This window comes from Saccoglossus kowalevskii, chromosome 21, assembly GCF_978046115.1.
Source record: "Saccoglossus kowalevskii chromosome 21, keSacKowa6.1, whole genome shotgun sequence".
In the NCBI taxonomy this organism is placed as follows: Eukaryota; Metazoa; Hemichordata; class Enteropneusta; family Harrimaniidae; genus Saccoglossus; species Saccoglossus kowalevskii.
Window position 1 is genome coordinate 14,212,464 of NC_140661.1, and position 144,179 is coordinate 14,356,642.

General features: G+C 35.8%; 4 protein-coding genes across 6 annotated transcripts in view; 3 read left to right on the top strand and 1 right to left on the bottom strand.

The window, feature by feature from the left end:
- The first annotated feature begins 2,652 nt into the window (after positions 1–2,652).
- Smad2/3 (Smad2/3 transcription factor) lies at positions 2,653–96,664 on the top strand. 3 transcript variants are annotated; one of them, XM_085494753.1, is made up of 9 exons: positions 2,653–2,757; positions 2,987–3,212; positions 65,795–65,988; positions 66,115–66,249; positions 84,784–84,858; positions 91,056–91,097; positions 91,555–91,767; positions 92,180–92,317; positions 93,007–96,664. In XM_085494753.1, the coding sequence occupies exons 2-9, from the start codon at positions 3,016–3,018 to the stop codon at positions 93,273–93,275; spliced, it is 1,263 nt and encodes a 420-aa protein (XP_085350879.1). In that variant the 5' UTR covers positions 2,653–2,757; positions 2,987–3,015; the 3' UTR covers positions 93,276–96,664.
- A 4,770-nt stretch (positions 96,665–101,434) lies between these two features.
- On the top strand, positions 101,435–118,530 carry LOC100373303 (uncharacterized). Its single transcript, XM_002731122.3, has 4 exons — positions 101,435–101,648; positions 117,167–117,283; positions 117,708–117,797; positions 118,237–118,530. Exons 2-4 carry the CDS (start codon positions 117,176–117,178, stop codon positions 118,393–118,395), a joined length of 357 nt encoding a protein of 118 aa, XP_002731168.1. The 5' UTR covers positions 101,435–101,648; positions 117,167–117,175; the 3' UTR covers positions 118,396–118,530.
- LOC100374511 (BTB/POZ domain-containing protein KCTD6-like) lies at positions 103,472–104,396 on the top strand. Its single transcript, XM_002731130.3, has one exon. The coding sequence runs from the start codon at positions 103,592–103,594 to the stop codon at positions 104,285–104,287; it is 696 nt and encodes a 231-aa protein (XP_002731176.1). The 5' UTR covers positions 103,472–103,591; the 3' UTR covers positions 104,288–104,396.
- A 23,334-nt stretch (positions 118,531–141,864) lies between the features above and the next one.
- Positions 141,865–144,179, bottom strand: part of LOC100373458 (transcription initiation factor IIA subunit 2) — an 8,469-nt gene continuing 6,154 nt past the window's right edge. Inside the window, exon 3 of the mRNA XM_002731123.4 lies at positions 141,865–142,380. Within this exon, the coding sequence (XP_002731169.1) occupies positions 142,231–142,380 (150 nt within the window). The 3' untranslated portion in view covers positions 141,865–142,230. The remainder of the gene's footprint in view (positions 142,381–144,179) is intronic.

Consider the following 144,179-nt stretch of genomic DNA (forward strand, 5'->3'; position numbering starts at 1 on the left):
TTGTATAGTTAAAAGGCCTTTCAATTTTGAGTAACTTGGCCAGAAATCAAAATTGAACGGCGTTCCCGAGTCGCAGTAAATTCCATCATGCATTCCTGCTTCAACTTCTGCTTCGGTCGCGCGCTATTAATTAAAAGGAAACATCAAAACATGTTGGATAAAAAACAACTTAATAACCCTCAGATTGAGTTTTCCCTCAGATTGTCCTAGTTACTAAAATTCCTCCTTTTAAATTTATTGGTCCAAATAATATGATGATACGGATGCAATTTGAACTTGTCTCATACCTATATTAAATACTAGTATATCAAAAGTTATGGTTCAGAAACTACGCCCCAAATTGATATATATATATATATATATATATATGGCGAACTAGGCAGATTTGTAGTCGATGTTTTTATTAAAAAAACAACAACAATTAGCTAAATATTACAACTGGGCCATACTTGCGTCACATTTTAAAAGAAGTTACACTCGTCTTGTTAATAAACAACTCAATACAAAATCATATAGCACAATAAGATCTCATTTGAAGAACATAAACCTACTACAAATTATAGATCAAAAAAGTAAACTTTCAAAATTAATAGCTAACGAATTGAAAAAGTATTCAATTTGAAATGGAAAGAAGAAATTTTCAACGACAATAATAGAATTATTAACCAGAAAGGTAAAACTAAACAAGGACATACAGGGAATTTAAAAATCAATCTGGTATGAAAAACTACCTTACGTTATCAAATATAGAATTTAGATTGTCTCACTAGATTTCACCTCAGTAACCACCAACCACCAATTACAAATTGAAAAGGAAAGACACACCAGACCTAAAACCCTCCGAAGAAAAAGGATATCATGTGAGGTATGTTAATTCGAAGAATGATGTGGGGACGAAGAACTCTTCATAATTTCACGTTAATTTTATACCTTACAACGGAAGATCTTACGAGAAGAGACTAACAAACATATAAATAAGCAATTTACTAGTAGTTATAAATTTCAAATTAAACAATCGTAGGAAGTTCTTATATTTAATGAAAAGCAAAAACACTATGATCCACATATCATTAACAAAAATTAATTCTGTATATATATATACAGTATATATATATATATATATTCATACATGTTTTACATGAACTAAAATAAAATCATCTTTGTAGAGCAAAAACTTATTTTGGGGTCAAGCTAAGGTATTTTTCTCATCATACATGGAACTTTTGGCGGTGCTTTCTAGAGTCTCGCGAGAATCTCAGACTAATGTAAAAGAGAAATGTATCACATCGATGTTGTGATATGTTCCATCGTCCGTTCGTCTAACACAGAAGCCTGCTTCGGTTCGATTCGGCCCAACCAAAACTATCATAACTGTTGCATGATATTACGCATATAGCTATTATTCGTACACATGCCAAAGACTTTGCATTCCTAGATTGTATGATGCCAGAAAACCCTTTCACTGATTTCTACAAGCACCACAACTCGATTTGCATTTGGCTAGTGTGCAGTTCGTGAGTAATCCAGTGGCTGGGGGTTAAAAATATACATAACTTTTATTTATAGAAACAAGCATGAGTTTGTTGATTCCAGTGTAAATGGGGAACCACTGTAACATGCAAGTAGAAATAAAAATGTTAACTGTTAAAATATTAAAAGTACAATAAAACGTACCATAGGGTGTCCCACAATTCATTTTCACCGTCCCTGGGACTGACAACCTTTTGTTTAAATGTTAAGTGCATTGGTATACCATGTATTATTATATAATTGTATTTGTTGTTTGCCCACCGTAGATTATAGTGTAAATATAAAACCTATGTGGGCTTGATGAATTAGGTCTGAATGACTTAATTAGACATTCCATGTAAACCCCGTTTCATGAAGGGTGTTTAGAGAAATTTATCATATTTACTGCACAACATCTCAGAAATTCATTCTAATCCAAAGAATTTGTTATAAATAGCAATATTGTTATTTTCAACATAAACAATTACTGGTAGAAAATATATATAATACTGAGATATGGACCTATTAAAAACTCATTGTGTATGGGGACAAAAAGTCATAATCCTACTAGCCATTTTTGACAAATTCAACAATATTGAAATCATCCTTTCAGTGAAAACATCCGGTTAAACGCGAAAAAACTCTAGCCCCATTGTTATTAACGGCTCGGCCCTGATTTCGATTAATCGCACGCATCATGTACACACGGAAAGATGAACTACAATATTGACCTTACGCCAGTAATGGTGTCACTGTGACTTTAGCCACCGTTCAAATAACCCTCCTGTGAAAATGCTACTTTCGTTTTGTAATCTCGAATAATGCAGCGGACCGGAGCGTATCGATGCCCCGGGAGCATATAGATGTGGGTGAGAATCTGTGGCCAAATACGGCAAAAAGTACTGCCCATATCATCGCCAGCCAATTATCAACGTCACTTCCTGAACTCTTTGCCGCAGCCTTTGGATGACATCATTTTTTTTCAAGGGTGTGAAAAATTGGTGTAAGCTACTTGCTGGTTGGTTGAAACAGAAATATGAAACGACACAGCTGATTGGAGGTGCCAATCAAATTATGTAAATTGCAGCCATACAGGGCAGTTTACTTTGTATCCGAGCAATATACACACGCGTGGTGTTCTCCGAAAGGTCGAGTGAAGTTTTCCGGTTTCGGCCATTTGTATTAGCAACCATTACTCACACGGAAAAGTGTTGTATTAACCGAGGCGCTTTGTAAATTGTGTTATTGGTGAGTGTTGAATTTTATGAGAATTTATAGAATGTTAAGGACTTCATTTTGCCTTAACCTCGCGTAAGTACACACATTTTATTTTAAGCGGTGGGTAAGTAGGTCAATGTCTGGTTCCCTAACAGGAATCCCTGTTTGATTACTGTACGTGAAATTATCCCCTATTTACTGTTTTATTTGAAAATCTCTACCACGAACTGACGCAGGGCCATTCTCCCCTCGGCTACAGGATAACGTCAGTAGCCGATCTGTGGAAATATGAGTTCTATGCTGCCGTTCACACCTCCCATCGTCAAACGTCTTCTCGGGTGGAAGAAGGGCGATTCTGAAGACAAGTGGTCTGAGAAAGCTGTCAAAAGTTTGGTTAAACGACTAAAGAAAACAGGATCCTTAGACGAACTAGAAAAATCGATTTCAAACCAAGACGCCAGCACCAAGTGTGTCACCATTCCAAGGTAAGCAACGAGCTAAGGCGATCACCCTTAAATGCGACGCGATTCTGAACGCGTTCGAGTTTACAAGTACGTCCCACTGCGTCGGTTGTCAATTTCAGCTGATTCGGCCAGTGACTGATGGTAGTTTTCGTGGATGTGTGTAACATTATATTTTGGAACAGCCAAACTGTTTGATACTATTTAATACATACTGTGCGAAACACAACTATAAGGCTTCTCGCATTAAAATGAAAACGAGAGCGTTTTATTACTGAGGTCAGCACTCGTGTGTGTGCTACAAATGTAAACAAACAATGACAGACGCGAGTGTCGATAGAATGACAGTATTATTGTGCTCTATTTTTTTTTAAATGTCGGTATATTAAAATGAGTCGGCGGATATATCCATTACAATCACCCCACTCTGTTAATATAATTTGTCTATTGATGCTGAGAATTTTGTTCGTAAACAGGCCTTTGCTTGAACTGTTGCCTTGGTTGTTCAAATCCGGATTATTTTCGTGTAAGTGTAATTCACCGAAACAACATATGCCGCAAAAATTTGTAGTTGATTTAAAGTTCACATGCGCAGTTCAAGTACAGGTCAATTAAGATGTGTGTGCCGCATCAATAGTGTTGTGTGTCTGAATAAAGAGGAGGAGTCAATAGTGACATGTACTGTTATGTGGCATTGTTAGTATAACTGTGAACAGCATGCTTGATGGGAATTGAACTTGTGACTTCCTTCCTTGTGGTGAATTGAATGATTAAGGAACTTGGTGAATAAGAAGCCTCTTACAGAAACATCCCTCTTTTTGTTTGTGTTCAGACAGTCCTTGCCAATCTGCCATTGAGTAACCCCCCACCAAATTATAACATCAATCAATATTATTTGCTCAGATGATGCCAGCGACGTGGAAATAATAAAACAGGTAGATGGTATGAGCAGACAGCCATTTTTTTTGTAGCAATAAATGTATACAAATGTTGACATTTGATTCAGTTTTTCGTGGGAGCAGCTACATTTTCTTTTTTTTTTCTTCCTACTTGAAAAACACACACCTTCACCCTCCATTCTTAATGTCACAAAGTAAGTTCAGTTAAAATAAGGCTCATTGCCTTCCCAACCCTGATATCTACTGGGTAACTAAATTATTGGATACTTTGTATCACATACTGTAGCATAATGAAAGCCACATGTGTTGTTGAGATGTTAATTCCCACTGGTTGTTATTGCATTAACAGTGCATTGATGCTCCCCTTAGAATGCTGGCAAAATAGAAAATAACTGTATTAAAATAATTTGAATGTAGCACACCTGTACTGTTTGTATATTTTGAGTAATAAAACATGTTGAAATACAAAATATCAGATATGTTACAGTCGAGCTTAAAATCTAGGAATCTACTTATTAAAACAACTTTTCCTGAATTATAAAATAGTTTGAAATTTTAACGAAAATTACTTGAAAGTGTTTACAAATTTAAGATAGTTTATAAAATCACCTATTACACTGGAATCAACGACTCCATATATGTTATAAATTATTTATAAAATTAAATATTTATAAACTATATGAACTATATTGTACAAACTATATTGTACAAGCTTGTGTAGTGATGTCTCAGTTTTGGTTCATATTATTACAGTAGATCATGATGAGATAGAATAGTGTCAACCAATCTTAGGCGAGCTGGACTGTCGTCTCATTTGGATTTAAATGAAACTGACTTCAAAAGAAAACTGTTTTTCATATTTAAAAAAAAAAAAAAAATTAAATAAAGTATAAAAAATTTTTTTTATTTGTATAGTATCCCACCATAATTTATAAAATCATAAATTATTTATAAATTATAGTAATAAAATGTTTCAGTTTCAAACTATTTTTATTGTTGAATTTGAAATTTATTGTGCAGCTTGTAAACACAAACTACTCATTTTTCTCCTGATGTGTTACTAGATTCATATAAAAAACATTTTTTTTTGTCGATTACATTAAATTTAGAGGTACCATATTTGCTCTATTAGTAGCACATGTAAAAATGCGAGTCTATAGTCAAAATTACACAAATGTTTATGATCAAGTAATAATACAATAAATGCAATTTTTATGTGCTCTTATATTAGAGAGGCGCTTCTAAACAGCAAACCATGGCAAATGTGCTTCTAATAATGTGAATATGTCATTTGAGATGTTGATTCTAATAAAGCAAATACTGTAAAATGACTAATTTTCACTGGGTTTAAATTTCACTGATTTACCATTTCAGGCATATTCAGTGGGTTTTAAATTCACGGTTTATTAGCGATATGTTTCTCATAGAGCAAATATGTTATTGGCGATATGTTTCTAATAGAGCAAATATGTTATTAGCGATATGTTTCTAATAGAGCAAATATGTTATTAGAGAATCACTTCTTATAGAGCAAATATGTTATTAGAGATATGTTTCTAATATAGCAAATATGTTATTAGCGATATGTTTCTAATAGAGCAAATATGTTATTAGAGAATCACTTCTTATAGAGCAAATATCGAATGTGTGATCGTCTTATAAAGCAGTGTTCGATTGACTTATTTGATATTAGTGATATTATTGATATCACTCCTATGAAATAAAATAGATTTAGTCATGGTGGTTAATACTTCATTGTATTTGGCCAAGTAAAACAAATTTGTTGTTTCTGGTAACAGCCTAAAAAAATACTGGTTAGGGAGTCGAAGAATTTATCATAATTCACTCGTAGAGACTGTTAATTTGATGCAAATGAAACAAGATTATATAATTCTGAGAACAAGGCCAAAAAAAACCCCTGTTTTGTTATGGTGCACGTTTGTTTGAAATCTATGTCTTTCTTTTTTAAATCTTGTGTAACAAATGCATGTATTTGAAAGCATTATTTTATAAATATTAAACCTTGAACTTGTATCTTGTTGTGGTATTAAATAATCCTAATACAAAGGAAATAAACTTAAAAATGAAATTAAAACCCTGTTACTGTATAAGGTTTTCTTGGACAAAAAGAAAAACTAAGATAACTATCTTTAGTTTCAGTTGGGAGAGGTAGATTTGAGAGAAAAAAAGAAAGAAATACTTTATATTGATCACAAATAAAGAAAACCAAATATAACGTCTAGCTCAAAACTTAATCAATTATTGATTAATTTTTTAACAGTTTTTTTACCATCTTCTATCCCAGAGTTCATTATCAACCATTAACAATGGTCGATGTCAAATGAGGTCTTCGTAATATTGACTACAATAAAATACTTTATTTTAGCTGGAATTTATTTTCACAAATTTTTTTCACCAATTCAATGTAAAATATGGAAAAAAAGGTATATTTGCTGGGTCTTGCCGGGTATTTTCACTGAATCAGCGAAAAATAGCGAAAATTAATTCCAAGTGAAAATAAAGTATTTTACAGTACTCTTCTGTTGAGGACATTTTTTATTTAGTAATTTGTCTAGGATATTCGTAAATATTCAGTTTTATATATTCACCGTTTATCTTTGAACTTAAAATGAGATTAATTCTCTATGATTAGAAGCATAGATTTTATGTCTTAAAAGATTACTACATTTAAAAATAACTTATGAACTTCATTTGACCCCTAACCTAATATGTGTTTCATTGAGAACCTTAGTAAATGTTCACAGGTGGTAGTTAGTTCAGTCAAATAGTAGTTCGAAACAGGAATTAATTTTTTTTCAGGTTTGTCATTTCATGCCTGGACTGATTTTGTTAAAAGTTGGTATAAAGACCCATCATTTAATAATGATCACTTTTGATGTATGTAAAATCTGTATTAGAAACCGCAGCTTCTATTAAAATGGTACAATGCAACAGAGAGGATGCGGCTTCTATTAGAACACCTACACATATGAGAGATAGTAAAATTTAATTGTTCAGATAAAGAATTGATGCAGCTTCTATTAGGGATGCAATTTCTAATACAGATTTTACGGTAGTAAGGGTCTCTCAACACTATATTTCCTTCTAAAAGATCGCGATTTCAACATCAAACTATCAAAATTCAAGTTCACAATCAAATTGCTGCAGATATTCGGTCTGCACATTTCATATATCACAAGATCTCATAGAAGTACTGAAATTTGTCTATTTACCATTCTGATATAGCCCTGCCAAATACTCAATGCAAATTACAATATATATATATATTTATATGTATAGATATCACTGGCACTTGCATTACAGAAATAAAAAGTCCAAGGGAGATGTTAAGTGTCAGCAACTGTCAGTAGCAAAAATATTTAAAAAAAATAACAATTTGAATTAGCTTAAAAACATGCAGTAATACAGTAATATTATTTCATATAATTATTAAATGGATATTAATATTCAAAGTTTGTCTTCCGCTATGGTAGAATCAGTGATTGTGTTCTCGGTGTTCATCATAATAAGAATTGTTGGTAATTTATGTTACTGGGGTTGTTTAGCTGAGGAGATTTGGATTCTGTTTTATTTTACGGGTTTGGTTCTATTTACTTTTTTTAGATTTACCATACTAAATATAGAACTGACATGATCACAGAACATGGAGTGAAATGGATCTCTGTTGCTATTTTAGTTTTGGTTCTCGAGATGACCCTGATCATCATAATGCATTGGGCCCGAAATCACTGCCTCTATCACTTTCTTGACACCTTAGAAGTGGATAGCGTTTGAACGAATTGTGTGTTTGTCTGCGGCAATGGCCATAAATCGTTTCCTGCATTTGTGCTTGTCTTCTCCAAGTGAACCTATTTTCCAAGGAATGTAGGTCCTGTCTTGACAGTAAATCCTAGAATTAGGTCAACAGGTGACATCAATATCTAGCAGGTGTTGCCGTCTATATTCAAAATAGATTCCCAAATATTGTGAATATATTGATTCTCAGGTGACTGAGAGAGCTGTTCCGTTTTGCTCTGAACTAGGCTTTGACCCCCCCCCCCCACAAACCGTATAAATGCACAAAAGATAATCTCCCGTTTTTGGTGGGAGAAGCAAAAATTCAACTCCGATAAAATGTTGCCATGGTAACCAAGCAAATACGCTTTGAGGACTATTAACACTCATGTCAAATAAATGCAGGTATGATATTTGATGCAGTCTCTAATCTGGAACAGACTCAAACTGTCCACTGTAGCCAGATAATCCGGTATATTTAGATGGCCTATGAATATTATCACACGCTGAACGCTAAAGCACGTGAACATATACAGTAAATAAAAAAAATGACTAATAGTAGGAGTGATTATTTTATTCAAATTATCAGAAAGTATTTAAGGTACACCGTTGGCATACTGTGAAAGGGTTAATTATTCACTGGGTTTTAATTTTGCTTATTTCGCTGACGGGAAAATGCGCTAAATTAAACCCAGTGAATATGTAAAATTGAGCATAGAACACATTATCTAAATGATAAAAACGTAAATTTAAAACCCATTGAATATGCCTGAAATGGTAAATCAGTGAAATTTAAACCCAGTGAAAATTAGTCATTTTAAATATTATTGCACTGCAGTAATAGTATCATTTGTTGTGCGTTATTGTCATTGTCACGTGCAACAGCAAATAGGCTGTTGTAAACTTGTTTCAAAATACTACCGGGGTATACATGTACACTGTGAAATATAATATTAAGGTGAATATCCAAGTCTACTCGGTGAATAATCAAATCCTTTAAAATTGGAGAAGCTGATTTTGTTCAGAAATGTTCCTATATAATTGAATTTCTGTCTTGTAGTTGTTATAGCTATTACTTTGTCCTCAAAGCTTTCCGGTTGGGCCTGCTTTTCATGATTAGTGTTGTAATCTGGTTTCCAATGTAAGCTAGGATGATGTATACAATGATCCTCAGAACCATGTGCTTTCTGCCCTAGATTTTCAAGAACAATTCAAATTTACGTACGATCAGTTGATTTTATATTGGGCTTTCACATCTATCTGATTCTTGGTAAAACCTTACAGAAGGTGATCCACAGTGTCCCTTACAACATACAGTAGTTTGTAATTTTGGTGACTCAAAAAAGGAAAAAAAAAATAGAAATTTGAGTGAATCAATTTGGACTTTGCACAGCAGTATATAACACATTGCTTGGCAACAATCTGCGTCCGATTTAAATGTGTAGGATAGTATTGTAGTGTTTATAGTTTGTCTGTTACCAATTGTTAGAGGATTCTAGTTGTTATCCGTTGCCATTTATGTACAATTAAGTCAATAAATTCCTATTTTCACATTCATGCTTTTTTTTTTTGAGAATTTTTTTTTCTCTCTATGAAACGTGTTTTTCGATTGTGTCATAAAAAAAAAACACTTTCGAGTAGTGTCATTTGGAATCCGCTTGTATCAGTGATTCATCAGTATGGCTTAGGCGGGGGAGCGCACTGATGATCAGTCACATCGTCACAACTATGCATGAGAAAATGTAATAGGCAAGTCATTATAGTGAAAACAAATCATGCATAAATAGATACATAAATACTAAATTCATATCGATCGTTTCAACTCAATAATGGTAGTCAGTAAATCGTAGAGTCAAACAAAAATGGCAATTACTATACGCTGCCGATCATTTTTACAGTTGAACGTTAAAAGCATCAGTGTGTTCTTTCTGTCTCGCATAAACTACTTATTTGCATTATTAATAAATCAATTATTTGTTAAAATTTTTATTTGGAACGAATGACCGAACCAGAAAATGATTTTTGTTGGGAATTACTTATTTTACAACAACAAACAAACATGGCTGCCAATACTGATTATTTTCTTTGCAGTCATGAAATAAATAATACTGTATTTTTTTTTTAATTTGGATAATAATATTCAACTTATTCAAAAAAAAAACGTCAATTTATTTGTTGTTTATTGAATATTACGACTTTGCTCTCCATGTCCAACCAAACCAAGTGCTGGTTACAGTTGTACACATGGGTCACATTTACTTTGAATTAAGTACATAAAACTTCAGATTACAACCATTGTTAATCTGCGTTAATATTAGTGATGAAACCTTTTCCATGGCATCATCATTTCACACCATGACTCACTAGCTGTACTTATATAGGTATGATTTAAAAATAACTGATGGATGTCTTTCCGTTCGAGAGAGAGACAGATTCACAAATAACTATTGTTTTCTTAATCTTTCTGTCTGTCTGTTGAAAACCCTCGTGGTCGGTATTCGAAAGGGGGGGTAAATGTGAAAGCGTTTACATTTGGGGCATCTGAAGTAGAGTGTAGGCCACTACCCTTTTGACGAAAAACAAACAAAACACTGTCTTTTTCATTTCATTATATCTGTTATGATTCCTATGATCACAAGTTGATGTTGCATAGCAAATTGACCAGCTTTAAAAGTAATCTGTCGACATAATATCACAACATAGGGGGGTTTTGTTTGGACCCTGATTGCTGATTGCATTAAACAGTAATATCAATTGTGTAGAGACTGCATAAATCCTGGTTGTTCTTTTAGAAGTACATCTCCAATATCAATGCATATGCACAATTAATAATTTTTCATATTTTTTCAAAATTATGATCAATACATGTGGTCAATAGGCAGTTGTGTCCATTTGGTCCAAAATTAACAAAGAAATACATAAACATACAACACATTCAATCATAAAAATGATGGTGACCATTAGTATGTCAGTAATTGATTTTGAATTAACATTATGTATTCTACATTGGTATAAAGTAGGTCAGTTGTTTATTAGTTTATTTCAGATTGTCGCATTAATATTATAGTATGTGTGTCATAGGTGTGTCTATTTCTGTAGTTATCAATATATTAAAATCTACATATTTATTTTTGTTCTGTCATTCAAGTCATTTGAACATGTGGACAAATTACTATAAAATACTTTATTTTGGCTATTTTCGCTGAAGGAAAGATTCAGTGAAACTAAAATCTAGCGAATACACCATTTTTCCTATATCTTACATTCAACTGGTCAAAAATCAGTTAAAAAATAAATTCTATACAAAACTCCCAAAAAAACAAACAATAAAGTGTTTTACAGTATTGCAATGGAGAGAACCCTTTAACGAAAGTCATCTAATTTGCATATTAATGTGTAATTAACAAAGAAATTATTGAAAAATACATAAACATACAACACATTCAATCATAAAAATGATGGTGACCATTAGTATGTCAGTAATTGATTTTGAATTAACATTATGTATTCTACATTGGTATAAAGTAGGTCAGTTGTTTATTAGTTTATTTCAGATTGTCACATTAATATTATAGTATTGTGTTATCTATATATTAAAATCCACATATTTATTTTTGTTGCCATGCAACAAGTTTTGTCTGAGGTCATTCAAGTCATTTGAACATGTGGAAAAATTACTGTAAAATACTTTATTTTCACTATTTTTGCTGAAGGAAAGATTCAGTGAAAATACAATCAGCGAATATACCATTTTTCCTATATTTTACATTCAAATCGTCAAAAATCAGTGAAAATAAATTCTATACAAAACTCCCCAAAAAGATACAATAAAATGTTTAACAGTATTGCAATGGAGAGAACCCTTTAACGAAAGTCATCTAATTTGCATATTAATGCGTAATTTCATAGAATAACACCTGAGCATATTGCCGTAGTTCGCATGTTTGCCTTGCATCAGGGAGATTGCGGCTGTGGTCTTCTAGCCGACTGATCATTTGAGTTTCAGAACTACAATATTATTGTGAGTCGGACTGTGAACTATGCAGTTCATAATATGGTGTTCTACACTATCCGGAAACTACATGAATCAACAAGTATGTTAAACGGGAAAGAGGGGGTGTTAAATGGAACATTTGAAGTTAAGGAAGTCGTTTATTATTGTATAGCTGACCTTTCATACAGTCTGATGCATCTATTTAGTCAAAATCGTCTTGTCTAGCGATGATCTTTATTCACAGCAAGGAATGAATGGCGTCCATATTTTTTTGTATGATCAACAATTTGTCTTTTTATATGTCTGTGAATTTGTAGCTTTCTTAAGTATATATGTTTTTTTTTTAAATTGTATTATTTCTTTCCCTTGTATATATTATTTTTCAGTTTTTTTAATGATAAATGATTTCTTGGGGAGATAATTTTTTATTGTATGATGGTACCCTGTATTGATCAATAAATTTTACTAATGAAAACAAGATGGTGCAAGCATCATCAGTTTTCCATGCTTTTATGTTTAATTTTTACCAATTAGTCATTTTTACGTTCGGTATTAAACAGATTATAATTAGTCCTTGCAGATGGATTTTGGAAATCTTTGACAGTTGAACAGCTTTTTGGGGCTGTGCCTTGACCCATATTCCGAAACGGTTTTCTTTGATTGAATTCAATCAAAAGCTAACCGCAACAATCGTCTAATTGTCCCATATATACTACTTCATGAATGAGTCTACGACCACGTCTAGAACCACGTCTAGAACATGCTTATCTGTCTAGATTGAATGTGGAAAGAATTCTTAACAACCAACCAAAATTTGTTTTCCAAATCAAATTGGTAGCCATTTTGTTGAACATGTGTATTTTTATATTATGTCTGCTTAGACATGTAAAAGCGATTACAAAATTAATAGTTATTCAATTTGAGAATTTGTTGTCTCAAATTTGTCGTTATTTTCCACTACACAGGCAATCCTTCCTGTTTGACTTGCTATATTCAGCTGACTCAGTGCCCTTAGGTGCTAAGTCGAGCACTCCTCCAAAAAATTATCAAAAAATACATTTTTGGTTTACCGTTTTCCGGGTTTGGAGGAATATCCCTTGTAATTTATTTAATGTTCTACATCTAGAAAGGCTTTTATCATAGTCAGATCCTTACTAATTAATACAGTTTATATTTTATTTACAGTATTTTACATTGTAATGAATACAGATCAAGTACCGAGATATCTCTGGAAAGGGATAAAAAGATTTTGACTCTAGAGGGCGTATTTTAATCAGCAGCGTTGTTGCTGCAGTGAAACTGAACACCAATAGAAAAAAGAAGGGAGGAATTTTTTAAAACATTCCCTGCAGACACCTTTTTTTCTCCAATTTATTTTGGCTGTCTGTAGGAATTTTCAGCAGGCAGGTGTTAAAGCTAGTATTTGGAGAAAAGTTGACGTTGGTGTTCACAGGGTTAAAACTATCGGTAGTCCTATTGTATAGATGAACGCTACATAATCAAATTTCTCAATTGTTAATTCAAGTCGGACAATATTTTTGTATTCAACCCTTGAAAATATTTCCTTGAATCGTGCACAAAATATTTCTCCATGTCTAGAGCATTGGATTCAGACTCCTTAGCAACAGTAGTACAACTTTGGATTAAACAGTACAATCTTTTGACATTGTTATTAGGCAGTCACACATGTAGGAAGTCCAAAGGGCCTAGACTGTTGGCAAACAAAAAAACCTGATCTGATGTTGATTCTTTTCATACACTTATTCTCTGTATGTGCCACTACTATAGATTGGGTAAGAGTCAATCGATCTGCAAGAATGATTCTGATTGGCTAATAAACTTAAACACTCAATCCTGAAGCCAATTAGAAAGCTCCTTGCTTGTGTATTTGAAAGCATGGGGCATTGCAAGGTGACAACGTCGCTACGTGGGATGACTACATTATAATGATCAGGTACAAGTAAACTAAAGCATGTTTATACTTTTTAAGATACTTTTTTTTTTATGAAAACGTTTTTTATTTAAAATCAGTCTCATTCAAATCTAAATGAGACGATTTGATTGGCTCAGTCTGTACACACCTTTATACCATGAAATATGCACTAATTAGAATGCATAAAAAAATCACTGCACAATGTGCAACTACAGCTTGTGTTTATAAACATGTATGTTCATAAACAATTTTAACGTACATACTTTAGTTGACTTCATTGTACTGTGTTGGAGGCTAAAAATATATACAGTGTTACATTAGAAATATTCCTTAATTTGGAATCATTTTGTTGTCCTATATTTTATATTATCATTGCATCAAGATATGTGATACAATGAACAGTGTATCATTGTCTGCTGCAGAGGTGATCAGGTTATCCAAGTCATTTAAGTTTAAAAGTCAACCAGCACAAACATTTTGTGTATATACCAACCAAAATGTGTAGCAATGTTTATTAGTCCACGTTTGAGCAATGTTTGAAACAGGGACTTATAATTCGGTATCCAACTGTCCATCCAGAGCCGCATTTCAGAACTTTGTGCCCAAAATCCGTGCCTAGTACTTCATCTGGGATGTATGCACATGCAGTTGTTTACCGATTCAATCCAAGATGGCTGACTGGCAGCCATTTTGTTTTTTGAAAATGTGATATCTTATGCATGCTTTGTCATTTTTTGTTCAAATTTGGTACATACATTATACATGTTATGAAATAAATTGTCATAGACACGTTTCCTAATCAGATCAAAGGTGGTCGACTGGCAGCCATCTTGTTTTTTTTTCATTTTCATTTAAATTTGTTATATACATTGTACATTTCAGATTACATGTCCATGACAATTCGTTTTACATTCAGATCAAAGATGGCTGACTGGTGGCAATCTTGCTTTTTGACCATACTATTATTTTTTCTTCAAGGCTTTTGAACCATTTTCATGAATATTTGGCACATGCATCACACATTAATAAGTACATGTTCATGTCACTTTGTTATAATCTGATCAAAGATGGCCGACTAGCAGCCATCTTGCTTTTTGGAAATTGGACAGGATTTGTTGGTTTTCATTCAAATTTGAAACAAACATTATATATGTTGAGATACATGTTCATAAATGTTTTTTCAAAATGTATCAAATGAAAAAAAATCCATGAATAGCATATCCTGTTTAATTTCTTAATATATATTACAATTTTGGAAGAGTCGTATATTACATTTAATTTCTGTTGATACTATACCAGCTAATTATTCATTCTCAAGTACTAACTATTCTTTTGGTTCGTATTACTTTATTTTTGGCATGAATAACATTCCTCCTTATTCCAACGGGGGGACTATGTCATTAACAATGACTTGTTTGCCAATACTTCAAAAGCAACTACTAGTATTTTTAATAACTAGTACGAAAAAATTTCCAATTTTTATCTTATCTTAGTTTTTACATTCTACAAGCAACATAGCACCTTACAAACGATGTGACAGCTAATTTGATAAATTACCTTTACAAAAAGTTCATAAAAATAATGTACATGTGAAAAAGCATTCATATATCATGTTTGTTGAATTGCGCCACCAATGGCAAACCAGAGAAATTCAGTTCACATTCAGTAAATTAAAATAAATAATATCAATTATTTGTGATTGGAACGCATTAATAAACTTCATGCATATGACTTCAATAGGTCACACATCCTGGTACTTATTGATTTAGCCATTTTAGTACTGAAAATTCCTCAAAATAAAGCATTTCTGCGTTTCTACAACCAGATCTTGGTCATGCATGAATGGATTTTGTTCAAACTTGGTAAAACACATTGAACATCATTGAACCAAGATGGATGTTGACTTGTAATATCGACCTTTGACCTGATAGGTCAAGTCTGTTATCAACCAGTCAGAATGTGGTGTTGTACTGACGCAATTCTCCGAGAATTCAACAAAGAAATGATGAATCTCTTGATTTCACCCGTTTTCTCACAGACCCTAATGTATTTACACCATAAATTCTGATGATATGTGAATAATTTTATAATGAAATGCGCATATTTCTTGTGATCATTTCGCTTCATCAATATGAAAGTGTTGTGGAAATCAATGACAATCATTTCACAATTTCAATTCCACCAAAAAAGACGTACTGTTCTGCTCTGATCTACCACATGGTGGCCAACTATTCTTTTGAGTGGGGTGCTCGACTAAATCCCTACCCCCCCTAAAAAAAACAACATGATTTTGTGAGCTGAGTAACCTGGGCACTAAGTCAAACGTATCAATTTGGTTGTTTAGGATTGCCTCAATTGATTGAGTTTGTTGATTTGAGACTTTAGCTGTTTTCACTGGCTGTTCGATCGGCGTTCCACAGCAGCTTGCACGCAGTCAGTGGTACAGTGGTGTGCATCTTAACGTCTCTGCCCCCAAGAATTATGTGTGAAATTATGCTAGGAGGCTTTTTAGTAATCTGTTTTATCATTTTATAATCATGTTGAATCTTATGTTTTTGATACTTTGATGGCTTAGCATGCGGCTAGTTGGAGGTGGTGATATTTGGTGTTGATCATTGTTGATTCGCTTCCTGTTGGCAGGGATTAGGCAGATATACCAATTACAGTTTTCTACCAAGCATATCGAATCTGGATTATAAACATCCATGCTAGCTTTGGCAGTTGAACAAATGTTTGTAGCTTACCAGTATGTGCTCAGTAATGAACTCATCCCTTAAAGTTAAACGAAATAAAAAATGTATGTAATAAACAAGTTTCGAGTTATAGAGCATTCAGTCTGTTTACATGCGAGAATGGGGGGAAGGGTGATTTTAGGCAATTTGTTCGCTTATTTCTCTGGTTAGTATTAAACACTGGTTACAGATATTTTTACCTTTAATAGTCGTAGTCCTGTATATAAACATAAAAAAACAATCACAATAGCTTTGTGTACAGATGAGCAACTTGCATTATTTTAACACAAGGTCATGAAATTTCACTGATTTATAATAACTTTATACTTGGATTTGCCAAATATTTTTGTTTCATACATTTCATTTGCAACATCTTGTGGAAGAACAATTCATTTCAGGACAATGCTCACAGCTGTGATATGGCAATGGCAATGGCATCCATACAGCTCATCTGAGGTTATATTGAATTTTGGGGTCAAGCAAAGGGCAATCTAATGATCTACATAATTACCATATAGATTTAGCAAATTGTATTTGATAATTAGTAATCAATGAATCATACGCATTCCTGAATAAATTTATGGACATTGTTTGCTACCACTGGTTATGGTATTCTGTAATGGTAATTGTAAGTTGTTTACTATTTATTTGTTGTGTATGATGGATGTATATACGCACAAGTATGATGAATCCAGTGTGTCAGTGTGGTAGATGTACGCACCAGTATGAATCCAGTGTGTCAGTATGGTAGATGTACACACCAGTTATGAATCCAGTGTGTCAGTATGGTAGATGTACACACCAGTATGAATCCAGTGTGTCAGTATGGTGGGTGTACACACCAGTATGAATCCAGTGTGTCAGTATGGGGAATGTACACACCAGTATGAATCCAGTGTGTCAGTATGGTAGATGTACACACCAGTATGAATCCAGTGTGTCAGTATGGTAGATGTACGCACCAGTATGAATCCAGTGTGTCAGTATGGTAGATGTACACACCAGTATGAATCCAGTGTGTCAGTATGGTGAATGTACACACCAGTGTGAATCCAGTGTGTCAGTATGGTAGATGTACACACCAGTATGAATCCAGTGTGTCAGTATGGTAGATGTACACACCAGTATGAATCCAGTGTGTCAGTGTGGTAGATGTACGCACCAGTATGAATCCAGTGTGTCAGAATGGTGAATGTGCACACCAGTGTGAATCCAGTGTGTCAGTGTGGTAGATGTACGCACCAGTATGAATCCAGTGTGTCAGTATGGTGAATGTACACACCAGTATGAATTCAGTGTGTCAGTATGGTGAATGTTCACACCAGTATGAATCCAGTGTGTCAGTATGGTGAATGTACACACCAGTATGAATCCAGTGTGTCAGTGTGGTAGATGTACGCACCAGTATGAATCCAGTGTGTCAGTATGGTGAATGTACACACCAGTATGAATCCAGTGTGTCAGTATGGTGAATGTACACACCAGTATGAATCCAGTGTGTCAGTATGGTGAATTTACACACCAGTGTGAATCCAGTGTGAATCCAGTGTGTCAGTATGGTTGATGTACACACCAGTATGAATCCAGTGTGTCAGTATGAATCCAGTGTGTCAGTATGGTGGATGTACACACCAGTATGAATCCAGTGTGTCAGTATGGGGAATGTACACACCAGTATGAATCCAGTGTGTCAGTATGGTGAATGTACACACCAGTATGAATCCAGTGTGTCAGTATGGTGAATGTACACACCAGTATGAATCCAGTGTGTCAGTATGGTGAATGTACACACCAGTATGAATCCAGTGGGTCAGTATGGTGAATGTACACACCAGTATGAATCCAGTGTCAGTGTGGGGAATATACACACCAGTATGAATCCAGTGTGTCAGTATGGTGAATGTACACACTAGTATGAATTCAGTGTGTCAGTATGGTTGATGTACACACCAGTATGAATCCAGTGTCAGTATTGGGAATGTACTCACCAGTATGAATCCAGTGTGTAAGTATGGTAGATGTACACACCAGTATGGATCCAATGTGTCAGTATGGTAGATGTACACACCAGTATGGATCCAGTATGTCAGTATGGTAGATGTTACATACCAGTATGAATCCAGTATGTCAGTATGGGGAATGTACACACCGGTATGAATCCAGTGTGTCGGTATGGTTGATATACACACCAGTATGAATCCAGTGTCAGTGTGGGGAATATACACACCAGTATGAATCCAGTATGTCAGTATGGGGAATATACACACCAGTATGAATCCAGTATGTCAGTATGATGAATGTACACACCAGTATGAATCCAGTGTGTCAGTATGGTGAATGTACACACCGGTATGAATCCAGTGTGTCAGTATGGTGATTGTACACACCATTATGAATCCAGTGTGTCAGTATGGTAGATGTACACACCAGTATGAATCCAGTGTGTCAGTATGGTGAATGTACACACCAGTATGAATCCAGTGTGTCAGTATGGTAGATGTACACACCAGTATGAATCCAGTGTGTCAGTATGGTAGATGTACACACCAGTATGAATCCAGTGTGTCAGTATGGTAGATGTACACACCAGTATGAATCCAGTGTGTCAGTATGGTAGATGTACACACCAGTATGAATCCAGTGTGTCAGTATGGTAGATGTACACACCAGTATGAATCCAGTGTCAGTATGGTAGATGTACACACCAGTATGAATCCAGTGTGTCAGTATGGTGAATGTACACACCAGTATGAATCCAGTGTGTCAGTATGGTAGATGTACACACCAGTATGAATCCAGTGTGTCAGTATGGTAGATGTACGCACCAGTATGAATCCAGTGTGTCAGTATGGTAGATGTACACACCAGTATGAATCCAGTGTGTCAGTATGGTGAATGTACACACCAGTATGAATCCAGTGTGTCAGTATGGTAGATGTACACACCAGTATGAATCCAGTGTGTCAGTATGGTAGATGTACACACCAGTATGAATCCAGTGTGTCAGTATGGTGAATGTACACACCGGTATGAATCCAGTGTGTCAGTATGGTGAATGTACACACCAGCATGAATCCAGTGTGTCAGTATGGTGAATGTACACACCAGTATGAATCCAGTGTGTCAGTATGGTGAATGTACGCACCAGTATGAATCCAGTGTGTCAGTATGGTGAATGTACATGCCAGTATGAATCCAGTGTGTCAGTATGGTGAATGTGCACACTAGTGTGAATCCAGTGTGTCAGTGTGGTAGATGTACACACCAGTATGAATCCAGTGTGTCAGTATGGTGAATGTACACACCAGTATGAATCCAGTGTGTCAGTATGGTGAATGTTCACACCAGTATGAATCCAGTATGGTGAATGTACATACCAGTATGAATCCAGTGTGTCAGTATGGTAGATGTGCACACCAGTTTGAATCCAGTGTGTCAGTATGGTAGATGTGCACACCAGTTTGAATCCAGTGTGTCAGTATGGTGAATGTACACGCCAGTATGAATCCAGTGTGTCAGTGTGGTAGATGTACGCACCAGTATGAATCCAGTGTCAGTATGGTGAATGTACACACTAGTATGAATCCAGTGTGTCAGTATGGTGAATGTACACGCCAGTATGAATCCAGTGTGTCAGTGTGGTAGATGTACGCACCAGTATGAATCCAGTGTGTCAGTATGGTGAATGTACACACCAGTATGAATCCAGTGTGTCAGTGTGGTAGATGTACGCACCAGTATGAATCCAGTGTGTCAGTATGGTAGATGTGCACACCAGTTTGAATCCAGTGTGTCAGTATGGTGGATGTACACACCGGTATGAATCCAGTGTGTCAGTATGGTGGGTGTACACACCAGTATGAATCCAGTGTCAGTGTGGGGAATATACACACCAGTATGAATCCAGTATGTCAGTATGATGAATGTACACACCAGTATGAATCCAGTGTGTCAGTATGGTAGATGTACACACCAGTATGAATCCGGTGTGTCAGTATGGTGAATGTACACACCGATATGAATCCAGTGTGTCAATATGGTAGATGTACACACCAGTATGAATCCAGTGTGTCAGTATGGTGAATGTACACACCAGTATGAATCCAGTGTGTCAGTATGGTAGATGTACACACCAGTATGAATCCAGTGTGTCAGTATGGTAGATGTACGCACCAGTATGAATCCAGTGTGTCAGTATGGTAGATGTACACACCAGTATGAATCCAGTGTGTCAGTATGGTGAATGTACACACCAGTATGAATCCAGTGTGTCAGTATGGTAGATGTACACACCAGTATGAATCCAGTGTGTCAGTATGGTAGATGTACACACCAGTATGAATCCAGTGTGTCAGTATGGTGAATGTACACACCGGTATGAATCCAGTGTGTCAGTATGGTGAATGTACACACCAGTATGAATCCAGTGTGTCAGTATGGTGAATGTACACACCAGTATGAATCCAGTGTGTCAGTATGGTGAATGTACGCACCAGTATGAATCCAGTGTGTCAGTATGGTGAATGTACATGCCAGTATGAATCCAGTGTGTCAGTATGGTGAATGTGCACACTAGTGTGAATCCAGTGTGTCAGTGTGGTAGATGTACACACCAGTATGAATCCAGTGTGTCAGTATGGTGAATGTACACACCAGTATGAATCCAGTGTGTCAGTATGGTGAATGTTCACACCAGTATGAATCCAGTATGGTGAATGTACATACCAGTATGAATCCAGTGTGTCAGTATGGTAGATGTGCACACCAGTTTGAATCCAGTGTGTCAGTATGGTAGATGTGCACACCAGTTTGAATCCAGTGTGTCAGTATGGTGAATGTACACGCCAGTATGAATCCAGTGTGTCAGTGTGGTAGATGTACGCACCAGTATGAATCCAGTGTGTCAGTATGGTGAATGTACACACTAGTATGAATCCAGTGTGTCAGTATGGTGAATGTACACGCCAGTATGAATCCAGTGTGTCAGTGTGGTAGATGTACGCACCAGTATGAATCCAGTGTGTCAGTATGGTGAATGTACACACCAGTATGAATCCAGTGTGTCAGTGTGGTAGATGTACGCACCAGTATGAATCCAGTGTGTCAGTATGGTAGATGTGCACACCAGTTTGAATCCAGTGTGTCAGTATGGTGAATGTACACACCAGTATGAATCCAGTGTGTCAGTGTGGTAGATGTACGCACTAGTATGAATCCAGTGTGTCAGTATGGTAAATGTGCACACCAGTTTGAATCCAGTGTGTCAGTATGGTGAATGTACACACCAGTATGAATCCAGTGTGTCAGTATGGTGAATGTACACACCAGTATGAATTCAGTGTGTCAGTATGGTGGATGTACACACCAGTATGAATCCAGTGTGTCAGTATGGTGGGTGTACACACCAGTATGAATCCAGTGTGTCAGTATGGGGAATGTACACACCAGTATGAATCCAGTGTGTCAGTATGGTGAATGTACATACCAGTATGAATCCAGTGTGTCAGTATGGTGAATGTACACACCAGTATGAATCCAGTGTGTCAGTATGGTGAATGTACACACCAGTATGAATCCAGTGTGTCAGTATGGTGAATGTACACACCGGTCAGTGTGGGGAATATACACACCAGTATGAATCCAGTGTGTCAGTATGGTGAATGTACACACCATTATGAATCCAGTGTGTTAGTATGGTAAATGTACACACCAGTATGAATCCAGTGTGTCAGTACGGTGAATGTACACACCAGTATGAATCCAGTGTGTCAGTACGATGAATGTACACGCCAGTATGAATCCAGTGTGTCAGTATGGTGAATGTACACACCAGTATGAATCCAGTGTGTCAGTATGGGGAATGTACACACCAGTATGAATCCAGTGTGTCGGTATGGGGAATATACACGCCAGTATGAATCCAGTGTGTCAGTATGGGGAATATACACGCCAGCAGGGTTCTCCCCAGAAAAAATGCATAGCGCCGGGGCTAATTTGCATAATGATTTGCATATCATTTACATATCTTTCCTTCATTGATTAACAGAACTTATTTACAATTATGAATATTAGTGAGCTCAGTCACAGGGCAAATATTTTTTTTAATGGAATCAACACAAATACATTATTGTTGCAATATAATTGTTTTGTAAAACGTTGAAGGAAACGCATTCAAAACGTTAAGCCAGATTTATGTTCACGAATCTCTTAATTTTATTCACTCCAAAAACATTCTCCTTCAAAAAATCGATCACGTAATTAATTGACGTATTGTTGTAATTTATTATTCGTACCATCAACTTCTAAAACGTTTACAATTACAGTAATGAGCGAACAAATAAAGCTTCAAAACGATCATCAAAGTTACGACGTGACATAACTTACTTGGCCATGTTATACACCAGTTATAGCAATAATTCCTCAACAAATTTTACTTCTTTTTTTTTTTGATATGAAATGTAAGTAAAATCCGACTTATTTTTATCGGGAGCGATTATTTTTGATCACTTGATCGCTTCGGTCAAAAAAAACAGACCCGCCATGTTTGTGAAACATTAGCATGTGTCCTTTGACCCGATGGGTCAAAAATTCCATTAACCAATCAAAATGACGCATGGTAATGCCGGTAGAACCCGAAGTTTTCCGAATGGTAGTGATCATAAAAATTACATTGCGGAAGTAAAGCGATGTCGTAGCACGATGTGTTGGCATCGATTTCAATTGAAAACTGCATGACAGCTTTCGAAAGAGGTGATTTGCAATTTTTAAAAGGTAAAATAGGTCTTGAAAGAAGAGTTTTTACATGATTCGCAATGATAACAGTTCAAATGTATTTTACCAAATCACGCAATAAACACGTTGTTTTTTTCTTGAGTAGCGTGAACTGATCGTGAACTCCGATTTGACCATGTTATATCGAGGTGGAATTGATTTTGAAATAATTTTAGCTTTAAATCTAAAGACTGTGTCTATCGCAGAAAGTATTTACTTACAAAGAAAGAGGTGCTAATTCCACAAATTTGACTAGCCGCTACGTATCGTAGCGACTAGGTCTATTGTTTATAAATTATAATCCACGACTGGCAGGATGCGTGTCGGTCGGTACGTAATTAATAGTCCTCGTCGGAAGCATTTCCGTGGTGGTCACTAATTTTGAGTGACGGTCGGGGCCGACCGGCATGGCGAACAAAGCTTTTTCACATCTGATATTGGCATGTCAAATATGAAATCAAGCGCCGAGGTGGGAACACATAGCGCCGAGGTCCCAAGTGAAGCGCCGAGATTCACAGGTATAGCGCCGCGGACCTCGGCGCTAAAAAGCCCTGGGGAGAACCCTGGCCAGTATGAATCCAGTGTGTCAGTATGGGGAATGTACACGCCAGTATGAATCCAGTGTGTCAGTATGGTGATTGTACACACCAGTATGAATCCAGTGTGTCAGTATGGTGATTGTACACACCAGTATGAATCCAGTGTGTCAGTATAGTGAATGTACACACCAGTATGAATCCAGTGTGTCAGTATGATATATGTACACACCAGTGTGAATCCAGTGTGTCAGTATGATATATGTACACACCAGTATGAATCCAGTGTGTCTGTATGGTTGATGTACACACCAGTATGAATCCAGTGTGTCAGTATGGTGAATGTACATACCAGTATGAATCCAGTGTGTCAGTATGGGGAATGTACACACCAGTATGAATCCAGTGTGTCAGTATGGGGAATGTACACACCGGTATGAATCCAGTGTGTCAGTATGAATCCAGTGTGTCAGTATGATATATGTACACACCAGTATGGATCCAATGTGTCAGTATGGTAGATGTACATACCAGTATGAATCCAGTGTGTCGGTATGGGGAATGTTCACACTAGTATGAATTCAGTGTGTCAGTATTGGGAATGTACTCACCAGTATGAATCCAGTGTGTAAGTATGGTAGATGTACACACCAGTATGGATCCAATGTGTCAGTATGGTAGATGTACACACCAGTATGGATCCAATGTGTCAGTATGGTAGATGTTACATACCAGTATGAATCCAGTATGTCAGTATGGGGAATGTACACACCGGTATGAATCCAGTGTGTCGGTATGGTTGATGTACACACCAGTATGAATCCAGTGTCAGTGTGGGGAATATACACACCAGTATGAATCCAGTATGTCAGTATGATGAATGTACTCACCAGTATGAATCCAGTGTGTCAGTATGGTGAATGTACACACCGGTATGAATCCAGTATGTCAGTATGGTGATTGTACACACCAGTATGAATCCAGTGTGTCAGTATGGTGAATGTACACACCGGTATGAATCCAGTGTGTCAGTATGGTGAATGTACATACCAGTATGAATCCAGTGTGTCAGTATGGTGGGTGTACACACCAGTATGAATCCAGTGTGTCAGTATGGTGGATGTACACACCAGTATGAATCCAGTGTGTCAGTATGGGGAATGTACACACCAGTATGAATCCAGTGTGTCAGTATGGGGAATGTACACACCAGTATGAATCCAGTGTGTCAGTATGGGGAATGTACACACCAGTATGAATCCAGTGTGTCAGTATGGGGAATGTACACACCGGTATGAATCCAGTGTGTCAGTATGAATCCAGTGTGTCAGTATGATATATGTACACACCAGTGTGAATCCAGTGTGTCAGTATGATATATGTACACACCAGTATGAATCCAGTGTCAGTATTGGGAATGTACTCACCAGTATGAATCCAGTGTGTAAGTATGGTAGATGTACACACCAGTATGGATCCAATGTGTCAGTATGGTAGATGTACACATCAGTATGGATCCAATGTGTCAGTATGGTAGATGTTACATACCAGTATGAATCCAGTATGTCAGTATGGGGAATGTACACACCGGTATGAATCCAGTGTGTCGGTATGGTTGATGTACACACCAGTATGAATCCAGTGTCAGTGTGGGGAATATACACACCAGTATGAATCCAGTATGTCAGTATGATGAATGTACACACCAGTATGAATCCAGTGTGTCAGTATGGTAGATGTACACACCAGTATGAATCCGGTGTGTCAGTATGGTGAATGTACACACCGATATGAATCCAGTGTGTCAATATGGTGAATGTACACACCAGTATGAATCCAGTGTGTCAGTATGGTGAATGTACACACCAGTATGAATCCAGTGTGTCAGTATGGTGAATGTACACACCAGTATGAATCCGGTGTGTCAGTATGGTGAATGTACACACCGGTATGAATCCAGTGTGTCAGTATGGTGAATGTACACACCAGTATGAATCCAGTGTGTCAGTATGGTGAATGTACACACCAGTATGAATCCGGTGTGTCAGTATGGTGAATGTACACACCGGTATGAATCCAGTGTGTCAGTATGGGGAGTGTACACACCAGTATGAATCCAGTGTGTCAGTATGGGGATTGTACACACCAGTATGAATCCAGTGTGTCAGTATGGGGAGTGTACACACCAGTATGAATCCAGTGTGTCAGTATGGTTGATGTACACACCAGTATGAATCCAGTGTGTCAGTATGGTAGATGTGCACACCAGTATGAATCCGGTGTGTCAGTATGGTGAATGTACACACCAGTATGAATCCAGTGGGTCAATATGGTTGATGTACCGGTATATATGGGAAGTTTTCTGAAAGTAATTAATTTTGTTCGTTTGGATCATTTATTAAATTAATATCTTATTCACTTGTCTTTGCAACAATTCCTTTGTCTCCTGTTTTGAAAAAGCCTGAATCTGATAAGAAGTATTACTTGTCATGGTTTCAGAATATAGAATATACATTGACATGTTCAAATAAATTGTTAATTATTCATGTTGTTGAGCCGTAATGCCTTTGGGACTGCAACTATACCTCACATGTAGTCTCATTATAAAATTATGACATAGTTGAAGTCGAACGAGTGCAGTGTCTAGACAATTTTTTCATTAAGACTCAAAATCTTGCTGAGTATTCAACAGGTTAGTCACTTTGTTTTTTCCTCTTTGAGTTGCCATCTCTGTATAGTATGATTTTTGGGGGAGATTCAATTAATTGACGTTAGTTATTACCTTGTCTAGTCGTGTGTGATTACCTTGAGCTAGATTTTTGTAATTCACACATGGATTGGAGGGTAAGAGAAGATTGCCATGTTTTATGCATTTTAATTTGTTTTTACAAATTTTTATTATTCCATTTTAACCTTTTCACCACCAATACCCTCTGTTCAACACAAATTCACAAAATAGTCCTGTATATAGTCTGTAGTTTCCTTCAGAAGATTGGGACAAAAATAGCCAAATTTTTTGAGTAAAATCTTAAAATTTACCCAAATGTCGTCGGTTGGCTCTAAAATAAGGGTTCATTTCCCGAAATATTGAAGAATATAAGAAAAAAGTGCAGACAAATTTGGGCAAGAAAGGCTGGTTGTATATTGACAGATATCATGAGAATCAACAATTTTGGTAGATTTCGATATATTGTTAGCTGATGTCTGAGTCTGTGGAAATATTGTCGTAGTCAAGATTTCAATTGGTTCTTTAAGAAGGTTTGAAATTATGCCATTTTTGTTTTTATTATTTTGGAGAGATGCGTTCAGAAATTTGAAGTTGTCTCCCACAATGCATTGCATACATGTGCAGTAACATGCTCAGTAGTGCAAAATTTGAAGTTGTCACCCACAATGCATTGCATATATGTGCAGTAACATGCTCAGTCGTGCAAAATTTGAAGTTGTCACCCACAATGCATTGCATATATAGCCGGTAACAGGCTCAGGAGTGCAAAATTTGAAGTTGTCTCCCACAATGCATTGCATATATGTTCAGTAACATGCTCAGTAGTGCAAAATTTGAAGTTGTCACCCATAATGCATTGCATATATAGCCGGTAACATGCTCAGGAGTGCAACATTTGAAGTTGTCTCCCACAATGCATTGCATATATGTGCAGTAACATGCTCAGGAGTGCAAAATTTGAATCAGCATAAACATGAAAAATCTATTTCTTGTGAAGAATGTATAATTGTATAAAGAAAAGAAAGTTTCTGTTCTGTTTTTGCTATCCTATCATCGCTATTTTTATGTTTCAGTTTTGATTTTTTGTGAACAATAAGATGTTTGAAATTTTGGAAGAAAAGCAAAGATGTAAGGTCTACACATCGGTGTTCATTCCCTTTTTCAGAAACAGGTAGCCATTATGTTTTAAAAAGATTTTGTTCTAGAGAGACACCCTTATCCCATGTGTTGACCGATTGCATTCAAAGTTTTACACATATGCATTACATGTAGGGCAGCATTGGTACATGCTTGTTTTGTGAGCTGATTATCGAATGGTGGCCATACGAACGTACTCTGCCAAAAATGAGAAATTAAAATTTCAGATCTATATGTAAGCGTGCCTGCATCTGAGTGTATATGCATGCTTTTGTCATGCAAATGTGTTTTTGACTCCCATGTGCGAAGCACAAAATGGGAGTCTTTGCAGTTAGTGTGTCTGTATGTGTGTATGTGTGTGTGTGTGTGTGTGTGTGTGTGTGTCCGACTGTTCCACTGCTATCTCAAGAACCATACATCGGTTTTTGATGAAACTTGGTGCATAGATGCTCTGGGCCAATGCACAGATTTGATTAGGTTTTGGTAAAAATCCATGCTCGTTAATTACCTAATTTGCATGATAATTAGCTAATTTTTAGCTGTTCTATGACTGTTCCACTGATATCTAAAGAACCACTCATTGGATTTTGATGAAACTTGGTACATAGATGCTCTGAACATATGCGCAGATTTGATTAATTTTTGGTAAAAATCCGTGCATATTAATTACCTAATTTGCATGATAATTAGCTATTTTTTAGTGGTTCCATGACTGTTCCACTGATATCTAAACAACCACTCATTGGATTTTGATGAAACTTGGTACATAGATGCTCTGAACTAATGCTAGGTTTTGATTAGTTTTTGGTAATAATCCGTGGATACTAATTACCTAATTTGCATAATGATTAGTCAATTTTCGGTTTTTCCACTGATATCTCAAGTACTAATCATCACATTTCAATGAAACTTGGTACATAGATGTCATACGACACTGCACAGACCTGATAGTTTTTATGGTAATATCAGTACATATTAATTACCTAATTTGCATAATTAATTAATTTTCAGCATTTGATACAAGTAGTTAGCATTACATTTCAATGAAACTTGGTACTTACATACTCAAGGACTATGCAGAGATTGATTGTTTTCGATAAATATTTGTGCATATTAATCACCTAATTTGCATAATTAGTTAATTTTCAGCTTTTCCACGGGTATCTCAAGTACTAATCATCGCATTTCAATGAAACTTGGTACATGGATCCTTTAGGACTATGCAGAGACCTGATTAGTTTTAGGGTAAATAATTGTGCATATTAATTACCTAATTTGCATAATTAATTTTCAGCTTTTCTACTGATATCTAAAGTACTAATCATCACATTTCAATGAATCTAGAATTATGCAGACCAAATTAGTTTCCGGTAAATATTTGTGCATATTAATCACCTAATTTGCATAATTAACCAACTTTCACACTGATATCTCAGGTACTATACATCACATATCAATGAATGTACATGGATGCTGTAGGACAATAGACAGACCTGAATAATTGTGGGTTAAAATCTGTACATATTAATTACCTAATTTGCATAATTAACCAATTTTAAGCTTTCACACTGATATCTAAAGTACCGTAAAAACTCCAAAATTTCGACCGGTTTTAAATAATTGGTGTTAGAAATGTGACGTGTTTTTAGAGTCAAAATTAAGGTGCATTTTCGGACGGTCGAATTTTTCAGAATAGAAATCAGCAAAAAAAAATGGGGATGATAGACAGTGTGCTTCATTAGTTTTTAAAAAATGCAATGTCCGTCAATTGACGTAAACTTCCTCATGTTTCACGGTAAAAGCAAAGGTCGTGGCCGAGTTGTAACTCAAAATCTAAACAAAGTCATCAATCAGTGAGTATTATGACAAGCAAAACAAAACATCAAGACGCGGAGAAGAGGTCAGCACAAAACTAATAAGTCAAAAGACAAAGCTGTCTCGCACTACCTAGGAAAACTTGCGAATGTTCGAAGTACAGGTACCCATTGGACAAAAGATACATGGAAGTTTAGCAAACGATCTCCCCGACCCAGTGCAATGTATCCGGTTAGAATCAAAGCTCACGTGTCCCTTATTTGAGGGACCAAATTCTGCCGTAAATTCGCCCTTGGATTAAAAAATAAAATGGGATTTAAGAAAATAAAATGGGACTTTTAAGGTGTATTTTGGCGTCATTTTTCGGACATTTCAATCAATCCTGCCGGCTAAAATAGAGTCTAAGTTTTTCCGTAGTCATTGACGTCTGTCTATTCAAGAGTACACGTGTATGATTTTTATCGTGACTAGCGTGAGCGGGTAAGCTTCCTTTCGAGAATGAGCTGTTATCACTGCGAACAATGTTAAAATATTCTCCAGATGACCAGTTTATTTTTTAAAAACAACTAATTTTTTTATTTAAAAAAAATCATGCCGTTTTCGCATCAAAATCCAAGCCAAAATATCGTACTACAACATCAATCTCTTCCGCATTGCGTTCAATAACATTAACATATTTAAATAAGCTATGGTAATTTGAACACGTTGGCATCATCCAGCTTTTTGATTGGTTAATTAGCGATTTGACCTATTTGACCTAAGAGAACATGGCGGATATCCTACAGCATCAAACGTTTATACGAGACCGGAATCATTCGCTTACGATGAAACTAAGTTGACTTTTATTTGTATTTCATAACCATTCAACAAATTTATTTTGTGTACATTATTATAATCACTACTGAGTACAGTAATAATCAACAATTCAGAAACGCAGCATGCCGAGATTTTTGTGTTCGTTTTTATTTGAAACTTCGTTTATTTAGAATATATTTTCGTTACCAATAAAATAAAAATCTCTCAGTCAATCAGAAACCCGGATTCATGCCTTTGAGGAAGGTCCCGTTTGAACGCTCACATCGTTTTTTTTTTCGTTTGGAGGAAAACTAAAACTGGTCGCAATTTTCGAATAAGAATGAGTCGGCAATTTTTAGTGGAGTCGAAAATTTGGAGGTAAATAAAACACCGAAACCCGGCAAATAAATAGGCGGCCGAATTTTTAGAGGGGTCGAAATTTTGGAGTTTTCACGGTACTAATTATTCCATTTCAATGAAACTTAGTACAAAGATGCTCTAGGACAATGTACAAACCAAATTAGTTTGGGGTAAAAATCTGTTCATATTAATTCCCTAATAAGCATAATAATTCATAATTTTTTGGTTCTAATCACATTTCAATTAAACTTGGAGACATAGATTTTCTGTTACATTGCGCAGACCTCATTAGTTTTACACTCAAATCTGGTCATATTAATTTTCTGATTTGCATAATTAGTTTTCAGCTAAGTAATTTCGAATTATATTTAATGTGTCTCCAATACTCTCAGCACATGGGAGTTCTTTCTAAGCTTTCTTTGATTTGCAGATTAATTTTAAAATGGTCAACTGTTCCAGAGACCTACCTGTTATGCTATGATGAATCACGTTCTAATTCCTCTAGTATACATCCTGTCAGACTAGCGTATACATTTGATTCATAATCCAATTGAAGATGGCTGAATGGCGTCCATTTTAAAACATAAAAATGCATCAAAATCAAGTATTCCATCGTTTTGTAACCAAATGAATTCAAACTTTACACACAAGTTGTACCTTATGTCTACTCCGGATTCAAAATGTCTGACTGGTTTTCATTTTGTTTACTAATTAGGGACTGTGTCATGTCAATGTCTTATTTGTAGTGGCCCATATCTATGCGCTGGTAGCATAATGGTTGTTGCATCAGACGCATGATCGGTAGACTAGAGTTCAAATCACACCATAAGCTGAACACCAAAAAGGGTTGATCCCCCTTACCCTGGCTGAGTGTGTCACAGACTCAATGGAAAGACCAATCCCATTGTCCGAGATTCATTCAACATTTAGGCGACTTACAAGTATATACTTCAAATAGTTTTTGAATATATAATGAGCAACTTTTAAATGACATTTCTTGCTGTTGTCGATTTTGCAGAAGGTTTCCAACATTTTTTCGGGAAGAATGATCATACCACTGTGTGTGTTAACAGATTGGTTTTTGTGTTCAAGGTTACTGATACATGGGATAGCTGGCGTCATATACATGATATCTCTAAGCGTATCACCGTAATCTGGTTAGTGGTAAAAACTGGTATTTTTGTCATGTCCGACTTCATAGAACGCGATATACGCGCTGTTCGTAACTATTGTCCTCAGATTCGCTAAATTCTTCTGTTAATGCCATTTTTGAAGTTCGGTGTGGTCATGGAGGTAATAAGAACAGAGGTAGCGGCACAAATTTTTGCATGGGGGAACAAGAGCTGCTCATCAACCCTAGCCTTGGATGGGCAACCTTACTAGCGGGGCCCGGGGGCATGTTCCCCCTTAAAAATTAGACCCTCTGAAATGCTATTTCCTGCATGTTGTGGGGCAAATTTTGCAGCTTGATTTTTCGAAAGGATGACTACCTTGCGTTATTTTGCGAGATCTAATGATAATCTTGTCGCCCCGCAACGTTTACAAGATATGATAAGAACTGATAACCTAAACAAACGTGGCATGCATTACTTCAATAGAAAACGCTGCGTTGCCAGTCTGTTTATTAGTTGTCTGAGTTGTGTTTGACTGGTCCTGGTTCATGCCAGGATAAGGCATTAAATTGCCATTTGATAGAGAGATGGCTGCACATACATGAATATAGCTTCTGTGGCAAAAAAGTCAGGAAAGACAAAAGTGACATTCAATATCCGGAACTGTCACCTAGCACAAAAAGGTCGAATATTTCTGGCATTCAGAATTAGATCTTGGGCATTGGTGGATAGATGAAACTTGGTTTACGTTGAAAGATTGTGCGTATCACTTTGTGTTATGAATCTAGTTCAAAATTGCTGAATAATGGTGGCCCTTTTGTTTTCAAAAATGCTGTTGCGGGGGGGGGGGGGGGGGGGGGGCTATTACATCATACATAATTGTAACTTGACCTGGTCGTGTACACACATGATGCATTATGGGATATGTCCACACATGTATTCATTTCACAATCTGATTCATCACATTACAGTAATAAGATCACTCAATTTATTGAAAGGGCGTTTTGTTCAGATATGGCATGACTCCAGTCATGTCCATATCTCGTGTTAATCAGTTTCAATCGTGGCATAAAACAGTTGACCATTTAGGTCAAATCCTCCATGCGCAGTACTAATTTTCTGTTTCAGATTTTAAACCTAAGAGTGCCAAAGTCAACTTTTGTTACCTTTATACAATTTTTTTAGCTCCGCTGTCGACTTTGTCGAGCGGAGCTTATTATATGAGTGATTGTCCGTCGTCGTCGTCCGGTGTCCGTCGTCCGTGTCAATGTTTTACATTTTCGACTTCTTCTTGAAAACTACAAGCCTGAATGCTTTGATACTTGGTGTATATGTACCTTGGGTAGACCACTCTCAAATTTGTTCATTTCATAATGATATCTTTAATTTTCTAATTTTGGTGAATATTTTTGTCATTTTTGGTAAAAAGTGATATTTTCGACTTCTTGTTAAAAACGACAAGTCCAATTGCTTTGATATTACATATATAGGTACTACATATGGACCACTCTCAAATTTGTTCATTTCATGATGATATCTTCAATTCTCTAATTTTGGTGAATATTTTTGTCATTTTTGGTAAAAAGTGATATTTTCGACTTTTTGTTAAAAACCACAAGTCCAATTGCTTTGATATTACATATATAGGTACTACATGTGGACCACTCTCAAATTTGATATCATGATGATATCTTCAATTCTCTAATTTTGATGAATATTTTTGTCATTTTGGGTAAAAAGTGATATTTTCGACTTCTTGTTAAAAACTTTTTAGTCCCTGTTCGAACGCAGTCCGAAAACGGGGACTTATGTTTTGACAACAATCATTTATGGTCAAAAATGATATTTTTGAATTCTTGTTGAAAACAGCAAGTCCCATTGATTTGATACTATACATATTGTTCATTTTCTAATGATATCTTCTGTTCTTTAATTGAAATGTGCATTGCTAACAGCGGAGCTATCTCAGCTGAGAGGCTGCTTGTTTTATAGTTTCTCTGGAATTTTGGTTTGGTTCATATTATAAAAAAATACACAAAACAGGCAAAATTTTGATCAAGGCCTGTAGTCAATAGGAAATTATGTCTGTTTGGTTCAAAATATTGGGTTGAGGTTTAACCATAATTTCAATGGAGACAGTCGCTGTCTTTGACTTGTTTACTATATGTAAATTCTAAATTGTTCTGCCCTACAAGATAAGTTATTTTAGCTAGAATAAATTTTTGCTTAAAAGACATTTTGTTCACTGATTGAAAATAATTTGAAGTAAAATATAGTAGAAAAATTAATATATTCGCTGGATTTTAAATTTCACTGAGTCATCCCTTCAACAGAAATAGCAAAAATAAATTCCGAGTGAAAATAAAGTTTTTAGTTTAGCGTATAACGTAAGCTATTTTCTATTTTGAACTTTAAAAAGAATGTAGGTTAAACTGACCTACAATTGTGTTGATAAAGCCTCGAAAATAAAAAACGTTATTTAATACCCAACACTTTAACTGAATATGAATGTTATTAAGTGGCTAGTATCGTATTTCGTATTTGTTTATTTGATGTTTGGACATTTCATGAAATAAAATGTTCAGCTCTATGGTGAGTACATTTGTCTTGAGTGACCCAGACATTATCGAAATACAATACCCACCGTGCAGTCTTGCGCTATAAGTGGTATGATGCTCATGTATAACTAGCTTTCACTTTTGTCTCTGATATTCAATTTAATCTTAGTTTTACCCTTCTTCTCAGAAACCAAACTGTTGGACCACATTATTAACTTTCACTTCAATTTTGACGGAACTTTGTATTTTATATAATTTCTTTGTTAAGTTTGGACCAAATCTCCCTTTGCCAAATGAAAGTTTTTGAAAATATTTATTTTGTAACTTCTTTTTCACTTTACCTTACCTTAATTTAAGTGCTCCATTATTTGAAAAGTTTTGATCATTTGAAATATTTGATTAGTTTTTCAACTATATCGAAAGATGATTGTCAATTTTGTCACAAATTACTCTAAACCACTCAATTTTCGCTGCAATTTTAGGGCATTCATGCAGACTGAATTTCACTAAAGTCGCTGATGCATCATCACATTGAACCCCCAAAAATTTACAAAATTATACAATTTTCCACTAACTCTAGAAATTTGCATTAATATTGTCTTTAACAACATTAAAGTAATTAGCAGTAAAATTTAGAAAAGAAAAAAGTCAGCTGGATTTAAGATGTACGCTTTTCATTTTCCGCACGCAGGTTTTGCTTAAAAATAAAAACAGTACTTCTTGCTTACTGATCAAAATCACTCTAGAATATCAGTAATATTTCTTGTATTCCAAAATTTACTTGAAAACCAACATAAATTAAAAGTGTTTTGGGAAGTGTTACTGATAAAATGTTTGATTCATGAAATGTATATGCAGGTAATACCGGATGTAAATAGGAAATATCAATGTCTTTCATGAAGGAAGTGAGGTCGGTACTCGACCCCGGGCTGTTGATATAATTAGTCAATACTAAATGCCGGTTATTGGTGTCGCCATTTTGTGTGGTCTAAAATATGAACAGGCATTTCCCCGACCCATTTTGATTTTATGCAAGGACACGGCTTTAGTTCGGATTTATAGTCAATTTGTTCAACCTCACCTCTTTCATTTAGAGTTTCTAGACTTGAAAATCAAAATGGTAATTTCAGATCAAATTATGCAAATTAAATATTTTGTTTACATTAACAAGTAGTTATGTCTCGGCAAAGTGTGATTCAGCGGAACACAGCATTGTTGATGGTTTATAAAGAAGACAAAAGTGTTGCGCAATACATGACAAAGTTGGGGTCGCTTATACATTTGTAATTACATTATGATGTCACGATTACCTATGATGTCACTTCCTTAGTTTTACCTTGAAAATGTATCGCAGGGCATTATGGGTATGGATGCCTTGCACTCCATTGTCAATATCCGTGCGTACGGCAAAATTTGAAATGTCCATGATGGGTGAGTAGAACATTACCCCGTGTTTTTTCCATCGCAGACTGTGCCAAGTTGTCTGGTGACCTATATTCAAGTAACAAAAGCATAGGGGAAAGGCCAGACACAAAGGTTATGTGGGGTCATGGCAGTTTCTACGCTGCTTACATAGTTCTACATTGAACTAAAAAGAAAGCGAAAAGCCCGTTCCTTGACTCTAGATATGTAGTAGCATAGCTGGGTGACCCAAATTTCACTGAAGCATGGCTGACAACTTGCAGGGTAAGCTTATACATGTTTCACTACGACGTGAATTAGGTCGTTTATTCTGCATTAGTTGTATGTGGGTCAGCATACTCGGGGTAAGTTGTGTACTCCATCTTTGAACGTGGTATTTGCTCAGTATCCTGTTTTCGATAATTATCGCGCTGTTTCTATAGATGGTAAACGTGGCAGAATGCCAAGAAGCGTCGACGAGGTGTGATTTTCTAGATAGGGTTGAAAAATCACTGGTTTGTTACTTAGTATTGAAACTATCAACATCTTGTTTAAACATGGACGTGTGAAAAGGCGGTTAAATGATGCAACCGTGATTAACTGGACAAAGGTCTGTAACAGATGCTTGGTAATACTAGATACTTTCACTATTTGAGATTACAGCAACAGATTCAGTTTCAGTTCCATGTATGTGATGTATTCAATCAAAATCCAGTGTAATGGTACAAATGACAAATGGCAAGGTCAGAAGTTTGTCTGAAGGGAATATATACTCGTTTAATTTCAACAGATTTCATGTTGCAGGGATATTTACCAAGTTTAAAATTTTCTAGTTTTTGAAGTAAACAATGTACTCTATTGTTGTATGTGAATATTCATTAGTTTTTAATTTACCGGGTAGTACAAAAATAAAATAAAACCCAGTGAATTATCAAGCATGAATATTTTTTAGCTCCGCTGTCGACTTTGTCGAGCGGAGCTTATCATATGAGTGATTGTCCGTCGTTCGTGTCAATGTTTTACTTTTTTGACTTCTTCTTGAAAACTATAAGCCTGAGGGCTTTGATACTTGGTGTATATGTACCTTGGGTAGACCTCTCTTAGATTTGTTCATTTTGTAATGATATCTTCAATTCTCTAATTTTGGTGAATATTTTTGTCATTTTTGGTAAAAAGTGATATTTTCGACTTCTTGTTAAAAACCGCAAGTCCAATTGCTTTGATACTACATATATAGGTACTACATGTGGCCCTCTTTCAGATTTGTTAATTTCGTGGTGATATCTTCAATTATGTAATTTTGATGATAGTTTTTGTCATTTTGGTGAAAAGTGATATTTTTAAATTCTTGTTGAAAACAGCAAGTCTGATTGCTTTGATACTATACATATTGTTCATTTTCTAATGATGTCTTCAGTTCTTTAATTGAAATGTGCATTGCTAACAGCGGAGCTATCTCAGCCGACAGGCTGCTTGTTTGGTATATAAAATACGATGAATGTTTTATAAATTTCACAATCATCAGTCACAGTGTATTCCATGAGTGAATACAGCATAAAACTTGATAAGGCCACACCGACTTAATTGTATGGATGACATCCACGCGTGCATTAGTTTTCGCCTTTTCTCAAACAAAAAAAAAAAATCTACAACGACGAGTCTCTACAGATTGGTTTTCTGTCCGGAACTTGCCGACTCATATTGTCGCAAAGCGCCGGCTTGTCGTAAAACTATCTAAAAACGTGCCAATTTTGTCGTAAATGATCTTCTGCACATGCGTATTGCGTTGCCAGGAATACGTGAGCATAACAGTTCAGAGGAAAAACTGAGGGATTGTTGTAGACTGGTACGCAATTGACGTCGGCCAGGGAGATATGACGTTTACACAGCTATACGAGAGATTGGTTAAAGCATGGAATTATAAACCCCAGGAAGAACAACCACTTCGTTTCCTTTGAACTATGATAGTTGCCGTGATGTCGAATGTTTATTTTGACTGTTTATTTCGCCACATTAAAAAATAAGTCGATTTACGCAAATGAACGTTTATCTCCGACTATCGGTCATTTTCGGAGTCAATCGGGCGACTTCGGGAGATCATGTGATCGAGTTGTTTCGGTTATAGCATAAAAAAACAATGGTGCCAAGACAAAAACACTGATAAATGAGCGACATTCAACGGGAAAAAAAACACATTGCCACTTCTGGCGATCGAAGGGATACACGGAATAAGTCGGGATATCTCGACAACAAACAGCATACCAAACCTCATGTTTCGCAAACTTTCGGAACCTTATTTTTTCGAGGGTTGAAAAAAACAAGAAGTAATCTAAAAACGACATTGGAAAGTATGAAAACTCGCTAAAACTTCAACCCGTTGCATGATTTCCGGTACACTGAAGGTCACCCTGCAGACCGACTTGTTTGCGCATGTGTAGTGTACGAAATATTTTACTGCGCAGATATGAAATTTTTTTTCAAGTTTTCCGTTTCTAGCAAAGCGGTTGATACGAGCGTATCGGCGGCAACTAACATGGAGTATGACTAATGTTGTGGAAACAAAGGCAAAAGCACTGTAAGATAAACTAAGACAAAGGTTTTTTTAATCCTCTTAGTTTCGTTGTTCTTCCTGGGGTTTATAGTTCCATGGTTAAAGCTAACCCCTACTGTGTAAGATAAACTAAGACAAAGGTTTTTTTAATCCTCTTAGTTTCGTTGTTCTTCCTGGGGTTTATAGTTCCATGGTTAAAGCTAACCCCTACTGTGTAGAGAGGAGCAAGCAAGGACATTTCTGTATCATTGCAATGTTTTGTTAGTTATTGTCATAAAGTAGTGATATGTACATTCCGCTTTGACTTGTACTGAAAATGATGTCCATGTTGTACCTTGCATGCAGTGTTTTTGACTGAAGGTACAAATGTACTTCATCATGACTACATGTACTAGAGCTTGTCTGAAATGGTTATACCTGTGACAGTAATACAGTACGAGATGTGTATATCAACATGTGCCTCCTACAAATAAAGACTTCTTGTTGTTTTTTGATACATTGTGTTCTGTGGTCCAATTCGTAATAGCAGCTCCGTAGTCCTGTGCTTTTAGCAGGATTTTTTTTTTTTGGCAGGATTTTTTTTTTTTCGCCCTCTCGCATTAGTTTTGGGGTCTCCAGAGGATGTCATCCATAAAATTAAATCAGTGTGGCCTAACTTGCCCTAAAAACATCCATGCCGTCACAAAATTCACTGTATAGCATGGTATCAATTCTTGGTGTGTTCTTGTTACTGTAAAGGGGTTAATTATTCACTGGGTTTTAATTTTGCTTATTTCGCTGGCTGGAAAATGCGCTAAATTAAAACCCAGTGAATATGTAAAATTTAGCATAGAACACATTATCTAAATGATAAAACCATGGATTTTAAAACCCATGCATTGAACATGCCTGAAATGGTAAATCAGCGAAATTTAAACCCAGCGAAAATTAGTCATTTTACAGTAGTTCTTATCCCATGGTCTATTCATTATACAGTAGAAATACCACTCTACCAGTTCTTGTGAGAGCTTAACCTTTTTGCCACCAATTCCCTCTTTTCATCACAAAATAGTCCTGCTTATAGTCTGCACTTTCCTTCAGAAAATTAGAACAAAAACTGTTTTTTGAATAAAAACTGAAAATAGACAACAGTTTTGTTTGTTGGCTCCAAAATTAGGGTCTATTTCCAGAAAACTTTTGAAGAATATAAAAAAAAAAGTGCGGGAAAAATTTTGGGCTAGAAAGTCCACTGGTGAAAAGGTTAAACCCATTTTAATGTTTTGTACAATCAGAATATGGACACTATACATTATCTCTTAGCGTAATAATACTTTTTATCAAATTATTAAACTATGTTTATTATTTTGCAAAACATTTTGAATATTTTGCAGTTATTATTAACAGCTTATTCTAGAAATGGTTTTCAAATTATGATCGATAGTATGGATCATGCATTTGTGGATTAAATGATTCTTATCTTCAAATTCTACCAGATCCACTAACATACAAAATATTTGAACATTTTGATACTGCGACTATATTCCCCGTTTAGGAGTACGTGACATGACCATGGTCCTATTATAATAGCTCCATTATAACATCCTAATGCTAAGCAGGCCTGGACCTTCACGATGGTTCTTTGCTAAATTGCATCCAGCATTTTGGCCTCCTTATTGAGTTTGTGTAATACTCTCCCAGGGCAGGGATTGACCCCGCTATTTTGGTGTTCAACCCTGTTATTAATTAATAGAATACTTTTAATAGAGTAATAACTGTTTATTTGACAATTAAGAAATGGGAATCTTAGTAGAGATTGTTCAGACCTTGCTTTGTAGAAACCCTTGTGTGAAAGCAAGTGTGCTGATGGGGTGAAAGCAAGTGTGCTGATGGGGTGAAAGCAAGTGTGCTGATGGGGTGAAAGCACTGCTGATGGGGTGAATGCACCATACTGATGGGGTGAATGCACCATACTGATGGGGTGAATGCACCATACTGATGGGGTGAATGCACCATACTGATGGGGTGAATGCACCATACTGATGAGGTGAATGCACCATACTGATGGGGTGAATGCACCATACTGATGGGGTGAATGCACCATACTGATAGGGTGAATGCACCGTTCTGATGGGGTGAAAGCACCGTTCTGATGGGGGGGAAAGCACCATACTGATGTGGGGGAAAGCACCGTACTGATGGGGGGGAAAGCACCGTACTGATGTGGGGAAAGCACCGTACTGATGTGGGGAAAGCACCGTACTGATGGGGTAAAAGCACCGTACTGATGGGGTGAAAGCACCGTATTGATGGGGTGAAAGCATCGTATTGATGGGGTGAAAGCATCGTACTGATGGGGTGAAAGCACCGTACTGATGGGGGGGGGGGAGAAGCACCGTACTGATGGGGGGAAAGCACCGTACTGATGGGGGGGAAAGCACCGTACTGATGGGGGGGAAAGCACCGTACTGATGGGGGGGAAAGCACCGTACTGATGGGGGGGAAAGCACCGTACTGATGTGGGGGAAAGCACCGTACTGATTGGGTGAAAGCATCGTACTGATTGGGGGGAAAGCACCGTACTGATGGGGGGGTGCACCGCACTGATGGGGGGTGCACCGCACTGATGGGGGGAAGCACCGTACTGATGGGGGGAAAGCACCGTTCTGATGGGGGGAAAGCACCGTTCTGATGGGGGGAAAGCACCGTTCTGATGGGGGGAAAGCACCGTTCTGATGGGGGGAAAGCACCGTACTGATGGGGGGAAAGCACCGTTCTGATGGGGGGAAAGCATCGTACTGATTGGGTGAAAGCATCGTACTGATTGGGGGGATAGCATCGTTCTGATGGGGTGAATGCACTGTACTGATGGGGTGAAAATTTTGTTCAATCTTTTCAGATAAAGGGCAATCTTTTCTGTTAAATTTATGGCAAATAAATAGAAATGTCTCTTGTTGCTAGTTGCCATTTTGGACCAAATATCCTAGCCTAATAATTTTGAGTCAATTCCCACCTCTGTGAACTAGTCTGGTGGAAATCAGTGTACTTGTGGGATGAGATGGGGAACCTGTACTGGTGGGATGAGATGGGGAACCTGTACTGGTGGGATGAGATGGGGAACCTGTACTGGTGGGATGAGATGGGGAACCTGTACTGGTGGGATGAGATGGGGAACCTGTACTGGTGGGATGAGATGGGGAACCTGTACTGGTGGGATGAGATGGGGAACCTGTACTGGTGGGATGAGATGGGGAACCTGTACTGGTGGGATGAGATGGGGAACCTGTACTGGTGGGATGAGATGGGGAACCTGTACTGGTGGGATGAGATGGGGAACCTGTACTGGTGGGATGAGATGGGGAACCTGTACTGGTGGGATGAGATGGGGAACCTGTACTGGTGGGATGAGATGGGGAACCTGTACTGGTGGGATGAGATGGGGAACCTGTACTGGTGGGATGAGATGGGGAACCTGTATTGGTGGGATGAGATGGGGAACCAGTACTGGTGGGATGTGATGGGGAACCAGTACTGGTGGGATGAGATGGGGAACCAGTACTGGTGGGATGAGATGGGGAACCTGTACTGGTGGGATGAGATGGGGAACCTGTACTGGTGGGATGAGATGGGGAACCTGTACTGGTGGGATGAGATGGGGAACCTGTACTGGTGGGATGAGATGGGGAACCTGTACTGGTGGGATGAGATGGGGAACCTGTACTGGTGGGATGAGATGGGGAACCTGTACTGGTGGGATGAGATGGGGAACCTGTACTGGTGGGATGAGATGGGGAACCTGTACTGGTGGGATGAGATGGGGAACCTGTACTGGTGGGATGAGATGGGGAACCTGTACTGGTGGGATGAGATGGGGAACCAGTACTGGTGGGATGAGATGGGGAACCAGTACTGGTGGGATGAGATGGGGAACCAGTACTGGTGGGATGAGATGGGGAACCAGTACTGGTGGGATGAGATGGGGAACCAGTACTGGTGGGATGAGATGGGGAACCAGTACTGGTGGGATGAGATGGGGAACCAGTACTGGTGGGATGAGATGGGGAACCTGTACTGGTGGGATGAGATGGGGAACCTGTACTGGTGGGATGAGATGGGGAACCTGTACTGGTGGGGCTAATCTGCACTGGCTCGGAAGGTTGTAAATGATTAGCTAGTTTGAATTTGCATAACAATACTGACAATGAACGTGCATTCAACGGCACAAGTTTTTTTGTTTTTTTAGCCAATCAGAATTCATCTTCCGAGCCAGTGCAGATCAGCCGTACTGGTGGGATGAGATGGGGAACCAGTACTGGTGGGATGAGATGGGGAACCAGTACTGGTGGGATGAGATGGGGAACCAGTACTGGTGGGATGAGATGGGGAACCAGTACTGGTGGGATGAGATGGGGAACCTGTACTGGTGGGATGAGATGGGGAACCAGTACTGGTGGGATGAGATGGGGAACCAGTACTGGTGGGATGAGATGGGGAACCTGTACTGGTGGGATGAGATGGGGAACCAGTACTGGTGGGATGAGATGGGGAACCTGTACTGGTGGGATGAGAGTTATGAATTCATACCAAACTGTTTTTTTTTTTTTAAATATCAAAGACCCAATTGTGATTAACATTGTGAGAAGAGGACAGTATTTGATAGATAATCCCCAATTGTGATTACCATTTTACATGTAGATTCTATTTGAGAACAGGACAGTATTTGATAGATACATGTAGCAAAAACAAGTCTCCTGGCTCTCTTCAGTAGCTATTTGCATTAGAGGTTTATTCAGTAAATTATTATGACTATGTTTGTACACACACCTGGTATCGGTGAGATAGTTTTATGTAAAACCACTTGTTATTGGTACCAAGGTGCTGCCTGCTGCAAGCAACCACTGATAGCGAAAATGAATTGGAATAAATGGCATCATAGACGATGTTTTCACAGCCATGTTTATATTATTAATATGAAATGAACTTAAATATATATTTCAAAAGGCATGCCTATTTCATGTACGAAACTCTACATGTGACCTATAACGACACCATTTCGAAATGGTGCAACATTACGACATTGTTGGAATTGCGTAATTCTATCAGTTTTATTATATTGACTGTAGAGCTATTGTTCAGTATGTGACACCAGTGTATTCGTATTTACGTTGGCGGAATCATCAGTGTATCATTTGTTTGTACATGGACTTTTTAGAACTACTGTAGAATACTTTATTTTCACTTGGAATTTATTTTTGCTAAATGGATGATTCCGTGAAAATAAAATCCAGCGAATATACTTTTGTTCCTATATTTCACATTACTCATCAAAAATCAGTGAAAATAAATTCCAAGCAAATCGCTCAAAAAGCCTTTTCAGTGAAAATTAATTCCAGCGAAAATAAAGTATTCCACAGTATCTAGTTTGTAGCACCAGTTGAGGCATTTGGCTACCACTAAACAAATGATCACATTTCCTTGTCGTTTACAGTATGGTTTTTTGGTTCTGTAAATTACTTTTTACACAAAACTCTCAAAATTTGCTTTGGTTTATGATGAAAACAGGATATGTAGTTCTATTATGAATAATGTTGGTTAAAAATTTCATGAGATAAGGGCTTCCAATGGAAATTGTTGAAAAGATTCATTTTTTTGGATCCTTTCAAGCCAACAAATAATTCATACTGTGAAAAAAAAATCAAAATTGTGATAAATTTTTCACCCCTATGTGTTAGATTGAACAGCTTTACATTTGCAATTATGTTGTCAATATTGTGAGAAAAATAAAGTGCACTCATTTTCCAATTTGTCAATCACGTTCCAAACTGTAAACTGTTTATCTTTGTCACAATTTCATTTAATTTTTACCAAAGTTTTTGATGTTGGTTTGGGATAACCAACCGTCGTGTATGCTGATTTGTTATGGAATTTGTATTGCTTGCACTCAGCAAGCAAATACCGAAAAAAAAAATTGAGAAAAAATGTTATTGTAATGTTATGTTGACTATAGGCAACTCTACTTTTGCCATAAAAAAAAACAGTCACAGTAAGACCTTTCGTAGAATTCTAGCATGACAGTAACTCGAGTCGTGGGTATGCGGGCTTGGCATACTTCAACATCCGCTTACAGAACCATGAGACCTAGGTAGAATTCCAGACAGCATTATGTTGGTCTAATCCCTATGAATGTTTTGAACATTTTCCCAGAACTCATAGGGGCCTTCTTCCGTTATAACCTTTTGACCACCAGTTCCCTCTTTTCATCACAAATTCACAAAATAGTCATGTTTATCGTCTGCACTTCCTTCAGATGACTGGGATAAAAATAATCAAATATTTTTTGAGTAAAAACTAAATATTTCCTAAAATTTTGTCTGTTGGCTCCAAAATTAGGGTTTCTTTCCAGAAATAGTGAACAATTATAAAAAAAAAAAGTGCTGAAAAATTCGGGTGAGAAAGTTTGGTGGTTAAAACGTTAACTGTCAAACGAGTTTTCACTTTTACTTTCTACATGCATAGAACAGGTAAAACTATGAAATGTACTGAATGCAAAAAATGAAAAATGAAATTTCATCACATAGTTGTACCTATGAGACTGATTAACATCCTAATCAGTCAATATTTATTTGATGTCAGTCAATTGCATATTTTTGCTTTGAGACTACATTTTGTGTAGCTTTGTCCTTTATGTGGTCTGTATCCATAATTAGTAGTGAAAGCATCGTAGTTGTCACACAGCATATATTTAAATTTCATGAAAATGAGTAATGTCAGAGGGGTTTGCAACGCGCATAGTACTGTATGGTGACATCATGCCAAGATCCCATTCAAGTCTCATCTCGTAGATAGCGAGACTGATGCTACGACCTTCTGACATGACCTCAGGCAGTTTGTAATAAAACAATTAACATGTATTGCCACATTCATAGTGAAAAAATGTAATACATCGAAAATGTACAGAAAATATAGTTCTCGTAATCCGTCATATCGTGAGAAGCTATTTTGATCCACCTGGACATCCCAGTATCAGTTACCTCGGGCATGCGCATTCGCATTTTTCTGAGTTGGAACGCTTATATGAGAGCGAGATTGAAACGGGATCTTGGTATCGTGTCACCGTAGTTGCAAACTCCAAGTAATGTACCTCTGGTAATGTATTATACCATAGACTTTAAAAGACATTTTTTTTAAGGTCTATGATTATACATGTGTTTATATATTGCATAGGACTCGTATTTTAACTATAACCTATCTTGCATATTTAGCTTCTGGCCTGGATAAGTGCACCACAAATCAAAATATCTATGTCAATGTCACTGACATAAATTCATTCTATACTGCAGGGATGTGGACAATTAATAAAACATGTCCACATCAAACATAGTCTCTTCATTTTAACATTATCCCTAAAGTACAAATAAAAAAAAATGGCATGACAACTAGAAAAAGTGCATTTTTCCATGCAGTAGTTAAACTTGCCTTGAACCCTCTCTTTCCTAAGCGAAAAGATTATGTTTCTTGTGCGCATGTAGTCATCCACAATGTTAAATTTATGAAAACCTACGTGTACATGTAGGTGCCTGCATATGACCGGGCATTCACCCAACGCAACCCAACGTATTAACATTGCCATATTATTACTAAGCGTGGAAGCCTTGTCTATGACATCTTAATGTTTAATATTGTGACTGAATATTATGGTCTATTGGCTATCTGCATCATATTTCCTGAAATGAGACTATGACAAGTCTATTGGCTATCTGCATCATATTTCCTGAAATGAGACTGTATGTCAAGTCTATTGTTCATTTGCATCATATTTCCTGAAATGAGACTGTATGTCAAGTCTATTGCTCATTTGCATCATATTTCCTGAAATGAGACTGTATGTCAACTCTATTGTTCATTTGCATCATATTTCCTGAAATGAGACTGTATGTCAAGTCGATTGCTCATTTGCATCATATTTCCTGAAATGAGACTGTATGTCAAGTATATTGCTCATTTGCATCATATTTCCTGAAATGAGACTGTATGTCAAGTCGATTGCTCATTTGCATCATATTTCCTGAAATGAGACTGTATGTCAAGTCTATTGGCTCATTTGCATCATATTTCCTGAAATGAGACTGTATGTCAAGTATATTGCTCATTTGCATCATATTTCCTGAAATGAGACTGTATGACAAGTATATTGCTCATTTGCATCATATTTCCTGAAATGAGACTGTATGACAAGTCTATTGCTCATTTGCATCATATTTCCTGAAATGAGACTGTATGACAAGTCTATTGCTCATTTGCATCATATTTCCTGAAATGAGACTGTATGTCAAGTCGATTGCTCATTTGCATCATATTTCCTGAAATGAGACTGTATGTCAAGTCTATTGGCTCATTTGCATCATATTTCCTGAAATGAGACTGTATGTCAAGTATATTGCTCATTTGCATCATATTTCCTGAAATGAGACTGTATGACAAGTATATTGCTCATTTGCATCATATTTCCTGAAATGAGACTGTATGACAAGTCTATTGCTCATTTGCATCATATTTCCTGAAATGAGACTGTATGACAAGTATATTGCTCATTTGCATCATATTTCCTGAAATGAGACTGTATGTCAAGTCTATTGCTCATTTGCATCATATTTCCTGAAATGAGACTGTATGACAAGTATATTGCTCATTTGCATCATATTTCCTGAAATGAGACTGTATGACAAGTCTATTGGCTCATTTGCATCATATTTCCTGAAATGAGACTGTATGTCAAGTATATTGCTCATTTGCATCATATTTCCTGAAATGAGACTGTATGACAAGTATATTGCTCATTTGCATCATATTTCCTGAAATGAGACTGTATGACAAGTCTATTGCTCATTTGCATCATATTTCCTGAAATGAGACTGTATGACAAGTCTATTGCTCATTTGCATCATATTTCCTGAAATGAGACTGTATGTCAAGTCGATTGCTCATTTGCATCATATTTCCTGAAATGAGACTGTATGTCAAGTCTATTGGCTCATTTGCATCATATTTCCTGAAATGAGACTGTATGTCAAGTCTATTGTTCATTTGCATCATATTTCCTGAAATGAGACTGTATGTCAAGTCTATTGCTCATTTGCATCATATTTCCTGAAATGAGACTGTATGACAAGTCTATTGCTCATTTGCATCATATTTCCTGAAATGAGACTGTATGACAAGTCTATTGCTCATTTGCATCATATTTCCTGAAATGAGACTGTATGACAAGTCTATTGCTCATTTGCATCATATTTCCTGAAATGAGACTGTATGTCAAGTCGATTGCTCATTTGCATCATATTTCCTGAAATGAGACTGTATGTCAAGTCGATTGCTCATTTGCATCATATTTCCTGAAATGAGACTGTATGTCAAGTCGATTGCTCATTTGCATCATATTTCCTGAAATGAGACTGTATGTCAAGTCTATTGTTCATTTGCATCATATTTCCTGAAATGAGACTGTATGTCAAGTCGATTGCTCATTTGCATCATATTTCCTGAAATGAGACTGTATGTCAAGTCGATTGCTCATTTGCATCATATTTCCTGAAATGAGACTGTATGACAAGTCTATTGCTCATTTGCATCATATTTCCTGAAATGAGACTGTATGACAAGTCTATTGCTCATTTGCATCATATTTCCTGAAATGAGACTGTATGACAAGTATATTGCTCATTTGCATCATATTTCCTGAAATGAGACTGTATGTCAAGTCGATTGCTCATTTGCATCATATTTCCTGAAATGAGACTGTATGTCAAGTCTATTGCTCATTTGCATCATATTTCCTGAAATGAGACTGTATGACAAGTCTATTGCTCATTTGCATCATATTTCCTGAAATGAGACTGTATGACAAGTCTATTGGCTCATTTGCATCATATTTCCTGAAATGAGACTGTATGTCAAGTATATTGCTCATTTGCATCATATTTCCTGAAATGAGACTGTATGTCAAGTATATTGCTCATTTGCATCATATTTCCTGAAATGAGACTGTATGTCAAGTCGATTGCTCATTTGCATCATATTTCCTGAAATGAGACTGTATGTCAAGTCGATTGCTCATTTGCATCATATTTCCTGAAATGAGACTGTATGACAAGTCTATTGCTCATTTGCATCATATTTCCTGAAATGAGACTGTATGTCAAGTCGATTGCTCATTTGCATCATATTTCCTGAAATGAGACTATGACAAGTCTATTGCTCATTTGCATCATATTTCCTGAAATGAGACTGTATGACAAGTCTATTGCTCATTTGCATCATATTTCCTGAAATGAGACTGTATGTCAAGTATATTGCTCATTTGCATCATATTTCCTGAAATGAGACTGTATGTCAAGTCTATTGCTCATTTGCATCATATTTCCTGAAATGAGACTGTATGTCAAGTATATTGCTCATTTGCATCATATTTCCTGAAATGAGACTGTATGTCAAGTCTATTGCTCATTTGCATCATATTTCCTGAAATGAGACTGTATGACAAGTCTATTGCTCATTTGCATCATATTTCCTGAAATGAGACTGTATGACAAGTCTATTGCTCATTTGCATCATATTTCCTGAAATGAGACTGTATGTCAAGTATATTGCTCATTTGCATCATATTTCCTGAAATGAGACTGTATGACAAGTCTATTGCTCATTTGCATCATATTTCCTGAAATGAGACTGTATGTCAACTCTATTGTTCATTTGCATCATATTTCCTGAAATGAGACTGTATGTCAAGTCTATTGCTCATTTGCATCATATTTCCTGAAATGAGACTGTATGTCAAGTATATTGCTCATTTGCATCATATTTCCTGAAATGAGACTGTATGACAAGTCTATTGCTCATTTGCATCATATTTCCTGAAATGAGACTGTATGTCAACTCTATTGTTCATTTGCATCATATTTCCTGAAATGAGACTGTATGACAAGTCTATTGCTCATTTGCATCATATTTCCTGAAATGAGACTGTATGACAAGTCTATTGCTCATTTGCATCATATTTCCTGAAATGAGACTGTATGTCAAGTCGATTGCTCATTTGCATCATATTTCCTGAAATGAGACTGTATGACAAGTATATTGCTCATTTGCATCATATTTCCTGAAATGAGACTGTATGTCAAGTCGATTGCTCATTTGCATCATATTTCCTGAAATGAGACTGTATGTCAAGTATATTGCTCATTTGCATCATATTTCCTGAAATGAGACTGTATGTCAAGTATATTGCTCATTTGCATCATATTTCCTGAAATGAGACTGTATGACAAGTCTATTGCTCATTTGCATCATATTTCCTGAAATGAGACTGTATGACAAGTCTATTGCTCATTTGCATCATATTTCCTGAAATGAGACTGTATGACAAGTCTATTGGCTCATTTGCATCATATTTCCTGAAATGAGACTGTATGACAAGTCTATTGCTCATTTGCATCATATTTCCTGAAATGAGACTGTATGACAAGTATATTGCTCATTTGCATCATATTTCCTGAAATGAGACTGTATGACAAGTCTATTGCTCATTTGCATCATATTTCCTGAAATGAGACTGTATGACAAGTCTATTGCTCATTTGCATCATATTTCCTGAAATGAGACTGTATGACAAGTATATTGCTCATTTGCATCATATTTCCTGAAATGAGACTGTATGACAAGTATATTGCTCATTTGCATCATATTTCCTGAAATGAGACTGTATGACAAGTCTATTGCTCATTTGCATCATATTTCCTGAAATGAGACTGTATGACAAGTCTATTGCTCATTTGCATCATATTTCCTGAAATGAGACTGTATGTCAAGTATATTGCTCATTTGCATCATATTTCCTGAAATGAGACTGTATGTCAAGTATATTGCTCATTTGCATCATATTTCCTGAAATGAGACTGTATGACAAGTCTATTGCTCATTTGCATCATATTTCCTGAAATGAGACTGTATGACAAGTATATTGCTCATTTGCATCATATTTCCTGAAATGAGACTGTATGTCAAGTATATTGCTCATTTGCATCATATTTCCTGAAATGAGACTGTATGTCAAGTATATTGCTCATTTGCATCATATTTCCTGAAATGAGACTGTATGACAAGTCTATTGCTCATTTGCATCATATTTCCTGAAATGAGACTGTATGACAAGTATATTGCTCATTTGCATCATATTTCCTGAAATGAGACTGTATGACAAGTATATTGGCTCATTTGCATCATATTTCCTGAAATGAGACTATATGTCAAGTCTATTGCTCATTTGCATCATATTTCCTGAAATGAGACTGTATGACAAGTATATTGCTCATTTGCATCATATTTCCTGAAATGAGACTGTATGACAAGTCTATTGCTCATTTGCATCATATTTCCTGAAATGAGACTGTATGACAAGTCTATTGCTCATTTGCATCATATTTCCTGAAATGAGACTGTATGACAAGTCTATTGCTCATTTGCATCATATTTCCTGAAATGAGACTGTATGACAAGTATATTGCTCATTTGCATCATATTTCCTGAAATGAGACTGTATGACAAGTATATTGCTCATTTGCATCATATTTCCTGAAATGAGACTGTATGTCAAGTCTATTGCTCATTTGCATCATATTTCCTGAAATGAGACTGTATGACAAGTCTATTGCTCATTTGCATCATATTTCCTGAAATGAGACTGTATGACAAGTCGATTGCTCATTTGCATCATATTTCCTGAAATGAGACTGTATGACAAGTATATTGCTCATTTGCATCATATTTCCTGAAATGAGACTGTATGACAAGTCTATTGCTCATTTGCATCATATTTCCTGAAATGAGACTGTATGACAAGTATATTGCTCATTTGCATCATATTTCCTGAAATGAGACTGTATGTCAAGTCTATTGCTCATTTGCATCATATTTCCTGAAATGAGACTGTATGACAAGTATATTGCTCATTTGCATCATATTTCCTGAAATGAGACTGTATGTCAAGTCGATTGCTCATTTGCATCATATTTCCTGAAATGAGACTGTATGACAAGTCTATTGCTCATTTGCATCATATTTCCTGAAATGAGACTGTATGACAAGTATATTGCTCATTTGCATCATATTTCCTGAAATGAGACTGTATGACAAGTCTATTGCTCATTTGCATCATATTTCCTGAAATGAGACTGTATGACAAGTCTATTGCTCATTTGCATCATATTTCCTGAAATGAGACTGTATGTCAAGTCTATTGCTCATTTGCATCATATTTCCTGAAATGAGACTGTATGTCAAGTCGATTGCTCATTTGCATCATATTTCCTGAAATGAGACTGTATGTCAAGTCTATTGGCTCATTTGCATCATATTTCCTGAAATGAGACTGTATGTCAAGTATATTGCTCATTTGCATCATATTTCCTGAAATGAGACTGTATGTCAAGTCTATTGCTCATTTGCATCATATTTCCTGAAATGAGACTGTATGACAAGTCTATTGCTCATTTGCATCATATTTCCTGAAATGAGACTGTATGACAAGTATATTGCTCATTTGCATCATATTTCCTGAAATGAGACTGTATGACAAGTCTATTGCTCATTTGCATCATATTTCCTGAAATGAGACTGTATGACAAGTCTATTGCTCATTTGCATCATATTTCCTGAAATGAGACTGTATGACAAGTATATTGCTCATTTGCATCATATTTCCTGAAATGAGACTGTATGACAAGTCTATTGCTCATTTGCATCATATTTCCTGAAATGAGACTGTATGACAAGTCTATTGCTCATTTGCATCATATTTCCTGAAATGAGACTGTATGTCAAGTCGATTGCTCATTTGCATCATATTTCCTGAAATGAGACTGTATGACAAGTCTATTGCTCATTTGCATCATATTTCCTGAAATGAGACTGTATGTCAAGTCGATTGCTCATTTGCATCATATTTCCTGAAATGAGACTGTATGTCAAGTCTATTGGCTCATTTGCATCATATTTCCTGAAATGAGACTGTATGTCAAGTCTATTGCTCATTTGCATCATATTTCCTGAAATGAGACTGTATGACAAGTATATTGCTCATTTGCATCATATTTCCTGAAATGAGACTGTATGACAAGTCTATTGGCTCATTTGCATCATATTTCCTGAAATGAGACTGTATGTCAAGTATATTGCTCATTTGCATCATATTTCCTGAAATGAGACTGTATGACAAGTATATTGCTCATTTGCATCATATTTCCTGAAATGAGACTGTATGACAAGTCTATTGCTCATTTGCATCATATTTCCTGAAATGAGACTGTATGACAAGTCTATTGCTCATTTGCATCATATTTCCTGAAATGAGACTGTATGACAAGTCTATTGCTCATTTGCATCATATTTCCTGAAATGAGACTGTATGTCAAGTCGATTGCTCATTTGCATCATATTTCCTGAAATGAGACTGTATGTCAAGTCTATTGGCTCATTTGCATCATATTTCCTGAAATGAGACTGTATGTCAAGTCTATTGTTCATTTGCATCATATTTCCTGAAATGAGACTGTATGACAAGTATATTGCTCATTTGCATCATATTTCCTGAAATGAGACTGTATGTCAAGTCTATTGCTCATTTGCATCATATTTCCTGAAATGAGACTGTATGTCAAGTCGATTGCTCATTTGCATCATATTTCCTGAAATGAGACTGTATGTCAAGTCGATTGCTCATTTGCATCATATTTCCTGAAATGAGACTGTATGACAAGTCTATTGCTCATTTGCATCATATTTCCTGAAATGAGACTGTATGACAAGTCTATTGCTCATTTGCATCATATTTCCTGAAATGAGACTGTATGACAAGTATATTGCTCATTTGCATCATATTTCCTGAAATGAGACTGTATGACAAGTCTATTGCTCATTTGCATCATATTTCCTGAAATGAGACTGTATGACAAGTCTATTGGCTCATTTGCATCATATTTCCTGAAATGAGACTGTATGTCAAGTATATTGCTCATTTGCATCATATTTCCTGAAATGAGACTGTATGTCAAGTATATTGCTCATTTGCATCATATTTCCTGAAATGAGACTGTATGTCAAGTCGATTGCTCATTTGCATCATATTTCCTGAAATGAGACTGTATGTCAAGTCGATTGCTCATTTGCATCATATTTCCTGAAATGAGACTGTATGACAAGTCTATTGCTCATTTGCATCATATTTCCTGAAATGAGACTGTATGTCAAGTATATTGCTCATTTGCATCATATTTCCTGAAATGAGACTGTATGACAAGTCGATTGCTCATTTGCATCATATTTCCTGAAATGAGACTATGACAAGTCTATTGCTCATTTGCATCATATTTCCTGAAATGAGACTGTATGTCAAGTCGATTGCTCATTTGCATCATATTTCCTGAAATGAGACTGTATGACAAGTCTATTGCTCATTTGCATCATATTTCCTGAAATGAGACTGTATGTCAAGTCTATTGCTCATTTGCATCATATTTCCTGAAATGAGACTGTATGTCAAGTCGATTGCTCATTTGCATCATATTTCCTGAAATGAGACTGTATGTCAAGTATATTGCTCATTTGCATCATATTTCCTGAAATGAGACTGTATGACAAGTCTATTGCTCATTTGCATCATATTTCCTGAAATGAGACTGTATGTCAAGTCTATTGCTCATTTGCATCATATTTCCTGAAATGAGACTGTATGTCAAGTCGATTGCTCATTTGCATCATATTTCCTGAAATGAGACTGTATGTCAAGTATATTGCTCATTTGCATCATATTTCCTGAAATGAGACTGTATGACAAGTATATTGCTCATTTGCATCATATTTCCTGAAATGAGACTGTATGACAAGTCTATTGCTCATTTGCATCATATTTCCTGAAATGAGACTGTATGACAAGTCTATTGCTCATTTGCATCATATTTCCTGAAATGAGACTGTATGACAACTCTATTGTTCATTTGCATCATATTTCCTGAAATGAGACTGTATGACAAGTCTATTGCTCATTTGCATCATATTTCCTGAAATGAGACTGTATGTCAAGTCTATTGGCTCATTTGCATCATATTTCCTGAAATGAGACTGTATGTCAAGTCGATTGCTCATTTGCATCATATTTCCTGAAATGAGACTGTATGTCAAGTCTATTGGCTCATTTGCATCATATTTCCTGAAATGAGACTGTATGTCAAGTATATGGCTCATTTGCATCATATTTCCTGAAATGAGACTGTATGTCAAGTCGATTGCTCATTTGCATCATATTTCCTGAAATGAGACTGTATGTCAAGTCTATTGGCTCATTTGCATCATATTTCCTGAAATGAGACTGTATGACAAGTCTATTGCTCATTTGCATCATATTTCCTGAAATGAGACTGTATGACAAGTCTATTGCTCATTTGCATCATATTTCCTGAAATGAGACTGTATGTCAAGTCGATTGCTCATTTGCATCATATTTCCTGAAATGAGACTGTATGTCAAGTCGATTGCTCATTTGCATCATATTTCCTGAAATGAGACTGTATGACAAGTCTATTGCTCATTTGCATCATATTTCCTGAAATGAGACTGTATGTCAAGTATATGGCTCATTTGCATCATATTTCCTGAAATGAGACTGTATGTCAAGTCGATTGCTCATTTGCATCATATTTCCTGAAATGAGACTGTATGTCAAGTCTATTGGCTCATTTGCATCATATTTCCTGAAATGAGACTGTATGACAAGTCTATTGTTCATTTGCATCATATTTCCTGAAATGAGACTGTATGACAAGTCGATTGCTCATTTGCATCATATTTCCTGAAATGAGACTGTATGTCAAGTCGATTGCTCATTTGCATCATATTTCCTGAAATGAGACTGTATGACAAGTCTATTGCTCATTTGCATCATATTTCCTGAAATGAGACTGTATGACAAGTCTATTGCTCATTTGCATCATATTTCCTGAAATGAGACTGTATGTCAACTCTATTGTTCATTTGCATCATATTTCCTGAAATGAGACTGTATGTCAAGTCGATTGCTCATTTGCATCATATTTCCTGAAATGAGACTGTATGTCAAGTATATTGCTCATTTGCATCATATTTCCTGAAATGAGACTGTATGTCAAGTCGATTGCTCATTTGCATCATATTTCCTGAAATGAGACTGTATGTCAAGTATATTGCTCATTTGCATCATATTTCCTGAAATGAGACTGTATGTCAAGTCGATTGCTCATTTGCATCATATTTCCTGAAATGAGACTGTATGTCAAGTCTATTGGCTCATTTGCATCATATTTCCTGAAATGAGACTGTATGTCAAGTATATTGCTCATTTGCATCATATTTCCTGAAATGAGACTGTATGACAAGTATATTGCTCATTTGCATCATATTTCCTGAAATGAGACTGTATGACAAGTCTATTGGCTCATTTGCATCATATTTCCTGAAATGAGACTGTATGTCAAGTCGATTGCTCATTTGCATCATATTTCCTGAAATGAGACTGTATGACAAGTCTATTGGCTCATTTGCATCATATTTCCTGAAATGAGACTGTATGTCAAGTCGATTGCTCATTTGCATCATATTTCCTGAAATGAGACTGTATGACAAGTCTATTGCTCATTTGCATCATATTTCCTGAAATGAGACTGTATGTCAAGTCGATTGCTCATTTGCATCATATTTCCTGAAATGAGACTGTATGTCAAGTCTATTGCTCATTTGCATCATATTTCCTGAAATGAGACTGTATGTCAAGTCGATTGCTCATTTGCATCATATTTCCTGAAATGAGACTGTATGACAAGTCTATTGCTCATTTGCATCATATTTCCTGAAATGAGACTGTATGACAAGTCTATTGTTCATTTGCATCATATTTCCTGAAATGAGACTGTATGTCAAGTCGATTGCTCATTTGCATCATATTTCCTGAAATGAGACTGTATGTCAAGTCGATTGCTCATTTGCATCATATTTCCTGAAATGAGACTGTATGACAAGTCTATTGCTCATTTGCATCATATTTCCTGAAATGAGACTGTATGTCAAGTCGATTGCTCATTTGCATCATATTTCCTGAAATGAGACTGTATGACAAGTCTATTGCTCATTTGCATCATATTTCCTGAAATGAGACTGTATGTCAAGTATATTGCTCATTTGCATCATATTTCCTGAAATGAGACTGTATGACAAGTATATTGCTTATTTGCGCTGAATGACAATTTTGATGGATGTATTGTCATTAATTTTTTATTAAAAAAAACACTTTAACAAAGAATAACAAAATAATGTAATCATGATTTTTTTTTATTCAACACCATAATTAATTCAATTAATCAAGTAAATGTGATTATTAGTCGCTGTTGGGACTCAATGAATCTTATGGATTTACCTGTGCATATATATCATATATATATTCATTCTTTGCATGTGCCTAGTACCTTATGTGGGACTTATGCACATGCAGTGGTTTAGCGATTTGATTCAAAATGGACGACTGGCAGCCATCTTGTTTTCTGAAAATGTTGTATTTTGGACATGCTTTGTCAGTTTTCATTCAAAATTCGTACATAGATTATACATGTTAGGATACATGTCCATGACGATTTCTTTCGCAATTGGATCAAAGATGGCCGACTGGCAGGCATCTTTTTTTTTTTATATGCGGTATCTTGAACGTGCTTTGTCAGTTTTCATTCAAATTTGGCACATACTTTATACATGGTAGGATACATGTCCATGACCATATGTTTCAAAATTGGATCAAGGATGGCCAATTGACAGTCATCTGACTTTATTATGACGAGCACAAAGAGACGGGGACTGTGTCATTTTCAATGACTTATATTGGTTATATTTTCCCACTATCCACTGTTTTCACGTACAAGTTCATATTTTTTACGCCTTTTACACAAGTATACTCATAATTGTGCTCAAATAATTTTTGCAAACTTTATGTTTTCTGTCTAATTTTTCTGCTCACTACATATTGTTGCAATAATATATTTAATTCGTAACAGAAATCAATACAAGGGGTCACAGCTCAAGTTGCGTTCTCCAACGATGTGCAGTAAATCATGTTGATCTAGTTTCTCAGAAATTTGATCACAAAACTTTCAGCGTATAAATGCTGCATGTGATGCTGTAGCAATGATGACACGACACTATAGCAAAGCGAACAAAAATGAAGCTGCTACAACATTGTAGCGAAGCAGGATTTTTGTTTCTGCAAACCTGATGTGAAACTGCAGTCAAATAAGCGATGCGATGGCCGTATCATATTTTTAAGCTAAAACAGTGAAGGATTATAATTTGTTTGTTCAGCTTGTTTAGATGTTATGATTTACAGACTTACAAAGTGGAGATGAAACTTTAAAAGACAGAACATGACATACATAATTCTATTTTGGAAATCCAATTAATTGTCTGTTTGTTTACGAAGACATTGACACTATTCTCCACCCACTTGTGTGTAGATAATACAGTGTATCACACTTAAAATCATTTCTGATGAACTGAGTAGAGCTCCTGATTGTTTTTCTAATTTTTTTTATCTCACACTTTCATTAATATTTCTTTAATATTGTTTTTTTTATTAATTAATTAATTTAACATTTTTTTTTCACTAGATATAAATGCTAAATAAATAATTTCCAGTTAAATGCGCCTGTAACAGCAAACAAAAATGACACAGTGCAAATAATATCAATTCTCCTGTCACTTGACCTCAATTCATTTTAAGCCAATGTCATTAATTCATGGAATGTTAATAGTTTCTAACTCCCCTGATCACATAAAAAGTAATTTGGATATCATGTGTGATTGGATTAAAATTATCACATGGTACATACTCATTTGCATAATGCAGTGTGCTAATAGTAGTCCCGATGTCTCATTTATCCGATCTGTATTTCTGTCCCAGACTACTGTAAAATATGTTATTTTAGCTGGAATTAATTCTCTGCTGAAAAAACATTTTTGGTGCTTTGTGTGGAATTTATTTTCATTGATTTTTAACAAGTTGAATGTAAAATATAGGAAAAAAGGTATATTTGCTGGATTTTATTTTCACTGAATCATTCCTTCAGCGAAAATAGCAAAAATTAATTCCAAGTGAAAATAAAGTATTTTACAGTATATCATTGTTTGATATCCTTGGGACTTGATGCCATTATTAGTTGATTTTGGTTTATTTGTTTTTTTGATTGAAATATTGATGTAATATTTGTATTCAGGTAGTGCAAAATGAGTGACTTTTCGAACTGTAATTATCTTAACGATTTTGAATCGGCTGCCATTGTCATGCTATCACGCTCTTTCACTTGTGATAGTTCACAGCAATACCAACTACAGAAAATGTAAACTGAAAAAAATTTAAATAATGATGAGTCTTTTCCTCTTTTTAACACATCTGCTGACATTGGTTTTTTCTATAAATCTGTTGAGGGTTTTAGCAGGCAATATGTCAGAGTTTAAATGTCAAAGTCAAATGTTGTAACCTTTTACTGTCAACCTTTCACAAAATAATTCTGCATAATATTTTCAATATTTCTGGATAATTTTAATTAAAAATATATTCAATATGAAAGTGTGTCCATCCAGTCTAAAATCAACAAATAAAAAAATATTTCTCACTAAAGTTTGTCAGAGAAAAAGGATGGTGTTTAGATGTTTTAAAATTTCATGTAGGCAATGTTTTTTACATTTCAGAGTCACATGAGACCCATGACAAACACAACATGGCTGACAACTGGGACAGAAATGACAGATTATGTGCTTTAAAGAAAACAATATGCAATTTATGAAAAATATGAATTATTCATTGTTATTTTACCTGATGTACGTGTGGTGGTAAAGTGTGTTACATTAACAGCGCCCTCAGTGTTGACAAATTTATTATTAAAGTACTATGCTGCATAGACGCTGCATGTCGGCGTTCTTTCAATACCGATCTGATGCATATCGTGCAAGGGGTGCTGGGAGTTTTTTCGAAAATTCAAACTTTTCAAAGTCATTGGACGATCGGCACATATTCTACCGATAATCATACTGTAATTTCTTTACTTAAATAATGATAAGTAAAACTTGAAGACAATGTAGAAATGAGCAGTATAAACAATTTAGCACTGAGCGGTCAGTTTACACTGATAGTTCCTTGAGTAAGGTGCGTTCTACGCATGATTTGTTTCCGTTCAAAGACGTTCTATTTCAAGCTAGTTTAAACCTGAATTTACAAATTTTATTATCTTTATTATGAATCAGTTTCTGCTGCTCCAAAAGATTGAGTATGTATGACATTAATATTTCACTCGCTAAACAATATTTCACTAAAATATGTGATTAAAAAGCAACTTAAATTGTAAGTTCTGTGTCTAAACACTAGTGTAAAAAGGCGGCGGAGCACTATTTTAGCCCAAATCGGCTCGTAAGGTGTCGTATGACACAGATCTGTGCTGACACAGCGCTTCCCGTGACGACACAACTAGGCTGACCTACCTTCTCTGGTGGCAGCCATTTTGAATTGAAAATTGGTCAGAATGCATATGACTGAGGTTCATGATTTAAATACATGTAATAGACTAATTGTTTAGAAAAATGTTGATCAAGACTGGTAACAAAATGTAAATTATGTCCATTTGAACAAAAAATAAACAAAATATTTTGGTAAGTTATAAGTTTGCAAAAAATTACATCTAAATTTTGGGACAAAAATTATAGCATACAAAACATGGGAATAAAATACTGCAGTGTTAAATGCAACCCCACTGTGAGGGCAGTGTTTATGTATAAAACATACTCATTAGTAATCATTGCCTGGTAAATTTACTTCGGCTTTAATATCTATCAAATGTGACATTTTATGATGTCTTCTTTCTGAATGTAAAGATTTGTCCCACTCAAAAATTAAACATGTCATTATTTTCTCATTAAAAAAAATGTACCTGGACTTGGGTTCTCTAAATTTGGACTTTCAATTATCTATCAGTCACAGGCTATAACTTAAAAAAATACCTTATTCCAGAGGTGTTTTAGATGCGACCACACTTACTGTTACTCACAAATTAAATTCTCATAATTGTTTTCCAAATAGTTTTTCAAAATTGTTGATCAAGGTCTGTAGCCAACAGAAAATTTCATCCAAATAATTCAAAATTAACAAATAAATAATAAAAAAAAAAATTGACTTATTTTCACACATTGCATCATGGGAGTTCAACAGAGAAGACATTTGAATAAATGCTTAAACAACTAACTTTAAAAATACAATTAATGTGAGTGTTAGATGTAACTTCACTTCTCTTATGGTTATTTGTTTTACGTTTTCACAACCTCTTTTCGCAAGCAATCAGGATTTCACGTTGTTGACTTCGAAAGTTTGAAAAGCGCAGGATAACTACCGAATTGTACACATGAGCGTTATTGAGATATTAAAACTACATGTATCAATGTTTTTTGAGGTGTACCTAAAATTGAGTTATTATGCGGTTGTTGTTGGCAAGGGCAACAGTATTTCCATATTAAGACAACTACTCTCTATATAAGGCAACAATCCTTCGATAACGGTGCATGAATCAGTCATCAGGTCAGGCAGATATTTTATAAGTAACATTACTTCTTCAAAATTCAATCGTATCCTTGATTCTGTCCTCAAGTTTTTAGTTCGTTTGCTGTTTATTGGTACTTTTCAATTCAGAAGGCAATTTGAATCTCCGGAATTCATAGAAATTGATCAATGTCAATTGTCAAAATTATTATATATAATGCTCTGCTTGAACAATATCTAGAATAGTTTTAATTGAATATAATATTTTTTGAGTTTTGTCTGAAACATTATTCAGATAAAAATGAAATTTGAGATAATCAATAAAAAAATTGTGAGGAATAATAAGTGAAATTAACAAGGCACCTCCCCTTAATTATTATCAGAAACTGTAGTGTTTTTTGTTACCCACAATGCATTGCAAACCCATCTGTGTGTGGTTTATTGTTTCTGCATGGTTGGCTATTCTTAATCATGGACTAGATTTCTGGTTGAATTATCTCCCAATTTGCAATTTAATTGTTTGAATAAGGGATATGTTTACTGCTGGTTTGCAGGGATAATCTTTCCTCCATTAAGTGGCCAATGCTTCCTGTAGTTGAACCTTGACCTTTCGGTTTGGGTTTCAAATCCAATATTGTTAAAAAGTTACTGTAAATGCCAAATTCAAATTAACTGTAGCAAGGTCAGTATTTTTGAAAATTAGCGTACAAGTATATTACCAGTAAAGCTTATTATGTCATGTTATTTTACGCTGAAGTCAACTCGTTTCACATTTCTCAAAAAATTCTATTTTTTTCTTTCTCAAAGCAAATGTGAAATTATGTAAATTTGATTTATAAAAATGATAGAACTGCAGGATTTTCTTCAAAGAAATGATGCTTTAACATACGGCTGGCCGGACAAAGACAAATTTAACTAACTGGTCTACAAAGTCATGTAAAAAAAAAAATTCTCTAAAAATGTGGTAGAATTTATTTTTGTTTATAAAACATTTCCTGGACAAATAATGGATTATTTAATTTTAGTATCCAATTATATTAAGCGTTGTACAGTTTGTGCTATAAAGTACGATGAACGACCTGACCTTTTGATGACCTTTAGCAATGATATTCATCACAGATCTAGAGAGCTTTTGCCCACCCACATTCTTGTTACTAATTACTAAAAAGCATTTTCCAAATTTTCCTGTAGTTCAAGTTCATTGATACTATTGAGGAACACACACATTGGGGAATGCCATGCTACGAAGGCAAATACAAAATTCTTCGCTCCTTGGTTCAACTCTAAATCATGGTTGCTGGAATTAGTAACTGTCTAAATATATAAGTAATTCATCTTTAACCCACCACATGTCAATGTCAAAATTATGTTTCAACATTTTGTATAATCTTGTGTGTACTTTCTATAATTTCTTTGTTAATTTCAGATAACCAAATAGACACAATATCCTGTTGGCTACAAGTTTTGATCAAACTTTTGGATAAAAAAAATTGTGTGAATGGTGACAAATTTTGGCATTCAAAAATCGTTTTTTCTTTTAAGGCAAAAATTTATAATTGAAGAAACTGTTTGGTGATTTAAATCATCAGAATTTCCTTCATGACAGATATGGCTAACAAAATAAGATTCTAATTCTCATACACAAATGTCAGTGAATTTTGCATGCCAGTGATGTGCGCCACCTGTGGTTGAATGTAGAGATTGTTTTCTGTTTCTGAGGATGTTTTTTTTTTTTTCCAATCCAAATAAACCTTTAAAGCTTGAATTTAATAAATGTTGAACATTAATCTTAAAAAAAAAAAATTAAAACCTCATTATTTTTTAAATTTTCCCCAGGATAAAATTTTTTTTTTTTCGTCCACGGTAATGATCATTCATCTGTGAGCCATCTATCTTTCCTATTTCCTTCGCCTTCTTAGTTCAATGGTCATTTTTGTAATGCAACCTTTCAATTTCCTGCCTATGCTAATAAAATCAGAAATAAATGTTTTTTTTCCCTCTTGGAAAGAATGTTATTTTTTCAAGTGTTGTTAAACATTTATTCGACTTATCAACATTTTACATGGGTGAAATCACTACTGTTTTCTATGACAGATGATGTGTATATTCTTTCCTGTAACACAATTATCATAAATTGTTTCACAACCAATGTCAATAATTCTATTCCTGGATTCTCAATTAAGAAAATTGAAAAAAAAAAATGCCCGAATTTGAAAATCACGGGGTAAAAAAAAATGTCTCGCTTTTGAATAATGCAAACAAAATCATTGATAGCAAATTATGAGATATCTGAAACAAATTCAACTCAAAATCAGAAAAATGTGAATTACAATATTTATTTTTGCTATTTTCACTGAAAATACCTTTTCTCCTATATTTTACATTCCAATCATTGAAAATAAACTCAATACAAAACACAAAAAATGTCAGCAAAAATTATTTCCAGTTATTTCCAGTATTTTACAGTAGTCTGTCTTTACTATCAGGATACTTCCTCACACACTCACAAAAGTTCTGATTAGCTGATGCATGTGTCTAATTTGCATATTCCTTATGTCATGTTCCACAGATCTGTGAATCGTTGAAGCAGTTCAGTATTTTACATACATTATATACGTTAGTTAGGACCCGCTATCAAACGCGGCATGGTGTGGCATTTAGTTGATTGTTGCTTCATTAGCACAAGCAATAAATTTTACTTGCAACGCGTACGTCACGTGTGCCCCATATTAAAGTCAACAAACTATACGACACTAAACTGAATGGCGGTGGTTGTTGTTGCAGCATGGACTCAAATTTTGTTCATATAAACATTGTATTTTACACGCAATGTATACATTGCATGAAATTCGCATTGAACCTGACCCTGCAATGATCGTGATGTAGTATTTATGACATAGACACGAGATGATACTTGACTGATAAGTGTGAGTAGCGGAAAGTATCCACGAAATAAAATTCTAAAAAGATAAAAGACTTAAAAAGTAAGTTCCTAGACTTAGTGTGAATGTGTGCTGTAACAGTTTATCATGTATTCACTTCAAGTATTCAAACAATGAATTTAAACAAGATTTCACAGTAATTTAATATATAACACTGTTACCATGGTAACAAAGGTCTACCACTGCTAAAAATGTTTGTAATAGTAAGTTTTATCAGTTTTAATGTCAACAGCATTAAGTAATACTGTATTAAAATGTAAATTTTGGTATTTTTGCTGATGAGTAAAATAAAATCTATGTGAACATTTAAAATAACAATAAAAATCATTTTTTCCTTGACAAATTTGTGGAATTAAAACACAGTGAATATGCTAAAAAAATTAAAATAGTGAAATTAAATGTCAGTGAAAATAACTGGTTTGAAAGTATGTTATTTGCTCACTTATAAATTTGTTTTACAAAATGTAAACATGTATTTTCTTAAATTTCTTGAAGACTACCTGTAGTCAGATGGAAATTTATGAACTAAGAACTAATAGAAAAATACATGTACATAAAAATGTATAAAATGTGGTACAAAAATTTAGCTGGAAAAAATGTACTCTACACACGAATGGAGTGACATTGAAATTATGAAATTTAAATTACAAGTGAAGCGAAATAAGAGAATATTAAAATCAGCAAAGAGGAAGCCAAGGAAAATCATAACTTGCTACACGGGCAGTACAATAGAGATATCAGGTCAAATATATAAAAGTACATCATACAAGACATGCTTGCTTGTCGGTCTTTGATTGAACGGCGATGAGATCTTTAGATACCAAACTGATTGGCAGAATGAGAAATGAAATGAATAGATGAGGAGCTGAGATACAAAATAATTGTCCAGAGCAATCTTGTGATGTTATTTTTTCACAAAATACCTTTCATGCATTTTATCGAAATTTCTCTAAACAAAATACTAAAGTGAGAGAATTTTTTTTACAGTTTACTGATGTGTATAGTTAGATAGATGATTTATAGATTTTTTAATATAAACCTACAATGTGTTTATAAAAATGATTAGATTGGATGAGGAATTTACATTGCAGATTTCTGGTTTAAATCGCTTTAGACAGGTTTCCGATTTACTGTGTTCGCTTTAGACAGGTTTCTGATTTACTGTGTTCGCTGTAGACAGGTTTCTGATTTACTGTGTTCACTTTAGACAGGTTTCTGATTTGCTGAATTCACTTTAGACAGGTTTCTGATTTTAATACTGTGTTCACTTTAGACAGGTTTCTGATTTACTGTGTTTGCTTTAGACAGGTTTCTAGAGTATTCTATTATTCTTGCTTAATATGGATCCAGTTTCTTCACTGTGACAAGGTCTTGATAGACAGTCATGGCAATTTCCATCGGTATTCTTGCACTACAACATAAATCATTCATATCACAACTTTTATAACTTTGATTGACTGCTTGCAGGTTTTTTAAAAAAAAAAAAATTCACTTTGATAATAAATTTGATCGCATCCCCACAGAATGTACAAGGATGTGAAATTTCAGGCTCATACTGTGGAATACTTTCGCTGGAATTTATTTTCGCTGAAAAGGCTTTTTGAGCGTTTTGCTTCAAATTTATTTTCACTGATTTTTGATGAGATTAATGTAAAATATAGGAAAAAATGTATATTCGCTGGATTTTATTTTCACGGAATCATCCCTTCAGTGAAAATAAATTCCAAGCGAAAATAAAGTATTCTACAGTATATAAATAAGGCCTTTTGAAATGCTTTTTTTACAAAGATTTGATGTGATCATTATCTGACAGTAGACGTTTGATTGATCATACTTAAATCGATTGGAGAATGATTAGAAATGTGAATCAGATAAAAGATAAACATTATTCTTCTGTAACTTTCACTCTGATCTCTTGGCTTGCAGATCCTTGGATGGGCGTTTACAGGTGTCGCACCGTAAGGGGCTGCCGCATGTGATCTACTGTCGTTTGTGGAGGTGGCCAGACCTACAAAGCCATCACGAACTTAGAGCTATTGATTCTTGTGAATTTGCATTCAACTTAAAGCGAGACGAAGTGTGTGTAAATCCATATCATTACGAGAGGGTGGAAACCCCCGGTAAGTACGTGGTGTGTGAATAAAATAGATTAATATTCAAATTATGTTATTAATATAAGTGATTAATATTTTAATGATAGTCTTTCCTCTAACTCACTAATTCTAAACAATTTTGTTTATTTCCAGTTCTTCCCCCTGTGTTAGTACCCAGACAAACCGGAGATATTCCGACTGACTTTCCGCCATTGGACGACTATTCTACTTCCATCCCAGAAAACACCAACTTTCCTGTTGGCGTTGAAGCCCAGAGTATTCTTCCAGGTCTGTATTTAATATTCATTTTTCCAATTTTTCTTTATTTCATGACATTATTATAAGTGTTTGAAGGAGAGAGGACACAGGATTTTGTTAAAATTCTGTGTACCTGTGGCTTTTTATGAACTTTTATGAACAAGCATAAATTGTTCATAAATAATAGCATGGTTCAAATTCTTGCATATTAATTAGGTATTTTGCATAACAGCTGATTCCTACATATTTAATTTGTTAATGTGTGCAACAGTTTGGAAAAGTCACCTTCACATTATTCAACAAATTCGTCACAATTAAATAAGTAATGCTTCACTATTAATTAATTTTCTGAATCAATGTCTTAAATTAATTAAATTATCATAATGGACTTTAGTTTCACAATATTCTCAGCACTTCTTTGAAATAAAATAAAACTTGGTACACATTCTATTGAAGTTTAGACAGGAGAAATTTTAAAGTGATTTTAATTTGCTTTTCTTCATGTTGTAATTATTTGGCGGAGTAACTGCTTTAATATTCTTTGAAAAAATAATTCCAAGAAATAACACACTTCATGGAAGTTTTAATTCAGCTTGCATTTATATATATATATATATATATATATATATATATATATATATATATATATATATATAGTGTAGATACAATAGTCGATTATTCTAAAACAAAAGTGCTCAATACAAAGTATATGTAGAGCGGGTGAATACGGTGATAGAGAAATTAATACACAACTACATGAATATTGAAACTATATATATATATATATATGTGTAAGGATTGAGGTGTTATAGAATGGGCTTATGCATAAATGTAAGTGTATACAGAACCTTTGACCTATGTTGGATTTCTTCATTACATTGTTCATATGTTGATGGGGAGCCTTGACATTCCATTTAGTCACTCAGTCATTACTATGGCAACCATGGTGTAATTGGTGTTTTCAGTTAACCACATCTGTGAAGGATTAAGTCGGCCATTGTTGAATGACTGTGTTGAAATCTAATAACTGGTCATTATGCAGTATAACTTTGGGCTTCTTTCAAGTTAAATGAACTCAGTTAATTTTGAGTTGTCATAATAACAAACCCCCCAGAATGTTTGTTTGACCCCTAAACTATCATTTTTTTTCACTCAAAAATACTTTCTCTTGTTTGGGTTTTCATTTTGAACCAATTTCTTACTGGACACATTTTTTCTTGCTTAGTAAAATTTTGGTTCAAATTTTTGGAATTTTTTGATAATTTTTTCAAAATTCAATAGTTATTTTGATAGAAACAGAACACATTGATACTTCTAGATTTTGATCAATCTTTTAAACTTTTTATTTCGAAGAGAATTGCTTTTTAGAGGGTATCTGAAGTTGTTCCCTGTAGTTTTGCTGAATCGCTTTGTAAAATTCATTGTATTACAAAATAGACTACCCAGCATGCAGTGAGATATTATTGAAGTGGTTCCTCAGACAAAGCATAAATTTCTTGTTTACACACATTTTTTCATTGGCAGGGGAGAAAGGTTGGAAAAACGTGGTATGTTTTTTTTTTGTGCAGAAATTCAATTGACTTGCACATTGTCAATATGGAAGATGTGAAATATAGTTTGCAGAAAATCTTGCATTTATGTACATTGTTCGAGCAACATCACGGATATCAAATAGTGAATTGTTTTCAAAAAAACCTGTAGAACAAGACGCTTTTTTTCGGCCTGGCTTGGTTTAAAGCGGGGGAGTTGTCACCTGTGCATGCGTCAGATGGCCATAGCGAGTCATTGTTTACAAACAAGCGTCTACCCATGAGCCTTTGCGTTTTTAGTGTGTGTTGTTATCGTCGCTTGGAAATCAATTCCTGTGCATGCGCATGTGACGACCCTCCCACTTTAAGATGTGTTTGTTGTTGGCCTATCCCTTATTTTCTCTTCTGTAGTTTTAGGGGTTTGTTGTTGGTCTATCCCTTATCGTACCTCCAATTGTGCATTGATTAAGGGGGTACAGTGAGCTCAGTTGCCTGTACTTTGTGATATTTTTAGTCCACGTTGTTATTTCAACAAAAATACTATCAGTTTGAAGTAATTGTCACTGTTTTCTGGAGTGTGATTTTCTTCTTTTTGGTTGCTGTTTTAGTGAGACTGGTCATGCATATATGAAAATTGTTTTAATGAACACCACCCTCAAATGTCATCTCTGTTTGAGTTGAGACACAGCTCTTGAAATCATTGTTGTCAGCTCTTAACAAAATTTTTTCCTCAAATTCATTAATGCTTTGATGCTTTAATTTTTTCCTACCAAAATTTGTTTTGCAACATGTATTCGGTACATATACGTTTTCTATCATTGACTCCTGTGTGCAAAGCACACAATGGAGTCTTTGCAGTTAGGTAGTGTATATGTGTGTATGTGTGTGTGTGTGTGTGTGTGTGTCCGTCTGTTCCACTGAGATTTGATTAGGTTTTGAAAATTTTTTGGCTTTTCTACTAATATCTCAAGTACTGTAAAGATACTATATTTTTGCTTGGAATTAATTTTCTCTGAAGGAATGATTCAGTGAAAATAAAATTCAGCTAATATACCTTTTTTCCTATATTTTACATTCAACTTGTCAAAAATCAGTGAAAATAAATTCCATATAAAAAACACCCCAAAACTCTTTTCAGCAAAAATTAATTCCAGCTAAAATAAAGTATTTTACAGTACTACAACGGTAATCATTACATTTCAATGAAACTTGGTACAATGATGCTCTAGGACAATGCACAGACATCTTTAGTTTTGGTTTAAATCTGTGCATATTAATTATCTAATTTGCATAATAATTCATATTTTTTCAATATTTTTTCAGTATTTTTTTCAATGAATTTTGCTACATAAATACACTAGGACAATGCAACTTATTAGTTTTGGGTTTTACATGTATATACATCCATAATAATTACCTAATTTGCATAATAATTTACTTTTTGATTTTTCAGAATTAATTAAATTAAATTAAAAACTGGGTAAATATGTGCCCTGGAACAATACACAGAGCTAATTAGTTGGAAGGTGAAATCTATGCATAATAATTGATTAATTTACATAATAATTACCCAATTTTTTCAAAAAGCATTTTAATAATACCGAGACCAACACATTAGTTTTGGATTGAAATTCAAGCATGCTATTAAATGCCGAATTTACAAAATGTTTATAATCATTATTTTTCATTGAAATTTGTGATAATCTACAGATGTGATTATTTTAATAATGAAAAATATGCAAATTGATTATCTAGTTATTATTAGCCATTTTCTGGTACCTCAAAAAATCAGATTCAAATTGAACTTGAGGTATTAATTAGACTGAAAACCACAGATGTAAAATCAAATGTATTTTCTGTAAATAATATTATAAACTTCAATAATGTGGATCACGGAGTTTTCATGTTGTACATCTCAAATGTTCACAAATATTAGTTGCCAAGCTTTTCGTTTTGAATGCTAATACATTTTTAATGTCCAATATTCTCAGCACTCAGGAGTTCTTTCTAAGCTTTCTTTGTTTTTAATATTAATTTTAAATCCAATAAGAAGATTTTAATGTTAATTTTAACTCAAATCATTGCCTATATATTTTATCAATTTGATATCGAAGATTTTGCAGTCTTATTTTTTTTAAAACTGGCAAATTTACACTGTCATTCTAAGTTAAAAATGTAAAATAAGAAAATTATGCTAATGAGTAAATGCAAGTCCTAGCATACTTTCTGATGTACTGTAAAAAGCATCAAATTCATATAAATGTATTAATCAACGTCAATTGAAATTTTCTTTCTTTGATTTTACTGAAAGATAGATTTGCCATATTATCATCTAGACATCTCATAATCATGAAATTATGTTGATCTATGATTGGGTGTCCAAATAGTTGGCTGCTTGTTGAATGCGTTCTACGTGCAGCCTGTCACGTACCTGTCGCACTCTGTGAAAGCCGCCTTGTCCGAGGAATTCAACTTAGTGCACAATAAAAGCACATCTATTATTGTACCACACAAAAAGGGAAACATACTAAAACAGTTTGAATAGAAAATTGTAGCCTTGCTACTCTATCTATAGTTTTGGTACAATGTATCATCGCTAATGAAATCTCTGTATTTTACGAGTTTAATTTAAGTTGGGCTAATGTTAAGTTGATAAATGAATGATCTTTTTTTCTTGAGGAAATGACCTTGACACCGAGATCCTTTTAGTGTGTAAATTAATTGTATCATGCGTATAATAATATTTGTTGATTTCCAGATGTTGATTGGTCAAAGCACAGATAAGGAAGTATTTTGAGAGCAGGATAACCGAGAGTGCGCTTGGATGATTATTCAAATTTCGTACCCAAAGGCGTTTGAGTGACTTCTAAGCAAATTTCAAATATAATTATTACTAGGTGATTGTGTGTTAGCTTTTTTGTCTTTCACCTGTGGGTGTTTACTATAAAGTATTTAATTTTCACTGCTGGACATTTTCATGGTTTCAGAATTTCATGGAATTAGTGGAAAAAAATCATACGTAGAACAAATTTTTACTGCAACAAAATTTTGCGTTTTTTTGTGAAATTTGCTGCAAATTGATTCTCGCAAAAATTAATTAAAAGTGGTTTGAATTTTAAAGGAAAAAAAATATATTTTTGTTTCTATCATGTTGTTTTAATTATTTTCTCCAAAAATATCATCTCTGAAATACATAAATATATAACTTGTAATGAAAATTGTAAAGATTCCATTTTTCTCATTTGGTACAAAATTAACACAACGAACAGTGAATGTTTTTTTATTTTACCCGAGTCACCGAAGAATAAATAATTACATGGATGTCATACAGCATGGTTTTCTTATAAATTAAGTGTTTATTTAGTCTTTACAGCTCAGCAAAAGAATAATTTCTCAAAAAAAAAAAAAAAAACTTTTTTTTTATGATAGAAAAAAATTATTGAAAATTGTACAAACACTCTCTGATATCAACCTCCGTAAAAATGTATCATAACAAGCCGACTTTGTCCATTTTTGTGTCACATTTCTCAAAATCGATATATATATATTTGATATGTTCAACCATCTTATTTAGATAAATATATAGAACACTTTCCCCCTTGTTAATCAATATCATGACCCAGTAAAAACACTTGTATCAACAATAATTTAATTTCCAATACATATATTACATTGAAACGTGTGGACCATGTTAATTGCGTTTTTCCAAATATTGCTATCTAATGGTGTAAACAGTAAATGGTATACCACTGTAAAGTGAGTACCTCAGAAAAATAAAAAAAAAAAAAATAGCAAGAAATTAGAGAATGCTTCAATATGGTGCAAGTTGTATCTCAGTATCGAACAAGGTCATATACTGCTTAATGAGTGAAAATTAAATTATACTGGATAATCATTTAAACCATCTTAAATTGGAGTCACACATGGGGATCAGAGATTAAAATTGTGATAACAAGTCAAGTTGATTGGAAATAGTGTTTACCGTGATCTAGCGGTTCTCCTCGTTAGATTCCTCCCACAATGCACCTAATTGACCTACAACGATAAACAAAATTTGAAATTCTAACCCTATCGTCATCACAATTCGAGAGCACTGATTAATAAACACCATGTCTCAAGTTCTCTGTTTATCACCAATTTGGCCGAAAAAAATCACCAAAAATCTGAAATTTGATTTTCAATTCTGTGTGTTCTGGGTGCCTGCCTTCTTTATTGCGTGACTGGTAAAAAATCACTTTTTTTTTTTTGGGACTTGGGTTATCACAATGATTTCCAAACCCGGTTTCATCGCTTGTCTCTTTCTATATACACTGCTTTATCATCTGCTATGTTATATAGCCACATCTCTAATAGAAATGAACATAAACGAAAATTGCATTCATTAATCGTTTGCTGGATCTATTAGAACCAAATGTTTATTTGCAGTGTACATAAATTAAATAAATACATTCATTGCATGCTAATCATTAAAATGTGGCTTATTTTGATCATTCACGTAGTCTGTTCATCTTTGTCACATACATGTAGCTGTGTGCATGCACTATTAATACATCAAATACTGATATGTCAAACTGAGTTGAGTATGCTGTATATCTGAATGCGGGGTTATTTTCTTAGTACCATAAAATCTGTATTAGAAGCCACATCCCTAATAGAAGTCGCACACATTCTTTTTGAACAATTGAGAACCAAAAATTCACCATTTTTCATCAGTGTTGATGCTCTAATAGAAGCCGCATCCCTTCTGTTGTATTGTATCATTTTATTGGAAGCCGCAGCTTCTAATACAGATTTTCGTCACCAGACTTTCTCATTCAAATTTTTCTGCATTTTTTTCTTATATTCTTCAATATTTTTGGAAATGAACCCTAATTTTGGAGCCAACAGACAAAGTTTTGGTCTATTTTCAGTTTTTACTTAAAAAATTTAACTATTTTTTGTCCAAATCTTCGTAAGGAAAGTGCAGACTATTTTGTGAATTTGTGATGAAAAAAGGGAAATGGTGGTGAAAACTGGTTGTGAAAAAACAAGTGATAGTACATCCATCTATCGTTAGTAATACTTGATTCTGATTTTGTGCCAAAACAGGGCGTAATAGGTGATTTGAGGAGAATATTGCATCAAGCAACCCCCACTCCATCAAAATTGATCATCATCAAATTGTACAGCACATTATTAAGCATGGGAATACCTCAAAATATGGTCTAATTTAGCACATTAGAATATCTAATGTAAATTTCACCTTATTTTCCAAATGTTTAATTTACTTTTCTGTGTGCAATGAATGGCATGTTTTTAAAAGAATAGTTCTTCAGAATAATCCATAACTCCAGTTTAATCACTGACATTGGTGGTGAATGTGACGTAAACATAATACTGTAGCGAAATTAGCATAATTGGCGTTAACGGATTGTCGTCGGTTATGTGAATGGTTCTCGTTATTTTACCATGTTTTCAACTTTTCATTCAATATTTCCATGGTGATGGATATGATTTATGATTAGAATTTCTGTTTTTTGTCTTGTGTTTTATTCAAATTATTTGGAAATTATTCATGATGGATGAGAAGTGTAATAGATCAAGTGCCTTATCAGTAAAATATCTTTCAAATTGCTATGATCCAATGTGTACATACAGTTCTTTGCAACAAAATTTTTCATGCCAAAATTTTGGCACAATGTTTTTTTAAATTTTTCGAATTTTTCTCTAATTTCTTTGTTAATTATGAGCATAATTTTCTATTGTTTACAATTACACAGTCAAATATTTGTAAAAAAAAATTTGGAGGGAAAAGATGATTTAGTGGGTAAAACTGTCACAAAAAGACAAAATTTTCAACAAAAAAAGCACTCAATTTTTACACATTTGAGTTAATATGGGAGAAGGTTAAATGAATGGAGCTTAAATATTAACTGGGTTTTATTTTGACTGACAATTAAATGCACAAAATTAAATATTAACTGGGTTTTATTTTGGCTGACAATTAAATGCACAAAATTAAGAATAGCTTCTGTTGTTTCTTTCAAAAATCGATAAAATTAAACTTAGTGAATATTTCCTTTTTAAAATTTAAAAAAAAAAAACATTAGCAACTTTTATTACCTCCACAATGGTACCTCATAAAATGTGTGATCTCCGCTACAATAGATATTGTCGTTATGAATAATTCAATGAAGTCAAGTTTTCAAAGTGATAAAAGCAGTAAAACAAGGCTGTGTGGAAAGTCCTACATAATTTAATACTTTTATACATTATTTGAAAAATTATCTTTTTCAGGTTTATCACAGACTGACTCTGTTGATACCCTCGTACTATGGCTTGTTGATCTAAGCCGATGTTAATCTTTGATTCTCTTGAGATTTCACTTCCAGTTGTGCTCTAGGATAATCTGTGTGGTTTTGCGACTATCACCTGACGGGAATATGTATGAATATGTGAAATGTTTATTTGCCCTTGTTCGAAATTATTGATGGTTGCGATAGATTGGAACAAAGGTGGATCTTTATGAATCCTAGTGCTTTAGAATATGATATAATAATGGGAATGTGAATCAATAATTAATATTATTATACATCTGTCACCGTAACATCATAGATTAGTGTGCTGTAATTTTGCGGTAATGCACTGGGTATTTTCATTCTACCATATTAGGAAATGTGAATTCCATGTATGGAACGATTACCCTCGTAAGCGTCCTCTAATAATAAAAACAAACATTGCAGCCCCCAAGGGTTTAACCAGACCTCGTACAAAGAAGTTTGCTCAATCTGGTCTAAACTTTTTATATTTCGGCATTACCATGCTGTATCCTTGGGAGTAACGAGGATACCAAAAATTATGCACTCAGACAGTACACGGTCGCATCGATGTTCGTGCATACTTTTTGGTATCCTCGTAATAACCTCAGATTCTGACACACAGAAAATTATTAAAATTTAACAGTTGAGAAATACACTGTAAACTGATATAATACAAGAGACAAATTTTCTTGATTTTTGTGAATCAATGATAATCGCAAATTTTTGTAGCAGTGAAAATTTATCATGGGTCCTAAGACACAAAATGTCAATGAATTTACAAAATTTTGTCATTACAAATGCATTCGAAAAATTTCTATCAGCGAAAATTAAATGGTATACACTATTTTTTTATTCTTATTCATTCACGTAATTTTTTACTACTATTATGATCAAGATTTGACTGTCGCGAAAAATAATAAAATACCGGAAAATATATAAAAATGTGCATAATGTTACACCACAGTTTTGGGAAAAAACATGGCCGTTCAGAGGCCATGAAATAAATAAACCCATCATTTATTGCTTAAAAATAATTAGTTAAAAATGGATTATTAGCAAAAACAATTTTTCCAAGTCACCAAATTAATTTTACACTCAAGAGTAGAGAATATGGAGTAGAAACTAGCTTTATTGATTACAAAGCTTGGCAGCTGTGAAAAAACTAGGTCAATATCAATTGGTTATTGTGATATGGATAAAAGTCAGATATGAGCTACACATTGAATTGAATGGATTTTGCTTTAAACCAAATATGTCAATATATGTGGCATACAAAAAATATGCTTGATGTTTTACAAACAGTATTATAGTATAGTAGTGTTATTACTGATGGTCGCTCTGCTGTAAACATGACTAGAATCAATAGCAAAACTAATAATTGGGATGTAATTATGTTGTGACAGATTGAATATTGAACATCATTGTGTTCTGTTATGCAAATTGAAAATGAAACGATGCATTTGTGACAGAAACCTTTACTCTGTATTTCAAGCACCACTATGTCGTGTCATTTTTTTATTATAATGACATTGTAATTTTTTATTCTATTCTTGCATCAACTATAATTATTATGCGAACGTTAATGGCGATCCAGGCATTTGCAGCGTCACGACAAACAAGCGAGGAAATAGTGTTTCAATTTAGTTATGCATCCTGTGGGTAAAATGCAACGCAAAAAGTGGCATTTTTCGGGAGTCAGCAATCATCTTGTTATCGTCGTCTTTAGTCAGTATAGAAAATGAGGGATACTAGTACTTCAAAATGAAAAAAATATGTTGAAATCAATTGAAAATTTAAATAATTTTTTTTAGCAACTTTAAAGTAGTGAATGTAAAAATAAAGATTGATCGATTATTTCAAATTAATATATTCTTTTTTTTTTTTTGTAAATATAAATCAGGATTACTTTTTGAATATATATGCAAACAATTTGACATAGAATTTATTTGTTGCTGTTGATTTAATTGAAAATCTAAATCTTGTACAAACTGTAATTTATTTTGTTTAGATTTATACCTCCTCTGTAACAATATTAAAAATGTCTGTTAACAGGTCATCAGGTTCCTATTTACAATATGGCTTCATTTAATTTTTAGCTGTTTGCTAAAAGTCAAATAAAAAAAAAAATGTATGGTCGCCGAATTACTTTTGCTCAAAACCATGAAAATGGTAATTTTTAAGTCATTTAACGTTACTCTCTAGGTTTAATTCTATCTCAAAATTTGTTGCCTGTTTCCCTTATGAAACGATTACCTCTGAGCGACCATAAATAGACTGTCAGCTTTAGGTAAGCCTAATCACATAGCAAATTTACTTACTGGATTAAATGAACAATGTAAAATAGTAAACGGATAAATAGTGTAAACAATGGTGTCCCGGGATTCTTTGGTATATTCCCATGGATTGCCGGCTTCCCCTAGAAATGAGCATATCTATATCCTGACTGCACCCATGGAATCATCAGTACTCGTACTGTTTACTGAGGTAATCTGTCTTTTGTTCTCCCACTGCGTAATATAAATCCAGTATTTAATTTACAGTAGGATTATATCAACCAAGGTTTTCCTAATATCACATTTGTTGATGGGTATAGCCATTGTCCTTACTCACAACTCAAAACAGTTTTCTGAGATGCCTGACTGGGCTACGTGATTAGAAACCTGTTTACATCTCATGTTAATATTGGTATGTACTTTCGTTGTTGTTGATACTTACAGTGCTGCCATGAAAGTATGAACACTACCGGTAATACACGTACTGTATTTGTTCTATTAGAAGCGCATCTTCATTAGGAGCAAATAAAAAAAAAATGCACACTGGTATTAAAATTGAAAACTTCAATTTATTCTCAATCACAATAATAATAATAATAACAACCACTGGACCATCAAAGTAGGGTATTTTTGAAGAAATATGTTTCACCCCTCAATGGGGATTTATTTTAAATAATCATTGTTTTGACACTTGCTCAGTTTCTATGATTTTCTTTTGAACCCACTATATCCATTCAACTGGTTAGTCACTCGCTGGTTTATCTCGTTTAATTTTCAATTCTGATAAAATACTGAAAATACAGCTTTTTTGGGATACCATGCCCAGGGTAAAAATGAACACAAATTAAAATACATATAGAAATAATAAAAGAATCCTCAGAAGTCAGCACCAGTCATTTCCCAGGTGAAATACTTTCATTATCATGCTTTCTACTAATTCTGCCTGTCCTCGCAAATTCAAATTTACTGTAAATAATTGTATTTTTCACTGCCATCAATTTTCACAATATTTGTCAGGATGAGATTTTGTGCTACAAACTCCCAATTTTTGGGTGCCATGTTTTTTCCCGCCAAAATAGATTTTGTGATCCCAGAAATGTTTTCTGCTACAAACTCCTGTGGTATCCCCCAATTTTTGGGTGCCATGGTTTTTTCCACCAAAATGTTGGTGCTACATTTTCCACTTTTTTGTGTTTTTTTCTATCATTTTTTGGATAATTTTGGACCAAATAAGCATAAATTCCTGTTGGCTATAATTCTTGATAAAAATTTTGAACAAAATGTTATGCAAGTTTGTATTTTTTGAAAAGTGTCAAAAGTTGAGTTTAGTGCTTAAAGGGTTAACAATATAAATGACTTTATTTGCATTCTGAAAAAATTAATTTTAGTTATTAAATATATCTTTGTTTACTTTATATAAGGATTAATTTTTGTCAAATATACATGTAAACTATAAATATTATTTGCAGTGTTATTTTGTCTTCCGTGAGAATCTAAATCGGAAAGTGTCCCTGCCATTGAGATTATGTACTGTAAAATACTTTATTTCAGCTGGAATTAATTTTCACTGAAAAGAATTTTTGGATGTTTTTTATGGAATTTATTTTCACTGATTTTTTTTGACTGAGTTGAATGTAAAATATAGGAAAAAAAGGTATATTTGCTGGATTTTAATTTTCACTAAATCATGCCTTCAGCGAAAATAAATTATTTTACAGTACTTCAAAAATCAACCAAATAGGATAAATATATATTTATAGGAAAAAAATTAAAATAAAACAAATAAATAATTGCTATCACAATGTTAAACAAAAAAAAAAAACTTTTTTTACTGTAAAACTCGTCTTATTAGCTAGCATGTTATTTTATCTATCTGTAATCTGTATTCCTGCTAGCTAATTCAAGATGTCGCTAATTTAGTATATTTTCACAATGAGATTGATGACATTATAGTTAAAATAATATTCAGAAAAATTTGCTAAAATGGCGTGTATTTCAACATGCTATACAATGCTTTTTCAAAATTACTCCCTAATTCATTCTAAAGACATTTTTGCAACATTTTCCCTTAATTTTCTGTAATTTTTTGGTTAATTCTTAATAATTAATAATTTCTGATTGCTATGTTTTTTTTCTTCAAAAAAATGCACATTTTCAAACACTTTCAATGAAAATTTATCGCATATTTTGAGCTGTTCATTTCAACATGTTTATAGAAACGAAGTATAACAAATCTATGTTACACGGCTATAATTTTGCGAGAGACTAATTTTCTTAAATTTCGGGAGTCAGTGAAAATAAGTAAATTTTGTTCAGGCAAAAATTTTACTGATATCTTATGATGTGACTTGCACAAATTTTTTTCTTCAAAAATGCTGCAAATCGTACAAATTTCTCGCAAATAAGTAAATTTTGTTGCAGCACAAATTTCGCTGATATCCTATGATACGACTTATACAAATTTTTTTCTTCACAAATGCCACAAATTGTAAAAATTTCTCGCAACGACAACTTTCAATTTGAAATTCCTACTTCATCAGCCATGAAAACAGATTTCCAATTACAAAATTTGTGACTTTCTTTAAAAAAAACAAAAAAAAACAGTAAATTCACGATGAAGAGCAGTGCGTCGAAATAAATCAAGATTTAAATCACCCATTTACTTATCAATATTTTATCATTTTCACTTAAATCGTAAAAACAAAACAATAGCTCAGTATGTTCATTTCCAAGGTTAATGCTGTACAGGATTTATAAACCTGTTTGTTTACATTTGGTGACTGAACCATGTTGCTGTTGTAATTGACCCCTGTCAGGTCAAGCATATTTGATGGGATTATGTAGGTCATTGCTGCTTGAGGTCACCTCTTTGTGTTAATACTGCAGTGTTGACGCTGGATGTTTCCAGTATAGGGTGTTACTTACTCAGCGAGACACCGTTCTCCCTTTGCTGTGACGCATCACAACTGTAAGAGTCCTCAACGACAGTTGACGGTGATTTCATTTAGCGTGAAGATGCCTTCTAACACTCTTTTTTTGAATACTGGTAAGGTTTTTTTTATCTCTGTGATTTGACAACTGTGAGACTCGTGTTTCATCTGCGAGAACTTCTTGTTTATTTACTATATATAGCTCATTCTAATGTTGGTATCCTTGCGCTGAAGGCAATACACTGGAACAGTTTATTTAACAGTGTAAGATTTGGTCGGTGTCGGCAACTGTCAGATGATGGAGGGATGGTATTTGGGTTTTCTTTGAGGGGGTGATGTGTGGGTGTCTAGAGTGTCTGTCTTTGGAGGAAGTTAGGGGGTCCAGTACTACACATTATTTCACACTCACAGCACACTTATACTCAATGTCACATTACCAAATAGATGACAGGTCAGAGAGAATGTTTATTTCACCGCAGCATAGACAGCGCTGTATAAAGGAAAGCAGGTCAGTTGTATTATCATACTTTTCTATGAGTCGCGCGGTATTCACGTTTATACACAGAGATTATGCATTGTAATCATAGCTTTAAACAAACAAAAAATCTACAAAGATGGTTTAATTCAAATGATTCTGTCCCTTAAGTATCTTAATTGCATTTATATCTAACCTGGTTTGATTTTCCTCTCTTAACCCTCAACTCTACCTTTACTTTCACATGACCTTGACATACCTATTTAAATGAAGTGGTCATTTCTGTTTAACAAGCGAAAAGATCAGTATCACCGTTACACCAACTTTATAATCTAAAGCCTTTTTACAAATATTTTTTCTTTCTAATTTAAATTTTTCAGTATTTGATTATCGTTACACTAACTTTATAATCTAAAGCCTTTTTACAAATATTTTTTCTTTCTAATTTTAATTTTTTAGTATTTAATTCATGATTAAGTGATGTATTATCAAATTCTAATCTGATGTTATCTGCTGTATTTGAAATGAGAATATCTAGGTTTTGTGGGTAGTTTTTATTTTTCTCCGACAACAAAATTAAAATGATGCAGAAGCATGAACATGGTTTTAATATTGCTAATTAATGGCAAAATGTGCTAAATTAAACCTAATGTATCTTTTGAACCCAAAAGTCAACTTTCTCACTTTCAACAAGATAAACCTGCATATTTTTTTTTCATTATTTTTTCATAATTTTCAACCAAAACCTAAATGCAATTGAAAATTTCCAAAAAAAAGTATGGAGGAAACAGTTGTCATGTAGTGTGCGCAAGTGAGTTTGTGTCAAAAAACAATGTATTGTACACGTGTATCTTGAATGAGACCCACGTCATACAGAACGTGCCAGTGACCGTCTAACACCACATTTTAATTAAGTTCATTGCTGGAACTATAAATAAAAATAAATACCATATTTGGTCAATTAGAAGCTCTGATATAAACACATTTAATTTGACAACATTGCATTTGTTTACTAAATCATTAAAATATCACCTTATTTGACCATAGAAACCTCTCTGTAATTTGCATATTAAGAGATTACACTCCTAATATTGTGGTGATAAATGTCAAACATTTTGAGAACACCTGATACAATGTGAGTCAGTGAACTACTGATTGGACACTACCTGAATCATGACGGATTTGTTTTGAAATTTGTCCAGCATACAATTTTGTTTTACTCACAGTAGTACACTTTTAATACTCAAAATGATACCTTTTTAAAATACCTTATTCAAAATAATATCTTTTGTGAACACCTTACTCAAAATGTTACCCTTTTAAACACCTTAATCAAAATAATACCTCTCTTTTAAACACCTTATTCAAAATGATATCTTTCTTTTAAACACCTTATTCAATATGTTACCTCTTTTAAACACCTTATTCAATATGTTACCTCTTTTAAACACCTTATTCAAAGTAGTACCTCTCTTTTAAACACCTTATTCAAAATAATACCCCTCTTTTAAACACCTTATTCAAAATAATACCCCTCTTTTAAACACCTTATTCAAAATAATGCCCCTCTTTTAAACACCTTATTCAAAATGATATCTTTCTTTTAAATACCTTATTCAATATGATACCTCTTTTAAACACCTTATTAAAAATAATACCTCTCTTTTAAACACCTTGAGGTACATGTATCACAAGATTACCCGGTATGCTGTTTTATTCAGATTTCAACCATGTACAAATCCGCAAAATTTCGGTTGGTATTTCTATCGCACGTTTCAAGTTAAACATATAAATAGTTTCATCACCAGTTTCCAATAATTGAAATTGGTTGCATATGCTATCTTTTTGCATATACTATCTTGCTTCTCTAGTGTGTAAAAAGGGTGCTTGCAGATTGAAATTACGATTAAATGACCCAAAATAATTTTGTTTTCACGAAAATGAGTGGTTTGGGCTTCTGCATTCCTAACACACAATAGCACTGTAAAGCCAAATCTCAAACATTGATTATTATAATTCTAGATTATATTTCTCGTAATTTATAACGTGATCAATTTTCAGTGTATGAATAATCATCCATCATTAGCAATTAAAAATGTAATTCTATGTTCTTTAATTTTTTTATGGAAATTGATACTGAATTATGCACCTATCAAATTGTCCAAATTTGATGACCTCTGACCTATGTGTGCAGATTAATTAAATAATGATGATGTAAATTATTTTTGAGTTGTTTATGCTAGACTATACTTAAAATTGTAACAGCAGGTTTCTTCAACCCTGGGAGTGCCAAATTTTGTTCCTGCTCAAATTTGAATAATAAATTTGTGCATATTTTCTGTAATTTTCACTAAATTCAATCTTTATTTTGGACCAAACAAAATTGCTTCTAGTTTTTGATAACAAAATTTGAAATTTTCATGTGGAAAAGAGCAGACTATAAATGAAACTTGATTTTGGCGCTAAAATGGTTAATGCCCGCTATTTCATTCATGGCAAGGACGTTTTCTGCATAAAAATCCCATTAAATCAAGAATATTTATTATTTAAAATCATTATGATATTGATAACATGACATTAATAACGATTACACATCAATGATAGTGATTAAATGATACCACAATAATAGTAATGACATGACATCAATAATTGTGATTACATGATGCCATCAATAATTGTGATTACATGATGTCATCAATAATTGTGATTACATGATGTCATCTATAATTGTGATTACATGATGTCATCAATAATTGTGATTACATGATGTCATCAATAATTGTGATTACATGATGTCATCTATAATTGTGATTACATGTCATCTATAATTGTGATTACATGTCATCAATAATTGTGATTACATGTCATCAATAATTGTGATTACATGATGTCATCAATAATTGTGATTACATGTCATCTATAATTGTGATTACATGATGTCATCTATAATTGTGATTACATGATGTCATCAATAATTGTGATTACATGATGTCATCTATAATTGTGATTACATGATATCATCTATAATTGTGATTACATGATATATATAATAGTGATTACATATCTATAATAGTGATTACATGATATCATCTATAATAGTGATTACATGATATCATCTATAATTGTGATTACATGATATCTATAATAGTGATTACATGATATCATCTATAATTTTGATTATATGATATCTATAATTGTGATTACATGATATCATCTATAATTGTGATTACATGATGTCATCTATAATTGTGATTACATGATGTCATCTATAATTGTGATTACATGATATCATCTATAATAGTGATTACATGATGTCATCTATAATAGTGATTACATGATATCATCTATAATTGTGATTACATGATATCTATAATAGTGATTACATATCATCTATAATTGTGATTACATATCATCTATAATTGTGATTACATATCATCTATAATTGTGATTACATGATATCATCTATAATAGTGATTACATGATATCATCTATATTAGTGATTACATGATATTATTGATAATATTGATTACATGATATCATCTATAATAGTGATTACATGACATCATAAGTGATTACTTAAAAATCCCTAATATTAAATAGTCATTGCATGAACTGGATAAAATTGATTACATGAAATCATTTAATAAAATTCAGTTGATGAAATCAAAATAGTGATCCATTGAGATAAGAATAATAGCAGTATGCAATGAAATCTCAATAGCATCAAATGCATTAACCTTTTCATCATCAGACTTTCTCGCCCAAATTTTTCTGTAATTTTTTCTTAAATTCTTCAAAATTTCTGGAAATGAACCCTAATTTTGGAGTTAACAGACAAAATTTGAGTCAATTTTCAGTTTTTACTCTTTACTTTTAAAATTCGGCTATATTTTTAGCTTCGCTGTCGACTTTGTCGTGCGGAGCTTATCATATGAGTGATTGTCCGTCGTCGTCCGTGTCCGTGTCAATGTTTTACTTTTTCGACTTCTTCTTGAAAACTATAAGCCTGAATGCTTTGATACTTGGTGTATATGTACCTTGGGTAGACCTCTCTCAGATTTGTTCATTTCATGATCATATCTTCAATTCTCTAATTTTGGTGAATATTTTTGTCATTTTTGGTAAAAAGTGATATTTTCGACTTCTTGTTAAAAACCGCAAGTCCAATTGCTTTGATATTACATATATAGGTACTACAAGTGGATCTCTCTCAGATTTGTTCATTTTGTAATGATATCTTTAGTTCTCTAATTTTAATGAATATTTTTGTCATTTTTGGTAAAAAGTGATATTTTCAACTTCTTGTTAAAAACCGCAAGTCCAATTGCTTTGATATTACATATATAGGTACTACATGTGGATCTCTCTCAGATTTATTCATTTTGTAATGATATCTTTAATTCTCTAATTTTGGTGAATATTTTTGTCATTTTTGGTAAAAAGTGATATTTTCTTCTTATTAAAAACCACAATCATTTATGGTGAAAAATGATATTTTTGAATTCTTGTTAAAAACAGCAAGTCCTATTGCATTGATACTATGCATATTGTTCATTTTCTAATGATATCTTCTGTTCTATAATTGAAATGTGCATTGCAAACAGCGGAGCTATCTCAGCCGAGAGGCTGCTTGTTTCCAATCTTTTGAAAGACTATTTGTGATGGAAAGAGGGAACTGGTGGTGAAAAGGTTTAAATCAGGATATTATCAATTACAGCATAGCTACAGAATATTAGAGATTACGTTGTATCTTTGTTTTCCTTGTACATGTAACATGTAATCAGGCATAGGATTAGGATAGATTCATAAGATTTTTTGACCAGTGCAATTTTGATTGTTAATGATGATTGATACAACAAGCAATTTGTAATTGTGAGTCCCACGCAGTGAGTAACTCGTTTATGACTTTTGTGTCTGCAAATAACAGCCGTGATTCAGCCTGTCCTGGCTGACTAATCTCTCAAGTTCAATTTATTACCTTGTCCAGAATATGAGTGGTCAAGCCGTGTCAGATGTCAGTTGTCATTATCCTAGTTAAAATTTGTTCTTATTTAACAGAGACCCCACCACCTGGCTACATGAGTGAAGACGGGGATAACCAGGACCAGAGCATGGACACCTCCACCCCTGGGGGTAAGTAAGAATTTCTGAGGGGTTTTCAGATTTACAATTTGCTTAAATTTAACTTTGTTCTGCTAGACTAAGGTTGGTAATTTTAATTTGATGAGACATTTTAGGGTTATTTGGGCAGTAAGTCAAAGTGAATTTTGTTTTTGTAGTTTAGGACCTCAAAATAAGAAAATTACAAGCTGTAATTGGTTAATTCAGTGGAAACAAACGTGTAGCTACTCAAAACAGCCGCATATTTAAAAAAAAAAATATGTTTTAACATTAAAAATTGAGTAGATTTCCAGTTTTGTTGGCACCGCTTATTCCTCTTTACTTGAAAGTAAATCTTCTTTACTTAATATCGTACATGTCAGCGGAAATATGTCATGAAACTGACGAGGACAGATGAGAACAAAAATCAGCTGGGTATGTGTCAAGGCTGCCGCTTATGATGATTATATGCACCATTGAACGTTGTTCGTAAAGCTTTTGGCGTCAGCAGGCTGAAAACTGAAATAAAGGTTTTCACATTTTCATTATCACAATAACAGCTAATGTAAATCATCTGTTACATTTTCACATGCATCTGTTTTTTTTATATTCACACTAAACAAGCCTTGTTTCATGGGAGAAGGAGGGAGGGGGTCCAATTAAAGGGAGGGGGTCCAATTAAAGGGAGGGGGTCCAATTAAACAAATTCAAACACACAAATATGTATTTCCTTTGTTTTAAGAGAGAGGTGGTTTCAGATTATGTACGTCAAGCATGGATTCGAGTTCACAGTGGCGAGTGTTTGTAAAACATTGTTCATGTAGTCAGTGTAGTATCTCGTATAGTGGTGCGTAGCCCACATGTTGCTCTTTGTTTGCTTTTCAAAACTAACAAAAATTAACATAATGAATATTAGAATGCCCCAGAGCATGAATAATGTATGAAATAATGCATTGTACTACCGATAATAATAAAAAAATAATATATGTCCAAATAAGATATTATTTTGGGAAACAAAGTTTTTTCGAATATAAAAAAATCATAATATTCTTCTAGCTAAATGCCATATCTACTTTTCTAAAATGAGAAATGAAAAACCTTTTTTCCATGGATGTCTATATCTCATTAGGCAAGTTTATAATTTTGAAAAAGAGATAGCTATAGGGGGAGGCAAATTAGCGAAGCACACTGAAAAATGGGAATCATTTAATATGCTGTGACGTTGACATACCCCCTTTTTCTTTTTACTTTATATTCGTATTCTTATAATTATCTCGTTGCTATATTTTTTTGTAGAAATTTTACTCTTTTGATGGGATGAATTTATGTATTTATATATGTAGTTAACGTAAAAAAAAACAAAAAAACATTGTTCATGTAGTCTGTGTAGTATCTCGTATAGTGGTGCGTAGCCCACATGTGTTGCTCTTTGTTTGCTTTTCAAAACTAACAAAAATTAACATAATGAATATTAGAATGCCCCAGAGCATGAATAATGTATGAAATAATGCACTGTATTACCGATAGTAATAAAAATAATAGTAATAATCTTTCATGAAAATATATTGTTTTATTTTGATTGGCACGTAGATAAATAAATTTGACAAATGAACAAATCATTGAAAATTTCAAACGTTGGTAATTCCTAAAATGCATTTACTATTAGAAAAACAGCGTCATAAACAGCAAATGAACGTTATAAATTTGTGTTTTTGATAGCACAATGTTCAAAAAAATTGTGAAAAAAACAAACAATTGCATAATAAATGACTATGCACGAAAGATGTATATTTGTGAGACATTGATAGGAAGGGACACTTAGCTAAATGAATCCTGGGAATCTAAAAGTACAAAGAACAAGACAACAAAAAAATTATGGAAATAAGACTACAAAAGAATCCTGGAAACTATGCAACAAACAACTCCTGCGAACAAAGGAATGCTGGAAAGTGAGACGACAAAAGGATCTTAGAAACTACATTGTATGCAACAATGGAATCTTGGAAATTGCATGAGACAACAAAAGAATCTTCAAAACTATGCAAAAAGACAACAAGACATCAAAGGAATCCTGGGGAATGAGACAACAAAAGAATCTTAGAAACTATGCAACTAAGTAATCCTGGAAAACAAGACAACAAACGACTCCTGGAAAACAAGACAACAAACGACTCCTGGAAAACAAGACAACAAACGACTCCTGGAAAACAAGACAACAAACAACTCCTGGAAAACAAGACAACAAACGACTCCTGAAAAACAAGACAACAAACAACTCCTGAAAAACAAGATAACAAACGACTCCTGGAAAACAAGACAACAAACGACTCTTGGAAAACAAGACAACAAACGACTCCTGGAAAACAAGACAACAAACGACTCCTGGAAAACAAGACAACAAACGACTCCTGGAAAACAAGACAACAAACAACTCCTGAAAAACAAGACAACAAACGACTCTTGGAAAACAAGATAACAAACGACTCTTGGAAAACAAGATAACAAACGACTCCTGGAAAACAAGACAACTAACAACTCCTGAAAAACAAGACAACAAACGACTCCTGGAAAACAAGACAACAAACGACTCCTGGAAAACAAGACAACAAACGACTCCTGGAAAACAAAAAAGAATCTTAGAAACTATGAAACTAAAGAATCCTGGAAAATGAGACAACAAAAGAATCTTGAAAACAATACTACAAGAATTCATTCAACAACAAAATGATCTTCAAAACAATGCAATGAAAACATCCAGGTAGAAGATGACAAAAGAATTTTGGAAACTTCACAACAAATAAAATCCTTGAAAACAAGTCAACAAAAGAATCCAGGAAAGAAGAAGACAACAAAGGAATGGGTGAATAGATATAAAAAAAAGAAGTTGTTGAAATAAGAAGAAGGCCAATTTACTGCTAGGAAAGGAGATGATACTGAACTGGAATTAACAGAAATTGAAAACGATTGCGTGGGATAATGACTTTAACAGTTTAGTTGAATTATGTATGCTTTTAACAGAGATTGTCAAAAATACCACAGGTATTCATTTTAAAATTATTTGAGAAAAACGTTTAAACTAGGTCATCACACTTTTGTTAATCTTGCTTTCGTAAATGTGTGTGGCTTTAAATAGAATGTAATTCATCCTAGTCAAAGTCTGTCAGTGATAAATGTCAAATGGTCATGAAAAAAAAAAAAAGAGTTTTCTCATGAAAGTATGAAAACTCACATAGCCAACAAAAATATTCTAAAATTTGTATTTTTCCTGTTAAATTTGTTTCTCTGTGGGGCTTTCAGCAGGTGATATTTTAGGGAGGTATGACTGATATAAAAATCATACAATAAAACCATTTATTTTCACAGATATTAAAAGTACATTGTTAACGCACCACAAATATGCAGCATGGATAGATTCATATGATATGACAAGCTAGTATATATTACATCTTACGAATCTCACTGTTTTTTTTTTTTTAAATTTGTTTGTTTACATGTATTGGTAATTTGCATCTGAAACATTTGATTTTATTGTCTTTGTGCATTACAGCCAGTGAACGAAAAATATCTCTTGTTTATACTGAATCGTACAATAGACTAAGTTCATTATGATGAGGGTATTTCTTGTCTAAATAAACACGTTTTTATAATAGTTGTATAGACTTGGTCATATTGAATTTTTTTTTTTTTCAACGTAATATATTACTCACTTTATATGATATGTACAGTGTTTTCCATTTCCTTGTGAAAGTTGTTAACAATGAATTGATAAGACTTTATATTCCGATTTCCATCCAGTGAGTACCACCAGAGTTAACTCTGTCATCATTTAACAAAATAAAATGTGCAATTTTTGTTTTCAAGTTTATTTTCTCCAAAATTATAAAAAAAAAAAAAAAAATAGCCTACTAATGAAAGGCTGACATTCGTGATATTAGATTCCCCTGGATACCTGTTTTATCTTGTACCGTGTGATCAATCACCACTGGTACTGGAGACCTCTTTCTTGTCTCGACTACATCTTCATATTGATCATGGTAAAAAAAAAAAAAAACATTATACATACATATAGCGTATACTATTTTTCAAATTCCAATTTGCTTCAATTGGCCCCCCTTTGCCATCACAGAACAATGAAAAGCTATAGCACTCGCTCAGAAACTGCACCTTAAGTTCCCAAATGTAAAAACTAATATGAGAGTGATTTGTTTAGAATCGAATAATATATCCCCAAAATGAAACTGATTCAAACAACACTGATGCGAGGAAATATTAGAAAAGTTGACATAGTAAATTATTTTCTCTATATGAAACTCTTGTATCATATTCACTGAAACCACCCTTGCAAAAAGTGATTTTTCAAAAGAGGCCTACATTTGCCTATTGATCCTTGACCCTGATCAAATTCTAATTGCATGTGTATAAGCTGCAGTTGTGCGTGTGATGCACGTTTCTCGGTTTCTTTTTATTTTGAAAGACTTTTGTTAAACTAAAACCTAGTGTGACCTGCTTCTTGTACATGCATGAGTTCACTTCATCAGATTCTACACATATTCATTACGCATCACTGCAGATGGTTTTGAAAATCAGAAAAGCTTACATAATCTAACGTTGTTAGCATGAACAGTGACATCTTGCGTCTATTGTCTGTGAATACAACCTAAAGCCTGCAACAAAACCGGTTCATTTCGCCATCCTTTCTTTATGTAAATCCAAATTCAGATTTATGTCGCTTTTTTACGCTATGTTTACACTTTGACTTGATGCTTTTCGTACTCTGAAGTTTATTGGAACATAACCAAAAAATTCTTTCTTTTTTTTCCCCAAAGATTGACAAATTTAGATTATTTTTAATAAAATTGACAATCTTTCTGTAAAACTTTGCACTCGTTATCATCTTCCGTCATTTTGACACAGGTCTGTTTGACCGAACTTGTGTCAAAGCGTGAGAGGGGGGGGGGTGTTCTTTTCTTTAAACAGTTCATCTTCAGTATAACCTCTAGCTAGGCTAATTTTGAAGAAAATTGGAATCGCCCAAAGTCAATTTGAGTCAGCTTTTTGATTGCTGGGGAGGGAGGTCTTCATGAAAAAATAAATAAAATAAATTGCACATGAATGTACAAGTGGCTTGAGGCACAAACAACAATTTTGGGGAATTTTATTTATGTTTATAGAATGAGAATTTCATTATACTGTAAAGGGGGTAATTATTCACTGGGTTTTAATTTAGCTTATTTCGCTGACTGGAAAAATGCGCTAAATTAAAACACAGTGAATATGTAAAATTTAGCATAAAACACATTATCTAAATGACGAAACCGTGAATTTTAAACCCACTGAATATGCCTGAAATGGTAAATCAGTGAAATTTAAACCCAGTGAAAATTAGTCATTTTACAGTACCAATTAAATTTATAACTATAGATGTATTTCAAAATCATGCCCAATCGTCCCAACTCGTTGCATCACATCAAATCAGATCAGATCAGATCGAATCTGTGTATGTCAGCAGAGTACCATTATGGCACACTGGTCACCTTGTGTTTAAATTGTAAAAGGACTGCCAATCGGTGGTCGCTGTGAGCAGATCAGGTCACCAACACAGGTTTTGACTGTTGTAATAACTGTGTTATAAAAACGGAACTCTAAAACCCCTCTCGGTATAAAACATATTAAATTACATGTAATTTACAATCAAATACGCTAGCAGGATATAATAGGGTTTGATGGTAAGTGTTGTGGTATTTAATATACAAATCTCAAATACACCCATAGGGTTGCCGAATAATAGTATTACAATGGTTTCTCACTCAATGTCCTTGTTCAAGATTATATGGTGCCAAAACCTAGATTATTTAATTAATTTTGAATTCTCAGTTTGTGTTACCATGGCACCATGGGATTAATATGACTAATCTTAATGACTTTAACATCCATGAAGTATCATCTAGAGATTGGTTTTCATCAGGGACTCCTAATGTCAAGGCAAACAAAAGTACCTTAATTAACTGTTTATTTAAGGATATCAAGGTTCCAGATAGGGCATATAACCCAAGCAATTCTTGCCTTGTTTGATATGTGACCACATCATTCAATCATATTCATGTCTGTAATCACATGACTGTCATCCAATCAGATTCATTTTTTGCAATCACATGACACCTAAACCCTGTATTTGTTAACCCAAGATAAGTATCTCGCAATGTCATGGTTTTTTTCTTTCTAACCTGTAGGGAATGGAGCAGATGCTGCTGCAAGTCCAAATCCATCTTTGGGTAAGTCTTTTGGGACAAATGCAATTAAAAGGAAATTTGAGTGTTGGCATAAGTTGTGCTAGAATTAATAAACTTTTTACACAAGGGATCGAGATGTAGCAAATTGCAATATGAATGTAAGTTTCAGTTAAACTTGTCGCAATATTGCCAACTAATAATTTGCGCAAAGTCCCAACTGTCTACTTCGTATCTCAGATAATGCTGTAAAAGGTCAAAGGTCGTTGTCAGAAGTATATACCGTATATTTTTAAAAGTTTTGGTGTTAAACCATCTAGTGGCGGGTACCTTAAGCATTCCTGATTTTCAACAGACATGAACTTTATAACTTTAATGCCAATCACTTCTGCCAAGGTTATTTTACAGTAGGAATTTAACCATATTCTGTGTTTGGAACTACAATCATAGTGGCATTATGTTTAAGAAATGCGCTAAGAACCTGTTTATTGTTTTGTTCCAGATGTGCAGCCAGTTCCATACTGTGAGCCGCCATTTTGGTGTTCCATTGCGTATTACGAAATGAACACGAGAGTTGGTGAGACATTCCACGCCTCGCAGCCATCTCTGACTGTGGATGGTTTTACGGATCCGTCCAACTCGGAACGATTCTGTCTCGGACTCCTATCAAATATTAACAGAAACCAAACCATTGAACTTACCAGAAGACACATTGGTAGGTATTCTAGAAATACAACATTACCTCGAAAGCTGACAAACTTTTCATAAAATATAGAAATTGTGTTTTCAAAACAAATATAAACAAAATATCACTTATGTCGCTATGTTATCCATACATGCTTCGTAAAATATTTCTGTGAACAAAATATGAAATGTATGAATATTCATCTCATGAAAACTCTACAGCAGCATACAATATTTTATATTTTCTTAATTTTTTACCACTCTTCAAATTAACCTGTTATAGGACAAAATAAACACAACTTGATTGGACGACGGTGGTGTCTTGTAAAGACCTAGGAGCTGAATGTGTTTTTGTAGCTTACCCTGTACCTCTTTATGGCTAACCCACAATGCCCCACAAATTGTTAATAAAGGTAAAACGTTTGTTTTAATTTATTTTTCAGGTAAAGGTGTTCGATTATATTACATAGGAGGTGAAGTATTTGCGGAATGTTTAAGTGAAAGTAGTATATTTGTACAAAGTCCACAGTGTAATCTACGATATGGATGGCACCCGGCCACTGTTTGCAAAATTCCACCTGGTAGGTTAAAGGTTATTAATTCTTTTATGAGACTTGAGAGGGCGCTGTCTATATAGTTACATCTTTGAAATCTGTATTTTCAGATCATTATGCAAACACTATATCTTGCATGTTTGTTTGTTTTAAAAACAGTGCCCCCATTATACATTTTTAAAAAACAGAAGTACAATGCAAAGTATTTGAATAATTTTCGTTTCACCATTGCTTTGCTTTTGTGAGGATAGAATCAGTTAATAATATGATTTAAACTTACTTTTCTTTGCTTTAGGCTTGCGTAAATTTGGGTCAATTTGTTTACACTTTCTGTAATTTTCACTGAATTCAATCTTAATTTAAGACCAAGCACACTAAATGCGACATTTTTCTAGTTTTTGATCAGAAATTTAAAAATTTTCGTAACGTTTTATGCCGAAATAAGCAGACTATAAATGGAACTATTTTGCGGAGAGTGTCTGAAGTTGACTTTGGTGCCCAAAGAGTTAATTAAGCAGATAGCTTCCATGTGCGTACAATTCTATGCAAGAATTTGGCCGAGAGTTGAATATCTGTAATGTTCGATAATTTTCGCCATGAGTGATTGACTGCTTACCGTGTGTTGTGAATGAAAGCTATCTGCTGAGGAATTTTGCCTGAGCTTCTAATAGGGTTAATATGATATTTTATCTTTTTTTTTTTATTTTCTCATCTAGGTTGTAATCTGAAAATTTTTAATAATCAGGAGTTTGCAGCGTTACTTTCACAGTCTGTGAACCAAGGATTTGAAGCGGTTTATCAGCTGACTAGGATGTGCACTATACGTATGAGTTTTGTCAAAGGTTGGGGTGCTGAATACAGACGTCAAACGGTGACCAGCACGCCATGTTGGATCGAATTACATCTTAACGGACCATTGCAGTGGCTGGACCGTGTTCTGACGCAGATGGGATCGCCGCGAGTGCCGTGTTCGAGTATGTCATGAGAATCGAGTAATTATTGGTGTAAGCAGCTGACACAATAAATGTTGCACCATGTACAGAACTATGAGAGACCAGAGATTCCAGAGCATCATCTTTCTGTTTCCAGGCAACCAATCTCATCCATGATGATCGTGTTCATCCAAAAACAATTGAAAGGCCAGCTTCCAAATTATCCTCACAAAAAAAAAACGGGACATCAAAATAAAAGAAGCTGCTGAAGAGCCCCCCCCCTATAACTTTGATTATACTACAACGAATAGCGCCACCAACTTTAATTATACTATAATGAAGGGCGCCACCAACGTTGAAGCCAATTTGATAAATAGCGCCACCAACTTTGGAGGCGCTATTAATGTATAATGACACCTCACTGAATGGTGTCACCACAATTGTATTTCACATATTCTGGTGAAAATTGTGCAGAATCATTACTGACAATGTGTAAATATATATTGAATTTCTTATTGCAAACAAAAAAGGAAGTAAAAAAAAATATTTTTAAGAAAAACAAAACAATAAAAAACTGGCCAACATTTTACAAAGTTAGTTAGGTATATGCATCATTTGTCTCCATGGTAATCTATAGTTTAATACCTGTATAGAAAGGTTATTTTTAGAGTATCTTTTGGAGCTACTGCATTTGTGCAGTTGAAAGGTGCTACATGAACGAGGATAACTAGTGATTACTCGTATAACCTAGAAAAGGTATACATAGAAGATAATCATTTTCTATCAAGTTTATCAGTACCTGTTACAACCAGTCATAACTGCTTGTACCTTGTCAAATGCAGATATTAAACATGTTTACATTATTTTTTTCAAAACTATTGATATAGCCAGATGTATCTTGAAATTATTTTCTTTTAAACACTATTTTTTTTAAATCAAAATTTTGATGCCAGTCAGTGTTATCTTTTTTTTTTCCGCAACTGCCTACACCTCGCACTAATATCATACCCTTCATTTGGATTTGATTGGATAGGATTGGGAAAAATTTAGCAGTCAGATTTATATATAAATATATATTTAAAAAAAAAAAAAGTACAGATTTTTTTTCTTTCTTTATGTTGCTATCGCTTGTGTGGTAATTACTCTAACTTTATTATCTTGTATAACTATAGCACAGTGAGCTTCCCGTCGCAGTAAACAAGACAAAAGTCACATTATGTGAAGTTACTATGTACCGCATTTATTTCACGAGTGGCAATTTTCGTATGGTTCACTGGATTTGGGAAAAATGTTATAGCTGTTTTCACTTTAAAAAAGGAGTGAATGTGACCTTCAAGTTTCAGCCTTGTAAACATTCTCGAATTATTGAATCAAGAAAATTTTATCTATTTACAGTATATATTGTGAATGATGTATGGGTTTGAATTTGTCGCCCTCTATAGTTGACCTCATAATTTGTCACCCTCTGTAGTTGACCTTTCTATTACTGATATCCCGAAAACATAACCATATTTTCGCTTTAAATATAAATAAAAAAATTATTTTATCCCCTAATTTTGAACTACTGTGAAGTTCATAGAAAATTCGTTGAATGTGTTTTGAATGCCATTTCAAAAGGAAATACAATGTAGCAAGAATAGATCAGTCTTAATTGAATTAAATAATACCGGAGGATTAATTTACTGCTTTGGCCAATCATGTCATAAAATCTGGAGGAAATACATTAACTCTTAAACTGCCATAATTTTTCCTGCTAAAATGCTGGTGTAAATTTTGCACACTTTCATGTATTTTTCTAAAATTCCTTTGTTAATATTGGCCAAAATGAAAATATTTCTAATCATCTTTGGGTTTTGATCACAATTATTGACAAAATGTGGGTTTATTTCGTAAAATATAGTCAAAGATTTGAAAGTGGTTGCCGCCATCCTCTACAGCAGTTATTAAAAGTTACACCGTTTCCATGACAATATCAGTAATTTACTCATCTTTTGCATATTCAGGCCGATTAAAAATTTCGGCTCTAAATCTACTGATCAAAAAATGAACTTGTTTTATGAGCTGTGATGATTCCTGTACGAGATTTCACTCAAAGGGCGGTGGTCGACGTGCTATGTATGCAGGATATGGGTCTTGTGTAAACAAAGATGATAACTTCGTTGCGCAGACCAGCGAATACAAACTGAGACGTTGCCCTGGCACACTTTAGTTGGGTATTTTTTAGGTGATTGGAAGATATGAAAGTAGTCACTGGCGGTAATTCGTGCAAGTCGCGCCCAGGTTAAAACTCGAACACATTAGATGGTCGGAAAATTAATAATCACAAATGCGTGGCGCAAAAACCACCGCTCTTTAATTAAGTTTGGACACTTGTATTATTGGAGATTATATACAAAAGTCACCAGTGTTTTGCATGACTTTTTTTATTTCAGCCAATCTGTAAAGAAATATTATGGGATGGCCCTCTTCGCATTCAGGTACTTGCATGTTCATATTTTGTGTTGATAAGTGGCAAGGGCTTGCAATTACATGCACTGAAGATCTTGCTAATCACAAATAATCGTGTTTACATTTCTTGCGAGGTCGGGATATAATCACATTTTTAAAAACCTCGCTCACATCCGTTTTCACAATTGAACAAATGTTTGTTGCATTCTGTGATGCTACGTAGAACGCGTGCACAATTCCTTTCAACTTGCTGCACAAACAAGTTGTATGATTTCAGTGAGATCTTCATCCCATTCTCTATGCATACTACCTGCCCTTGTCTTTATCTGCCTTTGAGCATGTGCAGTTTTATACACTTTCAATAAGCATAATTTCCCATGGTACATTTGAATAGGGACGGGGATGTATTAAACGGGAGATATTTTACGTACCTTGTATCTTTCAAAATATAAAAAAAATTGAGGTTATGAAAACAAAACCTGGTGTCATGGCAACAAACATCATGAATTCTTTTCCTTTTCATTTGCTGATGAACTTTCACCTACATATTGTCTTTATTACCACCAGGAGGGTGCTGTGCGTTACATTCCTAGAAATAAACTAGGTCAAAATTGCATGTTACAAAAGCATATTTTCTATCAACAATTATTTTTTTATTTTTGGTCAACCAAGAGTGTGAATACCAGTATGTAATAGTTGTTCAAAAAGCCAGAGCCAAACGATTTAAGTAGCTGATTGATTTAGTTATTATACACGTCATTGACGGGTCTAGGTGTCTACAGATATAGTGTAGAAAGAAGTGCCAGCATGACTTTAAACGCAACACAATATACACTGATAACATAAATATGCGTTTTTTTTTCTATTTTGAATGTTTGAAAAAATCTGCAAAAAATAAATTGACTGGACACACTGAAATGGTTGCCAAGGTAACCTATATATTTGTAGTCAAGAATCTTCCTGGATTATACTAATAAAGATTGGTTGTTTATAATTTTGTGTTTCTGTGACTTTGTTTTGAAACTATGGTAACAAATCTGTAACTATGGTAACGTCAATCCATCAAATAAGGTTAATTTATTTTATTTTTTCCATTGCCCATACATCTTGATAAAAAAAAATTACAGGATCATGTGATGAAAATGGTTACTATTTAGTCCCTGTTCAGATGCAGTCCGAAAACTGGGACTTGTGTTTTGACCTGCGTGCGTGCGTGCGTGCGTGCGTGCGTCCGGAACTTTATCTTTAAAAACTGCCTGGACGAATCAAACTTCACACATGCATCATACATGATTTTATACATATGCAGGTCAATTTGTTTCACGATCTGATTCAAGATGGCCTAATGGCGGCCATTTTTGTGCTAAAAACCATCAAAATCAAGCATTTCCCAGCTGTTTACAGATGAAATTTTTTTCAAACCTTATATATATGTTGGACATTATAGGACCTTGATGCACATCATTTTGTTTTACAATCTGATTCATGATGGCCGAATGGCGGCCATTTTTGTGCTAAAAAATCCTAAAAATCAAGCATTTCTCGGCTGTTTACAGATAGATTTTGTTCAAACTTGGTATATACATTAGACATTATGGGACCTTGATGCAAATAATTTTGTTTTTCAGATAAGATTCAACTGGCGGCCATTTTGTTTAATGAATGTGGTTCTCGTGCCATATCTCTGACTTGCTTTCATTGATTATGTTCAAATTTTAAATATTCATTATACATCATGTCATAGATAGACAGATATATTGGTTTGATGATCCTATTCAAAATGGCCAAATGGTGGCCATTTTTGTGCTAAAAAATCATCAAATATCAAGCATTTATGGGTGGATTTCGTTCAAACTTGGTACATACATTTGACATTACGGGTTTCTGATGCATGTCATCATATTTTTCAAATTGGATTCAAAATGGCTGACTACGGCCATTTTGTTTTAATGATTGGGCTTCTAGAGCCATGTCTCTTAAATGCTTTGACTGATTATGTTCAAATTTTATATATTCGTTATACATCATGTTATATATATACATGTATTCAAAATGGTTGATTTTGAATTCTGTTCCAGAACAATATCTCTCAATATGGACAAGTACTTGTTTGACGATCAGATACAAATGTCAATCATTTTAATGTTAAAAAAAATCATATTTCTGGCATGGTTATATTCCAGCTATATTACTATAAAACAAAACTATATATCTTAAATTTAATAACTAACGGGGACTGTGCCATGCATGGCTTGTTGAATTTAGAGGGAGGCCAAATGATTTTTTTTTTTTTTTGCTATTAGTTTATTCACAATTAACATTTTACCAATTATTTTACACTGTGATCATGAAAATATTTGTATTTTTTGAACAAAACCCAGCCTACTCTCAGTTTTCAAATTATTTCTATTTGAAAGCTGTATACATTATTTGTAACCACTAAGTGGGTAGTTTTAATTTAGCAAAAGTGTCTCGCATTTATTACTGAAATTATTAATGTAAAGCTCTAAAATTACTTAAAAGCATCATTTCGAGCCATAAAAATTGTTAATTCTAGCAGAAAAAGGGCTCATGTAATTTGTCAATCGTGTATAAAAGGAATATAAGAAAGGTATATAAGAAAAGTATAGAATTATTGCCAATTTTTTATTCTCATTTTGGCTTTTTTTTTAAAGTGGTAAGAGTCTGGGGGTACTGGCAGCACATTCCTATAATTTGTAAGGGAAGAACCATCGCCACCCACATTATGCTGAAAAAGTATATCCCTTAGACAGACTTGGTGTAGGACTCGAAAACGAACACAGTTTGGTGATAGCGCCACCAATGGTGAGAGTTGTGTAACATTCTGTTTTTACCGCAAGATGTCTATTGAATAAACACTACGTGTTCGGGACATTATCGAATCTTCTCTGAATCTGAGGAAGCGTAATTCTCCCTGTAATACCTTTCGACATTGAGGCAAAAACTGTTTCTACATAATTACTGTTGTATATTGTGTTTACGTGGACGTATCAAGCGAAACGAGCACAACATTACGAAGTTTTCTGTGAAGTGAAGCGTATGCTGCATAATTATCACCCCAGCAAGTTAAAGCGGAGGAGTCGTGATCTGCGCATGCGTCAGATGGCCATAGCGTGTCATTGTTTATAAACAAGCATCTACCCATGAGCCTTTGCGTTTTTAGCGTGTGTTGTTATCATCGCTTGCACAGGTGACAATCTTCCCGCTGAATGACCCAAGTAAGAGATCCTAAGAGTATAACGTAGACTGGCTGTCAGTAAAAATTATCGTATTGGCGTACTGTTTTTTTTCAGTATTTACTAGAAAAGTACTCTTTCTCTGTTCTTAACAATGCCCATTTACAAGGAAAGTACTGTTTTTTTCAGAACGATCTTGTTTTCGCATTATCTAAGTGGAGAGTGCCTCGTTACTATTTAAAAATTAGACATTTTATTTTGACCAGCAACACCCTCGATTCCAATAAACAATTTCTCAATAGACGAGATGCGTTGATGCGTGGTAACCTTGACCATGGAGGTGAACAGAGTTTTACCTCCGTGCCTCGACTGGCAAAGTCGGACATCTTTGTTTGTTTTGCAAAAAGAAATAAATTGTTTTAAGTCCTTTTAGCGCGATCGCGAAAACTAACGTTTACCGATCACGCGAAAAAGACAATATTGACAATGATATTTCCTTTGTAAAACAAAAAAGAAGTCCCGACTTTGCCAGTCTAGTGGTAACCCGTACTGGACGAGCTAAGTCGATCGCAAAAATGTGGTACACTGTGACACGTACGGCCCATTGTCCTATACAAAAGGAGTAACGTAACACTCGTACATTGTAAAAACACACAACCCGCGATGGGGCTGCAGAAAACCACCTAAAACTTGCCAAATTTGCAGTATTACTTTGTTAAAATACTGCAACGCGGACGCTAATAAAGTTAAAGGGCGGTGGTTGTCACGCCGCGTTCTGTTCGATATGGGACTCATAGCGACGTATACAACGCATGTAAAATACATTGTTTTTTTACTTGAAATTCGAACACGCGCTGCGCGACGACTACCGCGCTTTGCTGCATGTTCGTGGTCTCGGTTCGAGTAAACATTTACGCGTATTCATTACAAGCGTGCCATTCAGTAGCATTGGGTGAACAAAGCGGGTAAAATTACTAAAATGAAGAATAATGTTGAGATTTAACGTTTTTTTTTGTGTGAAAATGTAGAAATTGGTGGCCCGTTTTAGCCAAAATGTAGAATTAATACCCACTCTAATTTTAGCATATTCATACAATTCAATGATAACTACAATTTAAAACAGTTTTAAAAAGTTTGCACCACATTGAATTATTATAGCCCACAAAACGCATACTAGTATTCAACAAAATCAATAGTTCTGTGTTAAAATTGGCTGGTAATCCATTACACTATATAAGAAAATTTACTTGTATAATTTAACTTTCAGACAGCACATTCACAGTCATCCCTCGGCGCAAACCACGCCCTCTTTCGGCAACTCCAAGAAATATTTTTTTGAGTGGGGCGGAAAAAATACTCTGGCGGGCGAGAATGGACGCTGATTGGTTATGTCTTTTCATGACGTCTACTCATGAATATTACTATGTCGGCTTCCAAATACAAGCTTTGTCGCCGTATTTTGCCAGAGTAATTTTTGAGTGGGACGGAATGTAGTAATCGGACAACCATGCAAACCATGTTCCCAATTGTCCTAGAAATTGCTACAAGTTCACAAGTTTTCAACAAAAAAAAGTTCATGATTTAAATTGTCCTAGAAATTGCCAAACGTTCATGATTTCGTCTGTTAGAAAAAAAAACTTCTCAAAAGGCGCGTGGTCCATTCAACTTGCTACAATATCTCAATAGAGTCGTTGTATCTATTACACGATCGTTATACTTTTCCCGTAGCTCGAATAAGCTGGCATTAAGGCTTCTGTGGATTTGTCTCTGGTAACGTCTGAGTTTACCATCCCTCAATAGCTTCATATTTATGCTGATTAGCAGAGCTCCTTCATACAGGAGTGTATGTATGAAGGAGCTCTACTAATCAGCATAAACATGAAGGGCTTCTGGTCAACTCGACCCCAAGTCAACTCGACCCCCGTATCAATAGTGTAGGTATTGGCGAACGCTTTCCTGCAACGTTTACATGTTGCCCGTAAGTCGCACTCTAATCACCACTTAGCACATGGCCAAAGGGAACGAATTCCATTTCATGATGACCTTACCCGAATATTGACGAGAAAAAAATGTATATATTTTGTTACCATAGTTCTGAAAGCTGTGGACTTCGTTGTCATGACAACCCACGACAAATTAGTTTATCTGTTCTCGGCAGTTGCTATACTATATATATCAAAAAGTGCATAATAAGAAAAAGACAACGACGCTTATGCAAGTGGACATTTGGCGGATGACTAGAATTATTAGCTTGTAGTAATATTTGAATTGTTTTAACATTTTATAACAATTCTTATATTAGTTTTTTTTTTCGGGTACTATCATCGTCCTTAAAAACTACACCCGGGGAAAATGACCAAATATTGCAAATGGCTGTTGACAATGTCTCGATTTGATCCAGTTTGTGTTTGCTGATACTTCATCTCTTTAGGTCATATTATGGAATGTTCATGGGGGGGGGGGGTCAGTGTCGTCAATACAAAATAATTTTATTTCTGCAATAATAACAAAATAACTGTACTAATTGCAATTCATATCTCTGAGGGCGCTTTATCAAGCAAAGCTACTTCCGGGTTCGGCGCCATGTTGAAATAAAATAAACCGTTGAACCAAGTTTCTTGTCACGTGTACTCTGAAATGAGGTTATTTAACACTTTTACCGAATAAGTGGAATATAGGTAGCACGCGGTGACTGATAATTAAGGCAACCATTGATGTATTCACAACGCTTAGTAAACAGGGAGTCCTCGAACGTGTTTAACTTGACGAAGACAAATCCAGGTAAATTCACGTTTATTGACTTTCTCGGTGACTGTGGTACTAGAGTTTGTTTCTCATGAACGAATATCGTGTGCACACAGGTGCTACGTGACTTTCTCAGCCGTGGTTTCGCGTCGTTAGGGTACGGCTAGGTCCTGCTTCGCCTGTCTGTAAACACGACATGCAGCGCCGGTGTACAGGCAGTGTTTATCATTTCGCAGGGTTGGGTCATTCCAGTTTTTGCCCCCTCCCCTCCCCCCCCCCACGGATGGATATTAAGGTTAAGACATCCTATGGATTCAAATCCACCATTCAGGTGTCGGATTTTTGTTAACTAACACCCCCCAGAAACTTTACTGATTTGACATATACGTATGGGTAAAAATATGACACCTCTCGGAATAGGTGATTTTCCGTACAATTACGAGATCTCGCAAGATGCATGAAAGACGCGCGTCGAACGTCTGCCGCAAAAATCGAACGATTTGATTTTGAACTAGAATTTCTTTATTTCGTAGCTTACATTGACCGGCCGATCTTCGACAGAGGAATACTGCTTCCGAATACCCTTACTTAAATCGAAATTGCCTCTCATCAAATGTGGACAGCACATTATCAAGCTTGGAAATGTCCCCAAAATACTTTCGCGTTTGTCGAATCCCACGCGATGTTTGACGCGACTACGACGCTATGACCTTTGTTTGTCCTGTTTTTACGTTCGATTTCATGCATAACGCGTGATTCTCGCAGTGAACGATTGAACCATCCATACTTTTTGTAGAAGTATGACCTCTCAGATTTAAACCATCCGTAGGGGGGGGGGGGGCTGGAATGACCCGACTGCCACCGCGGGGCTAGGGTCTGGCCTGTACACAGACCCAACGTGTAACCTGATAGATGAAGACCAAGATCTACCTGGACTCAAAACGACCCATAATATATAGGTATTGTCTGTTGGTATACGAAGCATCATTAGTGTACAGACTCCGACAGACAAAGATAAGACCTACCAGTATCTGGACAGAACCATAATAAGGTCACATGTCGTGTAGTGTTGCAATTTCTTGATATTACGATCAGAGTATGTTACGATTCTCAAAGTTGACTCTATATACTAATTCGGTTTCATACTAATTTTCATGATTGAGTGACTTTTTTTCCGTAAAAAATTCTGGTTTTATAATAAACACAACAGCAGACTTTTATATACACTATTGTCTTTCATACTTAAAGCGGGAGGGTCGTCACATGCGCACGCGTGGGAAATGAGTTCCAAGCGACAATAACAACACGCGCTAAAAACGCAAAGGCTCATGGGTAGACGCTTGTTTGTAAACAATGACACGCTATGGTCATCTGTCGCATACGCAGTTGACGACTCCCCCGCTTTAAATGTTAGTGCTAAATATTAGGCATGGTTTTTATTAAAAGCATTACATTTTCCCAAAGAAAACACCAAAAAGTTGATTATATTTGTATATGCAGAAATGTCTTGGAAATCAGCATTTACTGTCATTTACTAAAACCTGAAAATTATTAATTATATTTTAAATCTAAATCAGAGGCTAATTTTAGCGTCATTTCATTCAGTGAGGTCTTTATCACAAGTCATAACTGTCGCATATCTATAGATAACAAATCTATCTTTTTTTTGATAGTTTTATTTGGTTGTCAAACTATCAATAATGTTCAAATAATAACCAAATTAAACAGATAATTAAGATTCTGAGAATTCTGAAATATCATCCTGTCTTGTGCAGTCATTTTGCTTCAGATCTGAAACGCATTAAAATCAAATACTTTGTGTCTCAGTGTTGCATGTGACATCATGGGTTGTTGGATATTTAACCGCTGTGTGAAGTTCCATTTCTTGGAACCCAAATATCAGTACCAACTGATTCCAACGCATTGTCTGATTTCCGTTCCTTGTATCTATCACTTTAGACTGTACTGTCTGATTTGACATGTCTGAGATTTTGTATCTGAACGTTGGTGGCGTCATCTACACGACAACGAGAGCTACTCTTCTTAATTATCCGCACTCAATGCTAGGATCTATGTTCAGTGAACGTGTACCGACTCAACTTGATCAAAATGGACATTATTTTATCGACAGAGATGGCGAGATTTTCAGGTACGTCTTGAATTTCCTGCGATCTACGCGACTAAGTTTGCCGGAGAATTTCAAGGATTGGGAACTCCTCGCAACTGAAGCTGATTTCTTCCAGATTCCGGAATTGATTGAGGCAATTCACCACGCACGTGATGAACGTCAAAAAGCCGCAATACCTGTGCATAAACCACAAACGATAATCGAATTAGAATGCAAGAAAGAATCGATGCGTGTGATGTACTTTCGTATTTATGGAGAACTTTTTATGCTAGAGGATATTCCAACTATTAAGTTAATTACTGCGAAACAAGTCGGCTGGTATCGTGAAGGTCATTGTTTACATATACACGGTGATGTCGAAGACAGACACAGCCTCATACAAGACTTATGTGATGCTGGATTTGATTTGAAATTTAGCAACGTTTCATTGGCCAGTATTAGCGGTGTCGGTGTTACAGGAACCACCACAGCCACTGTAGAGAAATGGTTATTTACTAAAACCAGAGAACCGGGTCATATTGAAAAACGTGCAATAAATTCTCATTAACTCCTTCACTGCTGTTAATAACTATTGTAACCTTTCACTAATAAAAAAAAAGTCCCTGATAATCTGGTCGTGCTTGTCATATAATAAATGTTGAAATTAAAAAAAAAAATATTGAATCATGAACAATAATTCTTGAAAATGTGTGCCGCGAAAATATTTAAAACACCAATGTTTTGTTAGAAAAATAATGTGTTAATTGCATATGCTCCATGCCAGTTAACGTGAATAGTTATTTTAGCTGAAATATTTTTTGACTGAAAAGAAATTCTTCTGTGTTGTATCTGGAGTAAGGAATAACTTTCTTTGGTCAGTGATAGGCTGGAATCCAGTCATTCCAAGTACCCCAAGTATGGCCTGATGAATTGCTATTCATCTGCTGTAGTTGTCCGAGTATATCCCCTTCTCAAATTTATGGCATCTTACAAAAATTTCATTTATCTGATTATAAACCAACATGGACAAATAAAAATGAATGAGACCTACTGTAAAATGACTAATTTTCACTGGGTTTAAATTTCACTGATTTACCATTTCAGGCATAATCAGTGGGTTTTAAATTCACGGTTTCGTCATTTAGATAATGTGTTCTATGTTAAATTTTACATATTCACTGTGTTTTAATTTAGTGCATTTTTCCAGTCAGCGAAATAAGCTAAATTAAAACCCAGTGAATAATTACCCCCTTTACAGTAATGTTTTTCTGTCGTCAAGCTAAACATATTTTCGTATCAATCATTCATTCTCCAGGGTGACCCCTTAAAGTCTTTAGGGGGAGGGGGGATCAGTATGGTGTTACATACATACTAATCACAATGCTTAATACTGCATGAAAGGGCGTTATGCACGGCGAACAAGTAAATAATGACCTCAAGCTAGTATATAATTTATTCAAGGTTTTTAATAAGTTGTAATGTATACTTGGTAATGGACCGTGGCTAATAATGACCAAGTGAATTTCTAATATTTTCTGGAATCTAACATTTTGGATTTTGGCGTAATTTCAACTCATAAATTGGTGGCAAGAAATCACAATTTAGTGTTTAGCTGTAGTTTTTAAAGTTATGCTTGTGGTGGCAATATCAGTATTCAAAAATAGGATTTTAAAATGAACAACATCAAAATCTTATTTTCAATTTGATGTTTTTTATTTCATTGACATGCTAGGGGATACTGTCATGGGCCTAGTGATAATAGATCAAAGGCAAGCGAAATCAACAATGTATTCAGTCAGTTATTATCCCGGCGCTTCGTTTACGTGATGATCTTGTGGGTGACCTCCAATGTACAATATATAACAGTAACGTTTTTCGTTGTCTGTCTGGGAAAATAATGGACAGAATAAGGTTGGGGACATCGGAGTTAATTTTCTGGTACAGACCAGTAATACATTCCTTGTTCGGAATATGAATATTTATATAGGAACAGGGATAATCATGGCTCTAACACTAATTTGAATAATGTAGAATACTTTATTTTCACAGTATTTATTGATCAGCAGACTTTTCATGATTTTCTCAACCCGAATACTCCAAATTTAATGAATAAATTAGCATAAAGTTTTGATTTTTTTTTTCGTTTATGAGCCTTCCTTTATTTTTTCATTGATTTGCTGTTTTTGTTTTTTTTACTTGGACAGCTATTGTATGTACGTTCATTCTACACAGAATTCTAAATTCACTACGTTCAATTACCCACCATAGACTCCGGTCAGTCAAAATGACTATTTTGAACTGTAGGCATTAATCAGCGATTCTGCCGGTGACGGAGAGATAGAATCCAGGTCAGGGGAAGCCCCATGACCTCAAGATTCTTTTACCCCTTACGTCACGAACCCACGTGACCGAGGCCACCTGGCAGCGCCACAGGTAGCCGTCCTTCACTCTTAATTTCTCTCCGCCTCGAGTGGAGATGAAATCTAGCGAGCTCTGCTGGATCGCCTGCTTTTTTTTCCTGTCCGGATTTATAGCTTGGGTTGTTGCCGCTGCTCGGCATCCGACATGGTAGCTGGTAGGATAAGTTTTCCTTGTCTTTTTTTACCCTCGTGTCGTTTTCCCCTTTGCGTGTAGTATTTTCACAGCAAAGAAATCAAAATCCGGCGCCACTACGTAATCACATGTTGATTTCATGGCGGCACCTTTTACAACTGTAATTCGTCTCCCTCATGCATGTCGTCTTTTATTTTTAATGTATTTAGCAATATATCGATGTAATGACAGCTCCAAGGCTCGCTGCCTTTTTCTGCCGGTCTCCTCGTCTTTCGAGCCGACCGTACAGTGGTTTATTCAGAATCTACCAGCATAGAACCAGCATCCAAGATGTTTTGTCGTGGCTACGTGTGGGTTCCGGTTTTTTTTGTTTTTTTTGCGTGAAAGCGTGTTTTTTTCACTGGAGTTCTGAGGCCTGAGATTTTCTTTCAGAGCCATCAAAATCGCTGACACTGACCGCGTCACAGCAAGGTCGCGCGTCCAGTAAACAAATCCGTTAAAGTGAGTTGCGTGTTTTGCATGAGTGGAAAGTTCTCACGCTCGGCTACCGGTACTTCATGTACCGGGACGTCGAGTAAGAGGCCCGACGGCGGAGGTACCGATATTTTCTCGGTCTCCCCCTGCTGATCGGAGGGCATCCTCACAGTCTGTTTTTTCAGGCGGTGTTTTTTACCCGATTTTACCGGCTGCAGCGAGGCTGTGCCCCTGGAGGCTTTCCTCCTATGGGGCCCGTTGCGGGTCTCTTTGTGGTCCCTTCCTCGCACGGCGCCGAGTTTGCCTCCGAGTTGAGGGCTTTGGTCGAAGGACTGTCGGGGCAATTGCGTCCCTGGCAGGCCGGGTAGATCAGACGCAGTCGGAGCGAGCTGTCTCCACTGTGTCCCCTCGGTGGGCAAGCAGGAAGAGACACGAAAGCATGTTTGCATTCAAACACGTCTCTTCCGGGGAACCCCCGTTCCCAGTCACGGCTCTCCCACTATTTTGGGGGGTGGCCGAGGCTCAGGCTAATTGCACCGGTCCTTCTCTGGATCCGCGGGCACTGAATGCCAACGGGGTGCTGGAAGCCAAGTCTCCGATCTCGGGGCAGGGCTTTCAGGGCAGGGCACGCGTTGACCCCCCCCCCACTTTCAGCCAGCTAGGGTTCGTCACGCGGTAACGGTACAGCGGTAACGAATTTATCCTTGTGTCCGGTCCCCGCTGTGGGTTTTGACTACTTTCTTACCGACCCACGGGCGTCCCCAGAGGGAACCGACCCTGTCATGAGACGTACAGTCGAACACGCTCCCTCTCACATATTTTAAGTTAAAGGAGACGCAGTTCGCTCGCGTCGGATACAGCCGGTACTCCGGGTGGTCCCTCAGAGTCTTCCATCTGTAAGACTCGGTGAGCCACGCTTTTGGGGTGAGGCGGAGTATCATCGATCCCAGTGATACGATGTATATACCCCAACCCTTGATCCTAAAGTGACCACCTAAGGTGGCTTCAACACTTATGGGATCACAGGCGTCGGAATCCAAAGCAACCCCATCGGCGCATCTCTCCCCTGTCCGTCTGAGTGCGGTGTGGGGCGCAGAGCACAAAAACGGTGTTGATGGGCGGCGTTGGTCAGCCGCGGAGGATGTAATGCTTAAGGCCCCTGGGTGGGGATAACGTTAGGCAACACTTCCCACTGGACCAAATGCTACCCGGTCGGTGTGTCTCGGGATCAGACCCCATAGCGTGGGATGAGACCAAAATGCCCCCAACCGGATTCCAAGGCTCCTTCCCCAGACCCCGGTACCACGAATTTGGCAAACCGGGCAAAGGGGGATAGCCGCATTCCATGGGTGTCTTTGCCAATTGAGGACGACCCATCTAGCCCTGAGGGCAGAGTTGCTTGAGCACATTATTATGCGTGCCCAGCACTCTGGTGACCTAGGAGGCAGAACGCACCAGCCTCCTAGACCAGGCGACATTTTTACTGGTGGGCCACCGCACATCTACGTGCGACACCCCCTAGTGTTGCCTGGCTCGCTTGGCCAGGGCCACTACTGTGCTACGAGACGCGGCCTTAGACGTACGTGTTTTCGCCGACAAGCTGAGCTGGGGTACGTCCCCCACCTCAGTGACGCAGACTGGACACCCTCCACCCTCTTTGTTCAGGGAATGGTGGGTACAGTCTTGAAGCTTCGGAGTGCAATGAATCAGAGGGTTCAGATCGAATCTGCTAGCCAGTTGGTCCTGCCATGGGCAAGCGGAGGGCACCCCAAGCACAGAAAACAAAACGCTCTAGGGCGTTGTCCGCTAGCCAGAGTCAGCCAGGAGGCAAGCGCTTATACCCTTCCATGGGAGGGAAGGGTAGTGGCGCGCCCCCAGGGAGGTAAGAGCCAGGTGGTGGCTCCTCATCCTCTCTGGGCGGACGTCTACCCGGCAGCAGGGGAAGCATGTTTGACGCTCACCTCTGCAACCGGGGGGGACAGGCACGTGTTCGGTGAGTGGCCAGATCACAACTTAGTGACTACTTCAGGCCTTGGGGAACTCGCCTCATGGGGGAAGGGAGCACCCCCCCCCTTGCAACTGCCGAACACATGGCCACACATCCCTGTCGTACACAGATTGCGCCGGTGTAGTCCGGTTTGGAGACGGCGGGTGACCGATACCTGAACCTTTCCAGGTGGTGACATCCGTTTACGGCATACCGCTGAAATCTCCATTTCCCCCCGTCAGTGTCTCCCCTGTTGGGCACTGCCAGGGGACTCCCGCAAGGCAGAAGCAATCAGACAGGAAGTAGCAGTTTGCTGGGGAAAGACGCCATACACAGGGTACATCAGCCGGAACTAAGTCCAGGCTTCTACCCAAATGTGTTCGTAGTACCAAATCTACAAGTGGCAGGCGTCCAGTTTTGGACCTAGACAGACTGAATCAGTACGTACCCCTTGATCGGTTCCACATGGAGACACCATTCAGGGTTCTTCTCTCCATCCACCGTTTTGACTGGCTAGCCCCGCTAGACTTAAGCGGGGCCTACCTGCACGTACCGATGCACCTAGCGAGTTGCCATCTCCTTCGAATCGCCCAACTGGGCCAAGTATTCGAACTTCGGTGCCCCCCCTGTTCGGGTTAGGCACAGCGCCCTACGTGTTCACCAGAGGGATGAAACAGGTAGTGCTGCTGCTTCACCAGATGTCGGTACACCTCAACCCGTACCCAGACTACTGGTTACCAACAACCCGGGCAAGGGGTAATAGCCAAACGCATCAGGCTAACACAGGATTTACTTCACCAGTTGAGCTCATTAGTAAATCGACAAGTCCCACCTCGAGCCAACGCGCAGTTGGTGTCCCTGGGCATGGAGTTTTGACACAGAGGTAAGCTTGGCTTAGCTATTTCAAGCGTATTGCTTAGCGCTAAGCAGCCTAGCCGAATGCCTAGTCAGCGTTCCCTCGGTGTCCCTCCGTGAACTAATGCGGATCATCGGAATGATGACCTCGGTTCGAAGGGTCGTTCCCCAGGCCGCACTACGCAGCCGCCCGGTATAACGCTTGTTATAACGCCGAGCTCTCCTATGGGAACTAGATAGGCGAGTTTTCGATCTCGGACCAAGTGAAGGAAGCCCTGCCCTGGTGGTCGTCACTGACCAACCTCGGGCAGAGGAGCCCCCTTGGACCCGCTCGCCGCAGGTATGACTCTGGTAACAGATGCCTCCTCCCAGGGTTGGGGATCGCATCTATTGGACGAACAAGCCCCAGGATATGGCTCCCGCATAGTTTCGGGACCACCATATCAACCGGCTCGAACTGTGAGCAGTGTACTTAGCACTACCACGCTTTCTACCCGTAGTTCGAGACCACAGAGTCCTGCTCCGCACAGACAACGCAGCGGTGGTCTCCTTCAAGAAGGAGGGGGGACGCATTCCCCATCGTTGTCAGTCCTAGCGGAGCAAAATCCTCCTTTGGTGCCTGGAATACAATGTGGAGCTAACCGCACACCACCTTCCAGGGGTGAGGAATAGTCTGGCTACGCCCTTTCAGGGCGACTCCGTCTCCAGAACACGGAGTGGCTGATACCCCAGTGGGTAGCCTCCAGGCTGTTTCGGCTGTGGACGGTCCAAGGTTAGACCGTTTGCCGCACCCCGGAACACCAAGCTCCCGACGTACGTAACACTCCTGCTGACTCCAGGAGCCTGGGCCAGGGTCGCTTTGCTACCCCGCGGACCCACTTAGTTGTGTACGCTTTTCCTCCCTTCCCGCTAGTCCACCGGGCACCGGAGAAGACTTCGACAGGTGCACACCTGCATATTATCATTGGTCGCACCCAATTGGCCAAACAGGGCCTAGTTTCCACTTCTGTCGGAAACGATAGTCGAAACACCAGCAGTGCTTCCGGACTTACCGGACATGCCGTCCCAACCAGACGGCGCACTACCACGAGCCCAGCGGGTATCACTTACCTGCATAGAGGCTCTCATTAGACCCGCACATATGAAAGCTTTATCTGAGCGGGCTGCCAACGTCCTGGCCAGGGCGAACAGGGATTCCACCAATGCAGCCTACATTTCTAGGCTGCGAGCATACACTGGTTAGTGTAGCGGAAGGGAGATTGATCGATACCATCCCTCTATTGGCCAGGTAGCAGGCTCCTTCGTCCACCTGTTTGACGAAGTGGGTTTGTCCTACGCAGCGATCGTTGGCTACAGGTCGGCCTTGTGCCCCACCATTCAAACGTACGGGAACAAGACTAACCGATTGTCCTACTATTAGGAGACTATTTACTGCTTTCCAGACGCTGAGACCCCATGCAAGGGAACTGCCCAACTGGGACTTGTCGGCTGTGTTGTCCGCTCTAAGCAGACGGCCTTTTGAGCCTCTCTGATCAAGCACCACTCAAATTTTTGACGTGGAAAATAGTCTTCCTACTGGTCCTCGCCTCAGGTAGGCGTCGGCCAGAGCTGGGGGGCATTGTCCTTCTCGGATGATGTACCGCCGTTATGGACAATCAAGTTGTGCTAAAGACACGAATCGGGTTTCTCACCTAGAACCAAATCCCAGGACATGATCCTCAACTGATCGTCATCCCCCGGCTGGCAAATATTGTCAGTCCGGAAGACCAGGAGGAATTGCTTCTCTGCCCGGTCCGAGCGCTGAGTTGCTACGAGAACCATACCAGGTTTTCTAGACGGGGAACTAAACACATGTTTTTGTGTTACGGCCCTGACAAGCGGGATAAGCCGGTTTCCCCGACTTCCATCCCCAGGTGGATTACTGCGACTGTACTGGAGGTCTATAATACACTATCCTCCTCAACACAGACCTTGCAGAGACACCAAGTACAAGAACATGAGGTCCGTGCGATTGCTAACTCACTAGCGCTAGCGTCAGGTGCCCCCTCAAACACATTCTGAGGGCAGGCTTCTGGAGAACGCAGAACGTCTTCATCAACTACTACCTAGGAGACACCCAATCTATTGAGCAGGGTCTCTTCAGGTTAGGCCCCGTCATAGCGGGTCAGGCCTTGTTTGCTGACCCAGCCCGAACGACTGCAGGGGCCTCTGCGCATAGGCGATAAGTCAGTCTCTGCATTTTTGCGGGCAGATTGTCTGTTCCACTAGCACTTCCTGGAAGCTCCCAGGTTTCGCTTCTGTCGACCTACGCCCTCATGCAAACTGTTTCGGTCCTACTTCAAAGCTTATCACCCCCGAGTTCGGCTTGGGTCTAGCTTTCTCGGGCACACCGAACCTTGTCACCACAGCAGCATTGGCTTCTTGCTTCGGGGACAGCACAGGCAAGGTAAGACACCACCCTTCTTGGGTCTTAACTTAGGTTTTTGGGTGTGTTTTCATCCCGGACTGGGGAAAAGTCTTTCATCATTCTCCTTTTTTTCTGTTTGCTCGGAAAAACCCGCCACCTATCGGTGTCTGACTCTGCCTACAGTTCAAAATAGTCATTTTGACTGACCGGAGTCTATGGTGGGTAATTGAACGTAGTGAATTTTGGCGAGGGTTCTCCGAACCCGCCTATTCACATAGTTCATACCCACCATAGACTCCGGGTCCCCCCCAACCTCCCCACTCTTTCCGTCGCGTTGGTCTAAGTCCTCGAGGCGGAGAGAAAGGAACCAGAGTGAAGGACGGCTACCTGTGGCGCTGCCAGGTGGCCTCGGTCACGTGGGTTCGTGACGTAAGGGGTAAAAGAATCTTAAGGTCATGGGGCTTCCCCTGACCTGGATTCTATCTCTCCGTCACCGGCAGAATCGCTGATTAATGCCTACAGTTCAAAATAGTCATTTTGACTGACCGGAGTCTATGGTGGGTATGAACTATGTGAATAGGCGGGTTCGGAGAACCCTCGCCTAATTCTGTATCATCACTGATTGGCTGCCACATAAGATAGGCAGACCCTGAGTTGACATAATATCATCTTCCAGTGACTTTTCTGTTTATTTTAAGTGAATCAAAAGTTTATCACATGTACATTAGAACACATGGTAACCAGGACTTGTACTTGAGAGTTGGGGAGAAGAGACTCATTTTCAAGGCTAAAATTTATAAAAGGGCTTTAGAATGTCGAATGGCTCAAAGGCAAATTCATATTCAACCACAACCGTTAAAACCGAATCGCTCTGTTATTTGTAGATTTTTCAATCGCTCACAATAATGTCATCAATTATTATTACACGAGGGTTGTGCTGATACTTGTATACTAAGATATTTTTTTATTGTTTTTTTTTTTCACTATTTTTTCTTTTTTAAATAATAGAACACGGAAAAAAATTTAACGTGCAGTGTATTGAAATTTGAACAAAAATAGTTGCTTTAATTAAAGATTGCAAATTGATGAAAACGTATTTTTTTAAATTTTGTTATGGCTAAATTGAATTATGATTTATAAGTTTTTGTGTACTAAGATCATTGGATGGAATTGTTGGTTATTTGTCATATTCTGGGACGTCATTGCACATTTTTTTTTCAAACGTGAAGTGTCATTTGCTTGTCATGGTAAACGTATGGCATGGGCTGGACAAGTAGTTTACCATATTTGCTCTATTAGAAGTGCATGATCTTATAGGTGGGACACTGAAACATCAAGTCTATGGTCGAAATAAGACACTCCAAGGAACAGCATCCATCAAACGCAATTTTTGTTTCATGTGAACTTTTTTTGAAGATATGCTTCTAATAGAGTAAGTACGGTCTTGTGAATCAAAATATATCTGATTATTTTATGGTATTGCGCATATTCAGTTACACACTAAGTAGCTGATAATTTTGTTTCGGCTCACTTCTTGCGACACTGTTTCGGCATTCAAAGGGTTATTATGCTTCTTTAATATATATTTATTTATTTATTTATTTTCTCTCTTTCTTTTCTCTATTTTCTTATGGGCGGAAGGTAATTGTGGTGAAGTGCAAAAAGTTGGGGTAAATTTTTCTGTGGTATTTATTCTCGGGGGTCGAGCTACGTCCCAAGACGTTTCACGTTGCTAAGACGTGCACCACTGTACCACGTATTTCTATGGGCTCTGTGCGCGCTGCTGAGGAACGCAGAACGCTGAGCGAAAAGCTGGTGAAAATTCGAGAAAACAATAGGAACTCAACTTTGAAGTAATCCTCAACAATCTGAGTTACACACGCAGGGGTAATCTTGTTACACTGTTCAACAATTATCCCAAAGCATTGAGAGTTTTCTGAGAAAATGCCCGGATGACCGCCTCAAGAATAATTGAGCATCAACTTGATTTCCTAAAGTTATCATTTCCCTCGGATTGATGTTGAGGGCGCTGTAACATAAGCAAACCCTCGTGTTGTGCTTCATGTTCTTGCAAGTTTATTTAAATATTGGCTAGCATGCTGGGAGTGGTGCCTCTGTTGATGGCTTGAGCTGTGCAACATTGAGTGTAGCCAAGGTAGTATTTATTCATAATTGATGGCAGCGCCCTCAGTGGTGAATATTGGAATTTAAAGTAAAGAAGTGAAATATAAATGGCAACTGAAATCTTGTTGAGAGTGAAAGAGCCACAAAACGTTTTTAGCCCCTTAAAAAGTATTCACCATTCACTAGGAAAAAATGGAACTCTATTTCAGACAATAAAACAAGTCTCTTGATTCCCTAACTTTCAACGAGATCTCGGCAGCCATTTCCATCTGAAGTCTACTTTTAAAATTAATTTATTTGTGTATTTGCAGCAATTTTGTTTAAAATTAAACTATTTTTTCATAATGTGTTATTTTTAAGGAAATTGTTACAATTTCCATGTAAATTTTATTTTACTTGGTGATTTTTGTACAGTTTGTGAATTATTGTATATTTTTTCATAATATTTTGTGATGTTATTTGAAGGTGAAATTCATAATGTATAATTATTAAATGTTTTTAATACAATAGTACATGTACACGTGTGTATTACTGTTGGTTTCCATGATGCACTGCAGTCACTCAAGTCACAATAACCTCTGATATGACCAGGATAAAAAATCGCAGTTTCTAAAAACAAAAAGTTAATTGAGAAAGAAGAATTTTTCTCTTTGATTTTTTAAAAATAAAAATACGTGCAAATAGATACTGTAAAATACTTTATTTTTGCTTGGAATTAATTTTCGCTATAGTGGATATACCTTTTTTCCTATATTTTACATTCAATTTGTCAAAAATCAATGAAAATAAATTCCATACAAAACACCCAAAATGTCTTTTCAGCGAAAATTAATTCTAGCTAAAATAAAGTACTGTAGAATACTTTATTTTCGCTTGGAATTTATTTTCGCTATTTTCGCTGAAGGGATGATTCCGTGAAAATAAAATCCAGCAAATACTGTAGAATACTTTATTTTCGGTTGGAATTTATTTTCGCTATTTTCGCTGGAGGGATGATTCCGTGAAAATAAAATCCAGCGAATATGCTTTTTTTCTAATATTTCACATTAAACTCATCAAAAATCAGTGAAAATAAATTCCATACAAAACGCCCAAAAAGCCTTTTCAGCGAAAATTAATTCCAGCGAAAATAAAGTATTCTACAGTACCAGTTTGAGCCTCTCCAGAATTGTAACACCTACAGTACAGTCTGGGCATTATTTGGTAAGTTTTGAAATCAAACTAAGCTATTTGTAAGTCAGCAAAATACTAATTACACTCGTACCGTTCTGTATTAGTCTGATTTTCATGTTGCATATTGTTGTGAAGTCGTCAGGTATGGAAATAGCGAGGGGTAGGATGGCGTTTGTAGAAACTTTTACAGTCGTTGCAGCACAAATATTGTTCACATACTTAATATAATGTAATTGGATTCTTACTTCAATATTTTATTTATGAGCATTGACACAATCAATTTTGTAATACTGACAGACCATATGGCCAAAAAAAAATTTGTTTTGTTGCCCTCAGCGACCGGCCGAAAAATATGAAATATCGGGTCACAATTTTTTTTTTTTTTAGGCCCAAATATTAAAAACTCACCATTTTAAGCAGTAAAAAAGTGTTTCCTCTAAAAATTAATGATCCCGGACCATTGTTTGATTCCCAGGGTCCCGGGGGAATAAGTGGCGACTTTGAACCTCGGGTTGATCTGTATTTTTCTATAAAAAAAAATACCAACCGACTGACCCAATTTTTCAATTTTCCGACTTGAGGGCAACACAAGTTTTTGTTTTTTTTTGAGATTGTGTGAATCTCAATTCTGGATAATTTTCTCAAGCTTTTAAAATCCATGAATCTTTGTGGCGGGTATTGATAGTCTTTTAAAGTGGAGTCATTGTTGATAATACTCTGATAGTATTTCACTGCTTGCCATTGAATATTGAAATAAAGGTAAGCGACCAATTTCTATTCTGCAACCAATGTTGCTAGTTGTTATTATTGACGTTTAGCACTTTTCGCAGTGTTCTTGCCTACTGGTAATGTTCATTTCCCTACTGTCTGTTGCATACAATAGAACGGGTGCAGGATGCCTTCAAACATGTTGACTTGTAACTGAATATATGATCTATTTGTTGGTGTTATCGGTTTAGTCACAGCTCCCGTTTTTCTAGCTTTACAGTGTGGATGGTGTTGAGCATTTTGGCGACACCAAGTCTACGATTTGTCGTCAACTTTGCAAAACTGATAACACTCTTGACAATGAGACCAATTGCAATAAGTGTATAACATTTGATCATAACATGTTATGATCAAAGTGGAGTTTAAGGAAGTTCAAGTCGAATTGATGATTATATGTCTTGTCATACTTTCATGATTGTGTGTTCACGTCATCAGGATACTGAAAATAAAAAAAAAATAATCATGTCATTTTTCGAGATACAAGAATCCAACATTTCATGTCTCTAAAGTGAGATTAAAAAAACTCGGCGTTTAATTCAGTCAGTTTTTGCAGTGTGATAATTAGTCCCCATTCGGACACAGTCCCAAAACGAGGACTTATGTTTTGACCTCCGTGTGTGCGTGCGTATCTTAGAAATGCCTGGACCAATCACAATCAAACTTCACACATACAAAACTATATATCTTAAATTTGATAACTAACGGGGACTGTGCCATGCATGGCTTGTTGTTTTTCATTATAAGCAATAGGAAGTTCTCTCCCATAATGCATTGCGGAAAATTGGTCATTGATCGTGGTTGTGCATATTAGAAAGTTGAGTGTCGTCTACTCTTGAACAATATCAAAGAATTCTGAACTTCTTGACTTTTTGGTGTGGAGTGAAGATTTAACATTAATTTTGATGAAAACTACAAACAATATAAACAGATCGTTTTTTTTTTTTACGATTCTTATGCACTGTTGTGCATGTGTATTTGTTTATTTTGTGAAATTTCTGTAAAATATTTTTGTAAAAAATGTAATTTACAGTAGGATTGGTCAAGTCAAAATAATTACGGTCCATGGCTAAGAGAATTTGTCTTCGTATATATTTACATTTTCTCAGACTGTTGTCATGACGAACAGTGGACAGCTGTTAGCTGAATTACAGGAGTTGAAACAAGAAGAGAAAGCACTCCATGACTTGGAAGGAATGATGAAGGAACAGTTGAATAGGTTAAAGGTGAGAGTTGACTAGTAATTTATTTGTTGACATTCATTGAATAAATAAATATAAATAAATCAAGCACTTTCATATTCATGAGATTAATGGTAATCCAGTCCTTGCCATTGGCTGCTCTCCAACATGGATGCATGAGAATTAAAACTCAAAGTCAACTTCTGTCGCCGTTCACAAATCCAAGCTGCATAAATTTTTTAAATTTTTTCAAAAATATCAATCAACACTTGTCAGCAATGGAAAGTTACATTTGATCCAAAATTACCATCAAAATTGCCAAAAAATACATAAAAATGTGCTGAAACTGTTAATGAGGGGTTACCAGTATTATCATGATATTGTGTTTGTTGTTATTTACAAGTGAAATCAAAGAAACCATGACGATCATTCTGAATATTCTCGGTCATTTTTGTTTCCTATATTTTAGGTTGAAGAGCTGGCTCTAAAGAGTATGATTGTTATGAAATCTGACAGACCAGAATCAACCAGTACTCTAGCCGTGGATAAAGTTGTCACGGTAACCATATATCTCGTATCTCGAGTGCAAATTTAGTTCAATTGTTTCTGATTCTCATGAATGAGGTTTAACAGTTTGTTTATATAATAATTCTAAATGACACAGGCTGGATATGTGATAATGCTTGGCATTTCGTTGCCATGAACACATATATGATGTAATTCCGATCAAATCAATGTGTATTCATGCATTATTGCACGCTATGGAGCCTATGGGTAAGCATGGGAGGCTTGAATGATGGAAACACAAAAGGAGAAATTAGACTGATGTGCTGAATATACCCTCCATAGATAGACAGAAATTACACGATGACATAAAGTACAACCGTGGTATGAGCATGCTCATTTGTTCTATTGGTTCATGAGATATCTTCAGAGCAATGTTTCAGCAGTTGCTGCATAACTTTCTCTCTTTATCTATCACCGTCCATATTAAACAGGAAGTAGAGAATGAAACTCCATTAGATCTTGGTTTTGTGCCACAACATAATGATTTGGACATGGAGGAAGAGGAGGAAGAAGATGATGATGATGAAGATGAAGAAGGGGGATATGGAAATCAGTTGATAAAGATGATGGAACAAATGCATCAGAATTGACCATGTCATGAGTTTGTTACAGCTTAGTTTATGACCAATTCTTTCTATGGGGTGACTACTGCTGCAGTAAAAATTCCAAAATATACCTGGCTGTCAACATGAAATATTATCTAATAAAACTTTTGTTTTGAACAGCTTGATTTTGTATTTTATATTGCCCAGCAACTGAAACTTACACCAACTTATACACATAAATTATTCTCCAAGTACCCACTGATACTGCATACAGTGATGTTAGGTCTGACTGAATATTTTTAGTCGGACATATGGATTGACTGCATGCATATCTAGCCATATCTCACACATGCTTGGACTAATCAAGTTCAAATTTTACACGTACATCAAAAATCAAATTGGACTTTTATACATGTATTTATTTCATGATCCAATCAGAGATGACCAAATAGTAGTCATTTTAAGGCCAAAGTAGATCAAAATCACATTTTCACTATTCGGGAACCACATCATATATATATGGATTTTGTTTAAATCTTGAAACGTACATTGAAAATAATTGGATCTTGTTTAAACAATTGCACTTCCACAGACCTCGCACATCTTGGTCTATATTATTGGTATGACCTGGGATGTCATGCAATATTTCAAACGGGAACTACCGTACTCGACCGTGTTAGCGCCCATGCCCGGGCAAGCGCCCACCCCCACTTTTGTGCAATTTTTATATTTGGGGTCACATTCGGCAAAGCGCCCACCCCTTCAAAATGCAACTAATTTAAAACTTGGTCTTGCGTAACGAATCTTGGTAATCGTTTTTATATGATACAGCGTGGATATCGATCGCTGTGAACATGTGAATGCGTAGAACACGGTAACCGTGCGTAAACTACGCTTCGACAATGACTTGTTTAATAATACAAGTAAAATGCGATAAATATTTCAAGCCATATTCAGTTTACCTCTCAAAAATGGCTAGTTACTAGTTTTTCGGAAAAACCATGTCGTTTATTCGCTGAAATCAATCCCAGCAGATCGTATTTCGACATTGATTATTCACTTCCGCATTGCGTTACCGGAAAGTCTTCGGGAATTTCCGAAGAATTGCGTCAGTACAACACAGCATTCTGATTAGTTAATAACCAACTTGATCCATTAGGTCAAAAGACGCTGCTGTAGGTCAAATCTGCAATTGCAACATGGCGGAAAGTGATTTTCATCGAGAGTTTGCGTACGATCCAACAACTTCGTCAGTGGAAATAATATGACAATTTTGACTTCGACTGTGTTCCAACAGACTCAAATGTTTTTAATTCCGTAAATTCTGGTGGTACGTAATTAATATTGTAATAAAATGTGCGTATTTTTTGTGATCATTTCTGTTTCTTCATTGTGAAAATCAATGACTATGCAACTAATTTAGTAATTTGATTTTCTCTCAAAGACGTAATCTGTCACTTGATGAATCAAAATTTTCATTTGCACTCTTTTTCGAGGGGGGTGCTCGGGTAAGCGCCCACCCCTACAAAATCGTGATTTTCTGAGTTGAGGCCCCTGGGCGCTAACGCGGTCGAGTACGGTATATATTACTGACAATTACTTGTAATCATAGGTACACACAGTACACACAATATAATCAAATAACTACTTAACTAGGCATGTATTTAACAATAATTCTAAAAACAGGAGTGGATAAAAGTCAAATTAAACCTTGCATATTTCCAAGACAGGCCACAATCGGAGACACAGTTCTCCACTGAACACCAAGCGAAATGTCAACAGCAAGCATTTCTGTACTCTATGCACAAAACAGCTAATGACACAAGTATTTACACCAAAGGAAATTTTGCACATAGCTTTAATGTCACTTCTCTGACATGTACTTCAGGTGTCAAAGTTACCATTAGACGATGAGACACAATTATGTGGAACAGAATGTGCTCACTTTTTTTTTCAAAACACCTGACATCGCTGCATGTATGAAATGAGTGATCTACATATCCACATGAGTCTATACAATAAGTCAGAGTTTACCAATAATCAATTTCATGATCGATATAGTGCAACAATATGTTTACTAAACTTCAGAATGTCATATCAAATGTCAATGCAACAGGAGACGACATAGACGATTTTCTGGGACGATTGAATTTTATTTAAATTACATTCCAAGCAATAGTAGACAATGCTTGATTTGGTGATAATAATTGCTAAACAGTTCACAGTGTACAACAAAAGAGCACTTTATGTGTCAATCTCAAAATCCAATTAATGTTAGCCATTTGATCGCAAGAATTGCGAAACTGTTCTATCGCAAAATATATGTATTTTAAGAGGAAAATTGAACTGTTCTGCTATTGCTGGTAAAATACTCGTAATCTAGATGAGCTATCTCCACAAGGGTCTGTCGTAACTCTGAAATGTATCAATTCAAATTGTCATTTCACTTTATTTTGTCTCTGATAGCCTTTATATTTGTTTCAATTCAAGCATGATTCACCTAATCTTGCATCACTTCTTGTGGCACTGCTGGCCGATGACAGATAAGGAGATTGGCAGTCTCCCCAAGCAATGCAGAACATTCCACAGCGTATGTTGCCTGCAAAACTAACCAGTGTTTCAAAACTTTAATAAAGTCGAAAATAAATGAAAACAAAATACCGCTATCTAAATGTCATGCCGAATCAATTCAAACCATTGTAGGTGGACGCTAGGGGAATTAAACTCCTTACGTATGTTAATTCTCCTAACAGGCTAGCTTACATCATCATATGCCAATAATAATAATACATGTAATGTACTTTATATCCCTGCACTTAAACTGAACCACTTCTGGTCATTTTGCTCTGTTTGTGGGAGATAGACGACAATAACACAAATGAGATAGAATGAAAGGCCAAGTATTCTTGACATTTATTGAAAAAATGAGAGGCTTGTAAACCTTAAAAAATCCCTCGCCAGTTTCCTCAAACTGAAAGATTACAACAGAAAAACCTCAGAGGTCAAAGGTCAATTGGCGAGGAAAAATGATTTCAAGTTTTAGGTTACTTGTTTCATTATGTTTATAATCATGGAACTAGTCGTTGCAATACCTCTAGTGGGTGGATTTAAAACATTGTCTTTTTATGGATTGGATTATGTAGGTATCCTCCCTTGTTAAGTATATTATTGTAGAGCTTTTCAAGTGCTTTGACAAGATTTGAACTGCTGTATTTGAGTAATCCTGCTGGTCCAGATAATTTTCCCGTTTGTAATTTCTTCCAGTGTCTTTGTTCCTCCTGTTCAGTAAGTAGTTTGTGAACTTCTTGTTGACGATTTTCATATATTTTAGAGTTTTTCCTTTTAGCTTGAAAGTGATGGATCTATTTGCCTGATGGGGAGCCCAGTGTTTGATTTGATGTAACCCCTGATAACTTCCTAGAAATCTTGGGAATGGGTTTTACTATTCAACACATTGATTTCGTCTTGAAGTGATTTCAAGTGTTGCTTTTGAATGTTCTTCACATATTTTTATATGGTATATATTTATTGGATTTACAAACATGTACACTTTTCGGCGATTTCCTGTATTTTATCTTTGTCACCAGGCAGTCATTTGCAAGTTGTTCAATAGTTTGTTTTATTGGCATACAGTCAGCACCATTAAATTCTACAGCAAGTTCAATGGAACAAGGCAGAACAATTAAGTGCCCAAAATCTTCAACATTTCCACATCCATCCATCCACTACTTTCAAGCACTAACCAGTCCCTGCTTATTTCAAGTACTAGCCCATCTCAACATCAAAGTACCAGCCATAACATTAATTTAAATACACAAAAAAAAACATCAAGATTTGATGTATAATGTGTCATGTCAGTGATACACATTTATTGTAATTATTATAAAAACATGTTAAAGTGAAATAACACGTTCTTCTACCAGCCCTCCCCAAAATTGAATCAACTTTAAGAACAAAAATTGCTTCAATATGCTAGAACAACATATTACTTGAATCACCCACACAGAAATTGTTTGGCAGAAAGAAGGTACTTTAAAGGACGGTGGTCGTCGTGTCGCGTCCTGTTCGATATGGGACTCATAGCGACGTACACAACGCATGTAAAATACATTGTTTATTTACATGAAATTCGAACACGCGCTGCGCGATGACCACCGCGCTTTCATACAAAATGAGCCCTAAACATAGGCTTCAAAGTACACCAGACCACAACGGGGAGACAAGGAATTACTTAGACTAAAAGTTACAAAGCTGTAAAAAGTGTTACAATTCATAAGAGGGGGAGAGAAAAATTCAAGAAAAGGGGAAAGTGGTTGGGAATGGGTAGACATATATCAAACAAACGAGGAAACAAACTGAAGCGGACCAAGAGTCTGTTGCCACTAGGTGATGCTATACACTGAATATAATAAAATAGCTACAGGGTAATAAAACACAGAATACTGAACAGGTAAGTCTATATATGTACAGCAATTAACTAAATTTATACTGAAAACAAATTTAATAACACATTTAAATACATTTATTCACAGGGGAACATCAAATGTTACACTTCTATTGAGGATGGTGACAGCAAAAACACTTTAGTGTTCTTAAATTCTGAACAAATAATAGCTGTTGTATAATGAACCATAAGTGTATTGGTACCATAACTGTATTGTAATGATCGGTATAGGGAAATTGCAATCATTTTGTTTTTTGGTTAACTGCATCCATCCTTAAAAAAAACAATCTCACTCACAATTATGTAGCCCCGCTGTGGACTTTGTCGAGGAGACCTTATCATATGAGTGATTGTTCATCAGCATCAACTATTCACATTTTCAACTTTTTTTTGAAAACCACAAGTCTGATTGTTTTGTACTTCGCGATAATATCTTTAATTATTTAATTTTGGTGAACAATTTTGTAATATTTTCGATTATCCCAGATTTGTTCATTTCGTGATTATATCTTCAATTCTCTAATTGAAATGTGCATTGCTAACAGCGGAGCTATCGCAGCCGAGAGGCTGCTTGACTTACATTGTGATGAAAAAGACATTGTGCAAAAAAAATTGTATTGCAAGCTCAGATTCAATCTTTACATTGCATTCATGTTGTAACTTAGGGACGACGTCAAAAGATCGATGTCGGATAAAAAACTTAATTCCTTTAGTTTTTTTCCAAACCCCCCTACCCCCCACTGAAACTTAATTGATAAATATTGGTCATGGCGTCAGACTACATTCACTATTAAATACAAATTGATAATCGGACAGTAGTATTGCATAGCAGTTGGTTGTCGGGTGGGTGTAAAGAGAGTTTACAAATGCACCTCATTTGACGCCCAGATTTACACTCGAACCAAACCATTTTTCTGTTGTTTTTTTTCTCTTTTCGGTTATTTCTGTCCATGATTGGATAGAACTGCAAATACTCCAAGATTTTTTTGACTTCATTAAAAAATAAAATCGTTTTTGTAGGATGGAAACGTTTTGAGGTCAAAACCCCCCACCCCCAAACTAAAGGAAACAAGTTTTTTTATCCGACATCGATCTTTTGACGTCGTCCCTTAGCAACTGTGAAACAAATACTGTATATGGACAATGTCATAATAATGACAAAAATTGAAGCATTGAATGAGGAGCCTCGTGTGCTATCAAGATTGGAAGAGGTTCAACGGTAATCATGTAAACATGAAGTAATCCAAAATGGAGACCATAATTGATCGATCATAATTAATATTCACAAACATATTTTATACTAATATGGTAATTTGTAATTGTATATTACTTCCACAACCTAACAAACATATTTACCATTGTAATGCAATACTGGTGTGATTATTATCAGAAATGACGATTATTCAGGGGCGGGTACAGGATTTGTTATGGGGGGCAAACTTTAAAATCGCCAGACTAAGTTAATGATTTTTTTATATTATACAAAAACCAATGTAATACATTTTCCGGGGGGTCCGGACTCCAAGAACGCCCGAGATCCGCCACTGTTATTGGTGTCTGTTGAAAAGGAATAGCTGGTAACTCGTGTTGGCTCATGGATTCAATACCAATGCATACATTGTACATATTCCTGGAGACGACGTGGGATCCTTATATTTGAACTTGTTACACGTGTCAGAAAATCAACTTGAACCCTTGAACTTGCAGAATAACTAACATTCCTAAAAATGTAATAATAAATTATGAATAATTACAAACAAGCTCATCTCTGATTGGTCTGACTGACTAACCTAACAATCGACCAGGCCATTTATTTTTTGTGTACCACGAAAAAATCCAGTTCAGGTAAGTCTCTGCAGTATTGTGATTCACGATCATTAAACACAAGTACTTGGTGTGACTTTCTATTTGCGAATTGTACTATGAATGATCGAGTATAATATCCCTGACTTTGATTGCTGAGTGTAACCCTGTCGGTGAGAACATGGCTGCCCATTTATGCTTACTGCTTTTATAAATAATATTTGTGCTTCTTTTTGAAGTTGGTATGACGATAGACAATTTATAGTTGCAAAACAATAATTACTTTGTTTGGCAGAAAGCAGGGCGTGCCTAAGTCCTCACAACCTGGATCAGGGAGACAGCAGGAGTATTCTGTGAGAGGTCATGAAGGAAAGATTGGTAAACCTAACATCATTGTAACATTGAAGCTGATTTGTCCCAGAACATCAGACATGTGACAACACTTTTTGTTGGTTAGTGGCACAAGAGACATCGTTCTGTTTCTCGCACTGTGGATTCAGACACACATTGTAGTGCTTCCGTGCTTATGTTCTTGAAATAAACACGTGATTTGTGTACGTTGTTCCAACAGTAGGTGGGAGGCTGCTAACATCTTTATCGTCACTGAGTCCCGCAATGAGTCAATTCAGTAGTTCTTTGTTCAATCCCACGGGGTCTTTCCACACTCTGAACAGTAAAAGGATGTATGCCATCCAATTAATCAATACCAAGGAGTCTGGTGAATCCATTTCATACAGGCGAAGCTTATGAAATGTACCATTTGAATATGCTTTACATATGCGCTGCATACAAAATATGACAACCATTTATAGGTAAAACACAATACATTGTTTAAATATCTTATGTCGTCAGTTGTTTCTATGGTATCATGTGGGCCACATCTTGTTATCCATCTCTGCAACCCACACTACAGCTTAATTTATTGAAACAGTATAAGCAATGGCTGAAATATTTACCAGAATTGTTGTTGCAATTTTTTTCTAAAATTTGTTGTTAAATTTAGCGTAATATTCATTCATTGCAGTCAATGGAAACTTCTCATGCATATTTCTATGCAAAAAGAGCAGATTTGTATTTACCTAATGAGTACAACTGAAGAAAACATAGACAGATTGGAGGACTTCTGACTGTTTGTTTGTTTTCCATTTTAAACTATTATTACTGTACAATGATTGAAATCTTATTTCTAAAAATGCAATAAAACATTATAACTAATACACAATGTATATAATAAGTGAATTTCTCTGATGGAAAGGATTATTTTGTTTTTTTGTGGTACCACAATTTAATTAAACTTACCAATGAAAAAGAATTTCTTCTTTCTAACATTGAAGTGAGATGGTTAATTAGTAATCCATAATGCAGAACCACAGTCACTTGGGGGCTGAAAATCAATAAATACTAATTTTCAAAAAAAAATCATCCGCTATACGTATATAAATAAACAAGTTGTGAAACACGGCACCTAGTAAATCGACACCCTGTCGGTTTCAAATGTCGATTTCTTACCTTAAAATGCGAAACAAAATTTTTAGAGGGGATCAGGTGTTACGTTAATAACCATTGTTCATAATCGCTAACTTGGTTTTATTCAAAACTGTACAAATCCCGCGTTTTCTGATGATATCCGACGATTTCATGAACGAAAATGGCCAGCAGCCAGAATCAAGGGGGATTCGCACAGAGTTCTGGGTAAATCAAGGAAATACTCGCTGTTACGGCACGCCTGATTGGCTGAAAATGAGTATGCGCACTCGTCGGATATCATCAGAAAACGCGGGATTTGTACAGTTTTGAATAAAACCAAGTTAGCGATTATGAACAATGGTTATTAACGTAACACCTGATCCCCTCTAAAAATTTTGTTTCGCATTTTAAGGTAAGAAATCGACATTTGAAACCGACAGGGTGTCGATTTACTAGGTGCCGTGTTTCACAACTTGTTTATTTATATACGTATAGCGGATGATTTTTTTTGAAAATTAGTATTTATTGATTTTCAGCCCCCAAGTGACTGTGTGCAGAACACACTGTAGAGAGTCGGCAAGGGGTGTTTTCGTAAGGTATAATACATTTTTATTTTCGTAATAATGTAATTTAAATAAATAAAAAAACGTAAATTCGTAGACATGGGCAAGACGTAAAATGTAATTAGTTATTTTATTCGGCGTAATTTGTACACAGATCTTATTTTTCGTAAGCGTATAAAGCATTTCCCACATTAAATGTCGTAATTCTTACGCAATTTCCAATTTTGATTCTTAAACTCAAATTATCAAAAATATTATAAAAACGTAAAATGTAATTAGGAATTTGCTTTATCTGTAAAGTGTAAAAACCCATTGTTTACTGTAAATGGAACTTTCATTTTATTCCCTGTAAAAACGTAAAATGCCGTTTTTATTTCCTGTAGTCTGTACCAGCTATCCCCCTTGCTCCCCCTCACTGTATGTACCAACATTTGGTCTGAAACAAAAAATGGTGTTTCAGTCAATTTTAACAAATGTAAATTGTAAAACAGCAAACATTAGTAAAAGTGCAAATTAAATCATTAAGTATTGAGAATCTTTTTTTTTTCACTTCCTTCACTAAGTTGGGGTTAGATTTTTGAAACATCGATGTTGCTTAATATTTTCCTGTCAAATTTGTATAGAGTGGATTTTGAGGAAAAAAACAGAGTTTCTAATTGTTAATTCGCTCATGATTTGATGTATAATAGACATACAACCAACTAAATGTAATTTTGTTTGTACGACATAAATATACACATCGCTGACAGTGGTGGGCTTCTTTTATATTATATACATTCGCAATAATCCATCAATTGTCGACATGATCCTTCAACATGCAATGATGACCCATACTTATTTACATAAACTAAATTGTTCAAGGAACAATTGGAATCAGATATTCAGGTGTCGACCATACACTGGTCATAATATTTTTCCGTTTTTTTTTAATCAAAATCATTCACTGCATAATGCATTCCATTCTATCCATTGTCTCATGTTCATCTACTGCGTTATGGCAAAAGCAATAATTATTCAAGGCACGATTATCCAAATAAAAAAGTATGAACACGTCAATTATTTTTGATTGCAGCCACTTCAGCACATTTGAAGTGTGTTAATATTTTGCAGAAAAAATCAATTTCCTGGGTTTTCGCAAGTTATAGTATGGTACCAATTGTAAAACCTAAGCCGGAAACTAAGGAGCCACAATTTACATCATCATCACTGGTAAAAAGAAAAAAAATCACTAAAAATCTGAATTGTGTCAAGCTAAATTTGGAAACGTATCAGGAATCCCGATACGCATTTTACTATTTCGCTATTTATGAGTATGATTATGCAAATTCGATTGTTTTGAAAAACAGTAACATATATAGAATAATATAGTATTCGCTCGTTAGGTTGACACTTATTCTGACATGTATAAAGATTTCAATCAATATTACAAAGCCATGTCCACTCATTGGCTTAAACAAGGCATTATTTGAAATGTTATTCGTGAATACAAACATTTTTGTCAATATTGGGATTTCGAAGCAATCCGGATAGACTATTCAAATTACTCACATACAAATCTTAGCAGCAGACAATCGGTTTGACAGGGAACCCTCAAGTACAGCATGTAATATTGGCGGGTGCTTCTTATTTTTATTTAGAAAGCGAAACCATTTAAACTTCTTTGTTTTCAATTGTGGTTTCTTGCAACGATATTCGAATAATTTCCCAATAAAACAAAACTAAAAACATCTCTAAATTTACGACGGTTTCTCAGAAAATGTTGCAGACCAATAATTGTATTTTCTGATGTGATTAATAACATCATCTATGAATTTTAACAAATGCAAATTATAAAAATGCAAATTAGATTATTTAGAATTGAGCATTAGAAAATGGGAAAAAATATTTCCTAGATGTTGCTTAATTTGTTTCTGTCAAATGTGTTTTTTTTCTTCTCGAAATTCACTTCAGAGTTTTCAAAGGTTAATCCCTTACGTTTTGATGTATAGTATAATACAACCAACTAAATGTAGTTTTTAGCAAATAATTACCTTTTATTTGTTCTTGTAGCCCATTGATATACACATCGCTGACATCGGAGTGCTTCTTGTATATTGTAACATTCTTATAATAAATCCATTGTTACCAAGATCCACAACATATCATACTGAACCATGCTTACATGCACTGAGTTGTTCATCCGATTCAGAGACAATAAGAATAAGATATTCTGGTGTTAGCAGGTTGGGACATTTGCCAAATTTAAAGCGCGGTGGTCGTCGCGCAGCGCGTGTTCGAACTTCATGTAAATAAACAATGTATTTTACACGTGTTGTATACGTCGCTATGATTCCTACATTGAACAGGACGCGGCGTGACAACCACCGCCCTTTCAGGGGTTGTAACTTTTGAGCGTTATTTATCCGTACCCAATTTGAAAGAAAGAAACACAATGACACGTTTTAGAATAAGTAACCATACATTAGAAATAGGAAAAGAGCGACATACCCAACCCAAACACCCTTAGAACATGTAAATATTGTACAAAATGAAAATCAATTTCTGAAAATCAATTATGATCGATCACTTTATAGGTCTACATTTCGCATTACTTCAGGTCCACATGCTTATCGGTGGATCATCTTCCAATGCTGCTTAGAAAACGAGTCACCACCTGTAATGGTCTAAGAAGGTTTACGTTTTTTATTGTCCATATACAGTCATGACATAGTTTTTTTTTTTTTTTAATTTAATTTAATTTATTCAATGCTGTTCATCAGCTTGCAAATATGTTGCTAGACAATTCTCCCATCCACCTTGCCTTTTGACCTTATGATGAGAACAACATTTAATGTTCCCTGTGTTGTTAGGCTATGTTTTGGGGTGGGTGGTAGTTAAAAAGCGGTACATGTTATTTCACTGTATTAATATTTGTTATTATTTGAATAAAAATGAATCCCATCTTGATGGTCAATTTCTTTGTGTTCTTTGTGATGTGAATGTCTTATGGATGGGCAATGTAGGGGACTTTGATGACAGCGATGCATTGTGCTGACTGTATGCAAATAAGAGCTGAAGTTAACAAAAAACACATTGATAACAACATTTCTTGATTTTAATTTAATTCTTCTTGCAAGAACAAACAATCAATATATTGCACATTGTCGGGATCCTTTATTCCATGTTTTTTATATTACCCCAAACCTTGCATTGAATCATGGGAATTTTAGAAACTGTGTGTATTGCCGTGTGATAACTGTCATAAAGCTGATTTACAGGTCATACTTGTTTTCAACTCTGGAAGGACAGTTGGAATCTACATACCAAAAATCAGAACTAAAGGTCCAGCCGTTTTCGAGAAGAAGTCATCCACAGCCGGCCGGACGCTTCATGATCCCTTCGGTACGGATAAGTTAATAACTGGTTACATAACCTTCTACACATACGTCATGTACGGTGCATGTTTTTTTTTCATCTTCTCATTTTCCGAATATGCCACAATCTTACACTCATCAATAAAAGCTCTCTCAGACCCAGAGCATATATTATTAAAGATTTGCTGTAGTCGATCTTTACTCACTGCTCGGAGAGAACTTTTGCATCAAACCTAAGGTACATAATGTAGCCTAAATCAATTTGCGACATCAACATCGTGAATCAATGTTCCCACAGCGAGGGCTGGAAATGTTCACAGAGCTCCTGTCGTTCACTGTTGCCTTGATACAGTTTAGTGCCATATAGTAGATGACCACATCAGCAAAATTTCAGCGACGATGAGGGAACTCGACGACTCGTATATCCACGCTAACATCTCTTCACGAGAGGACGTTTACGCTCTAAATCTCCCGGATGAAGCAAAACTCTGTTTCACGTTGATTTTAACAGCAGAATCTTTACTCGCGATGGCAGGAAATCTACTAACAATCGTCACCATCTTGATGCACCGTGGTCTGCGCAACACCGTTCATAACTTGTTTGTTTTGAATTTAGCCGTTTGTAATTTTATGCAAGGAGCTCTAATCCCACTGCATTTAATTTTCATATTAACACCAGAATTTATTACGATACTTGGCTGCTCTGTCTTAATAACGTTCCCATTTTCTTTCTTCGTTGTCTTGACACTTTGTGGAATTGTTTTGCTATCGACCGAGAAGTACATCTACATTCACCATCCATTTAGCTATCCTACTATATTCACCTCCAAAACAATTATATTGTTCATCGCAATATGCTGGACAATACCAATCATTCTTTCCGGCTGGCAGTTCTTGTCTGCTACACCATGTATTGTTGGAATTCAGCTCTCATCAGGTGCTCGCCAGAAGATGAAATCATTGTTGATTCAAGTCTGTATAAGCATCCTGCCATTGGTAATGATACTTTACACAAGCTGTAGAACTATATTAACTGTTCGTCATCACAATCGTCGTCAAAAGCTCGTCATCACTGAGAGAAATGCAATTCAACCAGCGCAACTTTTCACTAAAAAGGAAATGCGCTCGTTTATTGAAGCCATTATATTGGTTGCGATGTTTTGCGTGCTTGTTGTGCCACAATTAATTATTAGATATATCATTCAGGGATGTAACAGTTGTTCTGCTAAGGATATTATAGAACTGGTTTATGCACTTAGATGTGTGACTTTAATGTATTACGTATTATCGCCTGCCATTCACGCTTACAATAAGGACTTACGAGGAGGCTACAGACAGTTATTCCGACATTGGATTAATACGGTAGATACCTTGGAACAACCAACTCACTTTGTTTCTATACATTGACTTTCTATTTTTAATTATATACTATAATGGTAACGTATTAGTATTATTACAAAGTGTTATAATTATGAACGATAATTTAACGTTAGTGAATTGTAGTTATTTAGTTTAGAATACTTTTAGGAATTATACACTTTTAGGAATTATGTCACTTACGAGCTCATTAGTATTCATGATCAATACCATGCACAGTAAACAGCTCATTAATATTCATGACCACCCAGCAGTCACTAACACAGTCAGCTGGAGCACACGTGATAATAAAATAGATACGATATTTACTATATGGGGGTCGCCATCTTGAATGACGCATACAACTAAATAAGAGACAAGTTGTGAAACGCGTTTTTCAGATTCCTACAAATCAGGACAAAAATACCAATCTTTCACAAAAATACGGTCCTTTGGGGTTATATTAGGCCAACCGATAACAAAATTCGGCCTAATTCGTCGTTTTTGTGTGGAAAAATCCCTTGCATACGAACACCTAATTACGCGAAGAACCTAGAACACTAAGCCGGGGTATTTGAAACCGAAATTGTCATCTAATCGTTAGGCCGTCGCTGATTGGCTGCTGAGCTGGAATGCCAATTTTTAGTTTCAAATACCTCCAGGAAAGTGTTCTAGGTTCTTCGCGTAATTAGGTGTTCGTATGCAATGGATTTTTCCACACAAAAACGACGAATTAGACCGAGTTTTGTTATCGGTTGGCCTAATATAACCCCAACGGACCGTATTTTTGTGAAAGATTGGTATTTTTGTCCTGATTTGTAGGAATCTGAAAAACACGTTTCACAACTTGTCTCTTATTTAGTTTTATGCGTCATTCAAGATGGCGGCCCCCATATAGTAAATATCGTATTTATTTTATTATCACGTGTGCGCCAGCTGACTGTGGTCACTAAGTACAAGAGTGATAGACTGGCAAAGTTTTTCTTTTTGGTTTTACAAAATGGAATAATTTTCTTTTAGTCCTTTCAGCGTGATCGCGAAAACTGGGATTTCTTTTGCAGTCATGCTAGTTTTTGCGATCACGTTAAAAAGGCCAAATTTAAATTAATTATATCCCGACTTTGCCAGTCTAAAGAGTGATATGCTTATTCACGAAACACAATGTACAAAATTGTGGCAGAATTCTTCTTTGAATCATTTTGTTCTACAGTGTTGATATTTGATATGTGAATAGTTATTCCTTGAATATGTTGATTTATTGATAGGGTTTTCTGTTTTCACTGTGTAAATAACTGCTTTCTTGTGCAAAACTGGTATTTTTGAGTACTCGTCAGTGCAGATGTAACTGTTCTTGTATCTGTCTGATAAGTTATTTGATGGCAGATTATGAAACTATGATGATCTATTAATTTTTATTCCAATTTTCCTCCCATTGTTGGTGTGTGGGTGCATTGGGATGACAGATCGTGCTAATATCAATCAATTCAATAAATAATTATAAAATTATATTTGCAACGGCTGTTTATATTTCCTTGACGGTTGATACGTGTCGGTGCTTTAGGTTTAGCACTTTGCTGCAACGTTGAAATTGCGATGTACATATGCACTTTCAGATATCAAATTCAAAATTTGTCAATGAGCATCATGACATTGTTGCTAAACCACAGTTCGGTATTTTCTGCTTTATTATTTTATTATATGAAACAAGAAAAAATGTTGACAGTGATTTGTTAATATTTTGGAATGTGTGACGAGATAATGGTAACAACGAGATTTATGTCTATAACTATAGCTATCCCATTCCTTTATTTTTTGGTTTCTAATAGCCTTACACATTTGGATGCCCCTACACATGTTAAAACATACCTTGATGGGAAAACAAATCGCTTGTGCAGATAAACAAGCTTAAAAATCTTTGCTGTGACTATGTTTTTCAAAATACAAGGTCTTTAACAAAAAATAACATATACTTATTGTCGTCGGATTAACACCAAATTTTCACAGTTTTAAGGTGACAATGAGAGGAACTTGAATGTGTCCAGACAAACTATTTCATGGATTATTTACCAATGTGTTGTGGTTTGAGTAGGGGGCACAGTCCCTCAACAGTGTTGAGGGACTGTGTTGGGGGCAATGCGACTAAAACATAAATTAAAATTCAGGACACTACTTTTTAAAACGCGTTACTTGAATAAAACTAACCAGACACATTCAATTTACCAGGCTGAACAACTAGTGTATACACAGGCTGATCGCAAAAACTAGCATGACTGCAAAAGAAATCCCAGTTTTCGCGATCACGCTGAAAGGACTAAAAGAAAATTATTCCATTTTGTAAAACCAAAAAGAAAAACTTTGCCAGTCTATCACTCTTGTACTTAGTGACCACAGTCAGCTGGCGCACACGTGATAATAAAATAAATACGATATTTACTATATGGGGGCCGCCATCTTGAATGACGCATAAAACTAAATAAGAGACAAGTTGTGAAACGTGTTTTTCAGATTCCTACAAATCAGGACAAAAATACCAATCTTTCACAAAAATACGGTCCGTTGGGGTTATATTAGGCCAACCGATAACAAAACTCGGTCTAATTCGTCGTTTTTGTGTGGAAAAATCCATTGCATACGAACACCTAATTACGCGAAGAACCTAGAACACTTTCCTGGAGGTATTTGAAACTAAAAATTGGCATTCCAGCTCAGCAGCCAATCAGCGACGGCCTAACGATTAGATGACAATTTCGGTTTCAAATACCCCGGCTTAGTGTTCTAGGTTCTTCGCGTAATTAGGTGTTCGTATGCAAGGGATTTTTCCACACAAAAACGACGAATTAGGCCGAATTTTGTTATCGGTTGGCCTAATATAACCCCAAAGGACCGTATTTTTGTGAAAGATTGGTATTTTTGTCCTGATTTGTAGGAATCTGAAAAACGCGTTTCACAACTTGTCTCTTATTTAGTTGTATGCGTCATTCAAGATGGCGACCCCCATATAGTAAATATCGTATCTATTTTATTATCACGTGTGCTCCAGCTGACTGTGTTAGTGACTGCTGGGTGGTCATGAATATTAATGAGCTGTTTACTGTGCATGGTATTGATCATGAATACTAATGAGCTCGTAAGTGACATAATTCCTAAAAGTGTATAATTCCTAAAAGTATTCTAAACTAAATAACTACAATTCACTAACGTTAAATTATTATGAACAACTAGGGAAAAGTGAAAAAAAAACTTCTTATCACCAGCATAAATGCGTAATTATTTTTTTTACGCAGCGTAGAATGCAGATACGGGCATGACAAACACACCTTTGAAAAGCTTGAAGTCTGGCGATTCCAAAAATATATACTTTCCTGGGTCTATTTGTAGTCATTTGGTCACAATTAGAAGATGAAAACAAGTATGCAAATAATAGTCCCGCTACCTTAAACTGATTTTTGCATTTTCTAATTGTTTTTAAGGCTCCATTTTCAGCAACTGTTAACAAATTTGTCCGTAGTAATACATTTTATTACATATGTACTGCAGTTTATTTTGATTCGTCCCTGAAATCAAAATCGGTATTTCCACAACCCATATGCAAATGTCTGAGAGCAAACAAAGTAGTCCCTTCAGGAGTACCGTTTTTCGAAATAAACAATATTTAGAAGTATGATATTTTCCCCTTGGGGTACATGAATATACCTGCCGAGTGAAATTTGAAATTTGAACAACAGTCATGGTACTTTTAGGCAGTCACTTATTTTGAGTGAAACTATTTTGCATATCACCCATGCAATAATGCTTTCGGTATTTTCACGGTGGATATGCAAATGAACATGGTATTTCCATTGGCTACCGAACTATTTTTATTTTGTAAACATATTTTCGTCTGCTCTTTTTATCCGGTTCAAACACAGGTGTTGAGGGACTGTGGTTCAAATAGTTCAGCAACATTTTTGGCATGTCAGGTGTACATTACATGGAATACTACGATTGGGAGAACTTAATGTATGTTGATCACCTGGAAATTGAGTTATATAAACCTTGAAGGGCTCTCGAAAGACCCACCCGCAGAAAAATCAGCGATTACTATAGAGCCGCAACCGTTGAACATCGAGATACCAGGAGGTTTTTGCTGGCGACGTTGCGGCGTTACTGAGTTCCAAATAAAGATTATTAACGACAAATGAGCAACATTTTAACCGGTAACCAAGACTCATTCAATCCACTTCCAGCAAGCAATATCACAAAAGAAGTTTTAGCTTGCAGCTCAGCGACAACCGCTGGCGACGAAAGTCATCCCGTCTGTGGAGTACCGCAGCCCTTGCACGGCTTGTTTGCCAATGCAAAATTCTGTGGAGGAACTTTTAACTTCAACATAAACTGTGTATCATAGTCGTCCAGTTCAAGTTCTGGCTCTGTCGTGGCCCCGACTAAACGTCCACGAGTATTTTATTCGGACAGTGATTCAGATAAGACGTCCCGGTTAGACGTATGATTATTTTATTTCCAGAGTGGCAGAGATATATTCGTAATAGAACTCTGCCTGGGAGATTGGGTGTGGATTCTGTCATATCATTGCGTGGTTACGTAGCTTGATCTGGTATTTGTGATAATTGAGATAATGAATGAACGAATGAATCAATCAACCAGCTGACCGTCCTGTGTCATTGCTTTAACATTTTGCATATTTTTTCTTAATAATAATGATTTTATCAATGGTTACATCATCCAAGAACGTCACAATATTTACAGTTGTTCCCATTGCATTCGAGTAAATTTGGTAAAAAGATGGGTTTATCAAACATATTACATTTCTGACATTTCATGGATGGTCGTATACCAAATGTGCCATAACTGAACTCCAAAGTCACGATTTTTTTATGGTTTACATTTTTCATACTTTAGAAACAAAATATTTGTTTTTATCTTCCAACGATTCACCATACTATAATGAAACACATTATTTCATGAATACGTTAATGGTTGGATCAGTCAATCAATCAATCAATCAATCAATCAATCAATCAATCAATCAATCAATCAGGGTTTCGTTAGAAAGCCAGTGTTAATCAACTGTAATAAATGTGCAGGATCCAAAGCTGATAAAAAGGACTTTTACCAAAATGTGTAATGTTCTTAGATTTCCGGCTATTTGCCTTGCCCGGCAATCAGTTGTATTATTGATCCGCTACCCCATTCTGATATTCCAAATAAGTTTCTAACAAATCTTGCTATACTATTAATGATTTCAAGTAGGTCTTTGAATCCAGTATGGGCCCTGTAACATGAAGTATAAAGTCTGTCTAAATTGCTTAGTGTAATTGGACTGAAACTCGTCTTGTTTAAAGTGCGGTAGTCGTCGCGCCACGCATGCGCGAGATAGATGGGTCTCATATAAACAAAGATGGCGACTTTGGCTATTGCGCAGATCAACGAGTACAAACTGAGGAGAAGTTACCAAGCTTCAATTAGGTATTTTTTAGGTGATTGGAATGTATCGAAGGAGTCACCGGCGGTAATTAGTTCAAGTTGTGTCCAGGTCAAACCTTATACTTGTAATCTCCATTAGAAGAGCGCATTGGATTGTGGGAAAATCAATGTTTGTCAACATAAATGTCGCACATGCGCGGCTCGACGACTACCGACCTTTAAAATAGGTCAAATCAACGAGACTTGAAACAGAGAATATAGTTTAGAGGTCAGAGACTGCTGACCATAATTTTATTCATATGCGCAGAAGCCACTATATGCCCCCCCCCCCCAAACAGACCCCAACAAGAGGAAAGTAGTTAGGGATAAGAAGGTTATCAGTGAAGCTAGATAAATGTTGGAATTGGAAATCAACCTGTCTAAGTAATCTAAATATACTGTGCTCTACTAATCATCAATAACACAAAACAATTCTCCTAGAATCTAATTGCATATTGCCCAAGTAGCCCCACGCCCGACACTGTGCCCAAGTACTCACTGAGGCGGGAGACCTAGAGATATGATACAGATAGTCTGCGCTAAAAGTGACCCGGGAAATTTGTGGGAAGAAGGGTGGGTCAAGTTGGCAAATCACTTGCTTCATTGGTAGAGGTGAGAGCTGTCAAAAGTGGTAGCGTAGAGTGAATGCGGAGCAATGCGTAGTATAGGTACTAAAAGCTGATGTTGCTGTTAGACCACCGTACCTAGAAATTTAATTCTGCGGAATAGAACAGAATGGCATCTCACGAGTGCTTGCCATGTGTGAACTTACCACAGTGCTCTGAATTTAATATTGAAGTAATTCAACAGCACTCAAATCTTACTTAAAGACTGCACGACCAGTGAGGTTTCCTTGTTAAGAATGGCCATTTATTTGCCCAGCAATGAGACCAGCATTTATAAGCTGCCAAGAAAGACAGAACGAAGAAATTCCAGAGCCATTGATGTCTCTGGAATTAGATGATATTAAAAAGAATGATGATCAAAAAATACAGTAGGAAGTGGAGGCACCACTGAATATTTCCCCCAAGACTCGTGATTGAATTTGCATTTCAGTTGGCGCTTAGTTGCTCGCCTTTTTTAAAAAGAAAACTCCTGCAAAATTTGATGAAATTCGATGTGTTTATGCTTAGTTAGAACAACTCAGTGGGTTGGCTTTTTTTCGCGGGGCTCTCAACTTTTTTCCAACTGTTGCCTAAGTAAAAATAAGAGTAGTAAGGGCTGATTGAAAAGTAGGAAATCATCAAGTAGACAATGTTGAGGATTAAAATATCTATAATTACATTACAAATTATGGGAAGCATTTAGCATGAAAAGGTATTCTGGTATTATATATGCAAATATAACCATCATGGTAAGACCAGTTGCGGTAAGAGTGGTAACCCCTTTTTAAATATACCTTCTCCATATAATAATGAAGACAAATACTATGCAATGCAGCCTTCAAATCTGATATTTGAAAAGATTTTGTGTAGCATATTCATTCAAAGCTCTACCGGGGAAGGGGCACTACAGTAATGCATATACTGGATTTCCCCCACTGATATTGGGGATGGTCCCAAATCACTAACTTTGGTTGGTTTGTTAGAGGTAGTTACATAATGACCATGGTCAACTTCGTGCTCAATTGAGTCTTCACCAGAGGGCGAAGCAATTGATTAGTAGTAGCTGATGCATAGTTATGAATTCAAGGGCGGTGGTCGTCGTGTCGCGTCCTGTTTGATATGGGACTCGTAGCGACGTACACAACGCGTATAAAATACATCGTTTGTTTACATGAAATTCGAACGTGCGCTGCGCGACGACCACTGCCTTTTAATTATTGAACAACACAATTTCCAAGTACCTCCCAACTATAAAGTCCTTGACGGATGGGATCTGGAATGACATTGACTGAAGCAAATCTTTAAATTAGGAAAATCCACATTCAAACCACTATGGGCACTAACGTGTTTTACTCGCCTTTCAAACCCTCTAGTTGTCGCATAAACGAATAACATAATTATTTGTGGTAGCGCCCTCTATCGACAATAACGCAAGTTTCATTCATTTTATCTTGTGGAAATGCAGATTGTCATTCAAAATGTGAAGAGAATGTATCTGCTGAAATATACATATTTACGAAGTGTGAAATAATTTGAATTTGCGTTGAACATAATAGTGAAACACGTGACATTTATAATGTAATGGTAATATGGAATTTGAAATTGTCTCAGTTTGAGTCATAGAAAAAGTTGAGACCCGATTGGTCAAATTATTTTATTTCATTTCATTTGAGGCGATGCAGGATTGTATTAACCTCTAGAAAACAATTTATTATCCATGCCGAAAAGTATATTAAAGGCCTGTAAATGTGTAATGTAAGTTTTTGAACATTAAGCAATTGACATTAGGAAGAAAATGATATTGTCTCTATGTATCTAAAAAGAACAATGCTCAGAAACTATCAATTTTGATTTTAAAAAGTCAGCAATGGCAAAGTGGAAATGAACTGAAGCATTTTACGAGCAGACCAGTGTGCCGGTAAAACAAAGCACCGTGGCCGTACCTACTACACCTTCTGTATCCTAAATTGAACACTTCTCCACACTATCCTTATGGACACGACATAACAAAGGTCATAATATTATTCCAACCAGTTTATTTACTAACACAATTACCTCCTCTTTTCATACAGCCAATTATCATGTTACAGCATTTGTTAAAGGGAGGTGATTGTCACACCATGTATGGGCGGACTCATTTGAACAAAGATGGCAACTGTCCCTGCCGCAGATCGACGAGAACATACTGAGATGTTACCAAGCTTTATGTAATCTTTGGTGATTGTGGAAAACGTCACTGACAGTAATTTAGTGCATGTTGCACCCAGGTCAAAACTCGTAGCAGAAAAAAAAAAATGTTTTTTTTGCTTCAGCAAAATTTTATTTTCCAGCCACCTACACTGTAAACATAACCACAGGATGTGTTTAGTTGGTAACAAAAACATTTATTCCCACATTGTATTTTCGTATGCATACAACTGGTGATTATGATGTAATCACCATAGAAAATCATTTAATTTGGCAACAAATCCTGAAATACTGGAGCACCGAAGCAAACCTCTACTTGACAAAAACAAAGTCATGGTATCTGATCAGCAAAACAAGTACAATTGTCATTGTTGTAATAACCCAAGCCCACTAAATTCGATTTCAGGATTTTGTTGAACGAGATTTCTCACGAACTGTACAAAATCCGAAACTTTTGTTATGTTCGCTGAAGTCAAAACTCATGTTGGCATATTCCCCACTAACGAGCGGGCTTGTAGTTAATTTTTTTTTTTTTTTTTACATTTTTTAATGTGTAGAACTACCACTGAACATCTAAGGCTATAAAATATTATTATAAATATTATTCGTTGTATAAACCCTAACAAAAGTATACAAGCAACACAATAGGAACAAAGATAATTTCATCCACAACACATTGTCGTTTCATGCGAAAGATTTATAAAGTAAGGGTATGCAAGTAGTGCGATACAGTTCTATGACAGAACCCCACACCCTCCCCGTGGCTTTTGTTGCGTATGGAAGTTATTTTCACAAGTGATGCGGTGTATCCTGCGGCCGTACTTTCACGGGATGACTTTCGTCGACAGTGGTTGTCGCTGAGCTGCACGCTACAACTCCGTGTGTGAGGTTGCTTGCTGGTCGTGGATTGACTGAGTCTTGATTACCGGTTAAAATGTTGCTCTTTTGGCGTTAGTAATTTTTATTTGGAACTCAGTAACGCCACAACGTCGCCAGCAGAAACCTCCTGGTATCTCGATGCTGATGGTTGCGGCTGCATAGTAGTCGCTGATTTTACTGCTGGTGGATCTGCCGAGAGCCCTTCAAGGTTTCTAAAACTTAGTTTCCAGGTGGTCAACATACATTAAGTTCTCCCAATCGTAGTATTCCATGTGATGTACATCTAACACGCCAAAAATGTTGCCTGACGATTTGAACCGGACAAAAATAGCAGACGAAAATGTGTTTACAAAATATAAATAGTTCGATAGCCGAAGGAAATACCATGTTCATTTGCATATCGACCATGAAAATACCGAAAACATTATTGCATGGGTGATATGCAAATTAGTTTTTGTCAAAATAAGTGACTGCCTAGAAGTACCATTACTGTTGTTCAAATTTCATTTCACTCGGCAAGTATATTCATGTACCCCAAGAGAAAAATACCCTACTTCTTAATATTGTTTATTTCTGCTATGTTTCGAAAAACGGTACTCCTCAAGGGACTACTTTGTTTGCTCTCAGACCTCATTTGCATACGAGGTGTGGAAATACCGATTTTGATTTCAGGGACGAATCAAAATAAACTGCAGTACATATGTAATAATAAATATGAAGTCCCATGAATTGTGAGATGATGACATACAATTATACCGTAGATATACAGCCGAACTAGTCTGACAGAATGGGTCATCTTCAGCTGTACTTGTCCTCCAGTGTCCTCGTATTATTTGCATTTTGTCGTAATGAACGCAGTGACATCATACATTGCTAATACATTCAAATGTGTATTATACCACTGGAGTTGGTCATCAACTATAAAATCTTTGTCAATTTGCCCTATGTGCATACTGTACTGTCTTATATGCTCTAGTGGTTGACCAATTTATATTTTTTCTGATTCATACACATCAATGAGAATAAGTCATTCGGAAAACTATCTTAGGGTATCCTGGATGGTTACAAAACTGTGTCACAAAACAATATAAGCTTGGAGTGTACACTGATTAACACTCATATGGTAAACTAGCAAAAATGACTCAAAGTCCATGTAAATAGCAATCATATAAGTGTTGGTGGATGTCTTTAATTCTGTTTTCACATGAAAGAGTCTGGACTAACGCATACAAAACTAAAATTTTCAATTTCTATTCCAGCAATGAACCGCAGTCACTATATTAACAAGTAGGGGAAGGTAATTTTCAATCATTTTTCTCACAAAACTATTTGTTGGTGGTTTTGCAAACATTTAGAATGTATTAAAAATATAACAGTTTTCATCAAAAATGCTGTTATATTTTGCATAAACTGTAGACTGCTTTATTTACATGAAAGAAAAATGTCATAGTCAAGGAAAAAAAAAATTAAAATTTTGTGCGTGAACATTTCATTGAGATCTTCAAGACAATGGCTCACAAGGAGTATCATGAAATTACATCCACATGCATGCATGTCCTAAAATATGTGTATCATATCACGAACATGTAAACCAATTACAGTATACTCCTCGGTTGAACACGTCAACCAACGGGAGAAGTGGAGCACATGAAAACAGGGAAAAAAATGGGAAAAAAAATATTCAAAACAGAGCCATAGGAACCAGAGCTAGGTCACTAGTGCTAAAATATAAAATAAATAACAAAATCATTATTCCATAATTAGTCTACTATTCCACCGGAACTTTTGCCGTCCACTGCAACAATCTTGACTTTTTCGACTTTGACAAGGTCTGTAACTTCTCGGAACTCAACATCATTCAAAACAAATGTCCAGACATTATCGCAGAATCTGTATGTGTTTAAATGACCCTGACAAGAACAAGAGAAAATATTGTAAAGTAATTAACAGGTCACTACTGGTAAAACCAATATTGTTTCTAAATTTATTTATGGTATATACCCGGTATTATCGGTAAGAATTAATGATTAAAGACAACAAGATGGTATAACTAAAACTAACAAAAATATTCTTGAAAGTTCTCTTTGTGCTCATCATACTAAAGCTGAGGGGTTGTCGTGAGAGTGTCTTTGAAACTTGAGTCCCAAGTGGCGTATACAACAGATTGTTTATTTACATCAAATGCAAACACGTGTTGCGTGACACCCCTCCCGTTGTAAGACATAGCAAAGAAAAACACAGATCACAAGTGAAAGTAAAACAAATTGAGGTGCATGTCTATGTTACTGCACTTGCTAAAATTGTTTAAAGTATGTTTGAGAAAATGCAAGTCTGAGGATGGGAATGAGACACTAAAATTACATTACCATACATCTTATGATTATGAATGATTGTTGCCATGGTGCCCTACAATAAATCTTTACATGGGTCTTACAATGTTAAACGGACTGCCGCTGTTGTTGCACGATACCGTATCTCGGACATGAACCAAATCTAAATGAACTCTTCTACAATTCGTTGTAACAAACTGTTACATGACGTGTGAACACTATATTATTTGTATTTATAGGAACTCTTATTTATCATTGTTACTGAACTTTTAATTATCTCGTGACTTTCGATATTTGCATTACTATAACGTTCAATGCATTCATTTCTGATCGATTTACTGCATATATCCTTTATATTTAGTATGCATTGTTTTCCATGACTACGATGATTCATATATATCTACAATGATTATTTTCAATGCTTATGTACTTTAGTTTCATTTAATTCTACAATTAACTCGACAATTTTGATTTATTTGATTGTTTCTAGCTCGATTTTCCGTTTATTTTCGAGGCCCCGGAGAATGTTGGAAATCAAAATCACCGAGCTTGGTAACAGTTTAGGATTCGGCATTCAGCGACCTTTAACCTCTTACCCAATCATATGTCTCCCCTATGTGACCAATCCCATATGGCCGGATGTAAAAAACAGCCAGTCATAGCGCATCCTTACTGACCAATGATAACGGTGTAATAGATATCCTTCCCGCCAAAATTAAGAATGTATATAAGTGTTGTTTTTGTAGTGTCTCAATAGTGTTTCAATAAATCTGTTCAACTGTCAATAGCTGGTGTTGTTTCTGTATCTTGTCACCATTCGAAGAATCCTACTCCACATTTTTTGGTGCCGTTAACATATGTGTAATCACCGAATTTGAGATTCTGGGATAGGGAATACAGCAATTGCAACTCTTCGTAATTGTATTGTTGCGAAAGAAATTGTTATCGACATGTATCCTAACATGTATAATCTATGTACCAAGTTTGAATGAAAACTGACAAAGCATGTCCAAAATACAACATTTTCTAAAAACAAGATGGCTGCCAGTTGGCGATTTTGAATTGAATCGCTAAACCACTGCGAAGAATGAATGGGATCGGTCCGAAGGATTCTGAAATATGACTCCGAACAGACGGACGCACAGAAGCACCAGTCGACAATTTTGCATCGAATCGCTAAAACACTGCATGTGCATATGTCTCACATAAAGGACTAGACACATGCGAAGAATGAATGGAATTGGTCCGAAGGATTCTGAAATATGACTCCGAACGAACGAACGGACGCACAAAAGCACCAGTCGACAATTTTGCATCGAATCGCTAAAGCACTGCATGTGCATATGCCCCACATAAAGTATTAAGCACATGCTAAGAAT

What these genes read in the sequence shown, in the direction of transcription:
- LOC100373303 (XM_002731122.3), top strand. Translation starts at nt 117,176, where the DNA reads ATGACGAACAGTGGACAGCTGTTAGCTGAATTACAGGAGTTGAAACAA. An exon ending in AACAGTTGAATAGGTTAAAG is followed by an intron (nt 117,284 to 117,707) that starts GTGAGAGTTGAC and finishes CCTATATTTTAG; the next exon opens with GTTGAAGAGCTGGCTCTAAA. An exon ending in CCGTGGATAAAGTTGTCACG is followed by an intron (nt 117,798 to 118,236) that starts GTAACCATATAT and finishes CATATTAAACAG; the next exon opens with GAAGTAGAGAATGAAACTCC.
- Smad2/3 (XM_085494753.1), top strand. Translation starts at nt 3,016, where the DNA reads ATGAGTTCTATGCTGCCGTTCACACCTCCCATCGTCAAACGTCTTCTC. An exon ending in AGCCCAGAGTATTCTTCCAG is followed by an intron (nt 66,250 to 84,783) that starts GTCTGTATTTAA and finishes CTTATTTAACAG; the next exon opens with AGACCCCACCACCTGGCTAC. An exon ending in GGACACCTCCACCCCTGGGG is followed by an intron (nt 84,859 to 91,055) that starts GTAAGTAAGAAT and finishes TCTAACCTGTAG; the next exon opens with GGAATGGAGCAGATGCTGCT.
- LOC100374511 (XM_002731130.3), top strand. Translation starts at nt 103,592, where the DNA reads ATGTCTGAGATTTTGTATCTGAACGTTGGTGGCGTCATCTACACGACA.